The 143,090-nt window shown below is 46.9% G+C and overlaps 5 protein-coding genes and 1 pseudogene across 6 annotated transcripts in view; 2 read left to right on the top strand and 4 right to left on the bottom strand.

Annotated features, from left to right (window-relative positions):
• The window catches only part of Pitx1 (paired like homeodomain 1), a 5,062-nt gene extending 870 nt beyond the window's left edge, over positions 1-4,192 (top strand). The window contains exons 2-3 of the mRNA XM_051172250.1: positions 1,501-1,733; positions 3,455-4,192. Coding sequence (XP_051028207.1) covers positions 1,501-1,733; positions 3,455-3,997 — 776 coding nt within the window. The 3' untranslated portion in view covers positions 3,998-4,192. The remainder of the gene's footprint in view (positions 1-1,500; positions 1,734-3,454) is intronic.
• An 18,113-nt stretch (positions 4,193-22,305) lies between these two features.
• Catsper3 (cation channel sperm associated 3) lies at positions 22,306-44,506 on the bottom strand. The gene is made up of 8 exons (XM_051172480.1): positions 44,370-44,506; positions 42,306-42,459; positions 31,673-31,912; positions 25,756-25,938; positions 24,866-25,006; positions 24,302-24,421; positions 23,355-23,509; positions 22,306-22,460 (listed from the first exon to the last, which is right to left on the bottom strand). The coding sequence occupies exons 1-8, from the start codon at positions 44,465-44,467 to the stop codon at positions 22,361-22,363; spliced, it is 1,191 nt and encodes a 396-aa protein (XP_051028437.1). The 5' UTR covers positions 44,468-44,506; the 3' UTR covers positions 22,306-22,360.
• Positions 44,507-48,058: 3,552 nt separating this feature from the next.
• On the bottom strand, positions 48,059-101,692 carry Pcbd2 (pterin-4 alpha-carbinolamine dehydratase 2). Of its 2 annotated transcripts, XM_051172364.1 has the most exons (4): positions 101,547-101,692; positions 96,955-97,086; positions 50,131-50,211; positions 48,059-48,245 (listed from the first exon to the last, which is right to left on the bottom strand). In XM_051172364.1, exons 1-4 carry the CDS (start codon positions 101,625-101,627, stop codon positions 48,150-48,152), a joined length of 390 nt encoding a protein of 129 aa, XP_051028321.1. In that variant the 5' UTR covers positions 101,628-101,692; the 3' UTR covers positions 48,059-48,149. The 2 variants fall into 2 exon arrangements, with proteins under 2 accessions (XP_051028321.1, XP_051028329.1); XM_051172372.1 differs by lacking the exon at positions 96,955-97,086.
• On the top strand, positions 72,990-75,117 carry LOC127186884 (small nuclear ribonucleoprotein F-like; annotated as a pseudogene).
• Positions 101,693-104,097: 2,405 nt separating the features above from the next.
• Positions 104,098-118,616, bottom strand: Txndc15 (thioredoxin domain containing 15). The gene is made up of 5 exons (XM_051172489.1): positions 118,550-118,616; positions 113,802-114,283; positions 109,901-110,064; positions 105,549-105,679; positions 104,098-104,352 (listed from the first exon to the last, which is right to left on the bottom strand). Exons 1-5 carry the CDS (start codon positions 118,614-118,616, stop codon positions 104,156-104,158), a joined length of 1,041 nt encoding a protein of 346 aa, XP_051028446.1. The 3' UTR covers positions 104,098-104,155.
• Positions 118,617-136,665: 18,049 nt separating this feature from the next.
• Positions 136,666-141,089, bottom strand: C3H5orf24 (chromosome 3 C5orf24 homolog). The gene is given in 3 exon segments (XM_051172329.1): positions 136,666-137,088; positions 137,090-137,362; positions 140,854-141,089. Coding segments are annotated over 2 exon segments (567 nt in total). The 5' UTR covers positions 137,360-137,362; positions 140,854-141,089; the 3' UTR covers positions 136,666-136,791.
• Positions 141,090-143,090: the final 2,001 nt, after the last annotated feature.

The following is a 143,090-nucleotide window of genomic DNA, read 5'->3' as shown; positions in this document are numbered from 1 at the left end:
TCCACAAACTCCATGCCGCCTCTTTTTTTTTTTTTTTTTTTTTAAACCCAACAGCTTCTGCTGGGCAGGCGACTGGGTGGCTTCGCGCGGCGTGTCCCTTTCCAGGCCCCTTCTGTCTGGGAGCCGCTGGTCGCATGCGGGGGTCCTAACCCCGAGTGGCCGGCCCGTGGAGCTCAGGGCTGCCCGCTGTCCCATGGCCCTACGCTATTCCACAACCACTTAATCTGTATTTGTTTCTGTTTTGCATCTCTAAGTAACTTTCCCGGAGCTGCTGTTTTGCTTGGTTAGAAAACAAAGCTTTGACTGTACTTTTGTTTTCAAAAGTTTTAAGCGTGGTGTTCGTTTTTTAAAAAACTATAATTATAGATTGATTTTCAAATCAAATCTACCGAGATAAATTAACAATTTTAACTGTATGTTTTCCTTGAAACAATCCACTAGGCGTATTTCTCTAAAATTTAAAATACCTACATGCTGCATGATACTTGGAGATATTTTTAAAAGTCAATCCAAAATGGCGCGTTTCTCTGAGATTTTTCTCAAAATCCATCTGTAGCTGTTTTGCTTTGTGAATTTAAATCGTCTAGCTGTAATTTATTTCTCTAGGCTTTGAAAAATATCTCTACCAGGGTGTTACTGTAAAGCAGTCTAAAACGTATCTGCAATAATACATGGATTTTTTTCCCCCCGGAGAAATGCCTATCAGACTGCAGTTTATACACATTTGGCTGTGTGTTTAGTTTAGGGGTGTGTTTGCAGGAACGTTTTTAACTTCTTGATTTACTTCTTGCTCTGGTTCTGTCTGCCTAGCTTTGAGGATTTGTGGGCATTTCTGTTTTTAGGTAGAGAGCTCTGAGCTTTTCTGGGCTTCTGTTTTGTTTTTTAATTCCTTTTCTTTATGTTTGAATGCTATTGACTGTGTGCATCTTCTGTGGCTTTAAAGAAACAGAGAGGCCCCAGGTCACTTAGACAGACAGAATCCGTCTGTCTAGGCTGCAGTTGGTGGGTTTTCTAGACCTTGGGACCCAAGGCCGTTAAGGCTGGGAACCCGGCTAAATTGCGCCTCTGACAGCCCTGGCAAGGACTCTTTCAGGCTCTTAGAGATCTGCTAGCTTCAGCTGCCAAGTTCTGATACTAGTTCAGAAAAGCAGAGGTGCTCTGCTCAGATTTAGAACTGCAAGAGTCTCCAAACACTGAGCGCTTTTGGGTGGTGATAGGAGCAACAGGGCCGCAGCCAGCGCACGCTGCAGGAGCAGGCCCTGCCTATCCGGGAACGCAGGCCCGACTGGGGCACCTGGGCCCTTTCCCGTGGCGCGCCAGACCTAAAGGTGCTTGCTGAGGACCGGCACCCGGCCCGCTCTTTCCAGTGGGGAACCGTTCGCAGGGCCCCTAGCTAGAAGGAGGGCAGCCACCACTAACCGCAGGAGTTTCGGTGGAGCCGGGACCCGTGTGCAATAGTGTTAGCCCGAGGTGACTCGCGCCCATTCCTACCTGCTGCAGACAAGGAGCGCGGCGGGGAAGCCAAGGGGCCCGAGGACGGTGGTGCGGGCAGCGCTGGCTGCGGCGCCGCAGAGGACCCAGCTAAGAAGAAGAAACAGCGGCGGCAACGCACTCACTTCACAAGCCAGCAGTTACAAGAGCTGGAGGCCACGTTCCAAAGGAACCGCTACCCGGACATGAGCATGAGAGAGGAGATCGCGGTGTGGACCAACCTCACTGAGCCGCGAGTGCGGGTGAGCGTGAGCGTGAGCGTGGGGCGCGTGTAGAGGGCTACTGTCTGGCCCTCAGTAACTTAGACTTAACTCCGACCTCGCGGACCTCCCCCTCTCTCTAGAGGAGACTCCACTTAAGGCCCCAGCCACCCGCGTCAGCTAGACCCCTGGGCTGCTACTTTTACCTGACCCGCAGGAGTTATTGCAGCCCCTGTCGGGACCCCCCTCTCCCTGCTCTTATGAACTCTGTCAGGTACGGAGTTACTTAGAGCCAGAGACTGCTGCTAAGCTACCTTTGAGCCTTCACCCCCTGGAAAACGAAAGGGAACGGCAGGTCGCTCCCGGCTGTCCCGGAGAGGCCTTAAAGGTGCTTGAGTGTGAAGGTTTCAAACTTCTCGGAGCTGTGGTCTCATTCTGAATTTACCTTCTCCAAACTGTTTTTGGAATACTCCTTTCCTGGCCAGTCAGCCTTTGCCCAATGTCCTTTCCCACTGTAGGTCTGGGGGCATGTGGAGTGGGGTCTATGGTTGGTAGTGTAAGGTCCCAGACCCAAAGCCACACTGTATTCTGGTACCTCCCACAGTTCCCAGCACACGCTACACTTTTCTTACAGTAGAAGTGAGGGACTCCTTTCTTCCCTGGGTGGGCAAATATTTCATCAGACTTTGGAAACACTTCTCAAGCCAGACCAAAGTCCCACCTGACCCACAGAGCCCCTGCCACAAGCCCAGCCCTCAGCCCGCCCCAGTGAGGTTGGTCTGACCCAAAGGGACCCTGTATGCAGACCCGAACTCTGTAATTCCAAGCTCGCTAATCCTCCCCCGTTTATGGGGTTGGGTAGATGGAATCAGGGCCTGGGAAAAGCTGGGGTACAAGGGGGCCAATGGTGGGAGGATAGGTGAGGTTAGGGAGAGCGTGGCTAGGGAGAGAAAAGTGGTTCTTACCAATTTTTTAGGCTAAAGGAGAGGTCTTGGAGATTAAAGAGAAACTAGTAAACTCACGGAAATTAAATATTTGCAGATAAACGTATTTGAAATATATTTAGGCAGCAGGAAAGAAATTATATATTCAAAGGAAGCGAAGGGGTTGGGCATTTAGAAAAAGAAAGGATCAACTACTTAAGAGAAACAGTGGAAGTTGGATAGTGAAAGAAGGGACAAACTAAATATTTAGAAAAGAATAAAAATGAGGACGCGAAATAAAGAAAAACAGACTGAAGCGGAGTCCAAAAGTGAACAAAAATTTACATTTTGGACAGGAGGAAAATTATTAAATATTGTAAACACAGATGAAAACAAAATATTTGAACAACGAAACTCGTCTGAAAAATCGAAAACAGTCGTTTTCAGGGAAGAAAACTACTTTTGTGTTTGAGGGAGAAGAGAAAGATTGAACTATTTAAAAGAGAGATGGTGCCCCCATTTAGAGGGGGGAGGCAAAGGGGGACAGGTTGAGCGTGAAAAAAAGGAAAACGAATATTTGTTCAAACAAAAGAGAATCCGAGTTAGGAAAAGAAAATAAATTTAACTTGGGGAAGAGGATAAAAAGCGGGGAAAGAGGGGAGGGCTCATATTTTCTGGAGACAAGAAAGGAACCATTTCGGGAAAACTCCGCAGGGGTCGAAGAAAGGGTGTTTGGAGAGGAGGCTGCTTAGGTTCAGGTGCCCGGAGTGGGTGGTGGTGGTGGTGAGGGCTGTTGCCGGCCACCGCTGCCCCGACACGTCTCCTATTCTCTTCCCCCAGGTCTGGTTCAAGAACCGGCGAGCTAAATGGCGCAAGCGGGAGCGGAACCAGCAGTTGGACCTGTGCAAGGGCGGCTACGTGCCGCAGTTCAGCGGCCTGGTGCAGCCCTACGAGGACGTGTATGCCGCCGGCTACTCCTACAACAACTGGGCCGCCAAGAGCTTGGCACCGGCTCCGCTGTCCACCAAGAGCTTCACCTTCTTCAACTCCATGAGCCCGCTATCCTCTCAGTCCATGTTCTCGGCCCCCAGCTCCATCTCTTCCATGACCATGCCGTCCAGCATGGGCCCGGGCGCCGTGCCCGGCATGCCCAACTCGGGCCTCAACAACATCAACAACCTCACTGGCTCCTCTCTCAACTCGGCCATGTCGCCCGGCGCCTGCCCCTACGGCACCCCCGCCTCGCCCTACAGCGTCTACCGGGACACGTGCAACTCGAGCCTTGCCAGCCTGCGGCTCAAATCCAAGCAGCACTCGTCGTTTGGCTATGGCGGCCTGCAGGGCCCGGCCTCGGGCCTCAACGCTTGCCAGTACAACAGCTGACCGCCCCGCCCGGTCCCCGGGGCCACCGGCCGGCCGGCAAGGTGAAGCGGGAGCGCGCTGAACACGCAGGGCGCTCGCCGCACCGCGGACCTCGCCTCTGCGCAGCCCCTTCCTCCCCACCCCGCCTTCAGGTTGGTTTTGTGTTCGCTTTTCCGGACCCCACTCTGCCCCCAAAGAATAAAAAGGAAAGAAAGAAAGCCAAGGGAGTGGGGGAGAAAGTAAAAAGACGTCGGAGAAAAATGCTGGGGGCGGCCAGTGGGGGGGTGAGTTGCAATTTCCCTGGCGATGGCGCAGGTCGGTGTGTTTGGCCCCATGGGCCCCAGCTGTCCACTCCACAGAGGGGACGCGGCGGGGGAAGCCAGCGCCGAGGCGGCAGGGAGAAAACACCCTGTTCGCTTGCATCTGGGCCGGAGCGCCTGCGCCGGTGAACTGAATGTAGGGGAGCAGCCTGGAGGGCCTGCGATCCACCGGTTCAAGAACCGAGGCACCCACTCCTAGTCGGCAGACCGCTCGGAGCGCCGATCGCTGTTGGAGCGCGCGCCTGGCTGGGAATGACAGCGTCCGCCAGGAAGCCGGTGTCAGTGCTGGATTAGCCCAGGCCCGGGGATGCCAGGAAGAGCCCAGCAGCCCTGCGCTCTAGAGCCACACACTTCGGGCCACTGAGCCGCAGCTGGCCGGGGCCAGTCGGCAGCAGGAGGGGAAGGGATCAGCTTTGAGTTCCCCAGCCCCAAGCTTAGCCGCCAGCCCGGCCCTCTGCTCCACTCTGGGTCCAGGAGGTGGCCCTCTGTCCCAGCGAACAGCCCCCTCCTCACCCCCGCCCCCCTCCCCGCCCGTGCAACAGTCGAGCCAAGAGAGCGGGGAAGGGGGGGGCCCGCAGCCCCAGGGCCCCTGCCCACTTTGCACACCCGCTCTCTGGCCCGCGCCCGTTTACAGCGTCCCTGTGTATGTCGGACTGACTGTATAGAATTATAAATCTGTCTATATCGACTTGTCCATGTACGTCTATTAAAAACATAGTTCGAGCGTGCTGAGCACCACAGAGCCCCGGCTGCTTCATTCAACTGTACAGGGAGGCCAGCGCACCTCCCTTGACCCTAGGGGTAGGAGGGAAGACTGACAGGGGCAGTAGGGATAGGGTTTTCCCACGCTATCCCTTACCTTCTCCTTCTCCCTCTCAGTTGACTTACTGGAGACCGCTTTCCCCGCTATACACTGAATTCTGCCAGTTTTCAGGCCTTGCCTGGTTGACCCTCAGATTCCCAGGGTGTTCTGAGGTGATCGCTGACCTAGATCATAGGAGGGGTGGATTGCACTCTCTGAGAACCATTTAGGGCTGAAGCCCCATCCCTTCATTCCACTTGGAGGCCAGCTTTGGGCACCGGATGTTCCAGAGTCTAGCCAGACTCTGCCTCTGCCTGTCCTCCCCAACTAGCTTCCACTCAGGGGCATTCGACTCTGCAGAGAAAGTGTCTGTCACCCAGGATTCACTTCTCACTTCTCTTCTATCTCAACTTATGGAGGCCGCTGTCTGTCTCTGACCCCCACCCCTGGGCTTTTGGAAACTACTGAACAAGACCAGCCTGTAAACTGCCTGTAAAATTCTGCTTCCCTTAAGTAAGTCACTTCTAATGGCAAAACAAAATGTTTGCAGCTGCTGCGGGGGAGGAAGGAGGGGCTCCTGCTCTGCTTTAGTATCACCTTGTGGTGAAGATTGGCACTGCCCTGGAGCTGGACTCAGGCAAGCCCTGGCTGGGATGGGCACAGCCACAGGATTAGTCACCAAGGAAGAGCAGTCTCAAAGCAGGTCATCGCCAACCTGGCTCTTTAGCGTATAGAACCCGGGCTCTTGGAAGCCAGGTGTAACCGGGCCAAGGTCGCACCACTATAATAGGCCTTGAGATTTGAAAGCCAGGTGTCTTTCCACTGATCTGCCCGCCTTCACATGAACCATGGAGAGGTCCTCCTTGGAGGACAGTTTAGCCTGAAGCTATGGGCCTTGCAGTATAGGCTTCTGCTATAGCCAGGCCCAGATACACAAGCTGGGGGAAATAGTAGGAGAGGGAAGATTGGGGCAGGGGGTTTCAGCCTACCCACCCCGCCCCCAACAGCAACAGTCCCCAGTTCCCTCTCTCACTCTGGAAATATAAACAAAATCACATCTGGATTCACAGAGTAGAGCCTCCCCTTGGCCCCATACATTTGCCATGCCCTGTGGGTTCTGGTCTCGGCTGAGGCCAGGAGGCTGGGGAGACCTAGGAGGCACAGCTGTAAGAAAGCGAGAAGCAGAGAGAAAATCCTGAAAGCCAGGCACAGGTGAGAGGGTGGAGAAGCAGCGTGCCTACGGGACCATTCAGCTGCAGATGGCGATGGTAGATGTCGTCCTATAATGACCCCTTCGTCGATTGATCATGAGCCCTGGCCAAAAGTGGGGGGGCACAGCATACAGCCTTTCCCTACTGCAGTGAACTCCAGGGGTCTAGGAAAGACTGTTGGGGGGGGGAGGGGGAACTTGTCCTGCCTGAGGGACATGGGGAGGGGGCATTCACCATTGACTGTGTTCCTGTTTTGGGTGCTATGGACTGGGTAGTGGAGAAGACATGGCCCATGCGCTCCCAGACAAGCAAACACATGTACGGTATAATTACAACGTGTGTTCTAGAAACACCAATGCTGTTGACAGGAAGAACTGGGAGTCCTGCCTTCAGCAGGGTGGTCAGGCAAGGATGTTCCGGGGCAGTGCCCTATGCTGTCTACACATCTCATTGTTGAATGCTTTTGCCTGCATGGAGCCCTGTAAGGAAGAGTCCTTCTTATCCCCGGTCCCTGATGAGGCCCTAAAGCTTAGGAAGATTGCCTCTCATGGCAGCAAGGCCCCGCTTTTTACCCTCTACGCTGGGCTGTCCCTTATCATCCACCAAAGGGCAACAGGAAGGCAATACAGATCTAGCCTCTTTCAAGAATCAGCCAAGTAGCTTTGCTGGTCCCTAGTCCTCACTGGGTGAGCACCAAAAAGCATTTGCAGCTTTGAAAGATCAGAAAGCAAGGACAGGACAGGATGGAGGCCAAGGCCAATAAAGGGAAGCTAGATCCGGGCATCACTGTGCCCGAGCCCTGGAGTGCAGGAGCCCAGCTACCTCTCAGACTGCATTGTCCGTTGGGATCACAGGCTTTCCAGAGCCCAGCTACCAGAATTGACTACAAGGGCAGAGGAGTCATCGGGTGGGCGGGGGCATCCTACAGGAGTCCAGTCCCTGAAGGAGGCCTAGTGTTACCCTTGAGCTCACCGTGCCTGAACCTGTCCCCTTCCCCATCCCAGATGAGATAGCGGAAGTCACCACAACAGAGGTAGGAGGGTTGATGACCTCTGCATTGGGGGCTTGTTACCTGGCCATAAGGACGCGTACATTTGTCTTTGAAAGTGTTTGGGTTCTGGCCTCACATCTGAGGTGTCTTGGGCAAGATGTTAACATCTCTGAGCCTCTCTTGCCTCTTCCATAAAAGGAAAGTTCACTCTCCCTTATTGTTTACAGAATCCTGAGAAACAATGTACGTGGAGGGGTTGGGGGATTCAGGGGTGGTGCTGGGTTTACAAAGCACTCAGTAGGTGGACAGTATTGATAGGATTAGCTAGTACTGCTGTCAGTCAATATCAGAGACACCAGTGGAGTGTCCAGACACAGGATGCCCCACCTCCCTATCCCCACTGGGCATGAAATAGTATGTGGGGGAGGGGGGAGAGGGCGTTGTTTTGCTTTCTTTTGTTTTAGAAGGATGCTGTTTTTTTGTTGTTTTTTTTTTTGTGTGTGTGGTTTTCTTTGGTTGGTTGGTTGTTTTTGTTTTGTTTTGTTTTGTTTTTATTTTTAAGGGTCCCACATAGCCCAGGTTGGCCTCAGACATATCATGAGGATGACTTGGAACTTCCGATGTTTTTGGCTCCTGAGTACTGGGATTAGAAGTGTGTGCTACCAGACCTGGTTTATGTAGTGCCAGGGACCAAACCCAGGGCTTCAGGCATTCTGGGTAAGCAGTCTACCAATTGAGCCATGTCCCTAGGCTGGGTTAGTTTCTTTATAGGGTCCCCCAGGGTCACTGGGTGCCATCTGAGTCACGACTGATAATTCTGCTGCTCACATTTGCCCTCCCTACCCCAGAAACCCTTCTAGACCTAGGTAATCCAACCTAGGTCTCAGGGGCGGGGATCCAGCTTCCCTGCCATCTTCCACAGGCTCCATCATGGTTCTGAGACACACAGAGGAACCAGGTCCAATCCCTGCCATCCACTAGTCTGCTGGGGAAGCATGAGCCACTGACTGCCTCCTCTGGGGACTCCTGGCAACCTGGAGTGAAGTTGCCTGAACACTTTCTGTTGGTGTGTTGCCCCACTCACTAACACTGGGCCCTCACTGAACGCCAGGCCTCACTACAAACACTTTACAAGAATCGCAGCACCTGTCAATCCTTTTTTTTTTTTCCATAGGAAGAGTCAGGAATCAGTAACTTCCCCAAGATAGGCCAACGAATAAGGTGTAGATTCAGACTTGAACTTGGGACCCCAGGTGAGGTTCTGCCCTGCTCACTGTTCTCTGCACTGACATGGTGTGACTCTCATTTGTCCTCGGGTGGGAAAAGAAACTAAAACGTTGACTAACTTCAGGAGGTTCTATTCCACTGGGCTCCAGGGCAGATCGAAAGGCCCTGAGCCCCGGGATTTGCTCTCCCCAGAGCAGAAAAGAACAAAGGACCTTGGAATACCAGCCCTGAAATCCAAGCGCTCCCCCTCACTGCCCCTCCCCAAATTGGTATTGCAGCTTCTTTCTTAGACGGGGCTCCCAATCTCTGCTCCAGAGAAGCTCTTCCATGGCCCCTACCCCAGGCAGGTCTGTCCCTGGTGCCCATCACCCAGCCTCTTTTCTACAATCTTGCCACTTCTGTTTTATCTTGCAAGAGTCTAGATGCTGTCTAACTGGTGACCATTAGCAGGTCTCCAGCTGCAGAATGACTGCGAAGCACCCGAGAGACCTCCAGGCCTGTGGAGGGGCTACAGTTCTGCCCGTGGAGGTAGAGGGCAGGGTGCTCTGCTGACTCAGACATGGCCCTGTGCACTTAACATTCTCTCGCTGTCTTTGTCTCTGTCTGTCTGTCTGTCTTCTCTCTCTCTCTCTCTCTCTCTCTGTGTGTGTGTGTGTGTGTGTGTGTGTGTGTGTGTGTGTATGTGTGTGTGTGTGTGTAATGGAGACAGGGAGGTCCCGGAAATCCATCTCTCCAGTTGCACACATCACAGCAGGACTTATTCAACTGGCTGACTACACAGTATGTGACCTTACCTGCTCGCATCACTGCCTCCTGCAGACGGGCACTGGCAGCTGGGCAAGTCACTGCAGTCCCAGAGAACAGCATTGGGACCTGAGTCACCCAGTCACAAACAGCAACATACAGTAAGGGCTCAATAAGTAATGCAGTATTTAAAAAACAAACAAACAAAAAAAAAAACTGAGAGGCTGCCTTCCTTCTCCCTCACACTGTACAATATATCTCAACATTTCTTCCTTCTCCTGCCCTGTCCCTGCCTCTCTATTGCCTCTTCCCCTCTTCCTCCTTCCATTCAAAACACACACACACACACACACACACACACACACACACACACACACACCAGGACAAGCAGCTTGGAAAAGCATATCTGAACAATAAAAAAGAAAAAGAAATGTATTAAAAATATAGGCAAGGGGCTCCAATAGCCATTTCTCTGAAGAATGTGATACAAATAGCCAGTAAAGGACAACAAAAGCTGCCCAAACCATTAGTCAGAGCGTTCGCATTAAAACCACCATAAGACATCACCTCACATCCATGAGGATGACTACTACCAAAACCAAAACCAGAACACATCAAATGCCATGAGGACAGGGAGAAGCTGGGATCTGTGTACATTCGTGCTGAGGATATGAGACCATCCAACTGCCAAGGGGTTAGTTTAGAACATGGCTGCTCTGGCAAAAGATCACATCCAAAGATCTTCTAGCTCTGTGTCGTCTGGCTGGAATACAAAAACTCCTTTAATCCAGGAGGCAGAGGCAAGACAGATCTGAGTTCATTGCAGCCTGGTACAGAGCAAATATCTGGTAAAGAAAAGCTTATAGGTCCAGGTGTGGTGGTACATGCCTTTAATCCCAAATGGAGGCAAAGTTAGATTGTAGAAGGAAGCACCTACGTTTGAAACTGATGTCTAATTGAGTGGCAGAAAAGATGATAAATCAGAGAAAATTTGACAGCATTGGATATGCCCAACTCTCACGAGAAGAGGGAGGAAAGGGAAGCTACCTAAGAGGAAATTTTACCAGGATAGAAATAGAGAGATGGGTTGCAGAGAGAGAACTCAGTGAAGACCGAATGAGCCAGAGAATGAGAAGGAGCCAGAAGATTAAAAGAGATTGTTGGAGTTACTTTGAGGCCAAGCAGAACAACTCAAAGACCAAGAGAGAAGCCAGATTAAGTGAGCTTGGAGAGGAGTTTGAGCCCAGAACAGCTAAGTTGAACCAGCCAGCCCAGAGCTCAATAAGACAAGTAAGGGTGAGCTTATTAAGAGGTAAGTCCCAACAGCCGAAGACATTCTAGGCCTAGGTTAAGTTTTACAGAGGCTAGAGGCTTCCAGGACTAGGCCTAGGTTAGCACACGGAGGCAGTAATCCTCCCAGACAATTATTGAAACGGGTGAATAAAGGTTCCTTTTACAAGGGGGTGGTAAGATGCTTCCTCAAAAACATTAAACCTCAAGGGCCAAGGAGATGGTTCAGTTGTCAAACGTGGAGGATCTGAATCCAATCTCCAGAACCCAAGGGAAAAAGCAGATCCCTGAGATCCTGTCTCAGAAAAACAAAGAGGATGGCTCCTGAAGAACACCTGGGGTTGACCTCTGACCTGCACCTATGCACATACACACACACACATACACACAACCTAAACATAGAAGTAACATATGACCCACTAGCTCCACTTGTGGGTATAGACTTCCAAAATTTGAAAGCAGGGATTCAAAGAACTATCTGTTCAGCCATGCTCACAGCAGTCACTGAAACATGTTCACAATAGGCAAAGCAGGAAGGAGAGACGGCCTATGCCCGTCGACAGTGAACGGCTAAACAGTGTACAGTACAAATGGAATGCTATGCAGCCTTTAAAAAGAAGGGGATTCTCACACACGGTCAGTGAAATCATCCAGATATGAGAAAACGAATATGATTCCACTTATTTGAGGTACCTAGAATAGGCAAGTTCATAGGACAGTGCCTTCCAGAGGCCGTAAAGTGCCAGAAATTACAGTGTCATAAGTGCTGAGTTTCAGATGAGAAGGTTGGGAGACAGGTAGTGGTAATGTTTGGCTGCCCAGCAATGTGAACATACTTATTGCCACTGACCTGAACCCACTAAAAAGATCAAAATGGTCAATTTTTTTTGTTTGTTTGTTTTCGAGACAGGGTTTCTCTGTAACCTTGGCTGTCCTAGACTTGCTTTGTAGACCAGGCTGGCCTCGAACTCACAGCAATCTGCCTGCCTCTGCCTCCCAAGTGCTGGGATTAAAGGTGTGCACCACCATGGCCAGCCAAAATGGTCAACTTTATGTTATGTATAGCTCACCATTTTTTTTCCCAAAAAGCATATCTATCTTTATACCCCTGCCTTTTCTAGAGAGGCATCCAAGATGTCTGGACCAGAATTCCCAGGGCCAAGTCCCCTTCCAGAGCTGGTCCTCCGATGGTTTCCAGTCCTATTCAGCTGGCAACCCCAGTGAGGCCCCAACAATAGGCTGCTCTGCACATAGTCCTCACCCCAGGTCTCCATCTGCCTGTGTGGTGTAGCAGTGGGAACCCATAACATTCCCTGAAGTGTCACCTATGAGCCAAGAGAAAGGGTGGAGGCCAAATTTGGCGTGGAAGTCAATGATCGGATTGCTACTGAGTTTTAAGATGCACTTCCTTGCAAGCAAGGTGAAACAACTGAACCCAGGGGACTGCGCGATGACCCAAAAGCACAGAGCTGTCTTATTGTTACACATACACAGGAATTTCAGTAACGCCTGCTACTTTTGGAAACTGAGAAATAAGGCTTTTCTCATTTGTCCTTTCTAAGTTTTGTTCTTTTTCCACACATGCAACTCTTTTATAACAATGAAATCAAAATACTATTTTAAAAGTTGAAAAACCTGTGGTCCATAGGCTAAAACTAAAGCAGTTAGTTGCTGGGCATGGTGGCTCACACATCAAATCCAGCACTCAGGAGGCAGAGGCAGATCTGAGTTCAAGGCCAGCCTGGTCTATATAGAATTCCAGGACAGCCCAGGCTACATAGTAAGACTTTGTCTCAAAACATAATAAAACAAATTGTACAGCGTTCCTTAAGACTCCTTCTCATTTCAGGCTAAGCAGTGTGTATTGTGATAGTTGTCAGGTAAATCTATATTAATGTTTTGCATAAAGCACATTTTTGTTTTTGTTTTTGTTTTTTTTTAAAAAAGCTTTTATTTTATTATATATACAATGTTCTGCCTGCATGTGAGCCAGCAGGCCAGAAGAGGGCACCAGATCTCATTATAGATGGTTGTGAGGCAGCTTGTGGTTGCTGGGAATTGAACTCAGGACCTTTGGAAGAACAGCCAGTACGCTTAACCTCTGAGCCATCTCTCCAGTCCACATTTTTGTTTTTAAATACAGACTTCTTTAAACAAAAAGTAGTAGATGCCAGGAGGTATTGAGAAAGAAGCATTTGTAATGACCCAGTTGCTGAAATGGAGTCCATCTCTCTCCTTTCTCAGTCAGCTCTATCCTACACACACACACACACACACACACACACACACACACACACACACACACACACACACACACACACACACACTTCAGTAGCCCTACCTGCCTATGCACACACACACACACACACACTTCAGTAGCCCTACTTGCTTATGTACACACAGACACACACACACACACACACACGCCTGCCAGCATGATCATGGAATCTTTATGAAAGGGGTCCAAATTACCAAGGTTTTACAACACTACTAAAAATAGCCAAGTTTCTTTAGCTTAATAAGTCCACCATTCCTAATTTTTCTGCCCAAGTAAACGGAATTGAAATATTCCAGAAATACATTTTTTACTGAATCAAGAAAGCTTGCCCTGACCTTCTTCCACATGCTCAGCTCCCGGCTTTCCCCTTGCCTACTTCTCCTCTCCACCATCCCAGATCCCCTTCTGTCCCCTGTCCCCACCCCCTTTACATCTCAGACACGGGAAAGTAACAGTCATTTGAACTTGGCATCCACGCAAAATGAGCCAATTTTTTTTAAAGTGTTGGTAATTTGTCCTGAAAAGGGATATAGGGAGTTAGACTGGAACAGCTTCGAAAAATGGGGTTTTATAAGTGGAAAATGGGGCCAAAGGAGGGGTGTGTGTGCTGTATTTCCCTTCTGTGCCTGGGACAGTGCAGCACACTCGAAAGTCACAGAGAACAGCATCATTATTGCTGTTATCACATTATAATATTATTAGCCATCATGATCAGACAAAGCTTATTAGTCCATTTAATTGAATCAAGCATTTAACGTCCCAGTGGCCTCATGGAAAATGCTTGGCAAACTTGCCACTGCAGCCTCAGAGCGTCTGGCCACCTCTCTGCCTGCCAGGTTCTGACAGGCCTGCCAGGCTTTCCTCAGAGCGTTCCTGCCTGTGGTCTCTCTGGGAACTTTCCAGGGCATAATAGAAATGTTCCCCACACTGCAGCCTTTTCATGCACACACATGCTCATAGAGGCACACAAACAATGAAGGGAAATTTATATGAAGGTCCCCAGCCCCTTGAAAGTATGGCCAAGGGTTCCCCCACACACACACACCCCAAGCTAGCATTCCTGTTGAGCCACTAAGGCTGGTGAGGGGACAGCCACACAGTCCACAGTAAGCAGCACTACTTCTGAGCTTCTTGCCTCTTCCAGAGCCCAGAAGGGCTGATGCAGCAGCTCCATAGCCCACCAGGTTCTCAAGACTTCCTCAGCCCCTCAAGGTAAGGACACCTACTCCATCAGGACTGCTGAGGAACCTGGGAAGCCCTGGGGTTAAGGGCAGAGACCCAGATTCCAGCCACTCAGCAGCTGCCACTTCTTGGAGAACTTGCCAACTTCTGTTAGGTCACTGGAACATTAAACCAGTGCTTCTCTCACAGCGCTTGAGTTTCCCAGTGTTGAGCAGGCACTGGACCTGCCCGCTGTTTCCCGGAGTTTCCTACCATTGAGGGTGAAGCCCTGGCTGCCGCCAGTAGGCATGGCTTTCAAGGGGGCCATTGAGTCAACTGTACAAAATTCATCATCTTCACGGCCTCCCAGCTCTACAGAATTTCTGAGAAATTCTTCCCAGTTTCCTCTCCTTGTCCTCCGTGTTGCTGGTATCAAGCCCAGGGTCCGCAACACGCTAGGCAATGACCCTCCTATGGAGCCACACCATGCGATGCTCTTTCATGCTGTGTGTCCAGCCAGACTCCAGCGCACTGCCACCCCAGGAGCAGCCCACCATTTCTCTGTACCATCTATGGCTGCCACAGTGATGCCCTGCCCTGGGCTCTGCCAAGGTCTGGAGTTCCCGCTAGGTGAGTTGGAAGCTTCTCCCTTCTCTGAGATCACCTAAATTCCAAGCAAACAGAATGTGGGAAGGGTCCCACCTTGCTACTTCCTCAGCCAGTACTGGGTGACCACCAAAGACAGGATGATCTTAGGAGCTGAGCGGACATGCTTTGGAGCCATGCACAGCCTGAGTATAACTCACAGCACTGTGTGTCCATACCTACCATGTAACCTATGGAGAGCTCGTGTCTATACCTGCCATGTAACCTATGGAGTGCCCGTGTCTATACCTACCGTGTAACCTATAGAGTGCCCGTGTTCATACCTGCCATGTAACCTATGGAGTGCCCGTGTCTATACCTGCCATCTAACCTATGGAGAGCCCATGTCCATACCTACCATGTAATCTATGGAGAGCTCATGTCTATACCTGCCATGTACCCTATGGAGTGCCCGCGTCTATACCTACCATGTAACCTATGGAGTGCCCGTGTTCATACCTACCATGTAACCTATGGAGTGCCCGTGTCTATACCTGCCATGTAACCTATGGAGTGCCCGTGTCTATACCTGCCATGTAACCTATGGAGAGCCCGTGTCCATACCTGCCATGTAACCTATGGAGCACCCGTGTTCATACCTGTGATAAGGAGTGTTTGCCATCATCTATGACATAGTAAGCACTGGGTCTGTTTGCTGCACATAGTTCCCCCTCCTTCTATGAAGATTCTAAAGCTGGCTTATCTCAGGCACCCAGCTCTTAGGGCTCAATCTCTTGGTTTACTTCTGTCCCCATGGAGAAGGATTAAGGAAAAACAGGAAAAGTCAAAGGTAAACAGTCAAGAAGGAAGAAATCCAAGGACAACAGGAGTAATCTGGGAAAGTGTCACGTCACGTAAGAGGGTATGGACTGAGCCTTGAAGGATAGGCACGTGTGGGAACGAATGTGCAGGTGAGGTAAGTCTGAGCCAGGCACGGGAACCTTAAATGCCAAGAGCCAACCTTGAATCCAGCTGCCTCCAGGTCCCTGCTGTCCTGCTTATAGACACTCAAGGCTGTTGGGGTCCTGGCAATCACCCCTTGGTTCCCTACAGGGCCCCTCACACTGTAAGCTGCATGTGACTCAGCACCGCTGACTACTCCCAGCCCTCTGCATGCTCCCATCCTCTTTTTCTGCCTTTCACAGGTGCACACGTATGTGCATGCAATGTCAAGTACACATACAAGCACACTCCTGCATGCTGCTTAACATATTTTACAGAATAAAGTATGTGTACTTTTTCCTGATCATAAAAGACTATTAATTCTTAACATTCACAAAATTTTGAAATGAGTGAGGACAAAAGTAGCAATTGCTCCAAACCATGGTTTGCATGGCTTCTCCACATAAACACCTGTGGTATGGCAGGTGGCTCTAGACACCTGTGGTATGGCAGATGGCTCCAGAAGCCACTTTTTTGCACTCAATTAAATACCAAGATGACCTTTTATCAACAAACTTTTTCTCCTAATGGCCACGTGTGTAGATTTACAGGCACTGTTTTCTCACCATGACTATGAGGGCCTTGCTCTCCTGTTTCCACCTCAGTCACCGTGAGCATCTCACACGGGCATCCCCCTGCCTTTGTCACCAGGCTCCTTAGACAAGCGTGAATAAAAGCCAGTCCACATTGCCTTATGACAAGGCCACACCTCTCTGTGCTGCCAAATGTGGACAAAGAGAACCCACTCTCCATCCTAGGCCAGCATTAGATTGTGTCTATCACTTCTGTTACCTAAAAGGGGGTGGAAAATTCATCACCAGTGTGTGTGTGTATGCGCGTACGCACATGGGTGTGTGCAGTTCCAAAACTGGCTTTTCATACCTGACAATTCTTTCCCGTCTCTTCTGGCAATATTTGAGTTTAAAACAAACAAACAAACAAACAAACAAACAAAACAAAAACAAAACACCACTCTGAACAAAAGTCAGCAGCTTTACAAGGTGCCTCCAGGTGGCACAGCTCCCCCTCAAAGAGGCTGGCCTAGCCCTGCCCACCAGGCCACTTGTGCATGCTCAACACACCCGCTGTATGCTGCCAAGCCTCCATGTGGTTCTGCTGTACTGAAGGCCAGGGAAAGGCACCATTCAGGCCAAACCCTCTCTCTGCCTGGGTTGTAATTTCCCGATTATGCAGTCACCACCCTCTCCGCACACACTGATTGCTTCCTTCAATCCTCTCGCTCTCAAGGGTTCCTAGGGCTCCAGGACCAACCAGACTTCAGAGGGCCCCACTAAGCACTGGGAAGGAGCCAAGGAGCTATCCAAGCCAGGCCTGTGTGAGCCCCCTACTTTCCTCCCAGCGAGGCAGGCCATACGCAGAAGGAATCACGGCTTAAATTTTTAAAGTTCAAGAAATAGTTTTAACGAGAAAGAAAAAGGTCACTGTGTTCCACCGGAACAAAGGGGTGCGTGTGTGGCCAGTGTTCAGATACCAACTGCCTGAATGCTGATCTTGGCTGCATGGCTCTCACTCAGTGCCAGCTTGCCCACCTATGAAACAGGATTCCTCTGGAGGCAGCTGCACACAGAGGGGCTGAAGAGACAGGCATGCTGGGTTGAAACACTGACTCTCCCTCCTCACTGGCACAGCCTTGCATAGATTACATCACCTCTTTGAACCTCAGTTTTGCCACCTGCTTAACGGGAACTGTGAAAATACCTGTATCTGTGTTCTGTGCTTAAATTTGTACATGTTTACGTGGCCGGTAAACGGAAGTGCCAGCAAGCAGAAGGCAGGGTTTCCTCAGTCAATAAAGACCAAAAGCTGTACTTTTGGGTCCTCATCTGACCTCTATGTGGGCTCCTCCTCCTCTGGCTCAGCATCAATTTGTTGTGTTTTGGGTTGGGTTGGGTTGGGTTTGTTTTTTTTTAAGGCAGGGCTTCTCTGTGTAGCCTTGGCTGTCCTGGACTTGCTTTGTAGACCAGGCTGGCCTCGAACTCACAGCAATCTGGCTGTCTCTGCCTCCCTGAGTACTGGGATTAAAGGCGTGCACTACCATGCCACGCTCAGCATCAAGTTTTGAAGAGGACTTTTTTCTTTTTCTTTTTTTTCTTTTTCTTTTTTTTTTTTTTTAACCTCAGGCCCCAGTACCAAGCCTTGTCTCACCCTGGGGAGGGTCAGGGGGCAATGGAGATTCTGTCCTGAGCCCCTCCCTCTCCCATGGCCCCCATGAACAGGCCTCAGTAAGTCCTGTTTCTTGGAGCTAAAACAAAAACAAAAACAAAACAGAAACCCAACTTTTCATTCCCCTCTGGCGTCTTGCAGCCTCCCTCTTGAGTCCATAGTTCCATTTTGCAAATGCCAGCCATGTTTGTTCCCCCCACCCTCAGGGATACCAGAATAGACTTCTGGTCCCAGCTGGAGGCTTAGTCCACACTTAATAAAGTTCTCTTGCATGTTTGTTTGTTTTTTTGTTTTGTTTTGGTTTGTTTTTGAGAGGCAGGGCTTCTCTGCATAACCCTGGCTATACTCAAACTCACAGAGATCCACCTGCCTCTGCCTCTCAAGTGCTGGGATTAAAGGCGTGAACCACCACACTCAGCCTTCTTAACAGTCCTGTTTAAAAAGAATGTTATCTATCTATCTATCTATCTATCTATCTATCTATCTATCTATCTATCTTCCTCTATCTTGGAAGCCAGGACCTCACACGCACACTATGCAAGCTGTCTACCACTGAGATAGAGACCTATGCCCTAGAGGGTCTTCAATATAATCTAAATAAAATCCAAGCTCCACATGATCTGATCTATTACTCACAGGGTACCATTAAAAGGTTCAACACAGCAACTAAACACTGGCCATGATGGCACATGCCTTTAATCCCAGCACTTGGGAGGCAGAGGCAAGTGGATCTCTGAGTTCGAGGCCAGCCTGGTCTACAGAGTGAGTTCCAGGAGAGCCAGGGCTACACAGAGAAACTGAGCCTCAAAACAGACAAACAAAATGGCGATTGCTTGCTTTCCCAGAGACCAACAGGGATCCATCTCTCAGCCCAGAAAGCCACCTCACAGCCCCACCCTGCTGGCCAGCTGATGCACCAAGCCTACTGCCCAACCAGCACCCTCTGCTTTGCTATTACTCTGGTTCTCCACCATGGTGAAGGCCCAAGAATGTTCTCTATCCATCCCTGGCCCTTCACAGTACAGCTCTTTCAGGGACCAACATACAAAGCCTCTAATAAAACTAATACAGCATGCAAGAGAGGGTGGCATGACTAACCAGGCACAAAGAAATTCTCTCCAGGAGGAGTGGTCTAGAGAGAGTGTGTCAGCCACAGTGGACCCCCTCTTTTCTGTTCATGTCTCCTTTCTGAGAAGGAAGTCAGTTACCTTCTCCTCCCTGTGCTTGTAGAATACCAGAGCAGGCCCACATGGGGCCCAGGAGAGAGTGAGAAACAGGCAATGGTCTGTGCATTGAGGGAACCTTGTCTATCAAAGGCTAGTTTGGTTTAGAGACCCTGTGTTGCCTCTTTGAAGACACCACGGTATGCTGTTCCCAGTGTCTAGTTACCAAGTTTCTGAGGATTAATGAAGCTAGCAACGATCTCCTTACCACTGCACTGCTGGTGGACTCGACAGTGGTCCAGGGAAGAAACACAAAGACAGAAACAGAAACAACAATCCATCTCCTACTAAGAGCTCACATCCTTCCTGCATGAGGACCCCGGACATGAGCAGAAATCTCAGGACAGCCCTGCTGGATCCCAGGAGTTGGGGCAGAAAAGAGCACCCTAACTTCCACAGCCAGGCCTGGGCAAGCAGAACTTATTCTGTCTTAAGCAAATCAACCAAAGTCTTGGCCAAGCCTGTTTGAGTTGGTGAGAACCCAAGTAGGACTTGCAAGCTGCCAGTATTTGCTCTGTAGACTGAGAGAGCCCAACAGAAATGTTGCTTTGGGACTCTTCGCCAAACAGCCATTGGTTTATTCTGCCAGTAGGGCTGGACCAACTCTGAGCACGTTGCCCATCCTAGTTCTCTGTTCTCCAAAGCCTCCTTGTTATCCTTAAAGGTGGCTTGCCAATGCACCCCACATTGGGTGGCCTGTGCACCCCACATTTGGTAATGACCCGTGCACCTGGGTGCCCTTCAGGCCCTGAAAACTAGATCTCCAGATATGACCTTCTGTTTTCACATTCTGAACCAGTTCTATCTAGAGACACATTCACATGGGGTCCTGCATGAACTCCTACCCTCTGCACCCTACTCAGCTTCCACTCAGTCACCCTGCACCCAGCCTTCCTAGCCCCTAACAAGCTGGAGCCAGAAGGGGCCAAGCACTAGGAAGCATCAAGTCCTGGGCTGGCAACATCTTTTCTTTCTCTCTTACATGTATTTAATTTGGTCCTTATACCAGTCTCTTTCATTCCACTGCCAGAGGCCATACCTGTGGCCTCAAAGGTGCAGACACCCTGTCTCCTGACTCCAAATCGGGTCACTCTCCAGCCCACCTTCCTGGTGTAGAGGAATTTTAATTCAGAACATGGCTGCTTTGGTAAAAGATCACATCCAAAGATATTCTAGGTCTGTGTGAAGCAGCTGGAATACAGACAAGTCTTTAATTCCAGGAGACAGAGGCAAGCAGATCTCTGAGTTCAAGGCCAGCCTGGTACAGAGCAAGCTTCAGGTAAAGAAAAGCTTAGGTCCAGGTGTGGTGGTGCATGCCTTTAAGCCCAGCACTCAGGAGCTAGAGGGACACAGATCTCTTGAGTTACTGTCAGTGCTGTGCTGGCATTTTGGTTGAGTCAGTAAGTTGAGAGGCAGTGCAATAGGGTTGAGTTCACGGCAGTTCAGTTAGTGGAAGTCAGAGGAAGTTTTACAGGGATAGTTTTAAAAAGACAGGTTGAAGAGAGAACAAGATAGAAGGAACCAGAGACTGAGAAGGAGCCAGAAGATTAGAACATATTGCCAAAGTTAGTATAAGGCCAAACAGTCAGAGACCGAGAGAGAAGCCAGATTGAATCAGTCAGCTTGGAGAGGAGTTTGAGCCAGAGTAGCTGAGTTGAACAAGCTGACAAGAGTTCAGAAAGAGCTAGAAAGGGTGAGCTTATTCAGCAGTAAGTCTCAAAGGTTGAAAACATTCTAAACCTAGATAAGATTGTACAAAGGCTAGAAGGAAGCTTCCAGTACTAGGCCCAGTTTAGCAGACAGCGGCAGTATGCCTTGGAGATGACAATTAAATCAGTTGAATAAAAGATACTTTAACATCCTGGTACAAGGTTTTTCATCTTGTTGTTCACTTCAAAATGCCCGGGGAGTTGGGTGGTGGCAGCACATGCCTTTAATCCCAGCACTTGTAAGGCCTGGTCTATAGACAAAGAGTTCCAAGACAGCCAAGGCTATACAGAAAAACCCTGTTTCAAAAAAAAAAAAAAAAAAAAAAAAAAAATGCCTAAGGAAATTCCTAAGGTTCCTGATGGGAGCAGGTGAGTATGTTTACATGTTCCTTGTCCTAGAGGGTGCATTTAGGGCCAGAAATTAATAGTTGTCTGCTTTGCCCTGAGCCTGAACTAGAGCCACTATATGGGACCTGCCTGCCTTGCTTAACAGGCTGTTCTCACCACAGATCTGTTTCAAGTTCTTCACTGGCACTAAATCCTCAAGCTCTTCCCCCCACTACAGGGACATAGGCACGAGGCTTACCTCAGGCCCATGCCTAAGCACAAGTCCTTCCACACAGAAGATGTGTTGCTGACACCCACTACGCACCCCAGGCCCTCCACAGTAGGGCAAATGTCACATCTTCCTTCCCATTGCTCTCGTTGTTCTTACCAGTCCTTGGGAGATGGATGTTTGCACGTGGGCATGATTTGAGTCTCTTAAGAGAAGGGACTCTCTGCATTCCAACTGGAAACTGGCTAGATTGCTGGCTGCCATATGGAACTATGAGAATGGACTCTAAGCTTTCATCACTGAATCCCCAGCACACAGCGCACTGAGTACTGGTCCATATACAAATGAAACCGTAGGGAAAGGTTCCTTCTCTTGTCCTTGTCCCTGGCCTCAGGGCACAACAACTCAATCTAGAGCCCATTGGACAACCATGGGACCCTCTGTCTAGATAGTCTACCTTCCCACCCTACCTCACTCTCCCCTCCCCCGTTTCTTTCTGTTCTGACCCCAACTCGTGGTTGGGGCCTTTTATACCCAGCTGTGGGTACCAATGTGCCTCCCAAGCTTTTCTCAGAACCTAATTCCCTTTCTGTCTAAGATGACACAGCCTAGGTGACAAGGCTCAGGCATAGACCATATCAATGAGAAGAAACTGGACACTGTGCTGTCCACTCTAGAGTGAGAGGTCCTGCTGCCCTGGCCTGGCCCTGGGGATCTTTAGGTGGCTCTCTTATGATTGTGCACAAGTGGTACTAGCACTTTCATACCTCCAAGAGACACTTAGCCAGTAATGACACAGAAAATGCCACCATCTTAATCAAGAGTCTTAACTAACAGGATGGGAGGAGTCTGAAGGGTGAACCACTGCTGTGACTCTAGACTTAAAAAGGAGATGTCCTAGCATGGATGTGGTCATTAGCCAGGGCAAGCCTTGAACCTCCCTCTTAATCAACATTCACGAGCACTTATTCAGGCCTATTTCCCAAAGGTAGGGACATCTCAACATCAACACTGTAGCAAGTTTGAGAAGCCAGCCACTCCTGAAGGCTCGTGTTTAATGGAACCATCACGGCCTTTGAGGTCACGCTCTCCCAACTACGTCTAATATGTCACAGCCGAGCTTTCAGATGAATTCTCCTGAGGCATGTCTTCAAGCATGAGGTTCAGCACGTGCACAATCTCATAGTACAGCTCCTGAAGCCTGGAGAGCAAAACAGAAGAGGGTACCCTGAGGACAGCAACTCCATACCACACACGGCACAGCACAGCAACCATACTCACCAGGGACATGGGCATCAGAAGAGAACAAGGACTTCAGGTAGGTGGAATCCTATACCTGTCACTCCACGGGGGGCCCTGGCATCAGCTAACACATCTTACACGTCATGTCAACAACGGACCTCTGGGCTCCAAAAGCAGGAATGGTGTGCTGGTACCTGAACAGTACCAACTCTATTCTCCGACCCAATGTGGGTATTCCCTGGTGCTCTCCTCTTCAGTTACTCTAGTCTCTGAGGCTTCCAAAGGGATTTCATTGAAAAGTCAGGCTTATGATGTCTGTTCCTTCTTGGAAATCCACAGTAGCTCCCTAGTGTCCACAGCTCTTCAGCTGTCAGTCAAAACCCCAGGCTAGCCGGCTCTGAGACTAAAACATGGGTCAGATCTCCTCAGGTATCATCATCATTTTACCAGCCCAATGGCTCCTTGTGTGACAGGAAGAAAAGGGGCAGGCACTTGTTCCAAGTAGCATGGGAGGGAGGTAGCAGAACCAAGCTCGGATCTTCTGCATTTGACTCAGCACCTCATACATATAGGCCCTGCTCCTTGGAAAGGCACTAGTAAGCATGGGCCTGAAGGAAGAAAGGAGCTGAATATGGGTACAAATGGAAGAGGGCTGGGAAGGCCAGCAGAGCAGAGTCCCTCCCACCTCAGGATCATGCACAAAACATCCCAGCACACATACATAGGATCCTGCACTCCCAGGAAAGGCCTCAGTGGTCCTCTCTGCCCTGAACCTTGGTCACCAATCCTTCAACCTCCTGGGGGAACACAACATGCCCTGGCCTTGAAGAAGCCGTAGGGACCAGTAACTCACTTGCTGATGGTGTTGTCCTGATTGTCCAGAGTGGAGAAGTAGATATCGATGAAGGGGAGGCTGGTGCCAAAATCATCCAGGACCATAGGGTCCGTGTGCCGCAGGGTCTTTCTGAAGTCCTCCACCAGCGTGGTGAAGCTCTTGCCACCACTTTTCTAGAGAGAGAAGCAAGGGGAGGTCAATGGGCAAGAGCAGCCACGCTACAGAGACCTGAGAACCTTCATGGATGCCAAGAGTCACAAGTTCACCCTGACCGCTGAGACCGAACCCTGAAGGATGAAGGTCTCAGGGGCCACCATCCCTGATATGAGGCCAAGGGTATAAAGGAACAAGAGGATGTCTTAGGATGGTTCTGTGTGGCCTCCTTCCACCCTGAACAAACCTTGGGCATAGCTAGACTGGCAGGGGTCTCCAATTTAGAAGGGAGGCCAAGAAGAGACCCTCTGACAGACAAAGAGACCCAGCAGGGGCCCCAAGTCACATGAGATGGAACACACAAGGTGGTACTGGGCTTGGGACTTCCGGCCTATTCTTGTCCTGGTTTTAGGAGCATGAGAATATGAGGGTGAGTGACACCCTGACAAAGCATCCCACCCTCATCCACACCAGAGCCTGGGCTTGACCTGCCAGATGAGCACTCAGTACAAAGCTCCAGCACAGTGGGGAGCATTGGAACTGACCACCGTACTCAATAGCCCAAATTATTCAGATACACACACAAATGCAGAAAGAAAAGCATGGCTCCAGAGGCTGCAGGAGAAAATCCTGCTTTACCTAAATCCACATCAGCCTGGGCCCACCTGCCCATTGAACTGAGTCCAGTTGAGTTGAGTCCAAAGCCTTTGTTCCTGACCATCCCATTAGCCCTAACTGTCCCCTTGTCCATCTGTCTGTCTGTCTGTCTGTCTGTCTGTCTGGTCTGTCATCCTTCAAGTGGGGCTACCTACCTGTGTGTTCATCAGCCTGCCAACTTCCTCTTGCTGACGCCTCAGGATCATTTGCCTCTCCTCCATAAGTGTCAGGTGCCTCTCCGCCGTCAACTCCCGCTCAAATTTTTTGATGGAGTCCTAGCAAGGCAGAATATCCAAGCCAAGATTGTGCTCCCTGCGCCCTTTCCATACCTATCCTTTCTCCTTGCCTAGCTTACCATGCTGCTCAGGCCTTGACAGAAAGGCCCACCTGACATAAGGCCAGCCCCTGACTCAAGCTGCCACCTGCAGTTGTAACAATTTCCTAAGCTCCCCTGGCCTACTGGCCCCTATCACGAGGTGATGAACTTAGGGAGAAGAGTCAGGTACACACGAGAGGGGGCCATCTGGCTACCTCTATACCACTTCATAAAACACAATTCCTGCTTGTCCAAGAAGCCTGGCCCATATCTCTATCTGCCACGACTAACTTGAGTGGCACATGCACAGGCACACATACACACATGGACACACACACACATGGACACACACAGACACACACAGACACACGGACAAACGGACACAGACACTACACAACCTCACCTCTGTATGCATGATCATCACACCCACAAACATGTTGAGGAAGATGAAGGAAGCAAGCAAGATGAAGATGATGGTAAATGCCCGGCTTATAGTAAACTTCCTCTTGTCCAGCTCTTCCTGCAGGTCTGTCCAGCCATCAACCTGGTCAGGCAAGGCAGGGTAGACTGAGCACCAAGGCCCAGCAGAGTGGGTTTCCATGACACCTATACCAGGCGAGCATCAAACCCACTAAGGTGGCTAGTAACTCAGCATCTACACTGGTACTTCCTCCCCACCCACTAGATATATGACTAGATACGTGTATATATATGTATATACATATACATTGTTGATATATGTTGGCTCAGAAATGTAGGGTACCACTAGATGGGAGCCAACATGCCTATGGGAATCTCTTCTCTCCAGGCCTCCCATTTTCTCCTAGCAGGCACAGCCTATTACCAGGCCCACCTTTGGAAGAAAACAAAAACAAAACAAATTCTTTTTTTTTTTAAAATACCACCTTTTATATAATTCAAAAGTCTAGACTTTGAGACTTGTGCTTTGTTTATCCTGGGTGGATTTGTGACAGTTTATTTTTTTTAAAAAAAAGCTGTATGCTGTGGGATTCATTTATAACTTAAGGTTAATCCAAATTAAGTATCACTTGAGAAGTCTAGCAAGTTTTGTTACCCTGTGCAACACATGGATTGATTTATAAAATCACAGAATTAGAGACAGAAATGGACTCCACTGGCTGCTGAGCAGTCTCAGCATGCCCACCCTCAGGTCTCCTGTACCCCAGTCATAAGTGCCTGAACATGGGGAAGGCCCCACAGGGGCCCAGCACGTCTACGTGCTCACCATCCCTGCGCAGTCCCTTCCCTCGCCATGCTTCCCAGACACAGTACCGTGGCCAAACTGAAGAGAGTAAAGAAAGCTGCAGCCAGGTTCCCCCAGTTATTCAGATCACCCTTCTCCCGACCTCCAAACAGACAGAATCCCAGGATAGCGAAGATGAACATGAGGACGAAGAGCAGGGTCAGCACAGACGCCACAGTGTAGACTGTCTGCCCCACAGCGGTGATGAGAGTCTGCAAGGCAGGGAGACTGCAGCTAGGATAAAAACGCTCCCCACCCCCCCACCCCCCACCAAAGCCACTCCAGAGCGTCGTCGAGGGTCCGCCTCCCAGTTCACAGTTGTCCTCAGGACCTCAAGCCACGCCCAGTACATAGTAGGTGTTAAATAACTATTATCTGAACGAACGAACGAATGAGCGAAATCAGAACTGTGCCCAGACTGAGGGCTCCACCAGTCTCACAGTGGCAGCCACCCTGTGGCATGGGCAGGCTGTATACACTGTCTTAGGTCTAGGCCGTTTGTTTTTGTTTTTCATCAGCCCCACTGATCTCTGTTGGAACCCAGTCTGACCCTGTGCTCATCCCAAGACGTCACATTTGTGCTCCTCAGCTAAGAGGCAGGCCCAGGTCCAGGCGGAATAGGGGCACCATCATGTACTTGAGGATGGAGAGCAGGCCAAGAGGAAAAAGGCTCCCCGTTCTTTCTGGGCCTCACCTCACAGGAAGCTCCCCATCTTATGACCTGAATCTTCCTCCTGCAACATGGGTAACCATCCTGTCCTCCCTTTTCTTGTCCATCCCTGGAGAGCCAAATGCATTCATTGTTCAGTGACCATACCCTGAGACGCGCACCGAGTAGTGCTTTATAAACATTGGCCTAAGAGTGTTTTCACAGACGGTGGTAGTCTTAAAAAAAAAAAAAAAAAAAAAAAACGGCTCCCATAGGTTCATATACTTGAGTGCTTCGTCACCAGGGAGAGGAACTCTTTGAAAGAACTGGAAGGATTAGGAGGCGTGGCAAGGAAGTGTGTCACTGGGGATGGTCTTTGAGATTTCAAAAGCCCACGGCAGGCACAGTCTGTCTTCTTGCCTGCAGACGAGGAGGTCACTCTCAATGACTTCTCGAGCACCACACCTGCTGTGCCTGTAGGTATGCTCCACCGCCCCCCCCCATGGTGATAATGGACTAACCCTCTGACCCATCAACCAGGCCCCAAAAAATGCTTTCTTTATAAGAGTTGCCTTGGTCTTGGTGTCTCTTCATAACCACAGAACGTTGACTAAGACAGAAGTTGGTGCCAGGCAGCAGCAGCACACACCATTAATCCCAGCACTTGGGAAGTAGAAGCAGGAGGATCTCTGAGTTTGAGGCCAGTCTGGCCTATAAAGCAAGTTCTAGAACAGCCAAGACTACACAGGAAAACTTGTCTCGGAAAAAAAAAAAGAGAGATAAGTTGGTTCCAGGAACTAGGGTATTGCTGTGACAGGCCTGACCATACTGGGGTTGTTTGTTTGTTTGTTTGTTTGTTTGTTTGTTTGTGGAATATGGAAGACTTTGGGACTTTGAACTAGAAAAATGGTTGGACACTTTAGGCAGGGCATAATGGGCCATCCTAGTTGGAACATGGAAGACAGTGCTGAGGGCGATTTGAACTGTGGAGGCCCAGCTCTAGGTGTTCCAGAGGGGAAGAATATTAACGAGTGGCCTAGAGCTCATCCTTTTAATGGGCAAATAATGTGGCTGATTTTTGCCTTTGTCCTATGAATCTCCCTGAGGCTAAATTAAAGGGGGAGGAGAAGGGAGGGGGGATTGGATCAAGGGCATGGGAAGAGATTTTGAGAAAGCCTAGTACTGACTGTGCCATGTGGTTACTAGTGGTCAGTCTTATGAAGACCTAAAGGAGCAAGTAGCAAAAGGAAAAATACAAACTGTACAGTACGAGGGGGAAGAGGGCACCGGGAAGTGTGACGGAGCTAAGTCCAGTGCTCAAGGAGATAAGTGTAAAGAAAACCTGATGGAATAAAGAGCGCGGTGGCCTCAGGGAGAGACTCCACACAGTCAAGCTTCCAACTCATGAAAGTAAATTGAAGAAAAGTGTAAGTGGTAAAGGAAACCACTGAAAACAGAAAGCTGATAAAAAGGTATTTGAAACTAGGGGCCGTGTTCCAGCCCGATCAAGAAGCAGAGCCAGGCAGCTTCAGCCACATGGTTCTGGCTTTAGAGTCAAGGCACAAGAAAGAGGTTGTAGGATTTTCCTTTTCAGCTAAGGAAAGCTGCTGAGGCCAGGCATGCGTCAGGAGTGTCCCTTGCATGGAGGTCCAGAGAGGCCGCTGTGTGAAGAAAGGCCGTTGAAGGTGAAGCCTGGATTGCCTTAGAGACTCCAAGATGGTGGAGATGTCAGAGTCTTGGTATAGCTGCTGAGATGAGCTGCTAACGGGGAGTGGAACCAGCCCATGAGAGAGAAGTGTGCAGCAGTCAACAAACCTAGAAGGAGTTGAAGATCTGAAGAGCCCTTCAGCATCAGCCATGGAGATGCAGAAGTTGGAGTTTGCCCTGCTGATTTTAAGTCTTGCTTTGGGCCAGTATTACCTCACTATGTTCTCTTTGTTCCCTTTTGGAACAGTATTGTATATTCTATGCCATTGTATATTGGAAGTATGTGATCTGTTTTGTATTTTGGTTTTATTGGGGTTTACAGTTAAGAAACTGCCTGAGTCTCAGAATAGACTTTGAACTTTGGATTTTTAAACAATGCTGAGACTATGATAGACTAGGGGACTATTGAAGATGGACTGGGTGCATTTTTGCATCTTAATATGACTACAAGCCAGAAAGTGAAACATGTTAGTTTGAATAAGAAAGGCCCCCATAAGCTCATATATTTGAATGCTTAGTCACCAGGGAGAGAAACTCTTTGAACAGATTAGAAGGGTTAGGAGGTGTGGCTTTGTTGGAGGAAGTAAAGCCCATGCTGGGCACAATCTCTCTCTTAGCCTGCAGATCAGGAGCTCTCATAAGTCTCCAGCACAATGCCTGCTGTGCCAGCTGCCATGCCATGTTGATTAACCCTTTGAAATTGTAAGAAGACCCCAATTAAATACTTTCTTTTATAAGTATTGCCTTAGTCGTGGTGTCTCTTCACAGCAAGCGACACAGCAAGTGACTAGGACACACACATCATTTCAGGTAGGTGGTCAGTATCAAGACGAAGGGTCGCAGGCTTAGGGAACATTGGTCTTGGTCACAGTACAATCCAATGGCATAGTGAGGGGTGTCTACTAAACTCTTTCTCCCATGCCACCACCTCCAAGCACCAGTGACCTTGAGCACAGAAACCCTTAAAACTGGTTTAGCACTGGGAAGGCAGCTTGGAGCTAACCACAGAAGAGTGAAGACTGGATGATGGGGTATTCTAGGAGGTAGAAAGGTCATCTCAGAGGAATATGCTGCTCTGAATTCCCCCAGGGAATAAGACCAGTGTTTTCCGATCCACTCTGAAAGAACTAGGGTTTCTGTAGTTGCCTGTCTCCCTGCTAGGCAAAGACAGAACTTTTCTCAAGCTCCTCCAAACTGCACTTGGCCATGATAGTCAGCTTTCTGGAAGTGGCAGGATCCTGATATCTCTTCACACATCCTATCCCGTCCTTCCAGGATGCACTGTAGCCCCTACCATACCAACAGGGTGTTTGAAGCCAAACTTGCTGAGATTTGATGAGCCTTTCCTATAGAGGGTTTTCTCTGGTGATGAGGCTTTCTGCGCTGGTCTCTCAGTGGTGTGGGACCCCATTGCAAGGGGCTGGAGGTAGCTAGAGAACGAGCTACAGACAAGTGTCACTACTTAGGAGTCCATGCAGCAAGCTTTCAGAGGAAAGAGTCCATCAGAGACGGCACTCAGATCGGACTTGGCAACTGAAAGGGACTAGGGGAGACACTTCAACCAGAAAACCAAAGACTGGAGGAGGAACCAAGGTCCAGAGATGTAAAGGTAAGTGTGAGCAAAGTGTGGTGAGCCTGTAAGTTAGACACATGAAACCTCCAAATGGCACTTGTGTCTACAAGTCAGAATCCTAGAAAATAGAGACGATCACCCAGAGAGGAGACAGAAAGAGAATGGTGAAGTTAATTCTGAGAAAACAAAGCAATGGCCAGGCCAGGAAAATCCACATTGAGAAGGCAGCCTAGAGAAATCAAAGAGCAACAAGTGAGGTCAATAGCCACCTAATGGGAAACAAGAGAGGCAAGTCATCTGAGAGGGGGCTGGGGAGAGAGCGGGCCCTGGGGAGAGACCAGGAAGTTGCAACAGGAAGGGAAAGGCACCATTACCTGGAAGCCTGGCCTGGAACTGGAGAGGAATGAGGCCTGGGCACACACATGTACATATACACACACATGTGATTACATGGGTGTAAGCAATGAGTGGCTGTGGGTGTATGTCAAGGGGGAATGCTCACATTTAGGGCACACATACCCTGATTGGACAAATAGGCAACAGACCCAGGCCAGCCCCTTCCTGGAGAGCACCTACTGGGCCTAGGATGCACGCCTGTAGGACGGGCTGAGAAAGAGAGGTCATGCCTGAGCCTGTTCTGAAATGTTCTGAAGAATACTCCATGGCCTTGGCAACTCAGGAAGATGGTGGGAATGGTGCCATCAGAGTAGCCTTACCAAAACCAAGAGACTCTCCTCCATCAAAAAGAATGGCAGCTGATCTTATGGAGGCATTTTCTTAGTTAAGGAAGGTTCCCTCCTTTTGAGTAACTCTAGCCTGTGTCAAACTGATGTAAAACTAGTCAGTACACTGCCTCTGCCAGTTTTCTTGGATACTAACTTAATAGCATGTCTTTCTTTCTCATGTTCATCTTTTGGCTCCTGATGGCTGCAGAGATATGTGGTTTGCCTGTCCTGTTGGTTTTCTCTCAAACTCTAATAAAAAGGTCCTGGAGAGGGAAAAAAAAGGGGGGGGCGGGGCAGAATGGCAGCCAGCGGTCAAAGCCACCAGAACACTGGGAAGTCCTGGCACACAGCTCACAGCAATCTGCACCATAAGAAAGGCAGCTACCACACCATAGAAAGGTTCAGGTTGGCCTGTACAGCCAGATGCAGCTTTCAGATATCAACCCTGACATTGTATTAAAGGGTTGTGGTTGTTGTTGTTGCTGTTGTGTTTTGCCTGTATGTATGTGCACTCTGTGTGTATGCCTGGTGTCTGTGGAGATAAGAGGGCCTTTGATCTCCTAGAACTGGAGTTACAGAAGGTTGTGAGACACCACGGAGAATCGGGGAACTGAACCTGGGCCCTGTGTAAGAGCAGCCTGAGCTCTTAACTGCTGCATCAGCCCTCTAGACCTCAGCCTTGACATTTCACTGCTGAGCAACTTTCCCTCAAGGAATATTTATGTCAGGTGGTGCTGAATATTGACCAGGACACGTACATGTAGCCATTTCCAGTCAGCTGGACAGCTGCATGGTGGTCATGTCTTCCATCTAGGGGAAACCAGACTTAGAGCTACAGGCTCAATTTATTCCTCTGTAGAATGAAGGTAAGCACATCTTTCTTACCAGTTTCAAGACCAAGATGATATTGATAAAGATGAATTAGCAGCAGAAAGATAACACTCAAGTGGTTTTGGGTTTTTTTGGTTTTTGTTTTGTTTTGTTTTGGTGTTTTGGTTTGGTTTGGGTTTGGGTTTGGTTTGGTTTGGTTTGGTTTGGTTTGGTTTGGTTTGGTTTGGTTTGGTTTTGGTTTTGGTTTTGGTTTTGGAGACAGGGTTTCTCTAGGTAGCCTTGGCTGTCCTGGACTCAATTGATAGACCAGGCTGGTCTCGAACTCACAGCAATCCACCTGCCTCTGCCTCCCAAGTGCTGAATTAAAGGCACCACACCCAGCTCAAGTCGTTATTTTTTAATGAGCTTCCCACAGAGCATATGCACATTCAAGTACACAGACACATACACACAGTGCTCACCCTGATGCCTCTGCTGTAAGGGATAACTTTGAGGATCCGCAGGGACTGGATACCATCAGCAATGTTGAGGAAGCTGTAGCGGCTTCCCTTGCTCTTGCGGAGGACATAGGGTATCAAGACAATGATGATGATGATCACATCCAGTAGGTTATAGCCATCTCTCCAGTATTTGGTGGGCTCCACATAGACCTTCATGATGAACTCACAGGTGTAGATGGTGACAAAGAGAATCTCTGACACCTGTAGGGGTCACAGGGGTTAGAGACCAAAGCAAATGCAGAGAGAGCCCCATTTTCTGGCCCTTTCCCTGCTGAGACCACCCAATCAGGTGCGGAGAAAAACCCAGATCTCCTGGCTCTCCTAAAGAGCCTGGTTCCTTCCCATTTTCAGCCTTCCTGGCTCTAAGGCTGGGTTCCCCTTACATGCAAGGCCTTGTAGCTGACCAGCTGACTGTAAACGGCTCTATGTACAGGTCCTGGTTAATATTCAACATAGCAGGGCCACTGGACATAAATATTTCCCAAGAGAAAGTCCCAAGACTTTTCTGGCCAACATTGTGCATATACACACTTTTCAGGTGAAATATACAAATATCTAGTTATATTTAACCCATTATCATCATTACTTACAGCTAAAGATCAGTGGGTGAAAGTCACCTGTTTTTGGAGGGCAGTCTGCTTTAAAAAAAAAAACAAAAACAAAAACCCTTTTATACTGTTTGAGCCAATCTCCTTCGAATGTTTCTCTCTCAGCTGTAACTCCAATGGCTGTCCTATTGCCAACCTTTCAGAAACATCTAAGATTTTTCTCTTCATCAAAATCCATTTGTCATCATCTAATATGCATCGTGACTGAAAAGACTGCAACAACCAAGTGCCAAGCAAGCCTGATTTTGGGAAGTGGGAAATGAGTGATTAAGACAGATCCCCGGTGTTGGGGAATTTTGAGTGGGGAAGAGATAGGATCTCAGCCCCTGCCCAGTAGAGAGACTTAAGGGGAACTGGCAAGGGCTACTTGGAAGGCAGGGAGGTGGCAGTCACCCAGGCAAGAGGTGAGAGAAGAATTCAGTATGGAGCCGGGTTTGTTGTTGGCAGGAGGATGGTCAGGGGAGAGATAGCCAAGAAGCTCCAGGCTTCAAACAGTGACTGGGCCCCTGGGGGAAAGACTGCGCACTTGGGCACTGGGGAAAGCAAGGCTTGGCGTTGGTTAGTATCTTTTCATTGTTTGCCAGAAGTGGGAGGGTTTGTAACCAAGTTCATGACCCCACGTGGATGCAGCGTCTCTACTTCACACTGCCCTCTACACTGGGCATGAAGACTGACCCAGTTCCATGAGATGACTGGCCTGTGGGTGGGGCTGGATGTCCATGAATCTAGTAACCGAAAGAGTTTTAAATGTCTAGAATTTGACAACCCTCCGAAGTGTGGGTGAAACCTTCAGTCCAGACTTGCCTGGTTTTCAGCGGTTGGAGCATAGAACTGAAGCTTCTAATGTAATGCTTTCTAGTCGCCAAGGTTACGTGATGGGTGTTTTGTAAATCCTTTTCTAGAGAGTTGTTCCAGCTGGGTTTTCAAATGTTCTGGCATTAAACAATCAGATTTTCTTTCTAAAGTTAGCTTTACATTTTCTTTTTAATCCCGTTGTATTTATTTAGCCTGCGCATGTGTGTGTACAAGGACACTGACAGGTGGCCACAGTGTGATGTGTGGCGAGGCCAGAGAGCTGCAAAAGTCAGCTCTCCCCTTCCACCATGTGGGTTCTGGGGATCAAACTCAGGTCGTAAGACTTGGCAGCAGGCGCCAGTACCCACTGAGCCATCCTGCCTGCCAAGTTATCAGGTCTTTAACTATCTCCCACGTCTTTGCTTTCCCTTCTTCTTTTTATTGTCACACGAAGAAAGTCTTTTTAACTACTTTTAAGAGTCTGGCTCTGGGCTTTGTTGTTGCTTTCTTGGGGTGCACAGTTGAATCTGTTTCCTATTCCGTTAATTTCTGCTTTTAGTTTTCCTGTTTCCTTCTCCTGTTTTTGGTTTGGATTTATTCCGCTGCTCTTCCTCCAACACTGCAGCACATTACTTTCTTCTCTTCCTCCTTCAGCCCCCCACTGCCCCCTCCTCTTCTTTTCTTTCTAGAGTTGGAAATCAACTGTGGGGCTTGAGTACAGTAGGGATGACCTCTGCTCCTGAGCTAGCCTCTCATTTAGAGCATGTGTGTATAATGTACACATGTGTTCATGTATGTGTAGTGTGTGTGTGTGTGTGTGTGTGTGTGTGTGTACCGCTATGGTTAACTTACTGCTCACTAATTTTTTGAAGTAAAATATAATTCATATACCATAAAATTCCCAATTTTAAAGTAGAGCATTCAGAGTCATGTTTTATTGGTTCAGGATACTTATTGCCTTTGTTTTTTTGTTGTGGTAAATGAAGTTTATGACTCGAAGTTTGCCATCCTAAGGTGCACACACTGTGTTCTTACAACCATCATCTTCATCTCCAGACCCGCCAGCCTGCCTTCCGCAGTGGGCACACTACTTTGGAGTCTCCTGAGAATGTACAAGGGTCTGGTCTCTGCATAGTCACAAACACTTGTTTCCTATTTTTCTTGGTTTTACAATAGCCATCCTAATGGGTACGACATCACATGTCAGTGTGGGTTTGATTGGCATTTCCTTCATAGCTGGTGATGGTGAGAGAACTGTGTACTTACTGGCTATATGTGCTATCTTTTTTGAGAAACAGCTATTTAACTGTGCAAGTCCTTCATTCCTCTTTGATTATAGTGTTCTTAAACTGTAGAAATTTTTTATATTGTTCGTGTGTGTGTGTGTGTGTGTGTGTGTGTGTGTGTGTGTGTATAAAGTTGAGTTTATTCTTGAATTGACTTGATTTTTTGGATGTTTTTGTTTTTGTTTAATTGGTGGTGGTGGCTTGGTTTTTGTTTTGTTTTCTTTTGGGGGGTTTGTTTGTTTGACAAGGTCTCATTCTAGGCTGGCCTCAAACTAACCATGTAGCAATGGTGACCTTGATGACCTTGAACTTCTGATTCTCCAGTCCCTTTGTCCTAAGTGCTAGGGTTACAGGCCAGCATCAGCCAGGCCCGGTTTTATAAGTTACTGGAACCGAACCCAGGGTTTTGTGCATTCTGTGCAAGCTCCCTACCAACTGAGCTATTCCTGTGTCTCTTTGAATACTATTGCAAATAGGGTTTTCTTGATTTCCTTTTTAGAGTAATAATTAGCAATATTTAAAAGTATGACTGACTTTTATTGTTTATTCTATCTCACAACTTTGCGGGATTTGTTTAAGAGCCACACACACCCGTGTGTTTGTGTGTGTGTGTGTGTGTGTGTGTGTGTGTGTGTGTGTCTGTCTGTCTGTCTGTCTGTCTGTCTGTCTGTCTTACTATCATATAAGTCAACTGGAAATAGATATGTTTACTGTTTTCTTTTCCTGTAGCTACCTTTTTTCCCCGCATAATTACTCTGACTAAAACTTCAAGTACAATGTTGAATATGGTAAAAAGCTGTCAATTTTATTCTTGACCTTTACAGTGAATTATTTCTAGTTTTTAATATTAAGTATGATGATAGCTGTGATTTTTTTCTTGCTGTCCTTAATTTTTTAGTTATTTATATTTGCTTAATGTATATGAATGTTTTATCTGCATGTATGCCTACCAACTGTGCCCCATATATGTTCCTGGTGGCCAAAGACATCAGAAGAGGATTTGGGATCCTTTGTACCTGGAGATACAGGTGATTGCGAACTGACCCGGATCTTCTGAAAAAGCAGAAAGTGCTCTTAATCACCTCACCAGCCCCATAACACCCTTTATTCTAAGGAATTTTCCTTCAGTGCCTAATTTGTTAAATGCTTTTAGTTTGCTTGCTTTGCTAAAAATGTTGATTAAATCAAGTGCCAATCAATGCTTTTTTCTGCATCAGTGGAATGGTTGTGTGGATCACTCCTTATCTGTCTGTCAATTATGCTGATTAGTTGTGTAACTGAGCATTAAACTCAGTGCTAACCACATCCCTTACCCCTGAGCTACAACCACAGATGAGGGGTTGTTGTTGTTGTTGTATTTTTTTTTTAACAAATCATTTTTGTCCCAGTTGGTCCTGGTGTGCGCTGTGGATCTAGTCTGATTACATCGGCGAGGACCTTTGCATCCTTGGCCATAAGTGATATTTGTCTGTAGTTCTATTTCCTGTGTGCCCGAGTCTTGCCTTAGGCACCAGCTGGCCCAGGGATGAGCTCACAAACACCCATCCTCGTTTACTCTTTTGGCAGCTTCAGAAAGTCTGGCGTTGATGTTGATGAGCAGGCGTTCTTGCTCTTTGATTGCTGATTCAGTCTGTCACTGGCCTGTTTGGGAAGGTCCGTTTCCTGCTCCTTCTAAAGTCAGTCTGTCAGGGCGCATGTTACCCATTTCCCTTATTTAATCTGTTGGCCTACAATTATCTCTCTACTCTTCTCTGATCCTTTTCCTTTCTCTAATGTTGGTAGTAATGACTCAATTTTCACTTCTGACAGCAATTTGAATCATTGTTCAAAATAGCTAAACTTTTATCAATTTTGCTACCCTTTTCAAAGCACTAACTTTTAATTTTTATTTTACTCTAATCTTTAAAACGAAACAAAACAAAACAAAACCTTTCCTGCTGGGTGGTGGTGGCACACGCCTTTGATCCCAGCACTTGGGAGGCAGAGGCAGAAGCAGGCGAGTCACTGTGAGTTCAAGGCCAGCCTGATCTACAAAGTGAGCCCAGGACAGCCAAGGCTACACAGAGAAACCCTGTCTCAAAACAAAACAAAACAAAACCTTCCTTCTACTTGTTTGGGTTTGGTCTTCTCTTCTCTTTCCTTGAGGTGAAGCTAGGTGTGGCTAAGCTCTCTTCTGACACGATTATTCACAGACGTGAGCTTCCGTAGGGCACTACTTTCACTGTGTCCTGTAAGTCTATGTTGTGTTTCTTTTTTCACTCATCCAAAAATATTTTCTCATTTCCCTGTGCTTTCCTCTTTGACCTACTGGTTTAAAATTGTGTTAATTTATACATATTGGACACTTTTTTAAGTTTACTTTTTAAAATCTTCTTACATTTATATTGTATATTAAACATATTTCATATTCTGTCCCTTTCCATTAATCCTCTTTGTTCCCCTAGAAACTTCAGTTCTACTTTAATCTATCCACACATGATTATTTGTGAATTTGTATCTAGGAAGTAAAAATGAGAGAACACACTATTTCTTTGTGAGAATGGCTTAACTCTCTTAATGTTATTGTCTCCAGTTGCATCCATTTTCCCACAAAGAATATAATTTCATTCTTTACATGGAGAAGAACCTCATTGTGTATATATACATTTTCCTTATTCATTCCTCTGCTGTTGGTTCTATAATTCAGCTATCTCCAATAGTGCCACAATAAACATTGATGTGTAAGTGTCTCTTTGATATAATGACGGTGTCCTTTGGGTGAAACAGCAGAGTCTCATGGTAGATCCATTTCTAGTTTTTGAGAACTCCATACTGATTTCCATCGACACTGGACTGGGTCACATTCCCACTGGTATTGTCTACGGGTCTTCTTTTGGCCCCATCCATACATAATTTGATGTTTGTGCATGAGGGATGGAAGACGAAGCTGGATCCCTCAGAGGGGAAGTTACTGGCATCTGTGGGACACTTAGATTGTTATATGGTTGCTACGATTTGAACCCCAGTCCTGGGGATTACACAGGTGCTCTTGCCTGCTGAGACACCCCTTGTTTTGTTAATTACTAACACCCTGACAGGCTTAAGATGCAGTCTCGAGGAAGTATGGTTTTTAAAGATTCGTTTTAGGTATGTATGTGTTGTGAGCCTCCCCACATGAGTGCTGGTAACTGAACTCAGGTCTTCTGAAAGCGCAGAAAGCACTGTTTGCTGCTGAACTATCTCTCCAGTCCCTCAGGGTGGCCTTGATTTTAATTTCCCTGATGGCTGATGGGGTTGAACATGTCTGTTCATTTCATTGGCCCACTTATAACTAGGCTGTTTTGTTGTTTCTGGGCTTCTTGGATTCTTTGTATGTATTAGATATTAATCTTATTAGATGCATATATATCTAATGAAAGTTTTCTCCTATTGTGAGAGCTGTCTCATTAATCTATTCTTTTGCCATGCAGAAGCTTTTTAATGTGATTTGGTCCCATTTGTCTATTTTCTATTATTTCCTGAGCACCTGTTAGTTTTCATTTAATTTTGGTAGGATCTAGAGATTTCTTCATTTCTTTTAGATTTTCCAATTTAGTGGAATATCAGTTTTTTAAGGTATATCCTAAACATTTTCTCCATTGCATTAGTAGCATTGGATTGGCTCCTTTTCTTCTCTGCTGGGCCTTCTTTTTCTGGTTTGAACCTGCAGCTTTTTCAATCTTGCTTATATTTTCAAAGAAGCAACTGTTTGTTTGCTACTTTATCCCATTTTATTTACTTTTACTTCACTAATTTCTGTCCTGATCATAATTATTTCTTCCATTTACTGATTTTAGGTTTCACTTGTTCTTGTTTTTCCAAGGCCCCAAGTTGTGTCAACTAAGTAATTTGTTTGGAACCTAATTTCTCCTTTTATTTTCAAAGGGTTTGCATGTGCATGGGTCCACAGCCATGGATGCCTGTGGGAGTCACAGGAGAGCTGTATGGGTGTGTTCTTTCCTTCTGTAGCTCTGGGAATTGAAGCTAGGATCCCAGGCTGGTGGGACAAGCACCTCTGCCTGTGAGCCATCTCACTGGCTCATGCAACTTCGTAACACAGGCACTTACAGCTGTAGCTTTTCCTCTTAGGACGGCTTCATTCACTCCACAGGTGTGATGTGAATAGATTCTAGGAATGCTTTTATCTCCTTCTTTGGTTCTTCAAGGACCCAGTCGTTGCTCAAGAGTGGGCTGTTTAAGCTCCATGACTTTCCCTTGCTGTTGCTCTGTAGTTTTATTTCCCATTGTGGTCAGATAAAATGCAGGTGGTTGTTTTAATCTTCCCATAGTCAACAAGACTTTGTTCTTTATAATAGAAACCCTTGTCTATATCCCCAGGATAATTTGGTATCTACCATTAAACTGTTTTAAATCCCCCATTCATTTTTTTAAGTGGTTTATCTGGTAAGGACTCCAAGCAGTATGGGTGGATCAGTGGTTAGGAGCACTGCAGAGGATCTGAGTCCATTCCCCAGCACCGACATCAGGTGGCTCAAAGCTGTCTGTCACTCCAGACCCGGGGACCTGATACCCTCTTCTGGCCTCCATGGGCAGCAACATATATACAGAGACATACAGAGAGGTATACACATAAACAAATGACAAATCTTCTTTTAAAAAACCCGAGCGTGTGACTGAAGAACATTCCAGTCCACATTCTGAAGCATGCTCCTCCCTGCTTCCCTGTTTCTTGGCAATAGGCAGCTGGTTCCAAACGACTGAAAGATTCAGGTTTCTCCCAAGCAAGGCTGCCGGCGCCACCCTTCCACAGTCAGTACCTCGTGTCTGCTGGCTTTGTGTGGCTGCTCAGTGCCCAGATCCGTCGCTTCACCAGAGCTGAAGTGCGTGACCTGCTGTCAGTTCTTTCTAATGTATCAACTGGAACACTGTATAGAAATATCATGCATGGTGTGAATCAAACACTCGGGAGGCTGAGGCAAAAGAATTGCGAGTTTGGAGCCAACCTGGGCTGCAGAGCACAAACAAACAAGTAAAAATAAAACAGTAAAACTGCCGGGAACTATAGTGTCAGTACGCATGCAGTAGATCACTCCTTAAGGTCAGGGTTCACAGCGGGAATACCAGTCAAGCTTGACTCTTGCCTGTAACCTGCATTTCAAGAGTAAGACATAGCTCCTCGCCTCTTTGGCCTCGCCTCAGTCTTTGAGGATTTAGCACTAACCACAGTACTTGTTACCCTCAGACTTCACATTGTCCCCTCTTCAGCCAGCAGAAATGTCCCCCCAAGTTACCTCATGCGTCCTTTTGCCATGAGCACAGTAAACTCTGACAACTTGCTTACAGGGTAGATGACAAGAGACCATCAAGGCTGGTGGATCTGGACCCAGGGAGCCCTGCACAAACTCTTACACCAACCAAAGACAGTGCATGCAGTAAACCTAGACTCCCTATTTGACCGGTTCCCCTTGGTGGGGAGGCCCAGTGGCACACAGAGGAAGGGGACGCAGGCTATCCAGATGAGACCTGATCGGTTGTAGTCATATGGCACTGAAAGAAGTCCCCTCCTGTCAGAGGTCCAGGGGAGGGGAATAGGGCCGAAGAGGGATGGAGGGTGGGAATGAGAAAATACAAGTGAGGGGATAACAATCGAGTTGTAATCTGAATAAATTATATTAAACAAATAACAACAAAAAAGACTAACCCCAAGCTGAGGAAAGAGAGTATAGAACATCCACCAAGGGGAAGCGGTCAAATAGGGGGCATCAGAGTTCATGTCAGAGTCAGTCCCCGCTCTCCACACAACTGTGGAGAATGTGCTGTCCATTGGCTAGATCTGAATAGGGGGTATGGGCTTACTGCATGCATTGTCCTTGGTTGGTTTGTTTTTGTTTGTTTGTTTGTTTGTTTTTGGTTTTTCAAGACAGGGTTTCTCTGTGTAGCCTTGACTGTCCTAGACTCCCTTTGTAGACTACGCTGGTCTCTAACTCACAGTGATCTGCCTGCCTCTGCCTCCAGAGTGCTAGGATTAAAGGCATACACCACCACATCCGGTGTCCTTAGTTGGTTTAATAGTTTGTGCAGGGCCCCCTGGGTCCAGATCCACCAGCCTTGATGGTCTTCTTGTAGGGTTCCAGGACCCTCTGGGTCCTTCTATTTCCCCATTCTCCCATACTTGTCTCACCTAGAGTCCCAATAGTAAGTCCAAGCATCTATCCCAATCTCTTGCTGAGTGAAGCCTCTCAGAAGATATCCATGTTGGACTAGTATCCAATTATAAGTGAGTATATACCATGTGTATCTTTCTGGGTCTGGGTTAACTCAGGATTGTCATTTCTAGTTCCATCCATTTGCCTGCAAAGTTCAAGATTTCCTTGTTTTTAATAGCTGAGTAGTATTCCATAGTGTAAATGTACCACAGTTTCTTTATCCATTCTTTGACTGAAGGATATCTAGGTTGTTTCCAGATTCCGGCTATTACGAATAAGGCTGCTATAAACACGGTTGAGCATATGTCCTTGTTGTGTGGTGGAGCATCTTTCGGGTTTATTCTAAGGAGTGGAGTAGCTGGGTCTATTCCCAGTTTTCTGAGAGAGCACCAGATCGATTTCCAAAGTGGTTGTACAAGTTTGCACTCCCACCAGAAGTGAAGGAGTGTTCCCCTCTCTCCACATCCTCACCAGCATGTGCTGTCACTGGAGTTTTTTATCTTGGCCATTCTGATGGCTGTAAGATGGAATCTCAGAGTTATTTTGATTTGCATTTCTCTGATGACTAAGGATGCTGAGCATTTCTTTAAGTGTTTCTCAGCCATTCGATATTCCTCTGTTGAGAATTGTTTAGTTCTGAGCCCTCTTTTTTTTCTTTCTTTCTTTCTTTCTTTTTTCCCCCCGAGTCAGGATTTCTCTGTGTAGCATTGGCTGGACTAGCTTTGTAGAGCAGGCTGGCCTCGAACTCACAGTGATCTGCCTGCCTCTGCCTCCCAAGTACTGGGATTAAAGACATATGCCACCATGCCGAGCCTGAGCCCCATTTCTTAATTGGGTTATTTGGTTTGGTGGTGTTTAATTTCTTGAGCTCTTTATATATTTTGGATATTAGCCCTTTGTCCGATGTAGGGTTGGTGAAGATCTTTTCCCAGTCTGTAGGCTGTCGCTTTGTTCTGTTGACAGTGTCTTCTGCCTTACAGAAGCTTCTCAGCCTCATGAGGCCCCATTTATTAATTGTTGACCTTAGAGCCTGGGCTGTTGGTATTCCTTCCCAACATTTTTTATCACTTACATTTTTTGAGGTTTTTTTTTTTCAACTCCTCCATTTAATTCAAGATAGCATCTGCATATTTAACTATGCTCTACTTTAGCCTTCCTTTTATTTGGGCTCTGATTGTTTCCGTGGTTTTGTCACCTCGCCTCTGTTCCTTCCTACACCTCAAACCACCTCCAGCAATGTCTTTTTTTAATCTGTATATCTCTAGCTTGCTAAATCTTACTCCAGTTCTCCTAAGTGCACTGCCCTTTGGAGGGAGCCCTGCAAGGGGTGGAGCACTCCAACCCCTTCAGAGATGACGGAGAACTGTCTGCACTTGCTCACTACAGGCATAGGAGACACAATTCTTGCTGTGGATAGCTAGCCTCACAGCAGCCCATACCACTTTCCCCTAGCAGCCCTCTGCTTCCTCCCCACGGGGACTGACACTAATTTCATTGGAGATGCAGGTGTGATATCCAGTTTCTCCATTTATGAGTAAGAGAGAATCCTGGGAGATTTACCAACCACCTTGCCACTGTTTCTTCCACTACTATCTGATGCTACCACGGAGGTCAAAGGTCTCTACAATTGTTTCTATAGATAACTTCTTGCAGCAAAATGCCTTTGGGATATTTTAACATTTTCAGAAATGAAGAAGGCAAAGTAGGATAATCTGCTCACCTCAAAGACTTGGAATATTCTGTACTTTATGTCATAATCCGTCCCCAAGACCATGAAAAGAGCGTTGGTGGTGACCGTGCTGATCATCAGCACCTGGAAGAAAGGGCTTTTCACGACCTTCATGAAGAAAGCCTGGCACTCCCGATCCTTCCTCCTGCCAAAGGATGAGCGAGTGAGACACACGGTTACCACAGGCAGCCTGATTCCCACTCCGCTGCTCCCCTCTGAGGGCCGAGGGGTTCCTCTTACCACACTGTGAAGAGAAGTGTACTGAGACACATAAACAGAGTGACCCCCTGAGACACAGAGGGTCACAACAGCTTGTCCCTGCCAGGCCCCTCTCCCTGAACTCCTGAAAAAGAGTGGTCACTACTACTCAGGCTAAGGAAAAGGAACACACAGCCAACTCATGACAGTACAAATGGCATTGGGGAGACACAAAGTAATACCTTTATGGTTTTGTTTATAAAAATCAGTCAGAACTTCCACATAACATTTCATGCCCACAAAAGAGAAACATGATGGGACATTCTTCTTAAGGAACAGGGGAACCTACATTGAACAGTTTTGATAAAAAAAGAAAACAAAACAAACAAACAAACAAAACTAGAACTGTTCATGTCCTCTTTCTTACCCAGACTCTAGCCCAGAAGAACACAACATGAAATGCACACAGTGACTTTAGCTCAGCACGTTACCCCAGGACTGTTTATAGTGATGAGAATGTGAAAACCATTTTAAAATCTAACAGAAAGGACCAGTTTCAGGCTGGAGAGATGGTCCCAGTAAAGGCATTACCGCCAAGCCCAACAACTTGAATTCAATCCCCAAGACCTACATGATAGATCCCAAAAGTTGCCCTCTGACCTCCACACAGGTGTCAGGGCTGTGGATGCCCTTATGTACAAAAGCAAACAAACAATTTTTCTAAGAGACTGGTCAAGTAAACTGTGGAATACGGCCCCATGAAATACGAATCCTAAAGTAGGTCTGTGCATTTTCTCATGGCTTAGACGATTGATTAGGATCTGGTGAAGAAGAAAGCATAAAAGCAAAGCAAGCCTTAACATTCTTATCTCAAAAATATTTCATTAGTGTGCAAAGAGACCAGGAAAACTACTCAGTGGGAACAACAGTGCCAGAACGACAGTGTGTGTTGTGAGCAGTGAGGCCACAGGCATTCTTTTTCTTACTTATTTACATTGATTTGTGCTTTGAAAGTTTTCTTAGAGGGTAGTATGTTTTTCCTGCTATCTGTAACAAAGGGATACATTCTCTTACAGGTAAATATACACACACACACACACACACACACACACACACACACACACACATATATATATACACAATTTAATTGTGTGTGGCATCCTGTACCTGGGGCCCCATGCCTACTCAGGAAGCAGAGGCAAAAAGATCATTTGAACCTACAACACGGTGAGGCCTTCATCTTTTTTTTTTTTTTTTTTTTTTTGGTAGCTTTGGCTGTCCTGGACTCGCTTTGTGGACCAGGCTGGCCTTGAACCCACAGCAACCCACCTGCCTCTGCCTCCTGAGTGCTGGGACTAAAGGCGTGCGCCACCACACCCGGCTAGAGGCCTTCATCTTAAGACACAAAGCCCAGGGGAACCTGAAGCACTTTCTGGCCTCTGTGGCACCACACGTACAGGCAGTGCACATACAAGCATGCAGGCACTCACATAACACACACAACAAAAACAAAAACAAACCAACAACAAAAACCCATGTATTTTATAATCTACAACAAGATGTATACTTTTCATTATAAGATTTGAAATAGGTCTTGTAGCTTAAAAAAAAAAGATTTTAAAAAACTCTTCAAATTTTCTAATACTTTAATAGAAAAACAGCACTGGTTCCAACTCAGATTCCAGTTGAAGAGCAGATGTGCTGCCCCCACCCTCCAGAGACCCCAGCGTGTCTGAGGCTTGCTCTTCTATCTGGGGATGCACACAAGAACCTGTGAAAGAGACTAGGCGAGTTCTGGTGCCCTGTCCCCAAACTGCCCTTCACACGTCCCCTAATCATGGAGGTAAGGATACTTACTTAACTTTCTTCATCTTTGCTTGCAGCGCTTCCGACGCAGTGCCAAACAGTGAGCCGGAGGCAATTCGCATGGATTCGTGGTGAAAGAACTGAGACATTCCCCCAACTTTTCAATCCTTGCTTCTATGATACAACCAAAACCCTCTCCCTAAGGATTTCCTTAGCACCTGGATTCTAAGAGGCAGCAGTGAGAGGCCTAGAAAGGATTCTCTGCTTTATGAGGTCACTCTTAGGCATTCCAGCAGTTTCTAGGCAGAGAGGGTGGCCTGACTGTGGCTCATCCACTCGCAAGAATGTCTCAGAGAGGGTGAGTATCTAGTGGCAGGGAAAAGTGCGGCGACAGCAGACATGGAGACCTTCCCTTGGGGTGTGCCCTCTGTCAGACAAAGGCCTTTTATAAAATGATAAGACAAACGGGATCATGTGAGAGGAAAATGAACTTTTCTGCGTTTCTGAGGGATAGACACACATAAGGAAAGGAAGATAGCAATGGGTTAGGCAACGGACACAAAAGCCACAGAAGGCAGGGAAGATAGAACCCAGGGTCTTGCTAATTGGAGACTTGGGATATGGCTACCAAATTTCCTTTCCCACGGAAAATGTCAACAATGTCTAAGGTCCCAAGGACAAACCCAGGGAAGATTGCACCAAAGTTCACTCTAGGGAATCAGTGCAGTTACTGGGCAGTGAGATAACCTGCAAGGCACGGGTAAGGGGTCACCTAAAAGAGTAGGGGTGCTCCCTCCCAAAGGCCACACTGGAAAAGTCTCTGCCAGCAGGAATCATTGCTTTCCCACAGCTACATAAATGAAGGCACCATGCCCTAATCCTCACCAGCCTATAGACTGTAGCCCTGCCCTGCCACAAGCAGTCAAGGCAGAGCTTCAGACAACACATGGTATGGAAGGGCTGGATCTGCAGGTACGGGTCCTGTGACCCTCCCGCCCTTCCTTCTATGCGGGGTGTCAACAGTCAACAAGCCCAGACAGGATGACCTTGCAAACCAGCGCAGCTGGACTCCCAAAGAGGCCGGTTGCTCGGTTCATACGATGCCAATAAACAACATGGCAATTACAGTGTGAAGAAAGAGCCCAAGACCTAGAGATGTTAAGTGCGAGAGCTACAGGGATTTAATTCTGTTCAACCCTCAAACACTGTTGGTATTCTTTCTCTCTTAGTTGCTCTTACTTTTTTGTTTCTACAGGTATCTCTCACGATGGTCTTTGTGTGTTTCTGGTTAGGTTTTAGGACTGTGCTTGTATTTTTTTTCCCAGTTTGCTATCAGGGTTTTTCTGTGTAGCCCTGGCTGTCCTGGAAGTCCCTCTGGAGACTGGGCTGGCCTCACATTCAAAGATCCACCTACCTGTGCCACCACAGCCCAGCAGGCATTGTGTATTCCACCCTCCAGATGGGCCTCACAGGCTCTTCCTCTTGCTCCTCCATCTTCTGTTTCCTGTCCTTTTCCCTCCTCTTCTTTTTACTTCTTTGTTTGTTTGTTTGTTTGTTTGTTTGTTTTTCGAGACAGGGTTTCTCTGTGTAGCCTTGGCTGTCCTGAACTCGCTATGTAGACCAGGCTGGCCTCAAACTCACAGCGATCCACCTGCCTCTGCCTCCCGAGTGCTGGGATTAAAGGAGTGCGCCACCATGCCCGGCTTCTTTCTAGTTCTTAATTATAACCTTTGTCAATGCAAAAAACAAACATAGGTCTCACCTTAAAAAGGAAATCAGAGACAATTTATTATGGAGCCATTTTGTGTGACCATGACCCAGGAACACAGACTTAGATGACCCAAAATTCCATGTTCCCACCAAGTATAATACGTATGAAGATCACATGAGAAACCTATTCCTTTGGGGACCAGAGATGGCTCAGCAGTTAAGAGTATTTACAGTTCTTGCCGAGGACCTAAATTTGGTTCCCAGAATCCATATTTGGTGAGTGACAACCACCTTAGCTCCAGTTTTAGTATATCCAATGCCCTCCTGCCTCTTTGGGCACCTGCATGCATGCATGTCGTACACAAAAACTCACACAAGCACATACACATAGAGTAAAATAAATGTTTTTTAAAAAGAGGGAGTTGAGCCTGAGATACAGGAGATCCTGTCTTGAAAATGTCAACAACAACAACCAGCATACAAACAGTAAGCACTACATTGTATACTAATCTAAACTTAATTCAAAATAAAATGGGGGTATGCTCCCCAACACATCAGGGCCACTAGATCTGGGATCACCTAGGAGACACATCTCTGGATGTGTCTGTGGGCTGTGGGCTTCCACAGAGGTTTTAACCTGCCCTAAGCCTAGGCAGCACCATGCCACGGGCTTCCTGCTGCAAATGCAACGTGACCAGCTCACACACCTGCTGCCACTTCCCCTGCCACGACGGACGGGCCATATCCTCAACCTGAGCCAGAACAAATGCTCATCCTCCTGTAAGCCGTTTTCTCTAGGACCTTTGTTCACAGTGAGAAAATGACAGGGGCACTAGCTAACTGCAGCAGCTAGGAATTGGCCAGGGGAGTCTGGCCTCTTAGCATATGACCACACAGGTTCCTCAGGTTGCAGGCAGGAGTGGCAGGGGTGAGGCAGTCAGGCTTTTTGTGAAGTAAGGTTCTTACAAAGATGATCTTTGTTAGAGACTAGGTCTTCAGACTCAGTTCACTGGTAACATTACAAAAGCTGTGAAAACATGTGGCTCTCAGTTCTCAACTTATAAAGCCCAATAATGAACGGATGGGCCATCGCGATGACAGGAGTCCTTGAATGGCCACATCTTACTGGAAGACACTTGATCTCTCCTGCCACCCCTTGTCGAAAAAGGAAAACATAACCAAGACAGGGCATCCACTTTTTGTAACTTTTGTAAGAAAACTATTCACGTGGCAAAGCAGCTTCAGCCTTGTGAGAAGCACTCCGTCAGCATAGCTTCAGAATGAGGGCTCCCTCCCACCGGTCTCCAACACTGCATTACAAAGTCCTGCTCTGCAGTTTCTGGGTAACAAAACATGAATATTCTCCTATCCCTATTCTGGCCATCTGGGGCCTGGGGAGATGGCTCAGTGGTTAGCATTTGCTGTTCTTGCAGAGGACCCAGGTTCAATTCCCAGCACCTACCTGACAGCTCACAGATACCCATAGCTCCAGTTCCGGGGTATTGGATGCCTTCTTCTCACCTCCATAGGCACCAGGCACGCATGTGGTGCACAGATAATCAAGCAAGCAAAACATCATATAAATAAATCTAAAAACAAAATTCCAAGTTTTTTTTTCCTAGGCCAGTCTGGACTATATAGAAAACACCAAGACAGTCAGTCTAGCTACATAGTGAGGCCCTATCTAGAAAAAAAACTTTAAGTTGTATTTCTTCAAAAATAGTATTCATATAATGACCCAGGTTGGGGGTGGAGAGATGGCTCAGCAGTTAAGAGCTTATACTGCTCTCTCGGAGGTTCTGAGTACAGTTCCCAGCACCCATGTAGACAGCTCACAGCTGCGTAACTCCAGCTCCTGGGGGGTCCTGCATGTCTATAAGCAGCCATACTCACATGAAGACACATGTTTTTAAATTTTTACATAATAACTCAGGTTAGTGTATCATATATCTTTGACTAGGTGTAAATGTAAAATAACAGGCTTGGGTTCAAATCATTTGTATTTAAGCATCAATCATACAAATGTGAACTAATTTATGACTTAATTTATTCACATAAATGGCCTTTAAAACCACTGCAGACAAGCCGGGTATCAGATCTTCACGTCCACTCTCAGAGAGATCACAGAGAAGCAGCGGCTTTTTCAATAAACTGGGCCAGCTTCACATCACGCTTGGTTAGGCCTCCGCAATCATGAGAGGTGAGCGTTATCTGCACCTATGAAGGGGAAAGCAGCTTTTCAGATCTGAGCACAGACCTGTGGGATTTCTCTCTGGGTGGTTCAGAAATCAACCTGTTTCTCAACATTAGCATCCGAAAACTGGGGGTCAGAGGATCTAGGGAAAAAACTGCATTATAAATAAAACACTGCATTTCCCAAACCCATGGAGCTTAGGGTGCAGGCTATACCAGGCAGGCATGACAGCCACCCAGGAGGAAAGGGCTCCCAGAGGGTGAGGGGCCAGGCAGGCGCAACAGCCACCCAGGAGGAAAGGGTTCCCAAAGGGTGAGGGCCCAGGCAGGGCGACAGCCACCCAGGAGAAAAGGGCTCCCAGAGAGAGGGTGAGGGCAGTCAGCTGCCAGCATGAAAATCTTGCTTCTTGGGGGGAATAAAGAGCAGAGACAGAAGCTCCACTTCAACTTCCAGAACTTTAACTACACCAACTCAGTCAGGCCCCCAGGAAACGGCAAGCAGACCTATCAAGCAGTAGCCCAGTGAAGTAGAAAAGCAGACTACCAAATGAGGAAACATGGTGGGGACAGCCCTCCACAATAAGATTAAAAGCAAAGAAAAACATCGAGGAAAGAGAAGGCCACGGGGCATGGTGGCACACACCTTTAATCCCAGCACTTGGGAGGCAGAGACTCTACAAAGTGAGTCCAGGACAGGCAAGGCTACACAGAGAAACCCTGTCTCGGGGGGAAAAAAAAAAAAACCAGAGAGAGAAATGGAGTTCTCTTTTCTCAAAGATGACGTACAAACCCTCAGGAAATCTGGATAGATATCCCAGACCATAAAGGCAGGGGTTGGGGGTGGGGTGGGTGTTCTCACCGCACCCCTTAAAACTTTTCAGTCTGCCTTCTGGAAATCAAAACTTTAACAAACATTTACTACAAAGAGACGGTTTCTGAGATTAATTTCAGTGAGACACATAAGGCCATGCTATCTGATTTACTACCATTCCTCTTTTTCTTTTTTCTTTTTAATTATTCACTTTACATCCTGGTCATAAGCCCCTCCCTCCTCTCCTCCCAGTCCCACCCACCATCCCTGTATCCCTAACTCCCCTCCCCTACTCCTCAGAGAAGAGGAGCCCCCACGCACCCACCGCACCCACCGCAGCATATCAAGTCAAGTCAGGACTGAGCACATCCTCTTCCCCTGTGCTCTGGAGATAGGGGAAAGGGATGGAAAACCAGGCCACAGTCCATCCCCTTACAAGGGAGCCACAGGAGGACCAATTAAGGGCACTCTGCTATGCTTGCAGATGACAGTCTAGCACAGCTGTCCTCTGAGTGGCTCCACCCAGCAGCTGATAGAAACAGATGCAGAGACCCACAGCCTAACACTGGGTGGAGCAGGGAGTCTTGCGGAAGAGTGGAGGGAAGGATAGAAAGACTCAGAGGGGACAGGAGCCCCACAAGAAGCCCAACAGAGCCAGCTACCATCGTTTTGAATTATGTTCAAATGAAAACTCTGAGGTCTCAGGTAACTAAGCTGGGCATGGTGGCACATAACTATAATCCCACAAAATGGGAGGCAGAGGCAGGAGGATCTCCCACAAACCTGGTGTGCATAGTGAGTTCCAGGCCAGCCAGGGCTACACAGGAGACTGACTTAAGTAATATACCCCTCCAAAGAAATATCCTCCACAAAAACATAACGTAAAAATTTTTATCTTCATGGCTGACATCCAAGATTAACTCAGGAGCCTAATCTCGTCCAAACTTCTGGGAGACACAAGGACGAAGACGATCATCCTGCTCTTGGACTCGCCCTGCCTGTGCTACTGATAAGGACGCGTGAGAGAGACGGCGTTCTCAGCACTATCTGCGCTTCAACTCCGAAGTTAGAGATCCCTAAACAACGAGGCCCAGTTACCTTGTTGTACACGTTGAACCATTCCGGGTGATGATTCATCTTCTCCGCTTGCAGAGCAACCCTGGACATAAAGCCAAAAGCCTGCAAAACACCAAGTCCAGAGAGGTTACCGCCCCGCCCCGCCCTGCCCTGCGCTCCGTGACTGGGAGACCCCAGAGCCACACAACCAGATAAAGGCTCGCTGCGATGCAGGGAAGCCTCAGAAATCACAAGGGAAGTGTTGCTCTCCGCAGGCCGGGGCACCGGGGCAGCAGACTGCTAGGTGGAGAAACAATCTGGCTCAAATAAACAAACCAGGAAATGAGTGTCACCTAGTGACCTGTCTGGACTGCTTAATTGTCCTAGGACTCCCGACTGCACAGGAATAATTTCCCTTCGACCCAGTGCCCTGGGTCTGCCTGCCCCAAATCTAGGGAGCCAATTTGCTCCTTAGCTGTTCCTTCTGTTTTTAGTGAGTGGGCTACACCGGCTATCAGCTGCAAGACTGTGGAGAAAGGCTTAGGAGCTGTCCCAGCTCCCCAGTCTGGGGACCTACCGCCAGTGAAGGCTTACCTTCGCCACCATGCAGCGGGAGCTTTACCGAGCTGAGATGACAGAGTGCCTCACAAAGGGCAAGCCTGGAAACAGTCCCAGAACCCCACCCAACAACATGGACTGTCCGGGCTCCCAAGACAGGGAAAACAGAGACACCAAGCAGAAGGCCGTTGTTCTGAGGAAAACTTTTCTTTTTTGCATCCTTTCACAGTTTTACAAAGGCAACTGCAAATAATAACCCTACCTTGCACAACCCCTCTAAGGCTCAGGGAACTGTGTGGGAGGGGACCACAAAGTATGTAAGAAGCCCAAGATGGACGAAGGGTTGCGGAACACTGTCACCTAGAGTCAACACAGCCAGTGCAGTCATGATTGTACAACCAAGCTGATCACCTGCACTGGGCACACGCAAGACTGGTCCTGGGAACTGTCAGTCATTGATAATACATTTTAAAAGGAAGGGAAGAATCCATTCAACTATATACGGAAATTTACTCTCCTGCCTCTTTTCATTCCAAATCTGCCTCCCTAAAGCCCCTGGAGGGTAGAAGTAGCACAGGAGCCCGCTTCAGTTATTCAGACACGGAGCTAGAGTGTCTTAGAGTGACTGGTTCTTATTCAGCAATGGCAGAAGTAGAGGGCTGATGGCCCACAGTGACCGACAGCGACGTGGTTAAGGCCTCCTGGCCTTCTGAACCTGGCAATCTGGATTCAAATCCTGACACTGCCACATCACTGTCATGTGAGCCTCCACTTTTTCTTTCTCTCCTGTGTAGCCCAGGCTTACCTCGAACTTACTGTTGAGCACTAGAAGCACATACATGTAAATAAAGGGTTTCCGGGCCCAGCACGCTTTCTTTCTCTCAGTTATTTTTTTTAAGACATGTGCTTGCATGTGGGTATGTACACACTAGAGGTGGAGCCAAAGGTGGCTGTGCACTGCCCACACGGGGAGCTGAACTGTGGGTCTCTGCAGAGCAGCACAAACTCTGAAGCACTGTCCCTCCAGCCCTTAGTTTTTTAAATTCATTCAATTTGTCCTTAGGCATTCTCACATGTGTGCATCATGCACACTGCCTATCAGCCCTCCCCCAAGCCTCCACAAATCTTTCTCACACATGTTCATGTCTACTGCCCTTCGTTTTGTGAGCCACCGAGATCAGCCAGGGCCATCTGTGTGACCATGAGTTGGGAGCTGGTGGGCTCAGTAGTGGCTACAAAGCTAAGACAGTGATTTGTTCCTCTCTCAGAATTTAGCAAGGCTCAGTAGCTCAGAGATAAGGGGGCAGGGCCTTATGAGCCCCTCCCCTCTCCTTGGCTGGCTGTTAAGATGGCCAGCATTACAACGGCCGGGTGCAGGTAACTACTGTTGTGGTTACTGAGCGCAGTGGTTGTATGCCGTGTATAGAATGGCTCTTGCATACAGTCACTGCCTGAGTTCCTTAGGCCTGTGCTCACAATTTCTGCAAACCCCAGCATCCTGAAAGGTCCAAAGTGCTGCCTAGCATCTCTTACCATTTTAGAAAAAATAAACCAAGTGGATTCCCTCTTCTGAACTCTTCGGGCACCAGGCATGCAGATGGCACACAGACATGCAGGCAGACAAAAAACACCCATAAACATTAAATAAATAAATAAAGCAACACGAGCTTAAAAGAATTAGAAAATATATGAGACAAAGGAGACTCACATCAAACTACCACAGCAAGGGAAGAAAAAGTTGTAAACAGAGCCAGGGGACAGGGCAGCTCAAAGATAGAACACCTGTCCTTGGCTTGTAGTAAAGCTCTGGATTTGATCTCCAGAACTGAAAGGAAAACAGTTGTAAACGACACAACTTAGAGACAGCTGGTGAGATGGCTCTAGCCTCCCAAGTTGGGAGTTCTATCTCTATGATCTATGTAGAGATAGAGAGGGAAAAGCCATCCTATCAAGTTATCTGCTCTCCACACACATGTGCACACATGCATTCTTGCACACATGCTAATGCACACCCACACACATTCGCACTTGTGCACACACACTACATATATCACACACACGGACTCACAAATCATATACACTACATAACATATACACATAACATATATATACATGTACTCACATGCACACGCACAAAATAATATAAGAATGCAACCATGGCTACACATCTTAGCAAAGTTAAATTTTTAAAAATTCTTTTGTCAGGGGCTGGTGAGAAGGCTCAGAAGTTAAAAGCACTGACTGCTCTTCCAGAGGTCCTGAGTTCAACTCCCAGCAACCATATTGTGGCTCACAACATTCTATAATGTGATCTGGTGCCCTCTTCTGGCCTGCAGGTGTACATGCAGACAGAGCACTGTGTCCATAATAATAAATAAATCTTTATTAAAAAATCATTTTGTCATTTACTAAGGAAATCCCATGTGCAAGGATGAAAAGAAATCTGCTTACTTCAAATTTCCAAATATCGGCATTCAACACTGTAAGTCAGAAAGGCAATGGAAGTAAAAACAAAGATTGAAAAAAATAATTTTACACCCAGCTAAACTATTTTTCAAAAAAACCAAAAGCAATAACTTGGTGCAGTAGCATGTGCCTTTAATACCAGTGCTCAGGAGACAGAAATAGATCTCTATGAGTTCTAGGACAGCTAGGGAAACAGTGAAATCCACTCTCAAAATAAATAGATACAAGCAGTGGGCTGACGTTTCAGAAATGCAATCATTCAGGTGAGTGAGACAGTTCCTTGTCTTGGAAGCCCAGCAACCTCAGTCCACTCCCTGGAAGGCACAAAAAAGTAGGAAAGAATGAGCGCCATAAAGTTGTCCTCTGAACTTCACATACACACATGCACAGACGCACACATGCATTCACACATTTAAATTTGTTTAGTTTTTTTTTTTTTTTTAATGCAGCAACTCATAGAATAGCTTCTACTCATCCTTCTGCAGAAACGACTGAAAAAGGAATTGTAACCGAGAGCTGAGTAGAAAACTACTGTCACAGGTGCTGGCAGTGAGAATAAGTTCACTAAGTTCCAGGAATCTACTTAGCACAGCTATAGCAATGAAGGAACCAACAGCAACTGTCATCAGCTATTAAATGTTACCAAGCAGAAAAGGGAAGAGAAGGCCGTTTTAAAGCTGAAAACAAGTCTTAGAACTCCTTAAAGTATAAGAGCCCTGGAGCCAGGGACCAGTATCCAGTGGAGCTGAGCAGTGAAAGAAAGGGGCAGAACGGAGACATTGGGTTCTGATCTGGCTTAGTAGAAATGTGAAGGAGGGAGGGCTACATTTGTCATGTGAAAGCGTGTAATAGTACCCTCAAGACTGAAAGTAAGATGTAAGCATCCCAACTAAGGAAAACACAACTAAACTAAACTTGAAAACACACCAAAATACCATGTTTAACAGCACCACTCATACACAATTTAAGGTAAGTAGACATTGCTTCTGTCATGTTTTACAAAACTAAACAATCGATGACTGTGCACAGCCTAAATCCAAGCAATTAAGAAAACCAAAATAGGGCTGGAGAGATGGCTAGGGGTTAAGAGCACTGGCTGCTCTTCCAAAGATTCTGAGTTCAATTCCCAGCAACCACACGATGGCTCACAACCATCCAAATGAGATCTGATGCCCTCTTCTGGCCTGCAGGAGTTGCATGCAGGTAGAACACTGTATACATAATAAATAAATAAGTCTTTAGGAAGGAAGGAAGAAAACCAAAGTAAGGTCATCAGCAATGAAGACGACCCCTGCATGGTCTGTACAGAACACACAGCCTAAAAATCAATGAGGCAGAAAGTACGGAAGAACCCAAGGCAGACAAAACATTTATGTTTGAGTTGGTGGGTTGACTGTCCATAAAGAAGCCTTCTAAAATGCTGGGGGTGGAGGGGCATGAAGAAGCAGGTACTCCCTGGATAAGAGCCCTGGCTGCTCTTGCCGAGGACCCGTGCTAGGCTCCCAGCACCCACGTGGGGGTTTACAACTGTCCACAACTCCAAGGGATCGAGCCCCCACTCCAACCTCCTCGGGCACTGCACGCTCCTGATGCACACGCATACATGCTGACACACACAAAGAAAAATCTTAGAATGCCGTGGGACTGGAGGGAATTCAGGGTTAGTTCTGTCCTTTACAATAAATAATCCCCCCTTTGTAAAGTTTGTGGTTCTGTCAGGCTGGAGAGAGATGGTTCTGTGGTTAAGAGCACTGGCTGCTTTTCCAGAGGATCCAGGTTTGGTTCCCAGCACACATATAGTGGTGTACAAGTGTCTGTAACTCCATCCCTGGGGATCCAGCATCCTCTTCTGGTCCCTCCTCAGGCACCAGGCACACACTTAGTGCTCACTCATTACTTATAGACAAAACACCCACACATGGTACATAAATAAATGATATGATTTTTAAAATATATATAGAGAGGAAGGAACAGGGTGATATGGAAGGACTGCTCATGTATAAAATTCTGAGGAGGAAAAAGAAAGGCTTAGCTTAGGTACATATAAATATAAATGTGTCTGAGAGGTGTGGTGGCACACACTTGTGCCCAAACACTGAGGAGGCTGAACCGGGGGCTCCCAAGCTTGAGAGCAGCCTGTGCCATATGGTGATGTAACTAAAACAAGAACTGGAGAGAAGGCTTGGCAGTTAAGGGACCTGCTGCTCTTCCACTATAGCCCAATTTCTAGCAGCTCACAAGCACCTGTAAGTCCAGCTTCAGGGGACACTTACACAGTGACACAGCTACACACAAAATTAAAGTAAAATGATTTTTTTTTTTAAAGGCACAATGGTTCGTTTGGTTTTTTTGTTTCTTTCTTTTTGTTGTTGTTGTTGATGGTGTTTGTTTTTCAAGACAGGGTTTCTCTGTGTAGCCTTGACTGTCCTGGACTCACTCTGTAGACCAGGCTGCCCTCGAACACACAGCGATCTGCCTGCCTCTGCCTCCTGAGTGCTGGGATTAAAGTCCTGCACCACCACACCCAGCTGGTGGTTAGTTCCTTTAATCCCAGGACTTGGGAGCAGAGGAAGGTGGATCACTATGAGTTTGAGGCCAGCCTGGAGTTCCATGTAACCCAGGACTACATAGTGAGACCCTGTCTTTAAGGCAGGAGGGGTCAGGAGACAGCAAGATAGGTCAGAACATAAAAGTGCTTGCCACACAAGCTGACTACCTGAGTTCAAAGCCTGGAACCCATAATGAAAAGACAGAACCAACACCTTAAAGTCACTCTCTGACCTTCACACATGCACCATAGCACACATGTGCCCATTCTCTCTCTCTCTCTCTGTCTCTCTCTCTCTGTCTCTCTCTCTCTCTCTCTCTCTCTCTCTCTCTCTCTCTCTCTCTCACTCACACACACACACACCCCACAGCACACACATGCCAATACTTCCCTCCCTCCCTCTCTCACACACTGTAGTACACATGTGCCCATACTCTCACACACATGTGCACACACATGTGCAGGCACGCAAGTCCATGACTTTAGAATAAAGAGTTCCACTTCTCAAAGCTTGTCACCGCAGACACTCATGCAACAGTTCCAATAATGGCCACTCTGTAGAATTTGCTGCCTTGTTGCAGCACTGACTGGAGGCGAGAGGGGTGTAGATGGTAATAAAGTAAACACAGGAACACGGTGCAGTCATCGGGGAGCATGGGGAGGACTGCCTAGACCCACTGCTAAACCACAGCGCACAACAGTGAGTGGCCTGAAAGGACAGGCAGTGCCCAAGCTCGCAAAGTGAGTGGCAGGAGGCAGGGGCTGGGAGGCAAGTGACCAGCACCAGAAACCAGAGAACTCACTGCATTCTTAGTACCTTTTGAGTTTGTACAATGAATACATTCGATCTAGTCTTAAAAATTAGTTTGGGGGGAAAAAAAGCAAAGGAGCCATGCAAATGAAGTTATCACTGTAAAGGGAGCCAGGATCCTGCAACGTACGTAATATGGTTCATATTAAAATACTTTGGCTCATGCTACCTTCTTAACATATGCCTACCTGTTGAGGTGGGCTTTAGTGCCAATTTACAGCATAGTTTGCCTATGAGCCGTGTTCTGTTCAGCCACGGCCATTTCAAACAAACATATGGTCAACAAATAACATATAATGGCTGATAATCGTTTCAGTCTTTCCTGTATTGCAAATTACAAACATTTCGTGAACGAGCCACGAGTGCATGATGAAGTACGACTCTCCTTGAGTCACTCTGCCATTTCAGGGAATGTGAGCATTACAATCACAGCAAGCTGGGCCAACGAAGTTTGTCATTTGGAAATCTCCAAACCACCAGCAATTAAAGTTTTTTTTTTTCCACGAACCCCAAATCAAGTCTTCTTTGGAAACCTGAATTTTTCTCGAAGTTGCTTTTGTTTCATTTGGCTCCGTGGAACCATGGAAAACTAGCAGATGCACAAAGCCAGAACAGGAATTCGTATCAATCCGTGGCCCGTGCACTAGCACCCCCAACTTAGAGCGCAGCCTCAGTCCTAATGACATGTATGACTGACTGACGCTCACAGGCTTAACTCCGGGCACAGTTACAATATGAACCTTTCAGTCCTCAGCACGACGCCCTTTGATATATGTCCTTCAAATCAGCTGCCTTCATATTTTGATTATAGACTAGTTTAATTACATACTAAAAAAGAACATATCTCCCACTAAGAAAATGAGCACCAGGTACTCCCAAGTAATTTCCCCAGTACAATCTCCATTAAGCCGCTAAATACTTCCCTCACTAATTCAATGAATTAGAATTCTCTATTGTTTACGAATCACCTTCATGTTTGTGGGCCTATAACCCTTCTTTTAAAAAACACAATTTCTGTGGAAGGAAATGATATTTATGTCTGATTAGAAATGAAAACACTATTACATAAATCAGTTTGGGCATTTCTTCACGTCTTGAAACTTGATCGGCAATTTCCTCTAATTGGTGATCAAGGAAACTATCTTGTGATCAATTAAAGTAATTACCAGATTCCGGCAACACAGCCTACCTTAATTTCAGCTAGAGTCTGCACTTCTTCAACTTTAATTAAAAATAATGAAAATTATTAAGCAAAATACAAGGCAAGATCATTGCCAAGCACTCACATGTCACGGGACAGGACCTTCCCTCCATGTTGGTGACACCGATCACGTAAGCACTGCTTGGTGTACTGAGGGAAGCCACCCTCCACCCTCAAGAATGACTGCACGACTCCCCGTAACTTTCACATTGAAACACTGCTCACTATTTCAGTCACTACGGAGGGACGTGAGATCTTACTCTGTAGGTCAACACAACACTGCTGGCCAGGATTATGAGGGACAGACCTAGTCAAAGACATTTTTCACTCATACTATTTTCCTTCTGTACATGAGCCCAGGGGCAACTACAGAGTTTGGGGGTCAGAGACCTGTGTTCAACTCCAGACTGTGGTACTCATGGGCTACATGACATCAGTGAAGTTTCTTAGCAGGGCCTCCTCCTGTGTAAAACAGGCGATTCGTGCACCGTCCTCCCCAGTACCTGGCACTTGGAAGCATGCATTATGTCTGGCTATCGTCACAATGCTTTACACTGTGCACCTGTGGCCTGGAAAGGAAAAATTCTTTTCCAAACCAACCTGGAGACCAAACAAGTTTACCTTTGCAAGGCTCAGAAACCCAGCAACATCTTGAGGACTGTTCCTTTAAGTGGGTGTTGCCAAAGGAAGATTTCCTCAGGGTCTGTGAGCAGCTCAGCCAAGGACTAGACTTTTGATGTGTGTGTGTGTGTATGTTTGTGTGTGTGTGTGTGCGCGCGCGCGCACACACGCCTATGTACGTCTGTGTCTGTGTGTATATCTGTGTGTGTCTGCCTGTGTGTATGTGTATCTCTGTGTGTGTATATGTCTGTGTATGTGTGACTCTGCGTGTGTATGTGTGTGTTTGTCTGTCTGTGTGTATGTGTGTGTGTGTGTGTATGTGTGTGTCTATGTCTGTCCATGTCTGTGTTTATATCTGTGTTTCTGTGTATGTGTGTGACTCTGTGTATGTCTGTGTCTATGTCTATCTGGGTATATGTGTCTCTGTGTGTATGTGTGTGTCAGACTGTATGTATTAATGTGTGTGTGTGTGTATGTGTGTGTGTATGTGTGTAAGGCCTGAGGACCAAACCCTGGGCTTTCATCTATCTGGAAGCAAATACAGGCCAGCACTCCTGGGGCAGCATCCACTGGCCCTCTACCTAATGTACTACAGAGCTTACCATTTCCAGGAACTTGGGACAAGAATACTCAACTCGAAAATGGAACTGCCTTTCTCTTGTCAATTTTCACAGTTTCAGGTACAGCCAGCCACTCTGCCCTGCCTGAAGCTGAACCACCATCCTCTTAGTGATAATAAGCACGCCACCTGGGAAACAGCATGCTCTCTTCTAAACACATGCATGCTCTCTCTCTCTCTCTCTCTCTCTCTCTCTCTCTCTCTCTCTCTCTCTCTCTCTCACACACACACACACACACACACACACACACGCGTGCACGCACACACGCGTGCACGCACACACACACACACACACAGGTGTGTGAGATGATGATGATGATGACAGAGACAATTTTTTTCATTCAGTACCCTAGACAGCTGATTGGAAAAAGAAAGCAGCTAAGGATGGTAGCACCTTCAAAACACATTATTAAAGGAAGACGCAAGGCTGCAGACTCAGGGCCTGGCATGTTTAGTACATGCCCCCTGGATACCTACACCAGTGAAACCACCCACAGAAGCCCTCAGTTCTTAAGGAACAATATAATGCCCTCTGCACGTGACCTGTCCCGGGGCCTTGGTTTCTATTCTAGTCAGGTGAGAGGACTTCAGACATTTCAGAAGTTCATTTCTGAAAGAAAGAAAGAAAGAAAGAAAGAAAGAAAGAAAGAAAGAAAGAAAGAAAGAAAGAAAGAAAGAAAGAAAGAAAGAAAGGAAAAAAGAAAAGAAAATACCCACCTCATTCTTTCTCCCCAAAAGACCCCATTTCTGACTTCCTCCTCACACAGACCCAACCATTTTCCCTATATTTCATTGGGTAGTCCTTAGCAGACAACCTCCTGGTCTGTTTATCTGCTTCTTGGATTTCTCACAACCCCCAATTCTGCTCTCTTGGAATCAGCACATGCCACCAGCTTCCTGGGTCTTCTCTTCCACTAAACCAAAACACAGCTCAACACCAGCCCAAGAGAAGGCTGCCAGAGAGGCACTTACAGGACTTACCTAATGTCACAGCATTGCCTGGTACCCTATTGCTCATTGTCACTACACAGATGCCTCAGGACCATCCTGTGGAGGAGTCCTTACCTGAGCCTCTGATAGAAACTGATTCCTAAACTTTCAGGGCCTCATGAAGTGAGAAGTATTACAAAAACTACCAAGGATCTGTGTTTTCTTCTAGCAATCTGTAAAACTGAACTTTAAGCTCCTTGAGATCTTCATCATTATAAAAATTCAACGTTACATTGAAAAGGTGTGTCTTCAATGCCATGCATCCAAACCGTGTGAATTCAGAATGTCAGGCCAAATTCATGGAAGAAGAAACAATAAAGAAGAAGAAGAAATAGAAAGGAGGAGGAGGAGAGGGAGAAGGAAGAAGGAGGAGGAGAAGGAAGGAGAAGAAGCTGCAGCAACAACAGCAGTAGCAGCAGCAGCAGCAGCAGGAAAATAGCAGTCTGTTCCTGATTGACAGAAACCCTCCTGCTGCCTCAGCCTCCAAAATGCCAAGGTTACATGCCTGGCTGCATTGTTTTGTTTTGTTTTGTTTTTGTTTTTGAGACGGGTCTCACATAGCTGGAGCTGGCCTTGAGCTTCCACAGCTGAGGATGCACCTTGCTGTTCTGATCCCACCACCTCTGTCCCCGTAGTGCTGGGATTACAAGTGTGCACCACCATGCCCAGTTTATTCAATACTGGGGATTAAATTTAGGGCCTCGTTCACGAGAGACAAGCACTCCACCAGCTGAGCCACTTCTCCATCCCTGCCTGTCTCCTTCACAACCCACTGGCTGCTTTCAAGACTCCACTACCACTCATGCTGTGTGGTTCTGGCTTACCTCTGAGGCAAAGCCACAGGGAGTCTCGGCACCTTATTCCAAAGACAGAGAAAAGCAGGGCTCCTAATGACACTAGCACATTTAAACTAAAAGTGACTGAGGGGGACAGAGGATGAGAACAAGGTCTCAGGCAAACAGAGCACTCACTTCTCATTACCACCTATAGGAAGGAAGGTCACAGACATTTGAAAGAAAAATAACACCAAATGCTGTGCATATGCACACATTATACACTGCAGTACTGTGGGTGTGCACACATTATACACTGCAGTACTGTGGGTGTGCACACATTATACACTGCAGTGCATCCATGCTGTGGGTGTGCACACATTATACACTGCAGCGCATCCATGCTGTGGGTGTGCACACATTATACACTGCAGTGCATCCATGCTGTGGGTGTGCACACATTATACACTGCAGTGCATCCATGCTGTGGGTGTGTACACATTATACACTGCAGTGCATCCATGCTGTGGGTGTGCACACATTATACACTGCAGTGCATCCATGATGTGAGTGTGTACACATTATACACTGCAGCGCATCCATGCTGTGGGTGTGCACACATTATACACTGCAGTGCATCATGTTGTGGGTGTGTACACATTATACACTGCAGCACATCCATGCTGTGGGTGTGTGCACATTATACACTGCAGCGCATCCATGCTGTGGGTGTGTGCACATTACACACTGCAGTGCATCCATGCTGTGGGTGTGTGCACATTATACACTGCAGCGCATCCATGCTGTGGGTGTGTACACACATTATATACTACAGTGCAGCCATGCTGTGAGTGTGTACACATTACACACTGCAGCGCATCCATGCTGTGGGTGTGTGCACATTACACACTGCAGCGTATCCATGCTGTGGGTGTGTGCACATTATACACTGCAGCGTATCCATGCTGTGGGTGTGTGCACATTATACACTGCCGCGTATCCATGCTGTGGGTGTGCACACATTATACACTGCGGCGCATCCATGCTGTGGGTGTGTGCACATTACACACTGCAGTGCATCCATGCTGTGGGTGTGTGCACATTATACACTGCAGCGCATCCATGCTGTGGGTGTGCACACATTATACACTGCAGCGCATCCATGCTGTGGGTGTGTACACATTATACACTGCAGTGCATCCATGCTGTGGGTGTGTACACATTATACACTGCAGTGCATCCATGCTGTGGGTGTGCACACATTATACACTGCAGTGCATCCATGATGTGAGTGTGTACACATTATACACTGCAGCGCATCCATGCTGTGGGTGTGCACACATTATATACTACAGTGCATCCATGCTGTGGGTGTGTACACATTATGCACTGCAGTGCATCCATGCTGTGGGTGTGTACACATTATACACTGCAGTGCATCCATGCTGTGGGTGTGCACACATTATACACTGCAGTGCATCCATGCTGTGGGTGTGTGCACATTACACACTGCAGTGCATCCATGCTGTGGGTGTGTGCACATTATACACTGCAGCGCATCCATGCTGTGGGTGTGTGCACATTATACACTGCAGCGTATCCATGCTGTGGGTGTGTGCACATTATACACTGCCGCGTATCCATGCTGTGGGTGTGCACACATTATACACTGCGGCGCATCCATGCTGTGGGTGTGTGCACATTACACACTGCAGTGCATCCATGCTGTGGGTGTGTGCACATTATACACTGCAGCGCATCCATGCTGTGGGTGTGTACACACATTATATACTACAGTGCAGCCATGCTGTGAGTGTGTACACATTACACACTGCAGCGCATCCATGCTGTGGGTGTGTGCACATTACACACTGCAGCGTATCCATGCTGTGGGTGTGTGCACATTATACACTGCAGCGTATCCATGCTGTGGGTGTGCACACATTATACACTGCAGCGCATCCATGCTGTGGGTGTGCACACATTATACACTGCAGCGCATCCATGCTGTGGGTGTGCACACATTATACACTGCAGCGCATCCATGCTGTGGGTGTGCACACATTATACACTGCAGCGCATCCATGCTGTGGGTGTGTGCACACATTATACACTGCAGCACAGCCATGCTGTGTGTGTGCACACATTATACACTGCAGCGCATCTATGCTATGGGTGTGCACACATTATATACTACAGTACAGCCATGCTGTGTGTGTGCACACATATTACATTACAGGACATCCATGCTGTGGGTGTGCACACATTATACACTGCAGTACACCTATGCTGTACATTATACATTCTAATCTGGTCTGTATCCTCCCACTTCATCACAGACCATCTGATGGCACAAACAGGTCTCCAGAACACCCACGGGTCCACAGTTATTCTTTCTTTTATGTTGTTTAGGTCAGGAGTCCATTTCCCTTTTAGGATTTTTGAAGTAGTTTCTACCACACTTGCCAATATTTTTTGTAAGAAAAATACATCACCCAACTCTTGGACATCCTGATAACTCCACAGAGGATCTCCGGGAACAGACCATGGCAACACATTACTGGAAGCAAAACACCTGTTTGTGTGTCTGTCTGTGTCTGTAAGAGCACACCACAGTGCCGAGCCTGGGACAATCCTTCCACCTCAGGCACTGAGCTGAAGCAAACCATAGTGTATTCAGAGCCTGTCACCGCCTGTCATGACAAAGCTTAAAGAGAGTTAAAGTCTCACCCTTGCAGACTGAAAGAAGGGACTAGTTTTTGTGTTTTAAACAACATTACTAAACAATTAAAGAGAAACCTCAGGGCTCACAGCCACAGAGAGAATAAGAAAGCTCAGTGCTCACTTATTTTTAGTATCGAGGACTCAGGCGGGTAGTGTCATCATACCCTGAAAAGTCTGAATTCCAGGTATGTCTCCAGGACTGAGTAAACTCCAAACCTCAACTGACCACCATAATCCAAGGCTGTTCTGTCTCTTAATGTCACTGTGGGATGTGAGAAGTCTCAGAGTGACAGGACTGTCACACACAGACGTTGTGCCACCATGGGGCATGTGCATAGTGCCCTGAGCATATACAAACTAGTTCATGTTTTTTGGGGGGGGGGTTGGTTTTTTTGGTTTGGTTTGGTTTGGTTTGGTTTGGTTTTTTTGTTTGTTTATTTATTTGTTTGTTTGGTTGGTTGGTTGGTTGGGTTTTTTTTTTTTTTTTTTTCAAGGCAGAGCTTCTCTGTGTAGCCCTGGCTGTCCCGGAACTCATTCTATAGACCAGGCTGGCCTTGAACTCAGAGGTCTGCCTGCCTCTGTCTCCTGAGTGTACCACCACTGCCCAACTGACAAACTAATTTTTTAAGCTAAAAAGTTTGTGACCAAATAAACTTAGCAAAGTACAACTGAAAAACAATCCCCATCAAAAGTTCACAAATGGGCCATAACTCAGGAGAGAGCAAGGAACAGAGGAAACACTTGAGAGAATACAATGTTAAGTCATCACTCTTCAATACTCACACACAAATCACTTTGACGCCAGCTGCTGAGTTAGCCAGGCTTTCTTCAGCTTGGGCTTTGTTCTCTAGTCACAACGTATTTGGGGAAAGTGTTTTCCTGACTGTGTATGAACAGGAATGTTTGCACTCCCTTCGGGTCTGTCATGTCTCTGGGCAGGTGAGGCCACAGACAAGCACAGCAGAGTCCAGCCCAGCAAGGAAGGGGCAGGCACAAGTGCCCTGCAGCGCAGACCGAGAGCGGGTGGGAGTGCACTGCCATTCACGGGAGTGCAAGGGGGAAATGCCTCCCTTTTGTTTTGAAACGTTTATTATTTCATATCTTATGCAAATCACATTTTATATATTAGGCAATAATATTTGAGAAATACCGGAGTCAAATTAAAGGCTTCAATAGTCCTGGCTGAAAGCACTGTGATTTTCCTATAAAAAAATTATTCCAATTTGTTGATCTTACATAGGATGAAACATACTGTAACAATCTTCATAATTTATGTCCTGTTGGGACACAATGATTTAAAGTAACATAATACAGAGCCACATCACAGTTAATCTAAACCACCTGACCAGATAAACACCAGCTTTCCTTTCCTCTTCAGCAAAGGCATTTCTGTTTATTGTCATATCATTTCCTCATTCTAGAACATGAAGAATAAATGCAGCCAGCCTGCCCTGCAGTGGGAGGCTGAGCTGGCCTTTCCCTTGTCCGGGGTTTGCGAGTGCACAGGTACCATACAATGTCAAGGGCTTACAAGACAGAAAAACAAGCCAAGAATTCCACCCTCAAAACCATTTACAGTGAAGCAAATATGGATTCGTCCGGCACAATCTGGACCAGGTGTGGTGTTATGAACCACAGCCTTTCAGTTGGCTTCGGGTTTTTAATGTCAGTGAAAAAGTAATTCTTCTTAAAAAAATTATGAGGCTTACGATGAGCCAAATTGTTACAAATGCTTCAATCATGCCTCTTGCCATGCTCATGGGGGACACATGATTTGATTAACCAGATGCCCGAGCTAAACATTGTCTTCTGGAGTTTAAAAAAAAAAAAAAAACGACAAACAATTCAGTATGGCCTGGCCATGTTCATTTCTAGTCCACAAATGCAGTCAGTCGCACACTCAAATGTCAAGGTTTCTCTAAGGCCTGCATCCCTTCATCCTTTGTACACGCAGGAGACCTCACTAGGCACAAGGAGGTTTCTGGGAGAACTTGAGGAAAGAGTTTAGAGTTTCAAGAGGGAGAGAAACAGCACAGGGTTCACACACACTGGGAAGACAACAAGTCACCGGGAATATTTTTAAATCAAAATGAAATGCCTGTCTGACCGAATTTTTATAGACGTGGTTGGAGCAGAGGAAAACAAACAATTGTTTAAGGCTGGTTTCAAATATTGCTTTCTGCTGTTAGTGAGGATTTTCAAAGCTTTTCACGCTCCATCGGGAATGGCTCTGCCTCACAGGCTGCTGTGGTCGGCCCTGCCAAGGAAATGGTCTGATGCACTTTATTACAAGTTTACCAGTGTGCTTACCCAGGCAAACATACATAACAATCTCTGCCCAAAAAGGCCAGTGTGAAACAGGACTCCCCACACTGAACACAGTGTGACTGCTGAAACACAAGACAGGATGGAGGTGCCCTGCCAGCTTCCCAATCCCGGCTCCGCTGTGGTCCACGCTACCCTACCCACCCAGTTCTGGCAGTCAGATGTACAGACTCACCAATCTTCCCATCGCTGTGGTTTGCACTCTCACTGGTATTTGTGTAGGAATGAAAGCTACAAGTGGTAACACCTTTTCACAACCTAGAACTTTCTGCTGTAGAAATTCTGAGAGGGTGCCTGTACACAAGGTGAAGGCATACAGTGACTGGGGTCTGGATTTGACATCATGAATGCATATAAAAGGTAACATTTCAAATCTGCATGACTGAGGGCGTCTCAAGTCCATGCTTACCAAGAGTGTGAATGGTGGTATACACCTGTAATGTTTTGTTTTGTTTTGTTTTGTTTTGTTTTGTTTTTCAAGACAGGTTGTTTTTGGTGGTGGTGGTGGTGGTGGTGGTGGTGGTGGTGGTGGTGGTGGTGTGTGTGTGTGTGTGTGTGTGTGTCCCAGCTGTCCCAGAACTAGCTCTGTAGACCAGGCTGGTCTCGAACTCACAGAGATCTGCATGCCTCTGTGTCCCGAGTGCTGGGATTACAGGTATGCACTACCATGCCTGGCTTAACACTCAAGAAGCTGAGGCAGAGCCAGGCATCGTGATGCACGCCTGTATTCCCAGCACTCGGGAGAAAGAGGCAGGTAGATCTCTGAGTTCAAAGCCAGCCTGGTCTATAGAATGAGTTCAAAGACAGCCAGGACTTCACAGAGAAACCTATTCCATCTCCCAAATGCCGCCCCGACTCCATCTCAAAAAAAAAAAAAAAAAAAAGAAACCAGAGGTGGGGAAGGGAGGGAGGGGAAGAGAAGAGGCAAAATGGCTCTGTAATTAAAAGCAATTGTACTTGCAGAGAAGCCAGGTTCAGTTCCCAGCACCTACACACCAGTTCACAACCATTCTTAACCAAAACACAGAAGAGGAGGAGGAGGAAGAAGAAGAGGAGGAGGAGCACCAGCAGCTGAGGGAAGGGCAGGGGATGAATCCTGAGCTCAAAACCAACCTTGGCTACACAGTTCCCAGACACTCCTGCTACACAGCAAAATTTTGACTCACAACAACAAAAGGCCATGAACTTTCCATTAAAAGTAGGTTTTCTGAGCTCGGCCAGTATTCGCCACGTAAGTGTGAGGAGCCATGCTCAATCCCCGCCACAGTGCAGCATGACCCCAGGCACTGCAGAGGGAGGGACAGGAGGGTCCCTGGTGCTCGCTAGCCAGCCGGTCTACCCAAACAGGTCAGCTCCAGACCAGTGAGAGACCCGTCAAAAAACAAAGTGGGGAGAAGCTGATGGACGCTGACCCCAGGCCTCCACGTGCATGCACTTGTGCACACACACATATACATGCATGCACACATGAACATGGGGTAAGCTTCTTCCCTCCTATGTTCTCCTAATCTTGACTGAGACTCCACTTGCTAGTGGATTCCACAGTATTTCCACTGAATGTATACCTGCTCATATGCTCAGGACCAGTTCAAACCAGCTAACACTGTACTGGCACAATAGGGGCTCAGGTCACCATGGGTTACTGTAGTCTCACACGCAGGTAAGGCCTCTGATGATAAACAGCTGGTGTGACCAACACCAGCTCTTACCTCCCCACAATCCTTAGCCTTCACTTTCATTATTATGTGTACCAGACAGCTACCCCAACAGTTCCATTTCTAGGGTTTCCTACAGAAGCCTGTGCCTGTGCACAAGGAGACACAAGGGCCCCTGTCACAGGATTGACAGCAATGGCAAGGTTTGGGGGAGAAATGAAGTGTTCGTCAACAGAACACACATCATTTGTTAAATTGCAGTTAAAGTATTTAAATGTCTAACTTGTGCAGATAAGAACATGTTTTAAGCACAGCGAATGTGCCAGAAGCACAGTGATGTGATGGAAAGAGCATCAAACGTGCAGCCCAAACCTGGTCCCCAAATGCAGACTGCAAGCTGCAGTTTCCGTGTGGAGAAGGAGAGAAACTCTGCCGATCACATTGCATAGAGGTAGCCTACTGAGTGCTAATGCTCACCAGACAGACTAAAGGAAGGAGCCAGTGTCTGACTGTGTTCTGAGCGCTCAGCCATAAACTAATTTATTCTCATCCTAGACATCCAATACACAGGCAGACCCTTTTCTGATCAAGAAGCCCCTCCATTTTCTAAAGAGACTACTTCTTGCTGGCTGGAGAAAAAGGAGAAATACTGCTCTAGGCCTGGGTATCTGCTCAGTGGCAAACCATCTGCCTAACAAACACAGTGCCCCGAGTTGGATTTTTAGCAGCAGGATGTGCACACAAGTATACGCACATGTGTGTGTGTATGGTGTGTGTGTGGTGTGTGTGTCTGTGTGTGGTGTATGCATGTGCTGCAACTGTGTGTGTGTACGCAGCACCTGTGTGTGGTGTGTGAGTGTGATGTGTGTGTGTTGTGTGTATGTGTTTGTATATGTGGGGGGGGTATGTGTGCAGCACCAGTGTATGTGTGTGCAGCACCAGTGTGTGTGTGTGTGTGTGTGTGTGTGTGTGTGTGTGTGTGTGTAGCACCTGTGTTGTGTGAGTGTGATATGTGTGTGTTGTGTATATATGTTCGTATATGTGGGGGATGTGCAACACCAGTGTATGTGTGTGCCGCACCAGTGTGTACCTGTGTATCTGGCAGAACATGCACCCACACACTTGGATACAAGTCCCTAACAATGTCAGAGCACACTTTCCCCATTTTTCTCATACCTAAAAGTAAATTTTAACATAAATTTTTAAAAATTTAATGAGAAACAAGGAGTAGTGGCCCACACCTTTAATCCCAGCATTTGGGTGGCAGAGGCAGATGGATCTCTGTGAGTTTGTGATTTAGAGACCAACATGGTCTACACAGTAAGTTTCAGGACAGCCAGAGCTACAGAGTTAAAATCTGTCTCAATAATAATAACAACAACACAGTAGAACATTACAGAATGTTTAACAAAAGGAAAGATGCTATTACAGACCTCTGCCTGTGCCTTTTCCTGTACCTGTTACAGCTTCCACTGACCTGTGTAGCCTGAGCAAAGCACTCCAGAAGGAAGCACCTTCCTCACACGTGGTCCATGAAGCAACATAGTTTTCACTCCTCACGTCAGAAACCACACCATCTCCCATACCATGAGGAGCTGTTTTAGAAACCATCCCACATATACGGTTCACTCAGGTGGAGGAAAAACATGTATGACAAATAGGTCTTTTTAAAATGTGTTTTTCCTTTTCTAAGCTTTTATGTACAGTGTTCTGCCTGTGTGCCATGTCCATGCTGGCTAGAAAAGGGCATCAGATCCCCTGGGACTCAAGTTACAGGCAGTTGAGAATCACCGTGTGGCTGCTGGGAATTGAACCCCTATAATACTTTTCACCACAGAGCCATCTCTCCGACCTTCCTGAGCATAAAGACTGAAGTCTCTGCCAACATACATCACAGTGTTCTTCAGGAACAAACTCTAGCATAACTGACCACAGGGGTTTTATGGAATAAATGAAAAGTTATTTTAAATTTATTTTTTCAATGCCCAGTGAACAGACAATATGTAAAAGATGTCTCTATGGGAGCGCTGACTGAGAACAACTAATCTTTTCCGGTATTAATAGTCACCTGTGCTAAGATGACAATTCTTTCTCAGTTCCTAATACTCTTCAAGCAAATAGCCCAGCAATTAACTAGAGAAAGCACTATTGCCACGCCCTCTCTGTGGACAGCCACCCCTCTTCCTTCGGGTAGACTTCTCAGTGGAACAGTTCTTGTGCTCACGGTATTTCCAAATGCACGTGGATTGTGGCCATGCCACCCAACCCACACTCTGCTCCTGCACTAGCCTGCAAGAAAGCAGCTCACGGAGGACACTGTGAAAGCGAGGAGACAGGACACAAATGTGATTTATATCTTTCTTTCTTTGTGCTCAGAGAACACAGTGCTACTCTGACATGACCCGTATCTAAGTCTTCATAATGAGAGAGGGCCTCCTCTACCCCTGAGTGCGCTGGGATGTGCCCTCCTAGAAGCCTCGGGCAGGGGCTAAAGCCAGCTACAAATATAAGATCAAGATAAAACACAGGACACACTCTGCTATGATTGTGGGGAGCAGGCATGAGGCAGAAACAAACTGGGGTTGGTTCTAACAGAACTGCTGGGGACATGGTACCTAGCACGCATTCAGCCTTGAGTTCGATCCCCAGGACAGTATAAAGCTGGGCATGGCAGCTCAAGCCTATACTTGCAGCATTGGGGAAGGGTCATAAGTTCAAGGTCATCCTTAGCTACTGGGATACATGAGACCCTGTCAAGATGGAGGAGAGAGGAGAAAGGAAGAAAGACTGGACCAATGATAGGTGCCATTTCCCCACGGTGTGACCAACAGAAAGTGTTCTATTCCCTGGTGAATTCTCATAAGACAGGGAGGGGCCTCTGTAACACTGCACACGCTGTTCAGGAAATAAGTGTTGGCTTCCAGGGCAGCTGAGAGAGAATCGTGAGTCCTCTGTCTGGCTTACGGGGCTTATTGGGACCTCGGAAGTGTTTTTACAAGCACCAGTAAAACTTTAAAGTAGTCAAGTGTCCAACTTTTCTCAGTTTCAAAGCCCATGAGGCCGACCCCAGTCACTGCCGCCTGGCTCAGTCTCTCCAGAAAGAATATTTGTGAGGTTTTTGGACATCTCACGCGAGGCTGCTGCTCACACAGGCTGAGGGCTGGGCCTCCTGTGGTACACTTCGAGTTTAAGGCCTGGAGACCCTTTGCTCCTGGCGGTTACCACACCATCGAGTTTTTCTCCATTTGGGGTTTTTCTTTTGTTTTGAAAACTAGGTTATTCTGCACCATTCTTTCTCTTCTTTGCCTCAGGTTTCCTTAAAAAACATCTCCCAAGGGCCCTCCTGGGACCCAGCAGATGTCCCACAGGCATTAACATGGCACACCCAGTTATAAACGTAAACTAAAAAATCTTATGATCTCAGTATAAATTTAAAAATCAGGCCGGGTGGTGGTGGCGCACGCCTTTAATCCCAGCACTCGGGAGGCAGAGGCAGGCGGATCGCTGTGAGTTCAAGGCCAGCCTGGTCTACAAAGGGAGTCCAGGACAGCTAAGGCTACACAGAGAAACCCTGTCTCAGAAAAAACAACAACAACAACAAACCCAAAATTAAAATTAAGAGAAATGTTATATATAGCCAGGCCTGGTGGCACATGCCTATAATCCTAGCACTGAGGGAGGCAGAGGCAGTGGATTTCTGTGAGTTCGAGGCCAGCCTGGTCTATAAAGTGAGTCCAGGATAGCCAAGATAACACAGAGAAACCCTGTCTTGAGGCGGGGGGTGGGGGGGAAGAAATAAAGAAAGAAAGAAAGAAAAAAGCTATATCAATATAAGATTTTAATAAAGTAGCTGAGTCAGCCTAATAGTGCTACATAACGACAGATAAAGGTGACATGAGGAATGGAGAGATGGCTCAGCAGGTAAAGGTACTTGTCACCAAGCCTTGTGGCTTGAGTTTGATCCCTAGGCCCAAGGTGGAAAGGGGTAATTAAACCCCACAAGTTGTCCTCTGGCCCCCACATGTACACTATGGCATGTGTGCAGGAGTGCAAGCACCCAACACAATAAACACACAGACAATAAAAGATAATAATGATGTTGCTTGGTCTCAATTGGAGTTTTCTCTCAAAATTTAACACTATTCAACAAAATAAGGTTTAAAACAAAAACAGAAAAATGTGGGGTGTTTTATTATACTAATGGATTTAAGAAAAATCTGCTCAGAAATCTGATGACAAGGAAAGCGAAGGCTGTAGTAACACAACCAGTGGTTGCACTATTTCATTCATGCACAGCCTTTGCATTCTAGATGTGCAACCAGGCTTTACTTTACTAAAAAGCTTAAAAAATTAAAGTTAAATCGTTTTTTGGGTGCAATGCCTTTCTTTTTGCCACTTGTAATTTATAAGTTAGTAATAAATGAGGCCAGCTACGTCAAAACAAATGGGAAAGGGTTTAGGTTTTAAGGCAGTATTTTAAAACCTGGCAATAAATTCCTTTAATGGTATTCTAAACATATACATATATATTTAAAGTAATTAAAATTTCTCAGGCTCTCAGACAAAATGCAAGCATTCCAAACTTCATCACCTTCCAACTCCATTTTGTCCCCTGTTCTGCCACCGCTTAGGTGCCAGCTTCCCAGGCTCCATTCTCACAAAACCAAGTCAAATGCTGGTCCAAACTCAGGCCCCAAAGGGTCCCATGCAGGACACAAACTGCCAAGTAAAGCGACCTCTCTAGAATCAGTAGGGTACTGAGCAATCGGCAGAGAAACATGAACAGATCTGAGGAGCCCACATCACCAGGCAGACATAAAACAGTGAGTTGGCAGAAAAAGCTCCCTTTGTGTCTTTTCTGCCATTTTGTAGTAAGAAAGGGACTTTATGAAAGCAAAAAGCCAGGAGAGGTGCCAGAAGAAGCTAATTCTTGCTTTACTTCCAGCACCAAAGCCCACGGCCAAAGCCGTGGAAACACACACTCAAAAGGCCAAGAGGCTGTGCTCGGAGACATGGAGACACGCGGACTGAACTCCCCGCATCCACCAAGCTGAAACATTTCTTCGTGTAGAAACAGAATCACCACTGACAATCTTTGAAAACAATAGTTGAGTCTCGGGTCCCAGTTGGATAATTTTGTCCTACGCCAAAAGTAAGTCTGCTCACATTCCCCAAATCTTCAAACGGCTTCGTACCACTGTCAGGAAGTAGCTTCCTTCCAAACCCAGTGAAACGAAAGGCAGAAACCGGCAGAAGAAAGAAGATTAAATAACATACATAAGGCTGCTTGCCGCTTTATGAAAAACAAATGAATAACACTCACATCCCACTGATAAATAAGGAGGCTGCCAGTGGCTCTCAGGGCAGATGTAACATTTTAACAAATGTGATTGTTTGTGAACGAAATAATTCTGATCAAAAACTTAATTGCAGTCAAAGTGAGCCCTGGGCTGTGTTACCATAATCCATTCTGACAGGAAGCAATGAGTGGAGATTCCTACTGTGAGCAGGGCGCATGTGAAAGGTCAGCACTGGCCTGGAACTTCAAAACCGTTAGCGTGTAAAACAGTGTGCATTAGAGCCCAGGACAACTACCCACTGGATTAGCGGATGTCCGCTGTGCAGGTCTCACGTGCTTTTGGCAGGTAATAGTTAATTGGTAAGTAGGCAATGCCTTGTAACTTCCTTCGTCCCCTCTTCCTCACATTCGCCATAGAAACCATTCCTTATAGCTCTAGAATAGTGCAGTGTTACATTTGTAATACTGTCTCAGCAGGACGTTTCTCAAGTAAAATTCATCCTCAATGATCTACCTAACACCAGTTGTATTTAACAAATAAATGTTTGTTGATAGAATGAATAAAAAATGTCTTATTTAACATGGATATAAATATATACATTTTTACATAAGAAAAAGAGAGAGCGTGGATGTGTGTGTGTGTGTATACATGTATTTGTTCAGCCAACTTTGACAGCCAAATTTTTCCAAGTCAGGGTTTCATTAGGGAAAATATACTATGCTCATATACAATAATCCCAAAAGCCAATTATATGACAGAATTTTACATGGCTTAAAACAAAATTCTAAATAAAAATGCAGTTAATACCACAGTTTTCGTTTCCAACATGGAATGCTATTTATGAACGAACCAAGCTAAATATTACCTTATAAGTCAACGCATGAAAAAGTGTTTTGAGAAGATCTAGCAATACAAGCTGCTCTATTTGGCTTTAAATTATAGTCATTTTTCAACATCTAAACTACATAAGGTGATACAGCATTAATTGGTGGTAAAGGCAAGCACTGGGCATTGCAATGATTATTATAAATTTTAACTCATTTCTGGGATGTGTGGAAATGTAGATCCACTTTTTAAAAACAGTCAATTCTTCTACAGTTTTATTTCTGTTCTCAAAACCAGCCTTCGAAGGGATATGTTAGGCCACTGGACAGCTGTAGTTCCTGGACACCTTGTAGGCTAACCAGAGGGCTGCCGGGCTGGGGAGGTACTGTCTTCAGTGACTTCGTAGTTTCTGCCCCCTGCAGATCATCAAATGACATCTTAGAAACAGAATCATATATTTGCCTCCAATTGCAGTAGACAACCAAGGAGAAAATGAAAACTGGTCAGTGAGACAAGCCATGGCTTTCAGTATAGCCTGTGATAACTTTAATGGATTTGGAAACACCGGAATCTACCCACAACCCGACTGTTCTCCAAGTCTGTGATGCCCACAGTCACCATCCACTGCTCAAGGATCCCCAGGCTCCCAGCCCTGGGTCCCAGCGGCTGCACTGACAGTAGGATGGCAGGCCAGTGAGCAGTGTGCGCAGAGAAGCAGGCAAGAGGACAAAGCAAGGCTGTCTCATGTTTACCATCTTTTCCAGCAATGTCCACATGGAAACCACAACCTTCACTACCCATGGAAATAATCTTATCCTGGGAACAAAAAAGAAATGCCATAATTCTCTTTAAAATGTCTTCCAAGGTTCCAATTGGCCATTAATGATATTTTCTGTTAAGTGACTATTTGCACCTGGTAATACACTAAATTATCATTTTACAGTACTAGTCACTTCTCCCATGATAATTCGGCATAGTAATTTCATTTTTATTACATTTACTCAATGTACATGGACTCATGCGTGTGTGTGTGTGTGTGCGCGCACGTACGCATGCATGTATGCACATACTTGTGTTTGCGTGCACTCGCGTGTACACCCAGGTCATGACTCATGTAGCGATCACAGGACAAGCTGTGAGAGTTGGTTCTTTCCTTCTACCATGTGGGTGCCAGAGATTAAACTCAGGTCCTCAGCTTTGGCAGCATGCACCCTTACCCACTGAGCCATCTTGCCAGCCCTCAGCATAGTATTTTTGAATGTTGCTTCACTTCCTTGATGAAAATAAGGCTCAAAAAAAAAAATCTTTAAAATTTTATTTTCTCCTAGGGCTAGTGGGGTGCAACGCTCGTGGGTGTTTGTGACGAGTTTACCCCTCAGTCCCAAGCCTTTTCTCAGTGGATTGACAGGAAAGCCAGTGATGGTAAAACTTAAGTGGGGATGGAGAACAAGGGCTACCTGGTCTCTGTGGACGGCTACATGAACACGCAGCTTGCGAATACAGAAGAATACGTAGATGGGGTGTTGTCTGGACATCTGGGTGAAGTTCTGATAAGGTGTAATAATGTCCTTTATATCAGAGGCGTTGAAGAGGAGGAGGAAGATGGGAAATGAGAGAACAGCATTTGGGGGATTATATATATATATATTTCTATACAATAAACTTTTTTTTTGAAAAAAAAAAAAAAAAACTTCCTTCTAAGGGTCAGGGATGTGGCTGAGTGGCAGAGCACCAGCCTATCATGTGCAAGGCCGAGTTCAGTGGCCAGTACCAAAAACAAACCAACAGAAAAGCTTAAAATCTAGGTCTGGAATGATGGCTCAGCAGTTAAGACCACTTACTGCTCTTTCAAGGACCTGAATTCAGTTCCCAGCATGCAGATATAGTAGCTCACCCACCCCTAACTCCAACTCCGTGAGACACCACCCCCCACATCCTTCCTCTGGCCTCCAAGGGCACCCACACATAGTGCATATACTCACATAGACACATACACAAAAATATTTTTTAAATAATAAAATTTAAAAATTTTTTGTTTGTTTGTTTGGTTTTTAAGACAGGGTTTATTCATGTAGCCCTGGCTGTCCTGGAACTTACTCTGTAGACCAGGGTGATTTTCAACTCACAGAGATCCTCCTGTCTCTGCCTCCCAAGAGCTGGGATTAAAGGCACGTGCCACCACCACCCAGCTAATGAACCAAACCTTTTTTTTGTTTGTTTTGGTTTGGTTTTTGTTTTGTTTTTCGAGACAGAGTTTCTCTGTGTAGCCTTCTCTGTCCTGGACTCACTTTGTAGACCAGGCTGGCCTCGAACTCACAGCGATCCGCCTGCCTCTGCCTCTGCCTCCCGAGTGCTGGGATTAAAGGTGTGCGCCACCACGCCCAGCATAATGAAACAAATCTTAAAAAAAAAAAAAGAAAGAAAGAAAAGAAAAGAAAGCCTTCCCTTCAGAAAGCTCATAAACTGAGCTGGGTGAGGTTGCACATGTCTGTGACGCCAGCCTTCCCTGGGCAGAGGCAGAACAATGGTGAGTTCTAGGCCAACCTCTGATACCCAGTGGGTGTGAGGCCAGCTAGCACCTACAGTGAGAGGCTGTCTCCTGGAGAGAAGGAGAAAGGAAAGAAAGGAGGGGTTTAAAATGGATCAACGAATAGGCAGTGGTGACAGGGCACACCAGTGGTTTCAGCATTTGGGAGGCAGAAACAGGAGGTTCCAGGCCAGCTAGGAATATTCTGGACCGCCCGCTGCATCTGCCAATGCCAGCGGGTGTGGTTTCAAAAGACATCTCCAAAAATTAGGATGTCTGCTTTCCACCCTATTCCTTCCTGAACTACTAATACATAGAAAAACCCTGTCTCAAAAAATAAATAAAATAATGGTCTGAGAGACAGCTAAGTGGCTAAAAGCACTGGCTCATCTCACAGAAGACCTGGGTTCGATTCCCAGCACCCATACGGCAGCTATAATTCCAGTCCCAAGAGATCCATCACCCTCTTCTAGGCATGCACATGGTACGCAGACATATAAACAGACAAAACACCCACACACATGAAATAAACTTTGAAAATAAAATAAACATCAATTAATAAATAATGAACATTTTTAAGATCAACCAGGCAGGAAGGACCTTCATGCCCGCTGTAATCAAAGCAAGTATGTACACTCGGGGTCATGGTCCTGTACTACACACTGTAGGGTGTGTACTGCACACACCCTAACCTCAGCGTCAGTATTAAAGCTGCCTCACTCAGGAAGGAGGATGATTGCCAAGGCAACTGCAACTCCTAGGCAAGAAACAGACTTCTGTTTATTTCTTGATTGGTTTATGTTTTGCTTACACATTTAAGCTATAAAAAATCCAAAAGGTTGGCTTCAATGTTTAATTCAGTTTTGTGCTATGAACTAATTTTTGCAAACACCAACATGCTGCTGGTTTCATGTTAAGGAATCTTGGAAATGGGAAAAAGAATTTTTTTAAATCATCATTCAATTCTAATTTACAGGAACAGGTTTTCTGTAATCTGTAAATTATTTTGATTTATGGAGAATCATTACTGTATTCGCAAATGCTGGAAAGTTGAACAACCTGATACAATAGCACCCCAAATAATTTTGTGACTGCAGGTGTGTGAACTGGGACACGTGGAAGATGACTCCAAAAATAACGGGCAATAGAGAAGGTTAGGAAGGGACAGGGTGAGGGCAGACGCCCCGGTTTTCTGAGACATCTTTGAAACGACACCACTGGTGTAGGCAGATGCCATGGAGTGATCCAGTTACATTTAAATAAGCCAACACAGAACGCTTCATAATTTACAACAACCAATCACACTGCCCGCTCTTTTGAGGTTAAACACTACTGACATAAGCTACACCTGAATCCAATCAGTGCGGAGACTCGGGGAAGATTCACACGAAAGGACTAAATTTGTCACAAATGGGTTGGTTTCCGATCTTAATGGAGCCAGGTTGCTTCGCCCTAACCTCCATTGAGCAAATCAACTTAATGGGCACTGGGGGCGCCATAAAACTTAACAATGGACTGATTTTTAACTTTTAAAATATAGTTATGAAGCAAAACGTTGCATAGCTTCTACGATACTGGAAATCAAATTAAATCTAGATGCTTTTTAACAGTCCTGACAGATATAATCCTAGTTACCATGTGAATTTATGGTAAGTCGCTCTGATATTAGCCACAGGTGCTACTTTTAATATACGAGCCGAGCCGCATCTGGCTGGGAATAGAATCTCTCAGAGGACTGAACATGACCTCACTATCAGACAATGGAGGTGGGGGGAACAAGACCACTGTGGCATATAAAAAGCTGAAGATGTGGTCCGCAGCTAAATATTTCACATAAAATCCATTTTACCTCTGTAGTTTAGGTTAAAGGATATTAGGCTTTCAATACTTACAAGGCATAGATATATTTCAACAAACGGGCCAAAACATTCGGGGTGTAAGATAGCTCCAAGGACTACATATAATTCTAGTTTTCCAACCTTTGATCAGTGTTGGGGGGGAAAAAAATGATGTACTAAGACTTGAAAGGAAAATTCTTTCCTGGTTCCCAAGCGCGCAATGTGACTGACACCACTGAGCACACCAGACCGAGAGGCCACAATTACCTTGTCCACGGGCCCTGCGCTGCAGTGCGTTGCCAGTGCCAGGCAGCAGTTCTGACGCAAAGGCCACAGATGTCATTATCACACCCAAGGAAAGCATCTTACCTAGCAAAACTGCCTTAAAGATCTCCACAAAGAACCATCACTCCAAGCTTAGGAACACATAACATCACCCAGAGCCCATCGCAAAGTGAAAGACAGGAAGTCCCTCCATCTACTGGGCTCAAAACTAAAACCACAGCTAAGGAGAAATCGAGGGACTGTCTGCCTTTACGAAACCCTTCCCCAACTACTCCAAAGTCATCATTTGCCAGAGAACTGACAAGTGTGGAAATGTGGCAGAGGATTTACAAATATTTAATTTCCCACGAAATAACTCTTCTAGAATTAAACAAGCTCTCTTTATCTGGGAAAAAAAAAAAGCTCACAGAGAGAAAGCTTTCTGTGAAGAGAGTATTCTGTGGATCCCTGCGCTAAGCTGAGCGAACAGTAGCTATGAAGCGCTTAACGACAGTGTGACTTGTTCCTTCTGGACTTCTCAGGCAACTCGAAGGGTCTGGGGTCCTATATAAGTGATGATGTCTACTTACTTTTTGTAAAGGCAGGGTACTGCTATGTAGTCCATGCTGACCTTGAACTCACGATCCTGCCTCAGCCTCCTGAGGACTGGCATTATAGACCTGTGCCCCCACAACTGGCCTGTTACCTTTTAACAAGCAACTGGATCTGTGCCTGATCTCAGTGCAATGGGTACCACTGTCCTACAAATGCAAGAAGGACTCGGCCTTACTTTCTGATGTCTCTGTGCTGATCTGACAGCATATCACTTGGAAAAGGAGGTTCGGAAAGCCACCACTGTGAGGATGGCTACTGTATGAAAGCCCTAGCTGAGCTAACTGTGACTTTTCAGTGTCATGAGATACTATATATCCTACCATTAAAAATCTCCAGGTGGCCGGGCGTGGTGGCGCACGCCTTTAATCCCAGCACTCGGGAGGCAGAGGCAGGCGGATCACTGTGAGTTCGAGGCCAGCCTGGTCTACAAAGTGAGTCCAGGACAGCCAGGACTACACAGAGAAACCCTGTCTCGAAAAACAAAAACAAACAAACAAAAATCTCCAGGTGGATACTGGCAAGGTGGCTCAGTGGTTAGGAGCACTTGCTGCCCTTTCAGAAGGCCTGGGTTCAGTTCCCAGCACTCGTATGGCAGCTTGCCACCTGTAACTCTTGTTCTAGAGAATATGACACCCTCTAATGGCTTCTGTTGGCACTAGGGAGACACACAGTGCACACACATACCTAGCCAAAACATTCAAGCATATAAAAAGTTGAAAGCTGTGAGGCAATATTGGTGTGCTGGCTCAGTCCTGTACTATCACCACTTGAAAGTCTGAGGCAAGAAGACTGAGGTCAAGGGCAGCTTTGCTGGGCCATACAGTGACCCTGCCTCACACCAAATAAGTCAAAAATCACGAGAGAGTATGAAAAGTGCTCACTGTACACAAAGTGAACGAAGCAATTTAGCAGTTTCCACAGCATGGCCCCAAGAGCAGCATACACACTCACGTCTTTCCAATGGGCAGAAGGACTATTTTTAATTGACTCTCCTGTTTTCCAAATTATAAGATGCATTGTGCGAGCAGAGAAAAAAAGCACTTACGAACCAGCTAAACACATCATCCAAATGTGCCACAATGCCTTCATTCCCTGAGAGTCCTGACTGACCTCCACAGGGCACGGATAAACCACAGAGGCTAAACATTTCTGTCTAAAGCCCACAGTTTTAAACAAATAGAAAGGTGGAAGAAACGCAAACTTATGCTGTAGAATTACAGCTTAAGACATTCAAAACACAACGACGGCCTTTCGCTTCTACACATCTGCTTCCACAGCCGTGTGGTCAGCGGCTTAGAAAGCTGCAGTGTTAGCCAGGCTTGCTGGTGCCTGCCGGTACTCCCACCACTTGAGAGACGCAAGTGAAAGGACCAGGAGAAAGGTCAAAGTCATCCTTTGGCTACATGGTGAATGCCCATCAGATTCCCCAGAGTAGATTATGAGGCCTTCCTGTTGTTTTACACACATACACACACACACACATACACACACACACACACTCACACACACACATACTCACACATACACATGCACACACACACACACACACACACACACACACACACACACACACACACGAATGAGAGTTTCTCGGCTTCTCCACAGCCTTCCACTTCTGATGAAGCAGCTTCTTGGTGCTCTTTCCCTCCAGACAGAAGCTGAGCTAAATGCACACGAGATTCAGGACTGTAAGTGGATGCTTTCTGGGCGTGGCATAGTGAACCAGGTACCAAACCTCAGGTCAAACTCCTCCCAGAAGCTGACTGATAGGAAACCTGGCTGCCTTTCCTTCTCCTTCTAAATATGCATAAGACCCCATCTCCTGCGGACAGAGATGCTCAATTTTTAATGGAAAACTTGAGAGTTCTAAGATAAGACATCCTGAATAAAGGTGTCGCCTACTTCTGAGTGATATATAGTTTCTCAAAATGCAGATGAAAAGCTGTCTCTTTGGCTAGAGTGTCTGGACTTGGTTACAACCCATATTCCACTTCCTCTGCAAACTTTAGCTCCCCTAACTTTTCTACAACTAGCAATGTGGGATTCTAACAGCCAGCCTTACAAGACTGCTGGGCTGCTACAAGCCGCTCACAGTGAGCGGCTAACACTAAGTGCACTTACTGGTCCATAAAACGCTGTGACTCAGGCTGGGGCCATATCAGTAGATTAAAGTGCTTGATACCCAGAACCCATGTTGAAAAAGCTAGGCATGGTGTATGGGTGTCCAAGCTCAGGACCGGGGAGGTGAAACAGGCAGAGACCTGGGACTTGCTGGCCAACAAGGCCAAGTGGGAAATACCAGGCCACTGAAAGACCCTGTCTCAAAAAGCAACGTGGATGATTTCCTAAGGAGTGACACCTGAGGCTGACCTCTGGCCTCCACAGGCACAGGCATACATGCACACACACATGCACACCTGTGACCCCTTATTCTCACAAATAACAGACCTGGTTATTTAGGTTAAATAATGCAACACAGAGAGTCACTGGCGGCTGGGTACCGTAGTATGCATCTGTAGTTCCGAGCACAAGGGAAGCTGAGACGGAAGACAGCCTGAGCCCAGGAGTTTAAGACCAGCCTGGGCAATATGATAAAATCCTGCCTCAAAAAGCAAATAAAATCCTAAAAATAGTTCCTAAATAGAAACACACACTCTTTTTCTTTTACAGAATAAGCACAGAGTCACTAAGCAACATCCATAGCCTTTTTAGTTTTTATTTTGATAAATTGCTCGGGCTGGCCTTGAACTTATAATCCTCCTGCTTCAGCCTGCTTCAGGAATGTTCCACCAGCCCCAGCTATCTCATGTACTATCTTCCTACAGAACACCAGCCAAGTTACTGATTTACTTTATGTGCACATGTGGTGTGTGTGTGTTTGTGTGTGTACACACATGCACACATGCATGAGCATATACCCCAGGTGTACCCAGAAGCCTGTGTGGGAATGAATGAATGCCTAGTGAACAGCCAGGCCTGTGGCAGCCTCCAGCGTGGTGCTTTGTAGGGTCTTGGCAGAACCGACCATGGGCCCACAGGACACTAACAGTCACAACAAATGGGAGCCGTAGTTATGGGTGGCTGAGGTTGTGGAGCCAATATTCTGAGTGACTAAAAAGCAGAAGTGTCTCTCATTGCTGAAGGCAACTGAGTAGGGGTGCAGTGGGAGGTGGCCTCCAAACTGCAGGGACAACAAAGGCATCAGTGCTGTCTGAGGAAGCTCTCCTCAGCAGATAAGCCAATCACCCTCAGAAACCATCTGTCACTAGGAGTAGATGGACAGGGAACAGGGAAAGACCTAGTGAGAAAGAGACAAAAAGAAGAAAAGGGTTTGGCTCACCAGGGATTAATGAACCAAACCAAGGGGCCTCTTGCATTCAAATACACCCAGACACTGCGGGGGATGGGCTCAGTGGGAGATGGCACAAGACAAGTCTCAGCATTCAGGTACCCACATCCTAACCAGAGAGCCCCAGGTGAGTACACAGCTGAAGCTGACTTACTCTCCTCCTTCTGGCCCTGGGCTTTCGTCACCCTGGCCAAGCTCATGACTCCTGGGTCCTGGTCATGTCCTTGTTAGATCTGACTTCACAGAGTCAGTAAGAAAGCACTAAGATGCAAATGTCTGATATCAAAACAAGGCTAAAGAATGCTACACACAAGTAAGATAGCTCAAGGACTAGATCCTAAAAGGGACAAAGAGACCAGAGACTACGAGTGCCTGAGGCTTCGAGGATCCACGCAAGCACCTGTGCTCCACATTGGCTGGAGGCCGCCCTCACCCCAGCCATCAGTGACCTGCAACTGCTCAACCCAGCACCATCCTTCAGCAGTCACTTTACGTGTCCCAAGAGAACTGGCCCCTCCCTCCCTCCTTCCTGCTCATTTGCTCTTTGCTTTTAACTATTATCTTGTGAGGGTTGGGAGGGTAAGTACGTGCCATGAGTAGAGGTCAGAGGGAGGGCAAGTCCGTGGCGATGGTTTTTTATTTCCACGTTCATATGCTGTGGTGGTTGGAATGAGAGATGGCCTCCGTATTCTCGGAGGCCAACTGAACACTTGGTCCCCAGTTGCTGGCCCTGCTGGAGGAAATGTGCCACTCGGGGCGGGCTCTACGGGTAAAAAGCCTCACATACTTTCTCCCTCACTCTCTGCTTCGGGCTGGCGGTACAGGATGTGACTTCTCTGCTTCCTGCTCCTGCCGCCTGTTGCCACGCCTTCCCAACCATTACGGACCCTCCTCCCTCTGGAACCATAAGCCAAAACAAACTCTTCCTCCTTCTGTAAGTTGCTTTTAGTCGTGGCGTTTTATCACAGCAGCAGAAAAGTAACTAACACCCGTGGGCTCGGGGATCAAGCTCACACAGGAGTCAGGCTTTGTCAGTTGCCCTGCTGGCCTGAAACCTAGCAGTTCTGTTGAACTTGATTCAGTCACCACATAATGGAAGGACCAAACCAACACCAGCAGTTATCCTCCAACCTCCACACATGCCGTAGGATAGCCATGCCCGCGCAGACGCAGATCGATCGATGCAACAAAAAAATTAATTCTCAGCAATCATTTTGCCTCAACTTCCCAACTATCAGGATTACAGCAGGACTATAGGTGTGTACCACCACACCTGGCTGCTTCCTCCCCTCTTTTGGAGCAACTCTGTGATATGCTATGAATCCATTTTTTCCCCTTTAGATGTCTTCCTGGGGCCCGAGAGCTCCTTCCCTGTCCTGAGCTCTCCTCTCACACTATGGTTCTTCCTTGGTAGTTTTACCTTTCACCTCAGCTCTCCCACACAGGCCTGTGGCCTTCCTGTAACCTGTGACCCAGATCTCTACTGAGTTCCAATCTCAGACACAAACCCATGTTTACAGAGCTGGCACCTGGACATCTTACAGCAGTTCATGCCTAACAGTGTCCAAACCAGGAAGTGCGTTCACTGTGCCCAGCTGTATCTGGTTCTTTCCCAGGCTCAGAAAATAGATCTCCAGCCACCTGGTTCCTACAGATCCAAACTCTGAATGTCATCCTGGCACCCTGTTCCTTCTTTTCCCTCCTAGTCAGAGAAATGTGGGCATTCTCCTTAGCTGGCTTTTTTTTTTTTTTTTCATTTCTTTATTTAAATGGTTTGGGGGCACAAGCTCTAGTGTAAGTCAGGCTGGCCTCAGACTCTCAGTGTAGCTAAGGATGACCTTGAACTCGTCCTCCTGCCTCTACCTCCCAGAACACTGGGATTTCAGGCTCCCATCACTATACCTAGGTACACCTTCCTCCTCGTTAACACTGCGATTAGAGCCCAGGGCTCGCTGAGCCACACCCCAGGCCCACATATGCCTTTCTTGTACAAGTGTGCAGTGCACATCGGCTTTTTCTGTACAAGTGTACAGTGCACATCTGCCTTTCCTGTACAAATGTGCAGTGCTAGTTTCTGCCCATGCCATTTCTAAATCTATCCAAGCTCTGCATTTCCCTGTTTTTCCCACCACTGCCCCGCCCACTGCCCCACCCACTGCCTTGTGCTGTGTCCACCTCAGCAATGATGATCTCTCCTCTGGAGCAACCCAACAGCTTCCTTGCTATTCTCCCCATGGATTCTTACTCCCACTCCACGCTTCACAGCCTCAGACTGTCCTCTTCAAACAGCGCATACACCGGCCACTCCCTCACTGCTCTCCAGTCTCAGCAGTAGTCCCGCCCTCGCTCTCACTGCACTTTCCTGTGGCTGATGTAGGACCTTAGCCAAGTCACCCAGTCTAAGCTTCAGCTTCCCCATCCTGGACATACGGGAGATAACATTTACTATGGAGTATGTAAGAACCGCAACACGGGAAATAACATTTACTATGGAGTACAAAAGAAGTCTCTAGAAGTGGGAGGACGTGGACAGATGTGGGCTTACGGATGGAGGGATTGGAGGCAGAGCAGGAGCTGGGATGACAGGGATCTTGAGCCAGCTCTAACACATCATTACCTTCCATTGGCCCTAAGGGCCATATGACCTTGAACACAGAGGACAACCAAGGGATATCACAGATTACAATTCTAATCTCTAAATAAAGACGTTTCTTATAGGAGTTCATAAGCAATGGGGTCAGAGCAGGACCCCACTGGGCAGCTTTGGAAACCTCTGAGGAGATGAAATATGCCCAGGAAGAAACAACAGCAAGGCACCGGGGGTGCCTGAGCAGATACTAGAATGCCCACAGCATTGTTGCATTTGGACCAAGTAAATACGCGGAGAGCCTACAGGGAACAGGCAATCAAAGCTTCTGCCACAACTATGTGGATGGCAGAGACACCCACTGCAGCAGTGCAGCCCTGAGAAATACAAGCAAGCTGAATGAGAGTGACAAGAGTTTGTCTCAGATATCCCAAGCTCAAGACAGTGGGTAACAGGGCCCCACAAGGCCCCACCTCCATCTGTCACCCAGCCCACTGAGCTGGCCTCCAAGTCTTCATATCCTCCCTGCGTTTGCCCTGTCACCTGCTAACTCACATCCATCCCAGACCTTGAAAGGCAGCCACAGACTCACTTCTGCAGGCACACCCCCAAAGCATACCTCCTTGGCTTACCACAGCCTCACACGTAAGACCCCCATGAACCAGGACAATTTTATAAAATTTGCCACTTTGTAAAATGTGGATAGCCCATCTCCCCAACAAGCCTGGGCACTCTTGGGGACGGAGATGAACCCATCCCTTCCAGCTATTACAGTTTCATCCTTCACAGCCTGGCCAGAGGATGCTAGCCTCTTGGTGGTTGACACCCAATGCCCTGTGGCTCTCACTCAGCCAGCCAGCCTATGTGGCTCCTGTCCCACCTGGCACCGGGGCATTCCCACACCCAGGGCTATTATGGTGGAAGACAGGACACATAGAGTTTGATGACTGGCTTCACAGAAGACCACGATCCTGCCCTGCTGGCCAGGAGTACAAAAGCAAACAGAGTCGATTTGCTGTTATGACAGAACTGATTTTAATGATACAACTGAATAACCCTTTATTGTTCGTGGTGAAACACAGGCTACTCCCAGATGACTGTGGCTTTGCTTGTGTCACCGGGTGAATAGCCCTTTCTCAGGAAGGTATGGTGAAACCAGCTTAAGGAAAAGTCATCTAACAAGTGGTCCTTGGAAAGCAAGATCCCTGCTAGAAAACTATCACAGCAGCGAAAGAGGAGGACCTGAAAACATTGCTGCTAGAGCCAGAGTTATAAGTCTGCCACCTCCTGTGACAGGACACAGTGTGACAAGCCATCCCTTATCCTCAATTTGGCCCACCATCATCTTGTAAGAGTCCACGGATGAGTTAGCCAGTCCTATTCTGTTCTGCCTCAGACAGGCAACAGGAGGCGAGCAGACACTAGTGTGTTTACAGCAGGGGTTGGAGAGGTGCTCCGTGGTTAAGAGCACTGCTCCTGCGAGAGGACCCAGGTTCAGTCCCCAGCACTCACATGGTGGCTCACAGCCATCTGTAACTACAGTTCCAGGAGCCCTGAGGCCCTCTTCTAAGGTCTGCAGGCACCAGGCACGCACAGTACAAACATACATACATGTAGGCAAACCACTCATACCCATTCAATTTTTAAAGTAAACAAATCTGAAAGGCACAGCAAGAGGAACAGAACCCAGGATGGTCAAAGCCAGGGAGAACCCACACACACACCAGCGGACCAAGTCAGTGATGAGCCAGGACCCAACCTACTGGGATGGAGGCACAGCTTTATCTTTCTGCTGTGGAGAGGTGGCCAGCTGCACAGCAACCTCACCAGCGCCCTACCTCCATGTTCTGAAACACATGAACCCACGTTCCTGTCACAGTTCTAAGGCACCAGAGTTCCACACAAACAGTATGGAGGCGAATGAGACCCAGCTACCGCCGAGGCAGCATGTAAGGTCTCCTTCTAATTCTTGTCTGCAACTATTGAACGGCCCATTGTTCCTAACTCATCTCCAACATATTTAAGCAGTTCTAGCAAAGTCGGCTGAAAACAAATGCCTCCATAATTCTCTAATTCTTGAGTATTATTTTCTTGTCAGTTAAACTTAAAGCAAGCCACTTGTGCCCACTTTATCCCACTAACCTCATCTCAAGTGCTTCACAAACCCTAAATGCTACACGGAGGTTTTATACTAGTAAAAGCCATTTACAGAAATGAAATTTATGTCAATGAATTCCATGACAATTTTCTTTATTTGATAATAATTACGGCATTTCTAGGAGGCCGTCTGCTGATAGTAACAGTCTAAACCTGGCAGGGTTTAAACTTGGTGCTTTCCAGGCAGCGTGGACATTATCTGTGAAAAAGCAATAAAGAAGCAGCGAATACATTAATCACAGCACAGTCATCTGCAGGGCATAAATCTGAAACGCCCTTCTCGTCGGCTCAGATTGCTTTCTTATTTTTCACGCACCTGATTTTACGCCATCTGTAAGAGGGCAAGACAAACACTGTTGAGGAAATTATACTTCTTGGCTGTCTGACTTTTATAAAATGCTCAGGCTAATTTCTGTAAACATAAGATTTACTACATGACTAAGGAAGGCTGATACACTTAAAAGTCCATTTTTATTAAAGGGCGGTGCGCTGACTGCAGCCGTTTTTTTCTTACACCGCGTGGCATCACACATACCTTATTGACACCTGTTTCACATTTACCCCCGTCTCGCCTGTGTGCTTTTCCACACGAGCTCTACACCTGTTCTAGAATGCAGGCAGCAGAATCAAGAGCTCACCAGGCACACTGTAGGCTCTAACCTCCCTCTCTCAGTGGACAGCCACACTAGAGGCCCAGCCCCCACTTGACAGCATCAGACAGGCATGCTGAAACTGCCCGGGAACTCCAGTGTGAATGCCAACACGTGGCACAGACACCTCCACCCGCCCCTGAGGCTTGAGACATGTTGGCTAAAGTGTGGCCATCTCCATTCTCCAAGGAAAACTAAGGATGCCGTCATTCTCCAGAGAGTTCTTTTACTTTTAGATAAGGGGACGTATGGGTGTCTGTACACGGATATGCACACAGAGTGCTGGTGCCTGTGGAAGCCAGAAGAGGACGTGAGATCCCTTGGAGCTGAAGTTACTGATGGTTGTGAGCCGTTCAGTGTGCATGTGGGAGCTAAGCTCAGGTCCTCTGCAAGAGCAGTGTGTGCTCTTAGCCTCTGAGCCAGTCCCCAAAGAGCACTTTCTTGTTTCTACTCTACCATGTCACAAAAGCCATCATTAAACAAAAGTTTAGTTTTCAGCTTATCCTATCGAAAACAAGACACCAGCCTATACTTTCTAACTAAATGACACTTTCTACCAACGTGGGCACATCGTTCCTGTGGCTGGGGGCAGGAGACAGGCTCACGTTGCTCACTATCATCATCAGAATGTCCTCTCTCAAGGGCTGACTAACAACTTTGATGTGCAGAACCAAAAGACAACAACTAAGCCGGGCGGTGGTGGCGCATGCCTTTAATCCCAGCACTCGGGAGGCAGAGGCAGGTGGATCTCTGTGAGTTTGAGGCCAGCCTGATCTACAAAGTGAGTCCAGGACAGCCAAGGCTACACAGAAAAACCCTGTCTTGGGGCGGGGGGCGGGGGGGGGGAGAGAGGGGAAACAACAACTAATTTGTTCACATGCTAGCAGCCAAGACCCCAGTAAAGACTCCCAGTGACAGCTGCCTTTCTTCTGGTGTCATCAAGCCTCTGAGGTCGTCAAGTATTTCAAAATTTTAACCCTAAGCCTACTGCCGATTCTTCAATGCAAATCTTTTCTTTTTTTTCTTTTTTGAGACAGGGTTTCTTTGTGCAGCCCTGGCTGTCTTAGAACTTACTCTGTAGACCAGGGTGGCCTCAAACTCACAGAGATCCACCTGCCTCTGCCTCCCAAGCGCTGGGATTAAAGGTTTGTACTACCATGTCCAGCTGCAAATCTTTTTTAAATTATCATTTTATTTGTATAATTATTTTTCGTGTGTGTGTGTGTGTGTGCGTGCGCGCGCGCGCGCGCGCATCTATGCACCACGTGTAGGCCTGGCCAGATGAGGGCATTGGATCCCATGGAACTGGGGTTACGGGTGATTGTGAACCACCATGTATATGGTTAGAATCGAACCTGGGTCCTCTAGAAGAGCAGCCAGTGCTCTCAGCCACTGACGTATCTCTCCAGCTCCTCTTCATGCACACCTTTCAAAAGCGAGTGAGCCATAGTAACTTTCAGCTACACTTATGACCATCTCTTTGGCCCCGCAAACCTCCAAACCACTGCTGGGGACCCAAACCATCACCACCACAGAGAGCATGCTTGCCACAAGCCGGGCATTTGCCTGGGCACCCTCGCTCCCTCTCCAGCTCCAGCAATCTTTCAGAGGCCATGAAGGCAAATGCTTGGAATAAGCTAGAGAACAAATGAAGTCCACCCCTTGCCTTACAGAAGGTGTTGTCCTGGCTATAGGATTAGACCATGTGAAAGTGTACCCTTTGGAAGGGAAAGCAAGGACAAGTCAGTCCATGTACCTCAATCTCAGGAAACCAACCGCTCTGGCTGGCTAGCTGGCAGGCCACTGGAAAGCAGGGACAAAGAGGCACAAGACCTCCTCCAGGACCTCAGGGAATACCACTGACCACAAAGCTTAAGCTCCCACCTCTACCAGTAGGAAATCTCACACATCCTCTATTTCAAAACCCTCACAGGCTTAAAGGCACCAAAACAAATGCAGTGCCTGGTCATAACTGCTTACCCATTCTTGATCCTGACCATGGTGCCACCTACAAGGGTGGCCCCAGATACCCAAGGGTAAGGGAACAGAGACAGCTTCCCCAGGGACAGCCTGGGCTCCTTCCCTGGAGGGAACAGGGACAGCCTCCCCAGGGACAGCCTGGGCTCCTTCCCTGGGAGACCCCACCTGCTAGCCCTGGGAGAGCCTGCTTCCTGTATTCTAAGAGCTCATGAGCTGCGCTCCTAAAAGATGCCTTCCTGTGACAGCTTCCTGTTCACGCCACTCACACATGACACAGTTTCTCACTATGGAACACACACCTACATTTCTAAATGACAATTTTGCTCCTTTAAGGCTCTACAGGTGACAAATGCCCAATAATAAGTTTAAGTCAGCCACAGCCTCTCCCGCCTTGTGTCTGCATGAGCAGAAAAGCAAAACTCCTTTGGATAACGCCAGCCCCACCCTATCTGAGTCTAAGCTGGCTGAGCATGGTGGCTCCTTACCTTGAGACCAAAATGTATCCAAGTATCACGTATCATTGTGAGCACCATCATCCTGTCAGCCACAGTGTACTACCAAACCGACATACCACTACTAACAGCAGAGGCTGCAGTGATGGATGCCTATGGCTACTTCCTGTACTGGAGCATCCAGGAAGTCTCACGATTACAATCAGCAAGTATTTATACCCACTTAAAATACCAAATGAATTTAGATTATATGGGAACTAACCACAGTTTAGAATAAAACCTCTGAGAGGAAAAAAAAAAAAAAGATCAAGTGTAATCTGCTGGCTACTTATTATTATAACAAAGCCTGAAAGAGCCCTAAGCTTAGCAAGTTAGGCTTTTATCCAAGACAAGATCACTGAAGTCACTCTGAAAATGGATAGCTGATTTTGCACAGCAATAAAAGAAACAAAGAATAAAGCTCGAGATACCATTTGACACACATTAATAAGCAAGCCACTTATAAGCTGTAATGCTCAACCCAGTGTAACCCTGGAAGGCTTTATTTTATTTGTTTTGAGACAGAGTCCATGTGGCTCATGCTGGTCTTGATCTTTCTGCCTCCAGCTCCTGACTACTGGCATTGCAGGCCTCACCACTGTGCCTGGCTAAAACATGGCACATGGAGCTGGAGAGACGGTTCAACAGCTAAGAGCCCTGGTTACTCTTGCTAACAACCACCTGTAACTCCAGTCCCAGAGGATCCATTGGCCTCTTCTGTCTTTGCAGGCCAGAATGCATGTGGTGCACAGACATAGGTCAGCCAAACTACTCATACATATAAAATAAAATTAACACAATCGCTCTCCCCCCCCTCCCCTCCCTCTCTTTCTCTTCTTCTCTCTTGCTCTCTCTCTCTTTCTCTCTCTCTCTCACTCTCTCTCTTTCTCTTTGGTTTTTCTCTCTATGTAGCCTTGGCTGTCCTGGAACTCACTCTGTAGACCAGGCTGGCCTTGAACTCACAGAGATCTACCTGCCTCTGCCTCCCAGAGTGCTGGGATTACAGGCATGTGCCACTGCGCCTGGCTTAAATAAATCTCTTTTTCCGTGGGAGGGGCATTAAGGACAGGGTTTCTCTGTGTAGTCTTGGCTGTCCTAGACTCACTTTATAGACCAGGCTGGCCTCGAACTCACAGAGATCCGCCGCCTCTGCCTCTCAAGTGCTGGGATTAAAGGTGTGCACTATCACTGCCCGGCTAATAAATCTCTTTTTAAAAAAACTTCACATAGGGCTGGAGAGATGGCTTAGAAGTTAAGAGCACTGACTGCTCTTCCAGAGGTCCTGAGTTCAATTTCCAGCAAGTACATGGTGGCTCACAACCATCTATAGTGTGATCTGATGCCCTCTTCTGGCGTGTAGGTGTACATGCAAGCAGAGCACTGTATACATAATAATAAATAAATAAATATTTTTTTTAAAAGATTTGACATAATAAAATGAAAAGAATATTTAAAGAATAAAAAAAATGACTGGGCATAAGTGTTGTAACTTGTAATCCTAGAAACTGGGCGTGGGCATCTAAAGCAGGAGCATTAAGAGTTTAAGGCTAGCCTAAGCTACCTGGGGAGATCCTGCCTAAAAAATAATAATGATGAATAAAATGTTTGCTAAAAATCTAAACCTGAAAAATGGAGGCTAGGGAAATGGCTCAGTGGGTAAGATCAGAATCTGAGTGAACTGTGTGCATGTGTGCATGCGTGCATGTGTGTGCAGTGCATATACATGGTGCATGGTATGGGTATATCCATGAGCACCCATGCAAAGTCCAAAGCCCCGTTCCAGTCTCTCTCTCTCTCTGCCTCACTTCCTGAGACAGGGTCTCTCACTAGACCTAAAATGCAGGGCATGGATGCTTATGCCTATAACTCCAGCACTGCCTAGCAGATGGAGAGAGAGGTGGATCTCAATTCAGTAACTCTCTGACCCCAGCCAGCCTAGCCCAAATGACAGGCTGCCAAGCCTAATGACCTAAGTTCAGTCCCCAGGGCCCACGTGCTGAACAGAAAGAACTGACTCTTATAAGTCCTACCCAACACCCAACACACACACACACACACACACACATTAGATAGAATATAATTTTTAAAACTTGACAAGGTTAACTACCATGTGCTCCATAAAGATGATCCCAAATGCACCCCCAGCTCTTGACATCCACCTACTCTTCAAAGCTGCATTTCTCATCAGCCTGAATTCCAAGCCAACGGCTCAACCCCCTTCTCACCCCTTTGTTACCCCATGGCACTTGTCTGGCCAAAATTCAGCATTTTTTTTTAACCCAACCCAGTATCTACTCCAAGCCTATGCCCATGCAGCTGATCACAGCTGGATAAAACAAAAGTTTTGCTTTGAAAGCTGCACCATAATCTTTAATGACACTCCAGGCGCCCCAGCATCAGCCACCTCTTCCTAGTTGGCCTTGGGGTGACTCTTCCTTCTCTACCTCCCTCCCCCCCCCCCCCCCCCCCCCCCCCCCCACAAGCTCCAGTGCCCCTCGCTGGCAGCTGACTGCCTCACTAGAAGACACAATCAGAAGTCTTCTTACAATGAGTCCCCTTCTCCTAATGCAATGGCAAGCCAGTCCTGCATTGTCACTCCAGTCTCATGCCTCTGGCGCACCTCCACTGTTCTCACTACCCGCTTCTGGCACCATTGTCACCGCAGCTCGCAGCTCAGGTTCTGACCTCAGAACTGCTGTCTGGCTTCTCCCACTGAACGACAATGGGTCTCACCCCTGGTGTGTGCACAACTCAGCTCTCAGTTCCTGCCCCTCTCTCCCCCACCCCTGCCCCGACTTTGCAGCTCAGCACATGGCATCAATGGCATCCTCCTCCACCCCACAGCTTCAACCAAAACCCTGGGGCCATCCCTAACACCGCCCCACATCCAATCCATCTGCAAGTCTTTTTCTCTTCCTGTCTGCGTGGTGCCAGGATGGGCCCAGGGCCTGGTGTGTGCCAGCCGAGTGCTGCCCCCACTGAGCAGAGCCCCAACTCTTCAGTCCTGACTATTCCATCTTCAAACTTATGGGAAACCGTCCTGCCCACTCCTGCCCATTTCTCTCCATTTCCACCGCTGCCTCCGCTCTCTAGGCGCTGGCTTAGACTGGTCCAACAGCGTCCAGAAAGCTCGCCTGCTCTGAGCTTGCCCTCTTTCCACCGATCCTCAGCAGAACTGGCACTAGTGATTTTAGAACAAAAGCCAAGTTTCTCTACTTGGATCTTCTACCAGCTGTCCTTCATAGAATCAAGTCCAAATGCCTCACCATGCCAAAGGCCCCAGAGCCCTTTCTCCTGTCTGTGCACTCTAGCACACTGCCCTTCCTGTTCCCGTTGTATGAGGAAATCAGTCCTCTCTCCCTGGAGTGTTCTTTCCATAGATCCTGACATATTAAGCCCGTCAGGTCAATTTGTCTTCCTATGTTCTCTCCCCAGAGAGCTTACCCGATCTTAAAGACTGCCTTTCCCCTCTGGGCTGCTGTAGTTCAGTGGCAGAGCACAAAACATCCTCCACCCCATGTTCAGGGTCCTAGGTTCAAACCCCAGCAGAAAAAAGAAAGGATGTCTTGCCCTTTGCCCTTTACTCAGTGTCCTGCCTGGTTCTGCACGGAGCCCTCTGTCGGCTCAAGCCACACTACCTGTTCTCCAGCTTGTCATTGTCATCTCTCCTCTCTGCTGGGTTGGGAGGTACAGAGCCTAGAGCAATGCCAGCCACAGACAGCGCTTAAAGCATGCAGAGGAGTAATTTACAAGTATTACTTCCATGGTAAAAACAAGATCTGACGGGTGGCTCAGTGGTTAAGAGCACCTGCTGCTCTTCCAAAAGGACCTGAGTTCAATTCCCAGCACCCACATCAGGTGGCTCATAACCACCTATAATTCCAGGTCCAGGCACCTAATGACCTCTTCAGGCCTCCTCTGGCAACCACACTCCCATGCACATACCTCTACACAGATGCCCCTACACGCATAACTTTTTTAAAAGTCTTTTAAGAAAAATAAAAGGGGGGCTAGAGAGATGGCTCAAAGGCTGAGAGCTCTGGATGCTCTTCCAAAGGTCCTGAGTTCAATTCCCAGCAACCACATGGTGGCTCACAACCATCTATCATGAGATCTGGTGCCCTCTTCTGGTGTGCAGGTGTACGTGCAGGCGAAACATTATACATAATAAAAAAATAAATCTTTCTTTTTAAAAATCAAATGGCTTTGAAGACATTTAACAGTACATGCAATCATCATACTGTGAATAAATTAGATTTCTGGAGAAAGAGCAGAACAGGAGAGTAGTCCTAGCTCACAAAGTCCACACCATCTTACTATAATGCTACACTGTTGCTGCAGTTCAAAAGTGGCCTGCCAGGGGTGGTGGCCCACAGTGTAATCTAACACTCAGGAGGCAGAGGCAGGTGGATCTCTATGACTTCCAGGCCAGCCAAGACTGCATAACCCAGACCTTGTCTCAAAAAAAAAAAAAAAAAAAAAAAACCCTAAAACAAAAGGGGTTTTTTTTTTTTGTTTTGTTGTTATTGTTTTTCTGCCTTAGATGAATGAGGTAAGCGAGGCTCGGTCAGCACTACAGCACCACTGACTCACTTTCCAGCGGGAAGCTGCTGTGTCCGGGAGCTAGCCTGGAATTAACCAGGCCTTAGTGTTCTCCTTTCTTCCCTTGTTGTATTCTTATTTATATTTACTTTTATTGTGTGCATGTGTGTGGGTGTGTGCATGCACATGCTATGCTGCAAGTGTGTAGGCCAGGAGACAACTTTAGGGAGTCATTTCTTGTCTTCCAACATGTGGCCCTGAGGTCCAAACTCAGGCCATCAGGCCTAGCAGCCAGTGCTCTAACCTGCTGAGCCGTCTCACCAGCCCACGTTCTGGATTCTTCTTTGAGTCAGAGACCCTCTCACAGCCCAAGCTGACATCACACTGGTGGTCTTCCTGCTATGGTACCCTAAGTGCTAGGACTACAGGTATGCACACCACAGCAGCTGCTATTCCCCCTGAACATAGCAGCAACAGCAGCAAAGCCATTCTGCAAGCACAGGGATTAGAAAGAGCGGCAGGCTATGATGACCTCTGCACACAGGCAGGAATGAGGGCTCAGTGCCACATACTGCACAGCCCTGCTCCGCCAGCTAACGCTCTTTCTCCATTTAGCCCTATCTCCTTCTTTGTCTAATCTCCCTAAAGGCGAGATTCATAAAGTGTTGACTCATAGACCTGCCCTTTTCTGAACAACACCCAACTGAGGGCAAAGCTGGCTCTTCGGAACGTTTCTAATCTGCTGGTGCAAGCTGAATTCCACCCCGGGTCTCTAATGCTCTTCCTGAGATGCTACACACAGTGTGTCCTCACCCTCTCTGCAATGAGCAACGGGGCCCACCGTGTTAGTTACAGGTGTGTTCCGGTTGTGTGCAGGCAAGGACAGCTGGTCACGACACCAGTGCCAGCACAGGCCACTATGCAAGAACAAGTCATAGAGCCCACAGGGAAGCAAGTCCGGGATGTATACTGATGCTGGTTCCCCTTCCTAAAAGCGGAAGAGAAAGGCCTAGGCAGTGTAACATCACAGTGAGTAAATGACACAATTGATCCAAGGTGCCCTGGATCACTTCACTCCTGCCCCAGCTGCAGTAGTGCTGCAGGGTCCATTCAAGGCAAGGCCTGAGGCAACACCACTCTGGTACTTTAAGCCACATGTTCAAGCCCAATAAATTAGCCCAGGCTTAAAGAAGTCAAGCTGTGCACATGTAAGAATTTTAATAAGCTTGGAAAAAGCTACCTGGAGCTATGTACAGCTTACTGTACAGTGAGGTTCCCTGCCACCGGCCACAGAGTGCTAAGCCCCTGACGAGAGCTGTGGAGTACGTGAGGTGGGAACAGAGAGTTGGTTTGGTCCAGGTTTCCTCAGAAGTTGGGGACTTATAGCTGAATGGCTGAAGACAGATGACAGGAAAACAGAACAGGGCAGGTGACTCAGTAGGAGCCGATGGCACTTACCAGGAAAGCATGCCAAGGGTTTCTTCGGTGGGAATCTGCTGCTTGCACACCCTTGCTGAAGCCAGCAAACACTATGATCAATGTCTACGCTGCAATCAACTCCTGTTTGCACTCAGAACCATGCACTCAGACACAATGGGGAGCTAAGCAAACACGGTCTCTGACTTCTAGATGCCAACACCTAACATAAATAAAAACAATAAATCTGTCCAAAGGATTACCAGAGTAACTGAGCAAACATGAGCTCGTCAAAAGCATTTACCTCACACAGACGCAGTGGGGTAACCATGAATGCTAAGTCATGGGAGATGACTCTCTGAACAGGGTGGGGCACAAATGGAACAGTTACCTGTGGCAGTTGAGTCTCCGGGGGGAGGTCAGAGTTTGAGGAAATAGCCAAGGGCTGGGTACCAGGCTAGGAGGGGGCGGGAAGTGGGGGAGGGTTTATAGGTTAAAAACACAACTATTTAAGTGCATTGAAAAAGTAGAGAAAGCAAGCAAGTTACATTTCTCACCTGGCTTTACCCATGCACCCTTTTAGTACACAGAAAAACACTCATATCCTCATTTCGTGTTATTTAAAATTTAGAAAGGACTAAATATCTTACCCAACCCCAAATCAAAGCTATAGCAGCTTCAATATTCGTCCATTCTCTCTCTCTGTCTCTTTCTCTCTGCATGAGTGCCTGCGTGTCTGCGTGTGTGTCGTCCAGGCTAACCTTGAATTCAGAATCCTGTCTCAGTTTCCCAAGTGCTGCGATTACGAACATACAGCAGCACACAGTGCTGATTGTCTAAGTAACACAGAGTTGGCCCTTGCCCAGGGCTACACCAGCCCAGGCCGGCAGGGACAGTCGCTGTCCCTGACCTCATAAGGAAGAGAAGGTATGGGTCCAAGTCCACATGAGACCAGATAAACAGTAGTCTCAGAAACAGTAACAGGAAAGGCGACCAAAACAGAACCTGGTACATCAGTAATTCGCAGGGATTACCTGGTTAAAATTTTTGAAGGAGAACTCTTTGTAGATAGCATCTCTCTCACTTAATTCCGACCATCCTGCTGCTTTCAAGACAGAAAGAAGTTGTTTCCTCTCCTCTGCTGTCAACCACTGCGCATCTGAAGACTAGGAAGAAAGCATATTTCCTGTCTGAAAGGGTAGGCATTTATTTGAACTCTTTCCATAAACTTATACCTCTTGAGGAAGAGATACAGGAAAGCAAAGTCTCAAGGGAAGCAAATTCTAGCCATCTCGAATTCCTTTATTCTCAAAGGATAGGCAAACTCGGGGCTGTACAGGAGAGGGTGGCTGCTGTCCTGTCTCCCTACTCTGAGTCCTGCCACAGCAGCTCTGGTTTATTACAGAAACAACTAAGACTGCCACTGCCATTGGCCTTCCTAGATGCTACAGAATCCCAGGATGTGCACACAAGGCAAAACAACCCTCTAAGGAAGCTGATGGTGAGGCTCTAACTCCCGGCCCAATGCTCTTTGGATAGACTCCTCAGCAATTCCTGTCTCTGTACTTCCTGTCTCCTCACTTCCTGTCTCTGCACTTCCTGTCTCCTCACTTCCTGTCTCTGCACTTCCTGTCTCCTCACTTCCTGTCTCTGCAGGTGACTCTCATGGTGAGCTACTTAGGACATTGTGGTGGTTTGAACAGGAATGGTTCATACACTCAAGGGTTTGAATGCAAGTGACACTACTAGGAAATATGGCCTTGTTGGAGAAAGTGTGTCACTGTGGGGGCGGGCTCTGAGGTCTCATACACTTAAGCTACATCCAGTTGGCTCATAGTCTCCTGCTGCTGCCTTCAGATCAAGATACAGAATTTACGGACACAGTGGTACACACCTGTAAACCCAGCCTGAGCAGAAGCCCCAGTCAAAAACTGTCCTTTATAAGAGTTGCCATGGTCATGGTATCTCTTCACAGCAATAAAACCTAACTAAGACAGATATCTATTCCTTTCATATATAATGAAAACCCTTATGTAGAGTGGGAACCAAGTGTACCCACCATGAAATTTTGTGTAACAACTTCTGGGGTCCATAGTCCCTCTACTATAGGCAAAAAAAGAAAGTCCTTGCCTTGCTAATAAGAGCATCAGTAGGGGCTGGAGAGATGGCTCAGCGGTTAAGAGCACTGACTGCTCCTCCAGAGGCTCTGAGTTCAATTCCCAGCCATCACATGCTGGCTCACAACCATCTATAATGTGATCTGATGCCCTCTTCTGGCCTGCAGGGGTACAGCACTGTCTACATAATAAATAAATCTTTTTAAAAATTTTTTTAGTTAAAAAAAAAAAAAAAGAGCATCAGTAAAACAAATTCCTTCAAGGGTCGCCGGACCACCCAGAGCAGCCACAGTACCTGTCCGCACTGTCCACTCATTCTGTTTTCCAGGTGGCAGCCACAACTCAGCCCTTTGCCATTCAACCTGTGCCTTTCTTTGCTAACTAAAAATATTAAACACCGCCGGGTATGGTGGCGCACGTCTTTAATCCCAGCACTTGGGAGGCAGAGGCAGGCAGATAGCTGTGAGTTCAAGGCCAGCCTGGTCTACAAAGAGAATCCAGGACAGCCAAGGCTACACAGAGAAACCCTGTCTTGAAAAACTTAAATATTAAATGCCAAGGACACACTACTGTAAACTATGAACACAGCTGATCATTCCAGCTTAAGCACCTATGGCCACCTCCTTGCAGGGACCCCCCCCACCCCCCGCCAAAGACTGAGCTTATGCTGAAGGCCTGGGGTAGAGGACGGAGCTCCATGCTCCAGAGTCTGTACAGAAGCTACAACTCACTCCTACTTCTGAACTCCTCCAACTTTTTGTCACAGACATTAATACAGTTAAGAAGGCACACACACTGTACCTTTTGACAGCTTGTCCTATGAAAAGGAAAAAAAAAAAGTTATGATCCTGTTTTCTAGTTTATACTCCCTAGCATAGCAGCTACTCTCTCCCACTACAAAAGAAGGGAATAAGTGTTTTTAATGTTAAGAATAGCCAGGCAGCCGGCGCAGTGGTGCACTCCTGTAATCCCAGCACTCTGGGAGGCAGAGGCAGGCAGATCTCTGAGAGTTTGCAGGGAACATGTAAAACAAAGAGGAGAAAGTACAGGAAAAGAACATCTGTTGGTAGTGAGAAGTGAAACAGTGTGCTCGCTATGATAACAAATGACATAAATTGTCCACCTGAACATAACGGTGACCATAATGTAAAATGAGTGACATAACCCGATACCTCATCGGCTAAGAGGGTGCGACTTCTCCCAACATCGATAATGTGCATAAGCTGAGTACAAGGCCACTTCAGGCTGGCTGTGATGTTTACCAACTAAGACCACGCCACTGTGCTGATCAAGTTGGACACATGTCCCCAAGTCCAAAGACCGGTCAGAGACCAGACCAGATCAGACCAGGGCCCAGACCTAAAGAAGGAAGCCCTCTGTGGACCACTCAGCACACGGGGACCAGGCTACAGCTGCACTCAGCAGACTAGGCGAGGTAGTGGGGTGTCCGAGTGAAGTGGGAGGAGTGTCTCCTTGAGGTTCTTCCTTCCCTCGACTTGCGACAGAGTTCGAGGCCAGCCTGGTCTACAAAGTGAGTCCAGGACAGCCAAGGCTACACAGAGAAACCCTGTCTCGAAAAAAACTAAAAAAAAAAAAAAAAAAAAAAAAAAAAAGAATAGCCAGGCATGTTGGTTTATGCCTTTAATCCAAGCACTCAGGGGAAAGAGGCAGGTGAACCTCTGAGTTCAAGGCCAGCCTGGTTTATAAAGTGAGTCCAGGACAGCCAAAGCTACACAGAGAAACCTTATCAAGAAAAAAAGCAAAAATAAATAAATAAAATAAAATAGCCTTTCAGGCTGGAGGGATGGGTCAGTGGTTAAGAGCGTCACCTGCTCTTCCAAAGGTCCTGAGTTCAATTCCCAGGAACCACATGGTGGTTCACAACCCTCTGTAATGTGATCTGATGCCCTCTTCTGGTCTACAGGTGTACATGCAGGGAGAACACTGTATCCACAATAATGATAAATAAATCTTTTTTTTTTTTTTTTAAGAGATCTTTCACCGAACATAGTGGCGCACACCTTAATCCCAGCACTTGGGAGGCAGAGGCAGGCGGATCCCTGTGTGTTTAAAGCCAGCCTGGTCTACATCCTCATTGTAAGACTGAAGGAAAGACAGAGGGAGGGGGGAGGGAGGCAGGGCTGGAGTGGGAGAGATTATGTTGAATGTGATGGTGCCCAACAGAGACTCTGGCATGTGGCAGCCATTCAAATCAAATGTGTTTACTCAGACATCACAGTTGTATAGGCTGGACAGCACTCTAGGCAGGAGTGTGCCTTGAGACACCTAGGTGACAGCAGTCAAGCTGTGTAGGATTTTTAGCTATGCAACATGCTTTGTATTAAAGTTTCACATCTAGGGTGGGAGCATACACCTATGTTCTCAGCACTTGAAGTAGAAGCAGGGTGTGCCTCGAGTTCAAGGATAGCCTCAACTACATGAAACCTACCTCATTAAAACCAACACAAAATAAAACTTCATTCTTTCTTTTGTTGGAAGAAAGCAAACAAGCGGGGAAGGGAGCACAGGAGAATGTGTTCGATGTATCTGAACACACATATGCACCTTTATGAAAGATCATTTTCACTGATTTTAAAATGTTAACCAAATTCAATGGCTGGTCCTGAATTATACCAGAAAAAAATTTTTCTCGAGAGTCCTTAGTCAAAAACAAATAACGTTATCAGCATAATTTTCTGACTTCAACAATTTTACTATGTAATAGAAAAAGAGCTACGTTTTAGGAAATTCATTATAGAAATTTTACAGGAAAATAAATTACGTCTATGAGTTATTCATAAAAATTTTTTTCTCAAATGGGCTCTAATGAGCTAGCTCCTGGAAATGCAATGGTGAGCTTCATGCTACATTTTCCACTAGATGGAGCTGCCTGTTAAAACTTTCCTTACCTCCACTCCCCACCACCGCACCCCCTCGGACGGTCACTCCCAGCTGACTCCACCTTAATCCTCCTACCTCAGCCTCCCTGGATACAGGAGTTACAGGACCACAACGCACGGCTAAAATATTAATATCTGAAGTAAGAAAACTAAATGTCCTCTTTAGAAGTTGTGAAAATATTCGATGTGCCGGTGAAAAACAGAAAGAGGCTGGGGGGGGGGGGCGCAAAGTAATTTACTAATTTTCCTAAAACTCACGACCAAGACTACAGGCTAGCCACATGGGCGGGGGGCGGGGGGGGGAATGTCACCTCCCCGGGACCACCACCACCCCACCCCACCCCCGCAGCACACAGAATAGCCATTTAGGTTTTTGTTTTGTTTTACACGAGATTGTTTCCGGTGAGCAAGCTCATAGACTACGGCAGGGGTGTTTTGTTTACAGGCAGGGGCCACTACCTAGCCCCGGCTGGCCTCGAACCCACACACACAAGCTCCAGCCTCTGCCTCCCCAGAGCGGGGCTAAGCCTAGCGTGGGAGCTGCGGGTCTGCGCGCGCCGCCGCACCCACCCAGCCGAAGGCCCGGTCCCCGGCACTGGCCGCACTTACCATGGCCGCCCGGCTCGCGCCCCGGCCACGCAGCACCGCGAACCAGCGTAGGGCGCCACGCGCTCCTACGGCCGCCGCCATGGCTCCGGGCTGCCCGGCGAGCTGCCTGACGCGGCCCAGGCACCGAAGGCCCCCGGAGTGGAAGGCCGGCCTAGGGGCTCACAGGTAACTCGCTGCAGACTGAGCTCCCTCGGCGTGGCGAGCAACCCGGGGGCGCTGGCGGCGTGCGTGGGGCCACCCCCGCCCGTGCTCAGTGCTCAAAGCCTGGGGCTGCCATGGCTTCCGAGCTGAGCTCTCCCTGCACCTTGACTGTGACATGTGCACAGGTGCACCACCCCATCCCCGAGGGACCCGAGGATGGGCTGGAACTAAAGAAATTGCCTCTCTGGCATTGAGATGTATTCTTTTATATGCCATAAGTGTATATATTGATCTGTATTCTTTTGCCATTTTTTTTCTTGCGATGGAATTGACAACAAAATTCACTCTTTAAAAACCTGGGGTAGGGGCTGGAGAGATGGCTCAGAGGTTAAGAGCACCACCTGCTCTTCCAAAGGTCCTGAGTTCAATTCCCAGAAACCACATGGTGGCTTACAACCACCTGTAATGAGATCTGGTGCCTTCTTGTGGTGGGCAGGCACACGTGTGGGCAGAATACCATTTAAATAATAAATAAATATTTTTTTAAAAAGTTAAAAACCTGGGGTATAGAGGTACCCGGTGGTGCATGCCTATAATCCAAGCACTCAGGGAGGCAGAAGCAGGTGGATCTGAGTTCGAATCCAGCCTGGTCTACAAAGGGAGTCCCGGACAGCCAAGGCTACAAGAGAAACCCTGTCTCAAAAAATCAAAATAATAATAATAATAACAATAACAATAATAATAATTAATAATAATAATAATACCTCAAAGTAGCCTAAATTTTAGACTTCTTTTGGCCAACTGACATGATGAAACAATCTGTCAAAGTAAAACTCCAGGCAGTCTGAGGGCGCTGGTCTGGCAGCACTGACTTAAAAGTAACGTGGGTAACAGCATGGGTTTCTTTTAGGCTCATGCCTAAGGATGAGCTACCAAGGGTAGAATTAAGTCTCATTTCTAGTATTTACACCGAATGTTTATGATTATTTGTATGTTAAAGTGAGGACCCCTCTAGGGCATGTGGCAGCTCATTTGGAACCTCAGCATTCAGAAGGGCAGGCAGGAGGATCTGAGGTTTGAGGGCAGGCTGGGCTACACACCGGAAGAGGAGGAGGGAGAGAAAGACTAGGAAAATGGATCAGTAGGAGTGTTAACAAAGTAGTGGCACATCATTTTCCCACCTTAGCGTCACCATGTGAAACCATGGCATCTCATAGTCAATCCAGTCATAAGGAGCAAGAGAAGGCTGCTAGGGCCTCGGCAAGAGACATCACACTTCAGCAGAGGCTCTGTGAGTGCTGATGTCACGTCTAAATCACTGGAGGCAACTATGGTAGCAGTCACTTAACAAGCCAGGCACAATGGCAGAGGAAGGAGAGTGCCTGAGTTGGAGGCCAGCTTTGCCTACATAGTTGAGTTCCAGGCCAGCCAAGTCTGAATAAGGAGACCCTGTCTCAAAACACAGAGCGTGATTTATCATTAGGTAGCTCAGGTCTGAAGTGAAAGAGCAGCTTTTCAAGAGGTTTGCATGAATTATGTTGTCTCTTTAAAGTATTATATTTTTCTAAGTGTTTGGGGGGGGCACTGCTGTGGTGTACAGGTCAGAAGGTAGCTTTCTGTAAGTGCACATGGGCGTGTGCTGTGATGTACAGGTCAGAAGGTGACTTTCTGTAAGTGCACATGGGCGTGTGCTGTGGCGTACAGGTCAGAAGGTAACTTTTAGGGCCCAGTTCTCTCTTCTCAGCATGTGGAACATAGGATTGGAACTCAGGTCTTCACATCCGGTGACAAGCACTTTTATCTGCTAAGCCATTTTGGTGGCTCAAGTTGTCTCTTTCCTAAATGTGTCCTAAACTAGACCAAACTCAACCTTCAGGCAAGAACAGTGTTTTATATTTCCTTTGGATCTCAACCTAGCCCAGTGCTCAGAGGTTTAGGGTTCAGATAATGTGTGCTGATTACATAACTAATTAAAGTCTATGCTCTAGCACAAGACTAACATGCTTTCTTTTTTGTTTTGTTTTGTCTTATTTTACAAGAAGAAACATGTTTTAATTAGAATGTTTATTTTTCCTAACATCTGTCATTTCTAGAAACAAGTGAAGCCACTCTGAATTCTTTCATCGAAAGCAGGTATAACAAAATAAGGGGCACGTGACTTTTTATTTTTCATCAGGTGCTACTTACAGGCCCACGCTTACCCATACCACACTCTTCCTGCTTAGTGACACTACAAGAAAAACCCATTATGTTCAAGTACTCAAAGCAAGAACAGTCAGTTCTAGAGAACACTTTTGCATCTGTTGATGTCATAGTAAAAACCCATTTTTATGTAATCTCTTCAGCATTTCAGTAGTTCAACAAAAACATGATTCCTGAATCTGACTTCTGTTGCAGGTAGGCACCTCAGTGGAGAAAGTCCTGCGGCTGTGATACTGGTCCCTCTTCGAAGCACTGTCGTCCACCCCCTACTCTGCGTGCTCCTGCTCTTGTCCGGGAATCAGCCACCGAATGCTCTCAGTCCGGATGGTAGCATACATAATAAAACTAATTAAAAAGAATAAGGAAAATACAAGCAACCAATCCACGGTCTTTATCAACGTGCTGGGGAGAGGGCCCATGTGGTCAGCTTGTGTTACCACCACGTTTTTCTTGGCCTCTATACCTGAAAGAGAAATCAATTGTTTCAAATCAGAGAGAAAGCACACCCGAGGCGTGTCTGGAGCACGGCGCGGCATGTAACATGACAGGCAGCCCTAGAATAAGCACCACCTCCAGCCTGTCTTGGAGGGGTTTCACCTGCGTGTCAGTGTAATTTGTAACTTGCCTTTCCTCCCACCACATCAAAGGACCAGGATTCCTTCCAGCTTGTCACAGCTAAAGCTCCAGAATGTCTGTGACTCCTCGGAGCTTTTCTAGTCAATGTCCTATTAGAGTTGCCTTTTGTTCTCCTAAGACCAAAGTTCAACAAAATAAGGCAACTCTCAACAGTTTCCAGAGGTTATCAAGATGCCTTCCAATAAGTTACTACAAGAACTGTAAGAACAGTTACACACCGCGGCGTCAGTGATCGCCTACAGTTCATCTACGAGCCCTCAACACAATGGCCTTCTCTCCCCACACCAGCCAGGGATCCAGCACAGGGCTCAGAATTCCCAGCACCCTGCGATACTCTCACCTCTAACCTGAGATAACCAGAGATAGATAACAAGAATCTTTGCTCTTTGGTGTCAAAAGAAAACTGGGTACAATGTGCACGGTGGCGTGCTCCTGTCTACACCTATTTCTAGGAAGTGTGCCTTAGAGAGAAGCGGGCTGCTCACAGTCAAAGTGATAAGGCTTTAAAGAAATGGAGTTTCCAAAGGAAGACATTTCTCCAACACACCACACTGAAACTTTTATGAGAAACAAACAATAAGCTTTGGCAAACACTAAGGCATTAAAACAACTTCTGGCAAGGAGGTGGGGCTCACACCTTTAGTCCCAGCACCGGGAAGGCAGAGGCAGGCGGTCTATGAGTTTGAGGCCAGCCTGATCTACAGAGTGAGTTCTAGGATAGTCAGGGCTACACAGAGAAACCCTGTCTCAAAACAAAAACCAACTTCTGCAAGTGAACAAATAAATGAAGCATTACACAATGAAAACACACAAAAAATAACCACACCCAACAACTCAGCTAACTCCCACAAACACATAGCTGCAACAGCAGACTCAATCAGATACACTGGGTGCTACTACTAACACAAAGCTCTGTGAGCTCCAGGCCAGCCAAGGCTATACAGAGCAACCCTGTCTCAGAAAACAGAAACAAAACAAACAAACAAAACACTTCCTCCCTCCGGGGAAGTTATTTCTACAAACCTGTCTGATTGAAAATGAAGACCTTCAGTGTTTCCAGAGTTCGGTCTGTGTGATTGAACCTCGCCATTGGTTTAGCTCCTTGAAATAGCAAAATGTTGGGGACAGCTACAGTGCCAAATCTGGTAGAAAGGCTGCAAGAGGAAGAAGGCAGTTAAGTTAGGAAGTTCAACAACATGCTTTCTCATATGGCCGCCTCTGAGAATAGGTGGAAATCAGTGAAAAGTTGGTGTGACCTATGGTTTCTGACAGTCCAACTCCAACTCCTGACTTTTGGTTTGTTCCTTACAGGTCACAGTTGGGCATTCCTGCTCTGCAATCCAAGTCACTTACCATTAGGACATGGTTCCAGCCATGACCCAATGATTCCACTATTTAAATTCCAAATGTCAAAACAACACAGACCAGAAAATTCTAATTCACAGATAAAGCACAGCGTGTCAATTTTCTTGACAGAAAAAAACAAAACAAAACAAAAAAAAAAACCTTCAAACTTCAGAATGGCCATCCTTCCTTCAGAAAAGATCAGCATACAGGAAGTAAGCAATTCTTTGGCAAATTGGTGCAAAGGAATCCATGACTCCATCAACAGACCAGAAGCGTCACTAGGGAGGAAGGACTTGGAAGAGCCAGCCTGCAGACGTGTTTTGCCTTCATGTGACCAGTCCAGGTTCTGGTGGTGTTTTGACAACAGAACCAGCCATGACCTTTGGGGAAATTATTTAATCTCACAGTTTCTCTCATCACTAAGCAAGCAATGTCGGGTGAGCAATGCCACTTTTGTTGTTCAGACATTGGCACATGAGTCAAACCCATGAAAGACTGTCCTCCACAATCGAGGTGTAAGGTCTCCATGGTGGCAAAGGAAGGCAGCAAGGCGGACGCCAAAAGCCTTTGGGAAGGGAGCACAGGGAAGAAGTCTGGACCTAAAACCCAGGGCACAGTGCATGCTTTTGAGCTTGACCAGCATTGCTGCCTGTAGGCCAGGCCATGCTCATAGTTCCCTGACGCAGACAGAGGAGTTACTAATGTTGGGGGTGGGGCCTGTGCACTGTGTAGTCAGATGCTGATTTTGGTGCCCTGAGGTCAGGTTGCAGTCCCGACGTGGCTATTGTCATTTCTATGAAGAATCTTCTAGCCAGGCCAAGTGGCTCACGCCTTTACTCAAAGCACTTGGGGAGGCAGAGGCAGGCGGATCTCTGTGAGTTTGAGCCCAGCCTGGTCTACAAATTGAGTCCAGGGACAGCCAAGGCTACACAGAGAAACCCTGTCTTGAAAAAAAGACAAAGAAAACAAAGAAACTCCTGTATCAATGTTGTGTAAAGGCTGCTCCCCAATTATCTCTGATTGGTTAATAAAGAAGCTGATTAGCCAATAACTAGGCAGAGAGGACAGGAGGCAGGACTTCTGTGCCCAGTCACAGGGTCAGAGGAAGACAGGAAGAAAGAAAAAGAGAAAGAAGAGGGAGGAGGAGGAAGGAGAGGTGGAGAAGGGGTCTCCATGAGAAGAGAGAGAGAGAGCTGAAGGCCAAGGTGAGACTAGAGGAGAGGTAACAGGGCACATGGTTCGGAAATAGCCAAGACCCAGCATAGACTGGTTAGAATAAATGAGCATCTGCCCAGCTTAGTGAATTAGAGCTTACTAATACATGTAGGTCTCTGTGTCAATTCTTTGGGAGCTAGGGTATGTATTAGGAAATGCCCCAGTAAGACTAGAATTCAACATACTACATTAGGGCTGAAAAGGTGGTCGGTAGTTAAGAGCACATATTGCTCTCCTAGAGGACCTTGGGGCAGGTCACAGCTGCCTGTAATCAGCTCCAAGGATTTTGACCCTCTCTTCTGCCTCCACACACATGCAGACACTCACGTGATGGTTACTCTTGTCAACCGGGCCACATCTGGAATGGGCTAAAACCTGGGCAGCTGAGCACACTTGTGGGGTATTTCCCTGATTGGATCATTTGAAGTGAGAAGACCCACCCTAAATCTGGGCCACACTTACTGGCAGCATCCTACATAAAAGAATGTAGAAGAGGAGGTTTGCTCATCGCCTGCTTGCCCTCACTCCAGCTGGCAAGCTCATCCATCCTGCTTGGGAGGCATCCCTTCACTGATAGTTGGGATTCCAGTATAGACTGGAGACCAACTGGGACATCTATCCTTATAGACTGAACAACTATCGTATTCTTGGCCTTTCCATAGGAAGACAGCCATTGTTGGACTAGCTGGACGACAGCCTGTAAGCCACTCTAATAAATCCCTGTTTAATATATAGACTCGTTCTATCAACTCTGTTCCCCTAGAGAACCCTGACTAATACACCATAAGTTAAAAAAAAAAAAAGGTAAATCTTTAAAAAGTGATAATTACTAACGTGAAGGACAATTTCTTTCTTTGTAAACAGCGAAAGCACGCACACACACACACTATATACATACATACATACATACATACATACATACATACATACATGTAAAAAATAAAGATAAAAGACAAGCCAGGCATGGTGATGAACAACCTACAATTGTACTTCTCCTCACTACTGGGTAACAGAGCAAATCCACTATTCTGCCCAAGAAAGAAAAGATTAAAAGGCCCTGTAAACAAATAAAAAGAGTATAAAACAAGGATAATGTCACTATAAAGGGATACATTTGTTTATTAAAATAGTAAGTACGTAATTATGACATTAATAAACTTGTAATATGCATGCAAGAGTAAACATAAGTGTGGTGGCTCATACCTGTAGCCTTAGTGCTCAGAAGGCTGAGGCTGAGGAAGCTCAGTCTTGGGTACAGAATGAGCCTCTGCCTCAAAAAATAAATGGAAAAGTAAAGAAAGAGAAGACAGCCAGGCAGAGGTGGTGCACACCTTTAATCCCAGCACTTGGGAGGCAGAGGCAGGCGGATCTCTGAGTTCGAGGCCAGCCTGGTCTACAGAGTGAGTTCCAGGACAGCCAAGCTATATAGAGAAACCCTGTCTTGAAAAAAAGAAAGAAAGGAAAGAAGGAAGGAAAAGAAAAGACAAGGAAAGAAAAAGAGAAGAAAATAAAAGTGCTGGGGCAATGGCTCAGTAATTCATTATGCATGCTGAACTTAAAGAGAACCAGGGTTTGGTTCCCAGCGCCCATGTCTGGTGCTCACCATCTCCTGTAACTCTAGCTCCAGGGACCGATGCCCCTTTCCAGCTTCTGCATGCACCCACACACATGTGCACATGGACAAAGACAGATATAATATTTTTAACATTTTGGTTTTTGGTATTTTTTGTTTTGTTTTGTTTTTGTTTTTGTTTTTTAAGACAGGATTTCTCTGTGTAGCCCTGGCTGTCCTGGACTTGCTTTGTAGACCAGGCTGGCCTTGAACTCACAGTGATCAGCCTACCTCTGCCTCCTGAAATTGTTTTAAGATTAAAAAAAGAGGCATTAAGATGGCTCAGCAGGGCATGGTGGTGCACGCCTTTAATCCCAGCACTCAGGAGGCAGAGGCAGGCAGATTTCTGTGAGTTTGAGGCTATCCTGGTCGACAGCCAAGGCTAACACAGAGAGATCCTGTCTCAAAAAAACAAAAAAACAACAAAAAAAGATGGCTCGGTAGTCAAGAGCATGGGCTGCAGGCGGGTGTGGTGGCACATACCTTTAATCCCAGCACTTGGGAGGCAGAAGCAGGTGGATCGTTGTCTGAGACTAGTTTGGTCTACAAAAATGCAAATCCAGGACAGCCAAGGTTACACAGAGAAACATTGTTTCAAAAAACAAACAACAATAACTTAAAAAAAAAAAAAAAAAAAAAAAAGGAGAGAAAGAGCATGGCTGCTCTTCCAGAGGACCTGAGTTTGACTCTCTGCACCCACATGGTGGCTCACATAAGTCTAGTTCCAGGGGATCCAGCATCCTTGTCTGACCTCCATGCACATGTAGCCCACAGCCAGCATGCAGCCAAAACACCCATAAACATAAGTTTAAAGTAAATAAATAAAAATACTTTAAAAAGATGACCAAAAAAACAAAAAAACCTCACTGTAGGCTGTTGTCACAAAGAGACGCCCGCCCTACCACAGAACCACTTGAGCTGTTGATCTGGTCTAGACCATCCAAGGTCCTCTGGCCATGGCCCTGGCTCAAGTGCCATCATTTCCACTCTTAGGTCCACTACACACAGAACAGGGCTATTTCTCATCAGAGGTACCACCAGCTTCCAGAGGAGCCGGACCACCAGCACCATTCACTCCTGCCATTCTTTTCTATCCTTTTTCAAAGCCCACTGACCTTCTCATCTTGTAGCTCAGCCAACAAGGGCCCACATTACCATGAGCTTTTGCTGAAAGGACAAGCCACACCCCACCAAAGGATACCTGCTGTGCTGAGACGCATCCAGAGCCAAAAAGCCGAGGGTTGGAAAAGCCCGAGGCAGAGAGTTAAAATGAGGAGCCAGGCTGGCGGAAAACCGGCACCACGGTGTGTAGAAGAGGACCAGTGTACAGTCACTACCGTTTGGGTTTAGAAAGTCCATGAGGTCCTGCAATGAAAGGGACAATAGTTAAAGTCAGCATTCAATGTACATGTGCGGGCTAGGCGAGGAAAACAGGAAGGAGCGCTTTAGGTTCAAGGCCAGCCTGGTCTATGTAGGAAGTTCCAGGGCTCTCAGAGATACACAGAGAGACCCTGTCTCAAGCAGAACAAAACAACAACAACACATGTATATGTTTCTGAAAGGATCCAAGAAAGAGAACGCCACGCTGACTCCAGTGAATGAGCAGCAAATGTGCAGACAGAGGGCGGCAATTGACACCCCTATCCATCATCAGGATTTGGAACCAGACACGAGTCAGTAGAAAAGCACTACAAATGCTGAAGCACACTTATCTCTCAGCTTTCCCAAAGCCACTTCAGGGTTTTCTCAATTCAAATACTAAGTAGTTACAGCACACACAGACCACCGTGCCCGGGCCACTGAATTGTACATCTCAAATGCTATGGTTTAGATCATTATTTTTATTTATGTGTTTGTGAGTACGTATGCATGTTTGTATGTAAATGTGCATGCTGATGCCCATGGAATCCAGAGGAGAGTATCAGATCCCCTGGAGCTGGAATTACAGGCAGTTGTGAGATGCCAAACATGGGTGTTTGGAACAGAACCCAGGTCCTCTGGGGTAGCAGCTGGCTCTCTGTAACTGCTGAGCCAGAGACATTTAGTGGATACTTATTTTTCAGCCTGTGGTGCTATTGGAAAGCAGTTCCAACATTAGAAAGTAAGCTCTGGTGGGAAGCCATAGGTCATTGGAGCACGCCTTGGTTGGTCTTCATGAGTCTTCTGATGTATGTTTGTGCATCATGGGTGCTGCTGTCTGTGCACCATGGGTGAGCCTGGTATTTGTGGGGCCAGAAGAGGGCATCAGAGCCCCTGGAACCACAGCTGCAGATGGTTGTAAGCTGCCACGTGGGTGCTAAGACTTGAACCCTGGTCCTCTGCAAGAAGCCAGTGCTCTTAACCTCTGAGGCATCTCTCCAGCTCCTGGGGCATGCCTTTGAAGAAGACTGCAACCTTGACCTCTTTTTGTTTCCTTCACAGGGTCTCACTGTGTAGCTCTGACTGACTTGGAATCCACTATAGAGACCAGGCTGATTTCAAACTCATAAAGATCTATCTACCTGCCTCTTTTTCCCCAGTGCTGGGATTAAAGGTGTGCACCACCACAAACTGATCTCTTCGTTCCCTTTTTACCTTCCAGTCACCAGGAGGTGAGGTAGTTTTCCAACATGTGCTCCCACCATAGTGTGCTGCCTCACCACAGGCCCAAAAGCAATGGAGCCAAGTAATGGGGAACCAAAATAAGCTTTCTTTCTTTTTAACTTTTGATCACCTCAGGTATTTTGTTACAGTAAGAAAAAGATAACACATCCATTAGGTCCTGCTGCAGGGTGTGGCTGGCATGGCCTGCCCTCTACCTAGGGGTGGGGCTTCCCCTCCCAGAGACTCACTACAGAAGCCAGACATTTTGGCTTCACTGGCTCCTTTTGCTGCCCTTGTCCTTTTCCTACCTCCCTGCCCTCTCCCCTTCCCGGCCCCTCCCATGCTTCTTCCAATAAACCTGCATTTACATCTTATAGGTTCATCGCCAGCTAGCTCATTGTGATTGTACGCAGGCCAACTGCGCCCTGCCCGTCTGAACCATCTACAGAAACTGCAGTGCAGTATTCTAGGATCCCCTCGAGGAATCATTTATCTAAGGATCTGGGTTTTCGGACAATGGTCTCACTCACTGCAGAACAAAAACTGGACTCACATTCTTTGTTTTTCTTTTTTAAACAATGCTAATTTTCTATATTTTTTAATATTTTATTTATTTTTATTTTATGTGCATTCAGTGTTTAGCCTGCATGTTTGTTTGTGTGAGGGTTCTGCTCTTGGAGCTAAAGACAGCTGTGAGTTGTTATGTCGTTATTGGCAATTGAACTATTGAACCCGGGTCCTCTGGAAGAATAGTCAGTGCTCTTAACTGCTGAGCCATCTCTCCAGCCCCGAGACTCAACATTCTTTAGAGAGAAAAGAAGCTTCGTCACTGTAACACATCTTCCAGTATAAATATCAAACTGTAGTTTTATCATTCAGATTCTTTTTTCTTGCTGGGCGTGGTGGCGCACGCCTTTAATCCCAGCACTCGGGAGGCAGAGGCAGGCAGATCGCTGTGAGTTCGAGGCCAGCCTGGTCTACAAAAGTGAGTCCAGGACAGCCAAAGTTACACACAGAGAAACTCTGTCTCAAAAAAAAAAAAAAAAAAAAAAAGATTTTCTTTTCATTTAAAAAAAAAAAGATTTTTTTTTTTAATTTTTTGGGTTTTTTTGTTGTTTTTGTTTTTCGAGACAGGGTCTCTCTGTGTAGACTTGGCTGTCCTAGACTCACTTTGTAGACCAGGCTGGCCTCGAACTCACAGAGATCCACCTGCCTCTGCCTCCTGGGTGCTGGGATTAAAGGCATGCGCACCACTATTTTTATTATTTTCTTTTTTTTTTTTTTTTTTTTTTTTTTTGGTTTTCGAGACAGAGTTTCTCTGTGTAGCCTTGGCCATCCTTGACTCACTTTGTAGACCAGGCTGGCCTCGAACTCATAGCGATCCACCTGCCTCTGCCTCCCGAGTGCTGGGATTAAAGGCGTGCGCCACCACGCCCGGCTTTATTATTTTCTTAATCATTGTGTATATCTGAATGTGGGCATATGCACCTGAGTGCAGGTACTCAAAGAGGCCAGAAGAGGGCACTGTATTGCCTGGAGCTAGAGTTACATGCGATTGTGAGCCATCCAATCACTTGGGTTCTCTAGAAGAGCAGTACGCTCTCTTCACTGCTGAGCCATCTCTCTAGCCCCTCATTCAGACTTTTTGAAAACATTTATTTTTTGGTGGTATTCAGTGTTGAAGCCAGGGCCATTATGGATACATGCTAGTTAAGTGTTCTATCACTGAGCTCGTCTCAGCTCTAGAAAAGAAAATTGCTGTGATTCTGATCCCAAATACCTATCTGTCCAGCTGGATGTTTTCCGTGAGCATTGGTGGTAAGATTAGTACAAGAATTACTATCTTAAGCCGGGTGTGGTGGCGCACGCCTTCAATCCCAGCACTTGGGAGGCAGAGGCAGGCGGATCGCTGTGAGTTCGAGGCCAGCCTGGTCTACAAAGTGAGTCTAGGACGGCCAAGGCTACACAGAGAAACCCTGTCTCGAAAAACCAAAAAAAGAAAAAAGAGAAAAAAAAGAATTACTAGCTTATGATCGCCTAAACAGCTTTTCTTTTGAGACAGTAGGGATGGAACACACTTCAGCTGAGAGAGTGTTTACATAGACAAAACCCTGGGTTCAGGCCCCAGCACCTCGTAAATATTAAACATGGTGGTGCAGCCCTGTGACCCCAGCACTCCAGAGGTAGAGGCAGAAGAATCCAAGTTTAAGATCGTAGGTTATCCTTTGCTATACAGTAAATTCAAAGTCAACCTGGTATACAGGGGACCTGTCAAAACAGAGCAACAGCTGGCTGCACAGTGCAGTCATTCAACACCGTCCTCACTCAGAGTGACAGCCATGAGGCTGAGCAGCGCTCTCCTCACGCCCACCTGAGTCCAGGTGGTGGAGACCAGCCTGGGCAGTATACATTTGAGAGTTGATGAGTACCCGAGTATTAAGTCATAGGGTGAGTTTGACGTGAAAGACAGAGTTAGAGACAGGCACAGAGACAGACAGACAGACAGATATGCTTCCTACCTGGGACATGTTTAAAATCTTCAGAGTGAAATTTTCTAGCCCGGTCACATTTCTCTCCTCGCAGTTCACCTTGGGGGACTTGAGGCTGTCGGTGCTATTGGCATCCTCAGTGGCAACAGGCTCAGCCTCAGCCACTCCAGGCTCAGAGTAGTATTCCTCTTCCCGGTCTGAGAAGCCGCCCGCACCCTGCAGTCCGAAAAGGTTCTCTCGGCCGCAGCGCCGGTCCTCCTCTCCCCGTGCACTGCAGGTGCCATCGCGGGCCTCGGGGCTCTGTGGGTCCTCAGTTGCCCCAGGAATCACGGACAGCACCACCATGGGATCTCCGCGGGGACCCAGGCCCAGAGAGGCTTCGGTGGGCTCCGACGCCCTCGCCTGGCCCAGATGGCCCTGAGCAGCCTCCTCTTCGTGCAGGTACACAGCTCCAACCTGGAGAGCAGGGCCAGGCTGCTCCTCCCGCCACGATAGACCACTGTCCTCTGCAACTAGAGCAGGGCATCATATTGTCATATTTGACTTGGAAGCAAATGAACCCCAAAGACTTAATTATCTTTCAATACGAGACCTACTCTGAAAGGAAAAAAAGTTTCCATTTTACTATCAGAGAGCCACCGACCTTCTCCGGTTCTGGAGACCATAGGCAGGGCTCCTGTATTAATAGATACCAAGTAAAAAGGCAAACACAGAACACACCAGAAACCTGTGATATGTGCTTTACCACATGAAGCACAATTTAAAAGAAAAACAACAAAATCCTCTGCAGTGCAAACAACCAGCTAAGAAAAGGTAATAGAGACACTAAAAAAATAATAATGATGGCCCACATCTCTAAACCCAGTACTTGGGGAGCAAAGGTAGGCAGATCTTGTAAGTTCAAGGCCAGCCTGGTCTACATAGAGAGTTCTAGACCAGACAAGGCTACATAGTGAGACCTTGTCAAGAGGGTAGAGGAGACTGCTTATTTAGCCTAACAAACAGATTAGCTTGAGCCACATATAAAATGAAAATTATCTATCACTAGTTTCAAGGAAATTTCTTGGGAGTCAGCTTTCTTCAGGAAGCTCTCTGCCAGCTACAGGTTTCTCCAAAATGCCTTCTGTGCAAGGGAGCCTAACAAGCAAAGTCCAAGACAGGCTGGGGCAGAGGCGGCTGCAAACCTGCCCTTCCTAAGGGCAGTCCTCAGGGTGCTTGTGTGACAATGAGAAAGTGCCACCAATGTGCCAAACTCTGCAGAGGTGCTGTGACATGCAATGAGCAAAGGTGTACTCGATCCTAGCTTGTGAAAGCTGCAGTGATGGATGCTGCGCTTACAGTTCAAAGTGTGTAGAGTTACCATGGCCAACTTCCATTCCCCATAAACACGACCTCAGTCCATCCACTTTCCCTGACTCCATTGACACTGCACACTCCAGGCTGCAGCAGCCTCCCGCTGTAAGATGCTAACACTGCACACTCCAGGCTGCAGCAGCCTCCCGCTGTAAGATACTAACACTGCACACTCCAGGCTGCAGCTGCCTCCTGCTGTAAGATGCTAACACTGCACACTCCAGGCTGCAGCAGCCTCCTGCTGTAAGATGCTAACACTGCACACTCCAGGCTGCAGCAGCCTCCCGCTGTAAGATGCTAACACTGCACACTCCAGGCTGCAGCAGCCTCCTGCTGTAAGATGCTAACACTGCACACTCCAGGCTGCAGCAGCCTCCTGCTGTAAGATGTTAACACTGCACACTCCAGGCTGCAGCAGCCTCCTGCTGTAAGATGCTAACACTGCACACTCCAGGCTGCAGCAGCCTCCCGCTGTAAGATACTAACACTGCACACTCCAGGCTGCAGCAGCCTCCCGCTGTAAGATGCCAACACTGCACACTCCAGGCTGCAGCCACCTCCTGCTGTAAGATGCTAACACTGCACACTCCAGGCTGCAGCAGCCTCCTGCTGTAAGATGCTAACACTGCACACTCCAGGCTGCAGCAGCCTCCCGTTGTAAGATGCTAACACTGCACACTCCAGGCTGCAGCAGCCTCCTGCTGTAAGATGCTAACACTGCACACTCCAGGCTGCAGCAGCCTCCTGCTGTAAGATGCTAACACTGCACACTCCAGGCTGCAGCCGCCTCCTGCTGTAAGATGCTAACACTGCACACTCCAGGCTGCAGCCGCCTCCTGCTGTAAGATGCTAACACTGCACACTCCAGGCTGCAGCAGCCTCCTGCTGTAAGATGCTGTACTCACCTCCTGGTCTCCAGGTCTCTCCTCCATAAAGCTGGTCCTCTTTGCAGTCAGAGTGGAACTAGATGTTGGTCAAACCTGTTCTTGCTTTTCCCAGTTTAAAACTCTTTCAGTGACTTCCCCTGCCTGCCCTGTGTGAGTTAACTTCTATGCTGTCTGATCCCTGGTCCCTCCCATGTGTCTCCAACCTACCTGGGACCATTCTTGAGGATGGTTTCCCGCCTAAGAATGTCCTCTGCCCCACCACTTCATCTCCAGGCAAATTCAGTACCCTTCAGATAGATGCACTAAATTTCACCTCTATAAGGTCATCTATCCTAACCTTTAGACCAGGGTAAGCAGTCTCCAGATGGTACCCATTTATGTCCTGGGCTTTCCTTGATGTGCTTTCTACCCTTACAATTCACTTGATAAATTGTGTCCATGTGATGCCTGCCTTGCTCTCCAGATAGGATGGCAGGAGAGGCCCCCCCTCTAGTTTGTCTGACACTTCCCTGTGCACAACAGTACAATGCATAAGATTCATGGGAAGGCTCTGATAGTGAGCTGGATGTGCCAGATCACACCTGTAATCCCAGTCATAGGGAGTCTGAGGCAGGGGTCTTTCTGTGACTTCAAACTAGTATGGGCTACATCGTGAGACAGCCCTCAAATAAATAAATAAATAAATAAAAATCTGCTGACTCCCTAGTAAAGTCTAGTATAGGACCTTGGATCTCATTCCATTCTTAGGCACCCTGGGACACACCCCCAATGCAGATGCTAATCTGTCAGTAATATCTGCTGGGGGGAGGGCTGGGGGAAGCCTTGTATTTCAGCCACCTGGAGAAGGAACCAGCTGGTGGAGGTTCCTTTATGTCCAACCATAGGTCAACTGTCAACCCTGGAAAATCTGAGTATTTAGTGAGGAACTATAGATGTGTGCATTGAATACAGAGAAACTAAACCTGATACTGTTTTGTTTCCTTTGTTTGTTACAGAGTCTTGTATAGCAGAGGCTGGCTTTGACCTTGTGATCCTTTGCCTCCACCTATGCAGTGCTGCCACCAGATTTGGCTTTTAAAGCCATGTTAAACAACTCGAAGACTAGGAATGGCAGAGGGAAACGCAGGCACAACGTACATATTTCACGGGTGCTGCAGCAGAAACTACCTGGAACCTTAAGGCAGCTGCACAGGCCATAGGGAGCAGTTTCCCAGTATTGTTGCTTTCTGGTGAAGAACACAGCAAGCCTGTAAAGAGCCCTGGGGGAGGGAGCCAGGAGATCCAGAGCGCTGACCCACTCTCTCCTTGTTCTTTTTGTTTGTTAGTTTTGGTTTTTGTTTTGTCTTTATGTTTTTTCAAGACAAGGTTTCACTATGTGGCCTTGGCTGTCTTGGACTAGCTTTGCAGAGCAGGCTGGGATTAAAGGCGTGAGCCACCATGCCAGGCTCTCTCCTTGTTCTAATGCCTTCTTTGTCAGGAAGAAGCCTACAGAGCCCATTGCTCCATACATCCTTTTCACTTTTAAGGCCAGTTATTAAATGGAATGAAAATACCAAATTCTAGACATGGGCTCTGACAGGTACGGGCTGATCCAACCGGCCCTCAACCCTGGGCTGCATAACGTTGACAGAGGATTTACTTGGGTTCTGAACTTCAGTTTCAGGTTAGGCATCCACACGTGGGAACTATGAAGTCTGTAATCCCAGCACTAGGCAGGCAGGAGGATCACCAAACTGGGGCCAATCTGGACTGTCTCAAAACGAATAATAGCAACAACAACAAAAAAAAAATATTTTTGGTGTAAATGGAGACCGGTCAGCTTGGTCTACAGAGTTCCAAGGCAGCCAGGCTACACAGAGAAACCCTGTGTCAAAAAATAAATAAATAACAAAGAAAAAGAAAAGTGTATAAAAAAAAAAGTGTATAAAAAGAGCTATGAACTAAGCCCTTCCTCTCTGCTCACCACTTTGGCTACACAGGGGACCCCAGACGCACGGACCCCAGAATCTGCTGTTAGTTTTCTGGCCTTTGCTTCATACAGATACCTACTGAGCAAGAGTGGCCACCTTCAAAAAGTGGCCCAGCAGGGAAAACTGCAGCGCGACCTCTGAAGTCCGAGAGACTTCAGGCTCTGATATTTACTAGGAAGTGCGAACCGGAAAATTATTTATCTCCTCTGAGCCTCCTCACCTCCAGGCAGGGAAACCAAGGTATTTATGAGAGCTGCCTCCCGGGGCTGACAAAAGCACTGCCCTGAGACATGATGTCGCGCATCACTCAGACCTGCAGGAGTCTAATAGGGCCACAACAAAAAGTCAGCTGTGTGTTATGACGGCGGCGGCGAATAATAGCGTGCTCATCACAAAAGGCTATGTCTCTGCAAGCTCCAACACTCCCTCCTGTCAGGCCCGCTGAAGGGCCGGCCAGAGCAGGCTGGGCCTCCGCCGCTCCGCGCAGCCCCGCACCGCCCGCGGCCGGGTCCCGGTGGCAGCGCGTCGCCCCACGCAGCCGCCCTCGTCCGGCCGGGTCCGCACTCACCCTCCAGGCCGCGGGCCGGAAGGCCCAGCACCCACAGCAGTACTTGCCACCAGCAGAGGAGTTGCATGGTTCGCAACAGGGAGCTGCGGCGACAGGCACTGCGGTAAAAGACAACCGCAGCTCGCTCGCTCGCTCGCTCGCTCGGCAACAGGAGTCGCGCCCCCGCCCCAGCGAGGTTACGAGGAGGAGAGCTAAAAGCGCAGGCGCGGTCGCGCGCCGCCATCTTGACTCCTGGCGGCCGCTGCAGACGCCATCTTGGAGTCGGGCGGTCGGGTTTGGCCAGTCCTGTGCGACCTGTGCTGGAAGCCTCTGAAAGTCGCAGGTCCTCTGATGTATTGCTTCACCATGCTACACAAGCTTGTGTTGCCAGACAGAGGATAAGTCCAGTTAAGTTTGAATTTCACCTAACCTTACACACACGTATATATGTGCACATGTTTGTATCTTGTGACTGAACAGCCTGTAATTTGCTACATATGGCAAGTCAGGTTTAATTGGTTAATAGGTTTTAACACTGTGGCTCAGAAGATAATACTAAGAGCATGACAGTTAGGCATGCTGAATCCTTTGAGCTAAAAAACAATGGAAGGCCTCTTTAGAAGCAGCTTCAGAACAAAGGCATGGCCATGTGTGGTGGATTATGTCTAAAACCCCAGCTCTTGGAAACCTGGGAGGCAGGAGAATTACTGTGGGTTCCAAGCCAGTCTTGGCTACATTATGAATTACAGACCACCCCGGACAACAGAGTGACACCTTGTCTCAAAAATGAGAGGTGGGTGAGGAGGGGAAGGGAACAGAGAACAGAGGGGTGAGAGCAGAAGGGAGAAGGGAAAGTGAGAAGGAAAGATGGCATTGAGGTTAAGAGCACACACTGCTCTTGTAGAACTTCAAGAGTTATGAGCCAAAAGTCTTGGCATTTGAAGTCAAGAAAGAAGCCACAATACTTAGGAGCTACTGCCACTAAAGCCCAAAGCAAAAACCTCCGACCTGAGTACTTAAGAGCTATAAGTCTCTGGCATTACCCACTAAGAGCACAGGACAGTGGTTTGATTCCCGGCACCCACTAGCAGCTCACAATTGTAAAACAAACTTTTATTCTCCTGAGGTAAATGTCTTAGAGGCTTACTTCCTCTGTCTGTTAACCTAGGCCTAGGCCTGGAAGCTTCTGGCCTCTGTAAAAACTTAGCCTAGGCCTAATATGTCTTCAGCCTTTGAGACTTACTGCTTAATAAGCTCACCCGTACTTGTCTTATTGAGCTCTGGGCTGGCTGGTTCAACTCAGCTGTTTTGAGCTCAAACTCCTCTCCCAGCTCACTTACTCAATCTGGCTTCTCTCTTGGCCTTTGAGTTATTCTGCTTGGCCTCAAACTAACTCCAACAATTTTTTCTAATCTTCTGGCTCCTTCTCATTCTCTGGCTCATTCAGTCTTGAACTGAGTTCTCTCTCTGCAACCCATCTCTCTATTTCTGTCCTGATAAAACTGCCTCCTCCTCCTCCTCCTCCTCCCTCTCCCCCCCCCCAAATAGCTTCCCTTTCCTCCCTCTTCTCATGAGAGTTGGGCGTATCCTAATCTATCAAATCTTCTCTGATTTGTCATCTTTTCTGCCACTCAATTAGACATCACTTTCAAACATGGGTGCTTCCTCCTACAAACTAGCTTTACCTTTGTTTGGGATTAAAGGCATGTATCACCGTGCTTGGACCTAAGCTTTTCTTTACCTGAAACTTGTTCTATACCACGCTGGGCTTGAACTCAGATCTGCTTGCCTCTGTCTCCTGGATTAAAGGTGTGTTTGTATTCCAGATAAAGCACACGTTCCTAGAAGGTCTTTGGATGTGAACTTTTGCCAAAGCAGCCATGTTGTGAATTAAAATAACTCTACACATACTCCAGCTCCAGAGATCCAGAAATGCCTTCTGGCCTTCATTGGTACCCACATGGTATGTGTGGGGTGTGTGTGTGTGTGTGTGCAGGAACAACACCCATAAATGTAGGCTCAATTTCCTTAACAATTATGCTCATTATGAACTTATTCAATGAATGTACCTCCCTTACAGCCCGACTACCCTAAACAAGAGGGAAAAGAGATTAAAGAAAACAAGAATGAAACATTCTGGGTATCAGTTCCTAGGAACGATTCTCCTGGCATCATAGTCATCAGGATATATATATATCCTTTCAGAGTCTGTACTAGGATGTTTTTCAGCTGGCAAAAACCAAGCCACCCCACGAAGTGGTTCATCCTCTAGTGGATAAACATCACCTGCTACCTCACAAGGCTGCTTCCCACCCGACACTTGGGATCAAAACAAAAACATGTTTATCTCCCCTGCACATAAACATAAAAATAACAATGTAAACAGATGTTTTAAAATGTTTAAATAAAAATTTAGAGTTAAGAGGAGAGTAATAAAGCGGGTGTGGTGGCACACACCTTTAATCCCAGTACTTGGAAGGCAGAGGCAAGCAGATCCTTGTGAGTTGGAGGCCAGCCTGGTCTACAAAGCGAGTCCAGGCCAGCAAGGCTTCACAGAGAAACCCTGTCTTGAAAAAAAAAAAAGAGTAGAGTAATAACTGCTCAGTTATAGTGTTGTGAAGCTTATTATTAAACAAAAATGAGTCTCAATTGTTTGTGTGATAGCCGAGTTAAGAGAGAAACTGAGAAACAAACACAGTTTTATAAAAGGAACTTTAACAGAGCACCTTTCAAGTACAGGCACAAATGTGTGATCCACACACATGACCTATAAAGACCCCAATCTTCCAGGCACCCAGCGCTGTTGGCTTCTAATTGTTCTCTTGGAGCTGCTGGCTTGCCCGACCTCCCACCCCCTACATGGTCCAGTAAATTCCATTCCTCCTCCCTCTTTCTCCAACCCTATCTGGTCAGAAAGCCTCAGGACAGAAAAAAGGCACCAAGCTGGGCAGTGGTGGCGCATGCCTTTAATCCCAGCATTTGGGAGTCAGAGGCAGGTAGATCTCCATGAGTTCGAGGCCATCCTGGTCTACAGAGCAACTTCCAGGACAGCCAAGTCTACACAAAGAAACCTTGTCTCAAAAAAAACATTAAAAAAAGAAAGAAAGAGGAAAAAAAGGCACCAAAAGCCCAGTCCTGCACTTCTGACATTCCAGACAGCTGCCCCAACCTCCATCGCCTGAACTCACCAGTCACCCAAGCTCCCAGCCTAGATGACCACACCTGGGCAAAAGCCCTGCATGGGGCAGATATGACATTTTCCTTAGCCCACAACCCATTAAAAAAAAATAGAAACTTCCCAAGCCGGGCATGGTGGCACACGCCTGTAACCCCAGCACTCTGGGATGGGATTTGAAATACACATCTCCCTCCTTTGTCTATCCTCTCACTGAGCCCTCCTTCTCCCTCACCATCACAGGCCCCATTTAATAATGAACTGCTTCCCCTTTGCCCACCTCCTCCCCATCCTCTTTCTCCTCCATCCCTCCTCTGCCCCCTCCCACAAACTACCTACAAGCTGGTCTCCTTCTGAACACAGGCCTGTCTCGCCTGGATTTGCCCCTGTGGCATCTCACAGATGGTCCCAACAGACCTGTGCTCTCCTCTGCCTCCTCCAGGAGGTAGCATGAACTGAGGGGCTTATTCAAGTTCATGTTCCTTTCTTCCTGCAGGACCTCTCCCAGATTGAAAAATGGCTAGGCACCTTCTCTGCCAACCCATCCACCTATATTAAAGAGTTTGCTTTAAAAAAAGAAAGAAAGAAAAAGAGTTCCCTTATCTTTGCCAGGCCTGTGACCTTACATGGCATGACCTTTATGCCATACAGGCTTCCACTCTCATTCCCAAGTGGATGGGTTCAGGCAGCTGCCAGGCAGTATGCAGACCACAACCACCTACTGGACAGTACAGTCCCCATGGGTGACAAGGCAGTGTCAGCTGCGGAACCCAGCTGAGGTTACCAGCTGGGTCAAGATGGCCACCAGAGGAGAGACCTCATGGTCCGATGCCTCCTTTAGGGAATGGAATCATTCTCAAATATTGTTAACTTTGATAAGCTCCGTGAACTTACTCAGCACGTAGACAAAGATCAGGACATTTCTCTAAATCGATTACGGGAGACCATGATTCAATATCGCCCTGTTCCAGCCTATCATGATATACCCCATGTTGCTGTTGTGTGCAGCTCCCAGTGATGGGTTTGCCCCTGAACCCTGAGGAACTGAGGAGTCTGAGCCCAGCTCCTTTTTTGTTTCTTCTCTTCTTCTGATGATGATGATGAAAGAGTCATAGCAGGCAGCAAATCTCTTAAAAGAGATTTATTGGAGGGATGAGTCCAGGGAAAGAAGGATGAATCCAGGAGTGGCTGCCTCTGCTCCCGGGAGGAGACAGCAGAGAACTGGGCAGACCCAGCCCTTATATAGGGTTTCTTAGGGGGCGGAGCTTTCTGGGGCAGGAATTTCCAGAATGTGGATTGATGGGATTTCAAGCCTGAGCTGGGGAACACTCAGGGATTGGTGAGCTTTTGTCCAGACGTATCCCAAATTGGCATAATCTGGGATGAGTCCTACTGAGGGGCTGGAGATGGCACTTACAGATGTCTGGGGAGTTGGGGGGCTGGATGCTGGTGCTTTCTCAGGCAGAGGTTTGGCCAATTTTCTGCCTTGAGGGGTAATAAAGTTTACAATGTGTCCAAAATGTACAGAGTCCACTGTGAAGGCAGAGGGCTGAAGCAGGAAAGGTTGTCCTCATCCTGGCCAGCTCCCATGGCCTCAGCAGCAGGATGTCTGAGGCAGGAAAGGTGTCCAGTTTTCATAGAGCAGTCAGCTGAAGCAGGACTAGTCACCCTAGACAGCTCCCGCTGAGGCGCTGACAGAAGCCACGTCTCTCCACAGCCACAGGCAGAAGATGGGTGGTGTTACTTAAACAATGCCTCAGTCTTCCCCAGAGGCAGGCGCTCTCGTCATCCCCCCATACCCAGCAAAGGCTAGCCCAAGGCCCTATTCCAACTTCTAGAGCCCCTTTTTCGATCCCACAGACCTCCCAGCCCACGTTTTATAGGCCCACGGTTCCTGCCAGATATGTGCCCAGACCAACCCGCAAGGGGCTCTTCAGATACGTCAGCCTTTGGTGCCAGCTCCAAGGACACCAACTAGGCAAGGACTGGCAGACCGACTTTACCACAAGCCCACTCATAAAGAGCTCTGCTTTCTCCTAACCCTTGTTGGCGTTTTAACATGGTGGATCAAGCATTACATACCCATCTCCAGGGAAACAGTGGGTGTAGTAGCTCAGGTGCTCCTCACACACATAATTCCCATTGGGCACGCCACAAACCATCCAAACAGACAACAGTCCAGCCTTCGCCTCCAGGGTCATCGAGTTCTTATTGAAGCTCTCAACATCTCTTGGAAACTCCACATCCTACTGTAGGGCCTTTGTCACTTTGGCGGTAGCAGCAGCAGCAATCAAGGCCGCTTGGTGCAGAGATGATAGCTACCTCAAGCTGCCCCGCTGCCGCCCCCGCTGCCCCCACCGTAGCGGATATAGATCCAAGCAGCAGTTGGCCACTGCAGCAGAGAGAGCCCTGGCGTCTACCACAGTGATGATGTGATGATAGCTGCCCCAAGCCGCCTCACCGCCCTGTCCCACCCCCACGCGCTCCCATACCGGAGATAGATCATGCAATCGAGCAGCTCGCTGCCCACCGCCCCACCTCCCCACCCCCGCCGCCCAAGCAACAACAGCCTTGGCAGCTAGCTGTGTTCCCCCAGGCACAGCAGCTGCTGTGACAGCACATCCCCGCCACACCCTCTACAAAGGATCAAAGTTGCCCAATGCGTCCCCCTACCTCGCCCTCAACCTCTGTAAGAGCTATATCTAGCTCGCAAGCATTGGGCCACTAAAACTATAAGTGGCATGCTGCCGCCCCCCTCTTCCCACCCTGGGGCTGTGGAAACATAGACAAAATGGTGGCTCCTGTCAGCAACTCAGTGGGAGCTGTCCATGGTGACTTTTCCTGCCTCAGCCTTCTGCTATGATGGGAGCGGACACCTTTTCTGCCTCAGAAAGCATTGGAGCTCCTGATGATGGCAACCTTTCCTGCTTCAGCCTACTGCCTTCATGGGAGTTGCCCATGAGGGCAGCACCTCCTCTTCAGTCTCTGTCCACTATTCATGCTGCAGGGAAGGCTTCCCTGCCATGGACTCTTTGCAAATTCTGTTCTTTATCAACTTTATAACCCCTCAAGGAAAAAGTGGCCAGACCCTTGCCTAAGAAAGCCCAGCTCTTCCCCTAGACCTCTGTAACTGCCATCTCCAGTCCCTCAGTAGGACCCATCCCAGATTGTGCTAATTTGAGGTGAAAAGTCTAGACAAAACCCACCAATTCCTAAGCAGGAGAACTGACCAATCCCTGAACTTCCCACTAAAACCCACCAATCCCTGAACAGGAAAGCCCAACAATCCCTGAGCTCCCCAAGATCAGGACTTGAAATCCCACCAATCCTCACTCCGGAAATCCCTGCCCTAGAAAGTTCTGCTCCCTAAGAAATCCTATATAAAGGCTGTTGTCTGCCCAGTTCCCTGCAGATCTTCTCCCAGGAGCAGAGGCGGCCACTCCTGGATTTGTCCTTCTAATAAATCTCTCTAAAAAGATTTACTGCCTGGTGTGAGTGACCCTCTCATTGTAAAAAGCAACGAAGAAGAGAAGAAAGAAGACATGAAGAAGAGCCTCAGCTCCTCAAGGGTTGGGGTAACCCTCCGCTGGGAGCCGCAATATCTCTGCAAAGAGTCTGGACTTCTAAGCCTTAGGATACCCTTCCATCCAAGCACCAGGAAGCCCAACCAACATTTGGTTCTGTGATTCAGTATCCTTTCCTTAGGACATTGCCCCAGCTCAGAACTAGGGTACCCTCCAAGGCCTCAAGAGTTGTGGGCTTCCTAGACACCTTCCCACCAGTCAGGAGGGCCAACACACACCACCTGCCATAGTCTGTCCAAGACTTTTTCTGGTCTTGTCCCCTGGAGCTGGTGGACTCACCAGGAGCCCATTCCCAAATAAACCTGCCTCCCCCCGCCACCCCCTACCCCCTTTCTTTGAATACAGCTTGAACTGGCTCATTTTGTCTGGAGAAAACCTATTACCAACCTTTCTCCAATTTCTGGCTCACGTCCTCCACTAAATGTGCACCCTTTCTTAATAAACTGTCTACTCACAATCTTAAAACAACCCAGGCCAGGCGGCGGTGGCACACGCATTTAATCCTAGCACTCGGAAGGCAGAGGCAGTCAGATCTCTGTGAGTTCCAGGGCAGCCAGAGCAACACAGACAAACTCTGTCTTAATAAACCAATAAACAAGCCTTAATCTCAGCACTCTTGAGGATCTGAGTTATAGTTCAGCCTGGTCTACATACAGAGTTCCAGGCCAGCCAGGGACACATAGCAAAAATAAAAAATAAAATAAAGTTCCCCAGCACTGCTAGCCTGTTCCAGCACTCCTTAGAGACAAGAGGTGTCTTCTAAACTCTTAACAAATGCTTGACTCGCTCTTACTTTTCCTCTCTCCCCTCTCCTCCCCCCATACCCCTCCCCCTTTCCTTCTTTCCCCATGCTCACTTAATAAACTCATATATCCTAAAACAGACAAAAAAAAAAAAAAAAAAAAGCACTTGATTCATACTTTGTCTTTAGGTTTTTGTGTGGATTTATGTGTGCCGGCATGAGTTTAAGTGTACCACATGCATGTAGGTGCCTGAGGGAGGCCAGACAGTGAACCTAGGAAGGTCACCCGCAAAAACAGCAGTACAAGTTCTTAAATGTGGAACCACCTGTCTAGCCCCTCGTTTGTTTGTTTGTTTGTTTTTTTAAGGTAAGTTCTGTGTAGCCAACAGGCTCCGAACTCTTGATCCTCCTGCCTTGGCTTCCCAAGTGCTGTGACTGTGGGTGTGAGCGAAATACCCAGCAGGAACCAATGGCAAATAATCATTATTAGGCTCGGTTTAAGGCTCAAGGGGTAAAAACACTTACTTATACCCAACATGTAAACACAACGGAACACACAGAGAAATGTCATTACTAATTCTTGTTTTACAGATAACCAGGTCATTTCATTTTGCAATGAAAGATCCTTAAAGATAATCTGAATTCATTTAACTGAATAAATTTAACTACTTAGTAATAGTTGAAATTTTCTGCTGTTTTGATGAAATTGACTCATTTGGGCTAATTTATTTTTATTTTGTGTGTCTATGTGTGCCTTTGTGAACTATGTGTACTAGATGTAGGTAGTTGACTGTGGAGGCCAAAGGGCAGAAGATCCCTGGAACTAGAGTTGTAGGCAATTGTGAGTGTCCTGCAGTTACAAAAGGACTAAAATGAGCTCCTTCCATAGTTCATTACTCACCCAAGATCTCTACTAATGGGATCACAGTGGGCTCAGGGCTAGCCAGCACTAGGGCTACTCAGAGAGACTTTGTCTCAAACGAAGATGTTACTCCAATTTGAAACACTAGGAAACAAAACCTCATGTAGAAGTCACATGGAAGATTCCAGCAAGGCTAAGGCTAGAATACTAATCTAAATTCAAAGCCTTTCGAACCCTGCTGTGTTAACTGCCAATTTGCTCCAAATGCTATGCTGTACTTTGAATCTTGACTGTCCCCTCAAGTTCTCTGTGGTAAGGACTTGGTCCACCGCTTCTCATTGCTGAGATGGAAATGCTGAAAGAGGTGCTTGGTTCTCAGTGGGTTCTACAGGGCCTCATCTCTTCGCTCTTTCTCTTCTTGGCCACAAGTGAGCATCGTTGCTCAGCAAATAATGCCTGCAAGAGATGCTGCCTCAGTGCAGGCCCCAAAGCGATAGGAGCCTCCAAATCTGTGGCCCAAAGAAAGTGAACCTTTCCACTTCATGGGACTGTTACCTGGGGTGGCTGGCAGAGTGGAAGAAAACTAATGTGGTAATAGTTGTAAATAATTATTTTATAAGTATATTTAAATAAGCTAATTTAGCTGGGCATGGTGGTGCACGCCTTTAATCCCATCGCTCGGGAGGCAGAGGCAGGCGAATCGCTGTGAGTTCGAGGCCAGCCTGGTCTACAAAGAAGGTCCAAGCCATCCAAGCCTACACAGAGAGGTCCTGTCTCAAAAAACCAAAAAAAAAAAAAAAAAAGAATAAGAAAAAAGATTACCAGAGAAGGGTTAGAGAGATGGTTCAGAGGTTAAGAGCACTGACTGCTCCTCCAGAGGTGCTGAGTTCAATTCCCAGCAACCACATGGAGGCTCATAACCATCTATAATGTGATCTAATGCCCTCTGAGATCTGGTGCCCTCTTCTGGCCTACAGGTGTTACATGCAGGCAGAACACTGTATAAATAATAAATATTTTTTAAAAGTTTTAAAATATAATCTTGTTGGCCTGGTACTAAGTCATATGCCCGTAACCCCAGGACTTGGAAGTGTGGCAGCAGCATCAAGAGCTCAAGTTAACCCTTTGCCACATAGTGAGTTTGAGGACATCCTAGGGAAAACAAACAAAAAATTAATACCATTAATTTTTTTCAAACACTTTATTCCCATTTATTTTCTTTTTGGTTTTTCTGAGACAGGGTTTCTCTATGTAGCTTTGGCTGTTTTGTGAAGAGATTATGTAGACCATGCTGACTTCAAACTCAGATAGAGATTCACCTGCCTCAGCCACCTGAGTGCTCGGATTAAAAAGCATTACCTCAAAAACCTTTTATTTCTTAGGTCATCTTGTCATAACAACACACAAGAAAACTATCAAAAATCAAAATAACTAAGGAAGGCTGGCATCAGGTAAAATACTCACCACACAAACATGACTCAAGTTTGAGCCTCAAAATCCACATTTGTGCCCTGGAATAAGTAAGTCCATACAAATGCACCATACGTATACAATAACAACACTTTTAAGTGACCAAGGAACCAGACTAGTTCCTACAGTGCGAAGCTGGAGCATTTTGAACCTAACAATGAATAATCTCGGCAGAATGGCACCTAGTGCCTATGTTAGGATGTTAAATTCACAGGAATGCTTTGGTGGCTCGGTGGGTAAAGCTGCTTACCAACAAGCCTAACAACGCAGAGGACTCCTGTGTGCTGTCCTCTGACCTCCAGTGTGTAGCATGCTGTGCCACACAAACAGACTAAATCAACAAATTTGAAACTGTGAGTTAAGCTGGGAGTGATGGCGTACACCTTTAATCCCAGCACTCAGGGAGGCAGAGGCGGGTGGATCATTGTATGTTCAAGGCAGGCCAGCCTGGTCTACAAAGCAAGTCCAGGGCAGCCAAAGCTACAGAGAAATCCTGTCTCAAAAGACAAAAATAACAACAAGAAAGTGAGTATTAAAATACTTTCAATTTTTAAAAAATACTTTCAAATCTGTTCTAATACACTTCTATAACCTTTGGAAGACAATGGAAAACAAGCTCATTCTGAAAACCCTGCTGTGGTGCTGAGCAGCAACCTCAATGTACAGTTCCCAGTCACACGTTTTTTTAAGTTTCTAAAACTTTACTATCAGGAGCTGGAAAGATGGCTAGGCAGAAAAGAACACTTGCTGCCTTTGCAAAGGACGGAACTTTGGTTCTCTGCCTTCACATGGAGGCTTACAAGCACCCATAATTCCATTTCCAGAGGACCTGGAGCCCTCTTCTGGTTCCCAGGTGTAACAAGCACACTTGTGGTGAAGATACACTCACACAGGAAACATCCATACGTACAAAATAAAATCTAAAAATATGTATATACTTGTGTACAGAAACACACCCGATACATGTATATGGTGGTTAAAGGTCAACTTTGTGGCGTGAGTTTTTTCCATGAGCCCTTATGTAGTTTCTGGCTAATTTTCACGTCAACTCACCTCAACTTAGAAAATGCCTCTGTAAGGTCAGGTTGTAGGCAAGCCTCTTAGGCATTTTCTTAGATAGCGATTGATGGGGGAGGGCCCAGCCCTCTGTGGGCGGTACCACCCCTGGGCTGGTGGGCCTGGGTTCTATAGGAGAGCAGGCTGAGCAAGCCATAAGCAGCAGGCCAGTAAGAAGGATGTCCCAGCCCTGACTGCCTTTGATGAACTGTGATGTGCAAGTAAAAGCCCACTAAACCCTTCCCTCCCTCAAATCCTTTTGATGGTGGTGTTTCATCACAGCAACAGGAACCCTAAGATAAGGGAGTATCTCTCACCCCCTCTAAGGGTCAAGAGCACAGTGGGGGGGGGGAGTAGGAGGCAGAGGATGGGGTGCAGTGGTGAACACTGTGGCAGGCACACTATTGCCACTGCACTTGAGCTCACAAGTGCAGTTACCTGAACAAAGGGCCTGTTAACGCGTCCTGAAGGGCAAGAGTGTGTGAAGCCCTGCTCCTCCCTGAGCACTGAAGGCATTCAACGGTTGCTGGAGGAGAAAGACATTTTCTTTACAGTAGCCACTAATAAGTTGACTATAAACACAAGTAACCCTACTGAAAGCCTTGCATAACTATAGAGGGATTTTAATACAGCAACATGGCTACTCTGGCTGGAATACAGACCCAGCCTTAATGTACACCTTTAACCTCAAACAATAAAGGTAAAGTCAGCTGGTAGAAGGAAGAAGCCATGTTTGAAAGTGATGTCTAGTTGAGAGGCAAAGTGATGAATCAGAGAAGATCTGAGAGAACAGGATATGTCTAACTCTCAAAAGAACAGAAAGGTGACTTAAAAGGGAACACCACAGACAGACATAGAGAAGAGGCAGTTTTACTGGTACATTTGTACAGATGCGGGTTGCAGAGAGAACAAGCTGGACACAGGTGAAGACAGAACAAGCCAGAGAATGAGAAGGAGCCAGAAGATTAGAACAGATTGCCAAAGTTAGTATGAGGCCAAGCAGAGCAATTCAGTGAGAAGCAGCGAGAAACCAGTTGGATCTGTCAGCTTGGAGAATTTAAGCCGGAACAGATGAGTTGAACCAGCTAGTCAGAGTTCAGAAGAAGCTAGTGAGCTTATTCAGTAGTAAGTCTGAGGCTGAAAACATTCTAGGCCTATACAAATGTGGGCCATTTGTATAAATGATTTTTTTCTACACCCCTTCAAGCTCCCAAATCATGACACAGACACCTACTTCACTTATTAATAAGCTTTAAGCGGATAGTCTATTCTATTCTAACCTGTCTATGCTACTCTGGACTACTTCCCAGCCACACATCCCATTACCTCCCATCTAGTCTCACCCCGCTGCTCCTGCTCCATCTTTATCCTCCTGGTGACTCCTGGCTACCTTCCCCTTCTCTTTGACAAGTCCAGCCCTAACTCTCCTACTCAGCTATTGGCTCTTCAGCTCTTTATTAACCAATCAAGATTATGGAGAACTGTTTTTATACAGGGACAGGAGATCCTTCATAGAAATGACAATGTCCCCATGTGGATTGCAGCCAGATCTCTGGGCACATAAATCAGTATCTGAATACATAGTGCACAAGACCTGCCCCAAGAGACAACCAAATCCAAAACCAAGTGGAATAGGAGGGAGCTGCTTCAGAAGAGGAAGGGGATCGGAGGAGGAGGCCAGCAAAGGATGAGGGATGAATATGATCAAAATAATTCTAAATATGTAAAATTAAGGTTAGTAAAAGCAATTAAGGAAAATCCTTAGGAATAAACACGTTCGCGCGCATACATACACACACACACACACACACCACCTACAACAGGCAATACATGAATTTTGCATCATCAGCACACACCAAGTCTGACCACTTATGCTCTCCAGACCCCCATGGTGGAACACATGCAAACACAGATACACACATGTACATACAATAAAAAATGCAACAATTTACAACAACTAGGTAAAGTGGTGTACACCTGTGACCCCAGTAGCACTTGGGAAGTGGGAACAGAACGACTAATAGTTCAAGGTCATTCCTAGCTACTTGGTTAAGTTTGAGGACAGCAAAGAGAGAGCATAGTGGCTCATGGCTTTAATCCCAGCACCTACTTGGGAGGTAGAGGCAGGAGGATCTCTGTGATTTTGAGGCCAGCCTGGTCTATACAGTGAGTTCCAAGACAGCCAGGGCTATGCAGAGACAGTCTTCAAAAACAAACAAACAAACAAACAAACAAAAACTAAACAAACAAAAAAGAGAAGTATCTGGAGAGATGGCTCAGAGGTTAACATTGGCTGCTCTTCGAGATGACTGAAGTTCAAGTTCTACACCCACACAGCTCACAACCGCCTGTATCTTCAGTTCCAAAAGATCCAATGCCCTCTTCTGGTCTCTAAGAATACTGCCATACATGTGCACATACACACAAATGAATCTTAAAAAAAGAAAACAAAGCGAGGCCAGTTTTAGCTACAAGAGTGAGTCAGAGGACCATCTGGAAGACATGAGACTGTCTACAATGAAAACAAGAAAATATTATTAGCCAGGCAGTGGTGGTGCACACCTTTAATCCCAGCACTTGGAAGGCAGAGTTCCAGGCCAGCCTGGTCTACAAAGCAAGTCTGGGACAGCCAACACTACACAGAGAAACCCTGTCTCAAAAAACAAAACAAGTAAATATCAGCCTGGTGTACTTTTAAAATATATGTATTAGTTTTTAATGAACAGTAACTGCTTTTAACCACTAAGCCATCTCTCTGCAGTCCCAATAATGGAAATCCAACAAAACACAAGTATTTAAGTATACATTTTTTTTAAAAAGTGGCAGATTAGAATGCAAAATTCAGCCGGGTGTGGTAGTGCGCATGCCTTTAATCACAGCACTTGAGAGGCAGAGAAAGGCAGATCTCTGCTAGCCTGGTCTACAGAGTGAGTTCAAGGACAGCCAGAGCTATACAGAGAACCCCTGTCCAGAAAAACAAAACTAACAAACCAACCAAGAAATGTAATAGAATGCCAAATTCCAAGAAAAATACACTACCAACAAATCCTGTATGGCTTCTAGTGCTCAGAGACAAAGTAGCTGGAAGCAAGAAGGCTCCGTGGGTGAGACACAACAGAACCCTCACAACCTGAACTTGATCTCAAGTCCCAGAGAGTGGATGAGAATCAATTCCCAAAGGCTGTCCTCTGACCACACAAACGCTGTGGCATACATGGGACCTCTGAACCGCCATATACAATAAATAATTGGAGAAAAATAAAGTAGTACAAAGTTGGTTTTAAAGTGATGACTTTATTAATAAATATACATCTATATGATGATGTAGATACAAATCATGAACACTACTCCATTCCATACACATAATTGCACACGAGTAGCTCAAGTTCATGGACATTAAAACATACACAGTATCTATTCAGACTTTTTACAGCAGAGGACAACGTGCTTATTATCAGTTAACTGGTAAATACTTGCTTCATAATTGTCTGTGGAAAAGGGAAGTTGTGAATCATAAAACCAGAGTGGCTAGATTAAATCACACAGCTGACTTACTATAGCATCACTTCTCAAAAACTTAAATACAGTGTATGTGTGAGCATAGATTTGCCTACTTGGAAGTAAAAGGGAGAAAAGCAAAGGAAAGATTTAGATACATCTTAAGAGTCTGAGTGCAGTCATTACGATAGCAAACAAAAGAGCACCAAAACTTTTATACCCAAGACTGTTGCGAATTATTATTTTACTGTAACAGATCATAAAGTTTTACTGCATATAGACAAGGAACTGACAGCAGTCATCAACATCCCCTGAAATGTTCTTTTAAAGCTTCTTAAAGTAGAAAGAAGTTCACTGTTTAAACTCACAAACTGGTCATTCTTACACTGGATGAATCGACCTTAACATCATAAGTGGATCCAGATTTTACTTCAAGGAAATTCTATTCTTATTTCATGAAAATATATAAGTAAATTCACACAAACACCAGTTTGGAATGAATAAACACCACTTTGACAGATGTTTCTTTTTAAAAAGTAATTTAAAATACAAAGAATTGTTAGTCTGATTTAAACAATGATTTTTAAAAAAAGTTCTCAAATATTAAAAATCAAACCAGATACTATTTAACTTTTCAATATATTGTGCCAATATATATTTTTAAATATCCAGTGCAAAACTCCCAAGATAGTATCAAAATCACCCCATACTAAAGATTAGTTAGGCAAGGTGACACCTGTGGAAAATGAAAATTTCATCTGTATTGACTCCTTATTTGTTTTAATAATAATAAATAAGGCATGTTAAAATATCCTTTTAAAAAGTAAAACAAACTTACTTGAATAGTAGATCATTTTCTGACAGTTTTAATATAGAATAGTGAAACCTGTTTTATGAAGAATAGATTCACGCAGTATAAAATTAGCAATTTACCTTTTAAGGAACAACTATACAGTGGGGGAAGGGCTTCGGGGGACAGTTTTCCCCAACTGAATATACTGACATCTAGGCAACTGTTTAACATGCTATTTCAGTGTCTGTCATGACAAAAGACCATGTTACAAAAGATGCAGAATGCAGTCTTTAGATCGTGTAGAAGTAAAAATATTTTTTATGTGAAGACTTCATTCCGGTCATCACGTCTGTCTCTCCAGCGTGGCACTAGTAAACTGTCCACAAGGAGAGAAGTAAGTAGAACCGATGTTCACCAGGCACACAGTATTCCAGGTAACTAACTGCTCACAGGAACAGTAACTCAGTTTCTAAGTGACGCTACCCATTCACAACTGTAGCCACTCACCCCCACCTCCCTTCCTGGGGTGGAGCTCCTGATATAAACACTGTTATGGACAGTATCTCCTTACACTGAGGTCCTATTTCATCAACATGTGTTTGAAACTCCTGATACAATAATACACCTGCTTTATCTTCTGACACACCGCACAGCACTACTGAGTAGATGTGCTGGAAGCTGAGGAAGGGGATGGATGTGGGAAAGAGTAAGGAAGAAATATAGAAGGGTATAAAACCAGGAATGGAATTAAACTGAAAGATGTCAAGTGGACTTACTAAGAAACACACAAACACACATGCACCCAAATCCTTGACAGTGGTGAGCATTATTCTACAGCCTAATATTTCAACTGTCTTCAAGAACCAGCTGTGCAAGGATTGCTAGGCAGCCAATTGCTAAACAACTTCAGAAACAGCTGGCAGACACTCAAGTGACCAGATGAACGCAGGAGTGAAGACGTAAGCATTTGAGTGTCAGATTTAGACATTTTGAGTAAATTATTAGCAGTCTTATACTCTAAGCTTCTGCAAGAAGAAACTCTTGAAGCTATTTAGCTGCCCGAATGTCACAGCTGGCTATGTAGGCACCCAACACTGTTCGCTGTTATGGTTTGTGCAAAGCTAGACTGTTGAGGTAACTCTCCCCACATGCAATGCAAAACTTTTACTGTAGGAGCAGAAGCCCAGCTGCTGTGTCAGCTATCACCAGGGCACCTAAAGTTTGGTGCTTGTCTCCTGATAAAGGTTCGAAACATGGTATTTTATGTGCAGTCAGTTTGCATGGACCAAGAGCAAGCCTAACCAACACGTTTCGTTTAAATTTCTGATTATTTGTTTTTTGAAACAGGGTTTCTCTGTGTAGCCTTGGCTATCTTGGACTTGCTTTGTCGACCAGGCTGGCCTCAAACTCACAGAGATGCCTGCCTCTGCCTCCTGAGTGCTGGGATTAAAGGCATGCACCACCATGTCCAGTCAAATTTCTAGTTTTTTAAAACGATTTTTTAAAATTATTTATACAGTATTCTGCCTGCATGTGAGCCAGCAGGCTAGAAGAGCATACGAGAGCTCATTATAGATGGTTGTGAGCCACCATGTGACTGCTGGAAATTGAACTCATGACCTTTGGAAGAACAGCCAGTGCTCTTAACCTCTGAGGTATCTCTCCAGCCCTTCTAATTATTTTTAAATTTTTTGAGTCCTATAAATCTACATTTTAATCTCCAAGGCATTTCAAAATGCAAGTTGAAATATTTTTATTTTTAAAAGACAGGTCTTCCTGCCTGGCACTAGCTATCCTGGAACTCACTGTGCAGACCTCAAAATTCACAGAGATCCACCTGTCTCATCTCCCAAATGCTGGGACTAAAGGCTTGTGCCATCACCCACCTTGCCCAGGGAAAGCTTTTCAATTCTGAAGTTCAAAATATTTTACTTAGAACAAACTCAGAATAAATAAAGCGTATATTAACAAGAAACATTTCAGAAAGGAAGATTTCCCTCCGTAACTATGTCTACCTGCCAGTGTTTGTCTCTTCCATACTTGGTTTAAAGCTTGCCTCACTAGGGAGAAGAGGCATCTTTTGGAAGAAGCGGTCGCCCTGGAGCCACACCACCATTTTTAAGCTAACCAGAACTCAATTTACAGACATACTGAGTTCTTCCATTTCTTGGCTTTTTAGGTCTTAGCCAAGAAAATGCTTTCTGCTTAGACCAGTTTTGTAGCCTACCATTCAGTTTGTGTCCTTTGGTAGATGTAAACCTGAAAATGCAGTTAAATACTAATGCAATGTAATAATTACTCTGGAAAAAAAAAAAACATTCTAAATGAATGAGCAATCGTTATGTGTTTTTAAATATAATATTTGAATTAATATTGAAAGTCACTAAGTATATGAAAGACAAAACAATAGAACAGAATGATTACAGTTACATGCAGACCTTAAGGATTTTTTGTATATTAAATGTAATGTGCACGTTTATGAAGTATTTATGGGCTTTAAGTATAATGTAGTGTCTGATGTATATGTTCTTAGGCAACTAAAACACATAATCTGGAACTATAATCTCTGCAAAGCAGGCATTAAACAATGCTTTAGGAATAATGATCAACCAACGTCGTGTGAATCAATAAGTTGTGTTTGAAATGCTAAAGCATCCAAAAAGCTCTTATTCCGGGAACTCTGAACTCACACACCATCCCCTTGGATCTGCTCACTAGCTGCTGTTCAGCCCCCTCAGTTATGAGGCCTCAGGTAAAACTGTGTCACACTGTGGTTTGCTCATAAAGTTAACTGCCACGGCAGCTGCTGAGCATGTGAGGCGTCCACTTAGGGAAAGCAACGACTTAGCTGAGCGCTGTGTGAACCTTGTACAATACAGGAACAATGCACTACTCTTGCCCAAAGTGCATCTGTCAACATGTGGCAGCTTCTGAGCAAAAAACCAAAGAAAAAGAAGTAGGGAGTGAGGAAGACCAAACAGAAAAACAAAACTGGGAAGTCCAGGTGGTAAAATCATGTCAAATTACAGCAAGAAGCTTTGGGGTGACTCAGTCTGCTCCTAACAAGTGCTCCCCTGCCTCACTCATTCACTGGGTGGCTTGACTTCACCACTGCTTTCCTGAACCCCGTGAATTGCTCGGCTGTGCATCATAGGGTAAGGAAAGGCAGCAGTGCCACAGCCATAGCCAAGATCTGCAAGCCGGGACAGAGCTTTAATGCTACCTGGAGGTCTCCCTGGGCTGACCTTGTATCCTGCAGCTTTGGTTGTACCCAAAGGTCTGCCTGGACTTGTTTTAAATCCAGCTGCTTTGGTAGTTCCCAGGGGTCTGCCTGTGCTGGTCCGGTATCCTGCTGACTTGGTGGTTCCTGAAGGCCGGCCCTCGCTTACCAGATCGATTGAGGTTTTTCTTTTTCTTGAGTTCATCTTTTATCTCTATGTTTCTGCCACTGGTAGGCTGTAAGTGTGTTTCGTTTAATGGGTCCTGCCTCTGACAAACCATTGGTTTGTGGCTGACCGTGTGGGTGTATTTGCTTTGCTGGGAGGAATATATATCAAACTGATCAGCAGCTCTCATGGCATCTTCAGTGAGGCAGGAAGGCTTGCCAGGCCCACAGAACGCTGGGTTACTGCCGGCAACGGGATGCATCATTTTCTACAAAAAATAACGACAAATATGTATGAAAATCTATCTGTACGACAGCATCCAATAGGAACCCCCACCTCCCCCGTTTTTCAAGACAGGGTTTCTCTGTGTAGCCTTGGCTGTCCTGGACTCACTCTGTAGACTAGGCTGGTCTCGAACAGTGTGATCCACCTACCTCTGCCTCCCAAGTGCTGGGATTAAAAGTGTGTGCCACCACGCCCAGGCGGAAAACCATCTTTTAACAACTATACAGACTACCTAAGTCGTGACCCATGCTAGGTAGCTTGTTGTTCAGTGACGCAGCTGCCTCTGAGTTACCTATACCACCAGCCTTGGTCAGAATTCTTTGATTTGTCGGTGCCTTATCTAGTATACATAAATAATGTTGTTCATGGCTTCCCCCAAAAGTCAGATAATGAGCAGCATGAAAGAGTCATGGTTTTCTCAGTAACAGGTAGGAACAAATGTCATTTAAGTATGATCATTCAAGTAGAGGCAGGAACCATTTTCCTCAGCAGTTAAGAGGACTTGCTGCTCTAGCAAGGGACCCAGGTTCAGGTCCCAATACCCACACGGTGGCTCACACCATCCATAATTCCAGTTCATGGGGACTGACATCCTCTTCTGATCCCCTTGGGCAGCAAGCATGCACACGGTAAACATATATACATATAGGCAAAACTGTCATACACATATTTTTTAATCTAAATTCTATTTTAAAGATTTATTATGTATACAGTATACACTTGCAGACCAGAAAAGGGCACCAGATCTCATTCTAGATGGCCGTGAGCCACCATGTGGCTGCTGGGAATATAACTCAGGACCTTTGGAAAAGCAGCCAGTACTCTTCAACTCTGAGCCATCTCTCCAGTCTCCTTAATCTAAATTCTTTGGAGGATAACTCAAAACACTAATTTAATAGCTATAATATTCTCATTAAGGTTGATATAAATTAAAAATGAATTATTTGGTAGGCTTTTTTCCCTTTAAGTTATTAAACCCTGAAAAACTAAAGGTAAAACCAGAACAAGGGTGAAAATGATGGATCAGCAGGTAAAGTCGCTTGGCACCAAGCCTGACATTTTAAGTTCAATACCCAAAAGGCAGGAGAATCCACTCTCAAATTATCCCCTCACATCCACATACTTGCAACACACACAAACACACACACACACAGAGTTAAAAAAAAATTAACAAAAGTAAAAGCCCAGAACTCCTTGGGTACTGCAGCATTCTCACATGCACACTCTTAACCTGATCAGTTTCTACAAGATGGATCCTCAGTCATTATGTAATTTATTATTTATACAGAACCCTGAGTGTCTGGTTACACTTTTCAAAAGCCAGATAGTATCAAGCAAGAAACACATGTCTTAGCCAATGGCCTCTATCCAAACAAAAGGCAGTATCAACCCAGAAGATAAAGGTTTCTATTACTTAAAACAGATGAGAACGTATACAGTCAAGACTTGAAGCCAGGTGCCGGGCGTGGTGATGCACGCCTTTAATCCCAGCACTCAGGAGGCAGAGGGAGGCGTATCGCTGTGAGTTCGAGGCCAGCCTGGTCTACAGAGAGAGTCCAGGACAGCCAAGGCTACAGAGAGAAACCCTGTCTAAAAAACCAAACCAAACCAAACCAAAAAGACTTGAAGCCGGGTGTGGTGGCACACCCCTTTAATCCCAGCACTTGGGAGGCAGAGGCAGGCAGGCTTCTGTGGGTTCGAGACCAGCCTGATCAACAAAGCAAGTCCAGGACAGTAAGGGTTGTTACACAGAGACACCCTCTGTCTCCAAAAAACCAAAAAATAAAATAAAATGCCTACCTCTTTCCACTCCAAGACTTACCTGCTAGTAATTCTTTGCTTTTTTGTTTGTTTTTTTAAACAATTGGTCCCGGAGTCAGGTGAACTGGTGCACACCTGTATTACCAGCACTCAGGCAGCAGAGGCAGGTGAATCTCTGTAAATTCGAGGCCAGCAAGTCCAGGCTTGCTACACAGAGAATCCCTGTCTGGAAAGGCTCAGTGGTTAAGAGCATTGCCTGTTCAGTTCTGAGATCCTGAGTTCAGTTCCCAGGAACCACATGGGATCTGATGCTCTCCTCTGGCACGCAGATGGACATGCAGATGGAGCACTCATATACACAAAATAAACAAATCTTTAAAGAGAGAATTGAGCTCACTCTTTGTCTATGCTAACCTCGAACTCACAATGATCTGCCTGCCTCTGCCTCCCGAGTGCTGGGATTAAAGGCATGTGTCACCACACCTGGCTCCAGCATACATTTGGGGCGGGGGGGGGGGGGGGGGGGGGGGGGGGGGGTGGGGGGGGGGCGGCGGAGAAAGGGTTTCTCTGTGTAGCCTTGGCTGTCCTGGACTCTCTTTGTAGACCAGGCTGGCCTTGAACTCAAAGCGATCTGCCTGCCTCTGCCTCCTGTGGCTTGCGCCACCGCCTTGAAAACACAGCCATCAACCTGCCTCTGCCTCTGCCTCCTGAGTGCTGGGATTAAAGGTGTGTGCACCGGGCCATCACACTCTTAACTGCTTTTCTTCCAGCTAACTACTCTGTAATTCTTTCACTAAAATGATGTAGGCTACATTTAATAAAGTCAGAAGAATTTCTCTAAGATGTGGATGGAATGTAACCTAGGAGTTATAGAACAAATTGTGTTGCCTTGCAAAGGCTACAGTTGTGTGTGTGTGGTACTAGGAGTGCAACTGAAGGCCTTTCACACATCAAACAAAAAAGGAGTATCTTTTAAAATGGTTCACTGAAAGTTTAAGAAAGCCAACCGGAAGTGTAATTGTGACTATATTAGTAGTTTTGAAGGTGTACTGAGATTTGCTGTCCCTTAAGTTCTCCTGTGGGTGTTTAACCCTGCTGTCTTTCGATGAAACAATCGCATTTTCTTTCCCAACACTATTTTTAGTAAATACACAAGGCATCTATGGAGCTTTGCAAATATTGCAAAGCTTCAGAAGCCGACATTCCCTTCTCCTCCAAAGATTAAATATCACATGATTCTCGGATTTTTGTTATTATCTGGCTAACTAGTATATGTAATTACGTATGATTTTATAATTCTAAACAAGTGTGTGGGAGGCTGTGTTAATCACTAAGGGTGTTGCTCTGCTCCCTGCCTTGCCAGAAGTTTAGATATTAGGACACAACATAAATAACGGTCTCCTTTGTCTTCTCTGCGCTCCTTAACTGTGCCCTACGGCGGTTACCCAAAAGCACCCTAACTGGACCCGAGACGTTCACCGCCGTGTCCCCGAGCCGCCGCCGATTACCGCAGCGCGAGAGCAAGTTTGCAGCCCCGCTCCCACCCTGCAGCCCTGGCGGCGCACTCCGCGCCGCGACTTCCGCCTCCCGCGATGCTGGCGGGACCCCGAACGGAAGTACCGCGGGCCCCGGCCGCCCGGGAGGAAGAAGGCACTGGCGTTCGCCGCCGCCCCCCGCGCCCACGCCCGCCGCCGCCGCCGCCCCGCGCCCTACCTCCGCTGCTGGGAGCCTGGCTCTCAGAGCGCCCAGGGGCCGCCCATAGGCAGGAAAGCTCCCGCCCGTTCCCGCCGCGCCCGCTCTAGGCGGCCAGTCCCGTTCACCGCAGAGGGCCGGCAGCGGCGGAGAGGCCCACGCCAGCGTCCGACTCCCAGGAGCCCTCACCGCGGGCCCGGGAAGCGGGAGGAAGAAGCCGCCACAGCCCCGGAATGCGAGCGCCGCACACCCAGGCGCATGCGTAGGCACTCTTAAGTCTCGCGAGACTGGCGGTGCGGCCCGCGACCAGAGTGCGCCTGCGCGGGATGGACCAGGCTGACGCGGACTACAGACCCGCTAAACGGGGAGTGCAGTTTACCTAGATGAAATTCCGAACATCTACTAAATTTCTCAGAACGCAGGACTATTCAATGAGGCAGTCAGGGTTTGAATCCTGCTGCTGTGTTCCAGAAGCCGCTTTTCACAGCTGTTTGTAAAAGATGTTTGACAATGTCTATGTGCTAGGGACTCGCGCAGACATTTTAAAGATTCATTGTCTGCCCTGTTCTTAGGGTTAGGGTGAGAGAGCCCAGCTTCAAACAACATGAGAATATTGAGATGATGGCTTTAGAGGCCTATGACATAAGACGTGTAATAATTAAAAGTATTCTGTGGGGTTCCCTATAGCATTTGTTTGTTTTTAAATCCCTGACATCTCTAGAATGTGCCATATCCTTCATCCTGAAAGAACCCCAGCCACAAGCCTAATTCCATTTTTACCATAACGGTTTTCTTCTGAGTCACATTGTTGTATAATTATCTTGTATTCAGGAAGAATTCTTACCACAAATACATAACATGAAATCGACAGTCTTCCAGCACTCCAAACCCAAATAGAATTCCAAGGAAAAAACAAAACCTGTCCAGCAGGAGGCACCAACAAGCCCACCTTCCTCTCAGGAACCCTAGGAGCAGTCAAACAGCCCCTCCCTTCAAAAACCTGTGAGCTGCCATTAACAACATGGTTTTGGTATTTTGCTTTGTTTAAAACAAAAAACAAAAAACAAAAAAACACAGCAACAAAATCCCAGAGTTGCCCAAGGAGACGCCTGTCTGGCAGAGAGAACCGCTGTAATGTTCTGGCAATGGCTCTTCCGCTCCAATGAGCCTAGCTTTGGACACCACTCAAGATGCCTCTTTGATGAGGCAACCTATGGCCACCCCAGATGACCCTGCTCACAACTGAACTGGCTCCCACTGCAGCAGTCTTCAATCCGGTCAGACAGGAGCCTTGTGCCAAACGACAGCGTGGCTATATCAACACCACTCCCTTCGTGCTTCTGGAAGCAGCTGGGCAAACTTCCTTCCTGGCAAGGCTCTGCGCTGCCACAGGGGCCTCAGTGAAGACTAGTCTCAGTGGTCTCATGGCCTACTGGTGGTTTGACTGCTGGCAGGGCCAGCCTAGCTAGCAGGAGGTGCAGGGGACTTGGAGCTACCAGCCTCAGGCAGGTGGTTAGACATGAACAGCAAGACTACAGACATCAGGGAGTCAGAGCTGAGAAGTGAGGCTGTGGAGGACCACCACCCTGCTTAGAGAGGAAGGCACTGAATTGCTAGCTCTGGCTACTGAGGAGCTGTGATGCTAAGTTGAGGGCACTGACATCCCCATTTCTGAGCAGTAACTAGAGGCTGGACACTAGGCCACCGGCATGTAAAGGTCACACTTGAGAGGAAGGCCCTGGCACTGTGTTTGGAGTTGCTGCATCAAGTGAGTTTCCATTTGAACAGAGCAAAAGGACCTTCAGCTTTTTGGAGGTGGTCTCTATGCAATGCAACGTGGTGTTTGCATTGGCCTGGGGCTTTGAGTCATGTCTGTCCATCAAAGTGATTCAGCACAGGGCTCAGATTTGCACTGTATCAGTGCCACCTCCAGAAGAGCTGGAGACAGATTAGCCCTACCAGTCACCTGTCTACAAGACCTCCAGTAAACAAACCAGGTGTGATGAACACTGTAGAGGACCACACCTTTAATCCCAGCACTGAGGACGTAAAGACTGAAAGATCTCAGAGTTCAAGGCTAGCCTGGTCTACACAGCCAGCTCCAGGGACAGCCAGGACTACAAAGAACAGTGGTTCTCAACCTTTCTAATGCTGTGACCTTTAATACAGTTCCTCGTCTTGTGGTGACCCAAACCTTAAAATTAGTTTTCCTGCTACTTCATAACTGCAATTTTGCTGTTATAAATCGTAATTTTTTT

Source organism: Acomys russatus, chromosome 3 (assembly GCF_903995435.1).
Source record: "Acomys russatus chromosome 3, mAcoRus1.1, whole genome shotgun sequence".
In the NCBI taxonomy this organism is placed as follows: Eukaryota; Metazoa; Chordata; class Mammalia; order Rodentia; family Muridae; genus Acomys; species Acomys russatus.
This window is presented reverse-complemented; position numbering and strand designations above follow the sequence as displayed.

Coding starts and splice junctions, on each gene's coding strand:
- Catsper3 (XM_051172480.1), bottom strand. CDS start 44,467: ATGTCTCAGTTCTTTCACCACGAATCCATGCGAATTGCCTCCGGCTCA. Junction 25,939..31,672: donor CTTACAGCAGAGGCATCAGG/GTGAGCACTGTG, acceptor CCTGCCTTGCAG/ACTCTCATCACCGCTGTGGG. Junction 25,007..25,755: donor CTCTCTTCAGTTTGGCCACG/GTACTGTGTCTG, acceptor TTGCCTGACCAG/GTTGATGGCTGGACAGACCT.
- Pcbd2 (XM_051172364.1), bottom strand. CDS start 101,627: ATGGCGGCGGCCGTAGGAGCGCGTGGCGCCCTACGCTGGTTCGCGGTG. Junction 50,212..96,954: donor CCTTCAAAAATTTTAACCAG/GTAATCCCTGCG, acceptor GGTGTTTTGCAG/GCTTTTGGCTTTATGTCCAG. Junction 48,246..50,130: donor GGTTCAACGTGTACAACAAG/GTAACTGGGCCT, acceptor TCCCCTTCATAG/GTGCAGATAACGCTCACCTC.
- Txndc15 (XM_051172489.1), bottom strand. CDS start 118,616: ATGCAACTCCTCTGCTGGTGGCAAGTACTGCTGTGGGTGCTGGGCCTT. Junction 114,284..118,549: donor TCCGGCCCGCGGCCTGGAGG/GTGAGTGCGGAC, acceptor GCCCTGCTCTAG/TTGCAGAGGACAGTGGTCTA. Junction 104,353..105,548: donor CTTCATTTTCAATCAGACAG/GTTTGTAGAAAT, acceptor TTTCTCTTTCAG/GTATAGAGGCCAAGAAAAAC.